The sequence below is a fragment of the Calypte anna genome, unplaced genomic scaffold (assembly GCF_003957555.1).
Source record: "Calypte anna isolate BGI_N300 unplaced genomic scaffold, bCalAnn1_v1.p scaffold_211_arrow_ctg1, whole genome shotgun sequence".
In the NCBI taxonomy this organism is placed as follows: Eukaryota; Metazoa; Chordata; class Aves; order Apodiformes; family Trochilidae; genus Calypte; species Calypte anna.
Window position 1 is genome coordinate 4,855 of NW_022045483.1, and position 137,761 is coordinate 142,615.

General features: G+C 53.9%; 5 protein-coding genes and 1 long non-coding RNA gene across 17 annotated transcripts; 2 read left to right on the forward strand and 4 right to left on the reverse strand.

The window, feature by feature from the left end:
- Positions 1 to 4,967: 4,967 nt before the first annotated feature.
- LOC103531107 (guanylate-binding protein 1-like) lies at positions 4,968 to 10,244 on the forward strand. The gene is made up of 10 exons (XM_030468658.1): positions 4,968 to 5,206; positions 5,298 to 5,425; positions 5,888 to 5,997; positions 6,302 to 6,504; positions 6,633 to 6,875; positions 7,832 to 8,112; positions 8,511 to 8,723; positions 8,848 to 8,950; positions 9,090 to 9,283; positions 9,427 to 10,244. Exons 1-10 carry the CDS (start codon positions 5,014 to 5,016, stop codon positions 9,601 to 9,603), a joined length of 1,845 nt encoding a protein of 614 aa, XP_030324518.1. The 5' UTR covers positions 4,968 to 5,013; the 3' UTR covers positions 9,604 to 10,244.
- A 2,853-nt stretch (positions 10,245 to 13,097) lies between these two features.
- On the reverse strand, positions 13,098 to 48,822 carry BRD4 (bromodomain containing 4). 9 transcript variants are annotated; one of them, XM_030468667.1, is made up of 22 exons: positions 48,605 to 48,822; positions 37,711 to 37,806; positions 36,842 to 36,958; positions 35,496 to 35,814; positions 35,049 to 35,186; positions 34,731 to 34,863; positions 33,106 to 33,389; positions 32,272 to 32,631; positions 30,284 to 30,412; positions 28,991 to 29,200; positions 28,235 to 28,434; positions 27,342 to 27,643; positions 25,241 to 25,351; positions 20,859 to 20,911; positions 20,029 to 20,404; positions 18,756 to 19,307; positions 16,213 to 16,325; positions 15,811 to 15,970; positions 15,391 to 15,524; positions 14,369 to 14,580; positions 13,811 to 14,048; positions 13,098 to 13,199 (listed from the first exon to the last, which is right to left on the reverse strand). In XM_030468667.1, the coding sequence occupies exons 3-22, from the start codon at positions 36,859 to 36,861 to the stop codon at positions 13,131 to 13,133; spliced, it is 4,113 nt and encodes a 1,370-aa protein (XP_030324527.1). In that variant the 5' UTR covers positions 36,862 to 36,958; positions 37,711 to 37,806; positions 48,605 to 48,822; the 3' UTR covers positions 13,098 to 13,130. The 9 variants fall into 9 exon arrangements, 8 of the variants coding, with proteins under 8 accessions (XP_030324527.1, XP_030324523.1, XP_030324529.1 ...); XM_030468663.1 differs by having other exon boundaries at positions 20,859 to 20,914; XM_030468669.1 differs by having other exon boundaries at positions 27,342 to 27,640; positions 48,605 to 48,821.
- A 978-nt stretch (positions 48,823 to 49,800) lies between these two features.
- AKAP8 (A-kinase anchoring protein 8) lies at positions 49,801 to 66,411 on the reverse strand. 2 transcript variants are annotated; one of them, XR_003988895.1, is made up of 14 exons: positions 66,334 to 66,387; positions 63,186 to 63,224; positions 62,626 to 62,658; positions 62,023 to 62,308; positions 60,262 to 60,862; positions 59,695 to 59,839; positions 59,333 to 59,377; positions 57,626 to 57,722; positions 56,973 to 57,114; positions 56,630 to 56,723; positions 54,608 to 54,738; positions 53,678 to 53,773; positions 51,880 to 52,062; positions 49,801 to 50,488 (listed from the first exon to the last, which is right to left on the reverse strand). XR_003988895.1 is itself a non-coding variant. In XM_030468672.1 (13 exons), exons 1-13 carry the CDS (start codon positions 66,350 to 66,352, stop codon positions 49,949 to 49,951), a joined length of 2,268 nt encoding a protein of 755 aa, XP_030324532.1. In that variant the 5' UTR covers positions 66,353 to 66,411; the 3' UTR covers positions 49,801 to 49,948. The 2 variants fall into 2 exon arrangements, 1 of the variants encoding a protein (XP_030324532.1); XM_030468672.1 differs by lacking the exon at positions 51,880 to 52,062 and having other exon boundaries at positions 66,334 to 66,411.
- Positions 66,412 to 78,998: 12,587 nt separating this feature from the next.
- On the reverse strand, positions 78,999 to 105,633 carry WIZ (WIZ zinc finger). Its single transcript, XM_030468652.1, is given in 27 exon segments — positions 78,999 to 79,181; positions 79,184 to 79,221; positions 79,459 to 79,478; positions 79,480 to 79,535; positions 79,537 to 79,649; positions 80,101 to 80,145; positions 80,148 to 80,342; positions 80,345 to 80,489; positions 80,491 to 80,532; positions 81,987 to 82,211; positions 82,213 to 82,505; positions 82,508 to 82,556; positions 82,780 to 83,225; positions 83,273 to 83,348; positions 83,350 to 83,375; positions 85,642 to 85,681; positions 85,684 to 85,763; positions 85,766 to 85,955; positions 85,957 to 86,112; positions 86,115 to 86,146; positions 87,142 to 87,213; positions 87,216 to 87,305; positions 92,006 to 92,335; positions 92,534 to 95,007; positions 95,604 to 95,664; positions 102,854 to 103,272; positions 105,278 to 105,633. Coding segments are annotated over 27 exon segments (6,114 nt in total). The 3' UTR covers positions 78,999 to 79,136.
- A 2,455-nt stretch (positions 105,634 to 108,088) lies between these two features.
- On the reverse strand, positions 108,089 to 109,149 carry LOC115600309. Its single transcript, XR_003988896.1, has 3 exons — positions 109,084 to 109,149; positions 108,641 to 108,703; positions 108,089 to 108,161 (listed from the first exon to the last, which is right to left on the reverse strand). It is a non-coding gene; the product is annotated as an uncharacterized LOC115600309 (long non-coding RNA).
- Positions 109,150 to 113,873: 4,724 nt separating this feature from the next.
- C3 (complement C3) lies at positions 113,874 to 134,892 on the forward strand. Of its 3 annotated transcripts, none has more exons than XM_030468660.1 (40): positions 113,874 to 113,985; positions 115,341 to 115,533; positions 116,018 to 116,177; positions 116,631 to 116,701; positions 116,860 to 116,954; positions 117,048 to 117,130; positions 117,351 to 117,441; positions 118,102 to 118,204; positions 118,454 to 118,574; positions 119,049 to 119,164; positions 119,357 to 119,503; positions 119,884 to 120,096; positions 120,698 to 120,892; positions 121,513 to 121,674; positions 121,748 to 121,877; positions 122,428 to 122,499; positions 123,079 to 123,279; positions 123,892 to 124,051; positions 124,300 to 124,385; positions 124,917 to 125,056; positions 125,153 to 125,365; positions 126,026 to 126,092; positions 126,548 to 126,634; positions 126,740 to 126,943; positions 127,352 to 127,427; positions 127,511 to 127,670; positions 127,880 to 127,975; positions 128,065 to 128,215; positions 128,340 to 128,503; positions 129,191 to 129,349; positions 129,814 to 129,964; positions 130,090 to 130,141; positions 130,634 to 130,721; positions 130,983 to 131,072; positions 131,597 to 131,702; positions 131,937 to 132,026; positions 132,371 to 132,457; positions 132,918 to 133,001; positions 133,407 to 133,542; positions 134,674 to 134,892. In XM_030468660.1, coding segments are annotated over exons 1-40 (4,944 nt in total). In that variant the 5' UTR covers positions 113,874 to 113,983; the 3' UTR covers positions 134,816 to 134,892. The 3 variants fall into 3 exon arrangements, with proteins under 3 accessions (XP_030324520.1, XP_030324521.1, XP_030324522.1); XM_030468661.1 differs by having other exon boundaries at positions 123,895 to 124,051; XM_030468662.1 differs by having other exon boundaries at positions 123,940 to 124,051.
- The last annotated feature ends 2,869 nt before the right edge of the window (positions 134,893 to 137,761 follow it).

Here is a 137,761-nt window from a genome sequence, read left to right on the forward strand (position 1 = left end):
AAGGGCAAAGCAGCTCCTGGCTCCTTTCCATCACGCAGGAGATCCTTGAGTGGGAAAACTTCTCTGCTTTCTAGTTCCAGTGGCATTTCCTGGGATGTTCTTTCCTGCTGATCCAAACCCTGCTCAAGACTTCCCCAGAGTCATGACTCCAAAGAAGAGGAAAAGATCTCCTGTCAGGTGAGGCTGGAGGCTGCAAAGGCTTCACATGGACCTTCCAAGTTCCCTTCCCATCTCAAACCACTCCATGAGCCCAATGATCCCAAGACTCCAAAGTCAGATTGGATGGGGCCTGGGGATAGCTGAGGTGGTTGCAATGTCCCTGCTCATTGCAGGGGTTGGACTGGATGCCCCTTCAAGGAACCTCTCCCCTCCCAGGTGGCTCAGACTGGGGGAGGAGGATGCAACCCTAAACCCCCCAACCCCAAACCCATCGTGTCCTCAGGGAGACCTCTCCCATTGTGTCCTTCCAGGCAGAAACCAGTGATTCCACGGGATCCCTCTGCCAAAAAGCAGCTGGGGAAGGGCCAAGGCAAAGGCAAAGCCAGGTCCAAAGCATCAAAGCAGGGGGTGAAACCTGAGAGCTCCAGAGGAGGAGGAGGAGGAGAAGGATGGGTGGAGAAATTCCTGGCTGCCATGAGAGCAACGAAGACAAGGAAGGCCAAACTCCCTCGTTTTAGGAGAACCCTGATCTTGCAAACCCCCGTGATCAATGTCATGTCAGCTGCCACCTCCAACATCTGGAGCCCACTGAAGGATCCCACCCCCATGGTGCCCGGGGCTGGGCGAGGAGGAGCAAGGGGAGCAGAAGGAGAAGGATGGCTGGAGACAATCCTGGCTGAAATGGCAGAAGCCAAGACAGAGAAAACCAAGTCCCCTTGTTCTGTGAAAGCCTTGACCTTCCAAACCCCAATAATCTCTGTGCTGTCACCTGTGAGCCCCAACATCTGAACCCACCAGGTCCTCCCAGACCCTCCCAGGGCCACCACCGAGCCTGAGAGGACCCAAACAGTGACACTGAGCTGGAATAACCTCAGAGGTTGATTGAGATGTGAGTCTGCCATCTCCATGCCTCCATCTCTCTGGGAAAGAGTGACAACTGCACTGGGGAGAGGGAAGGGGCTGGAAATGGGAGTCACTCCCATGGGAAACCATTGCCCCTTCTCAGCTGTTGCCCCCTCCTCCATCTGTGCCCACCAGGGACAGCAGACACCCGTGGAAACCCATTATCCCTGGAGCTTCCACAGGATAGGGTGCTGGTTTCCTGGTACCCAGCCTTGGGATAAACCTGGGATCTCATCCAGGTGCTGGGATTGGCCTTGGGTGGATCCCAAACTGGTCCCAGAGGTTTGTGTGTGTCCGAGTGGTGCAGAAGGGTGCTGAGCATCTCCTCTTGGGTTATGGGTGATTCAAAGTGCTCCCCTCCCCTCCTGCCAGCTCAGGGCACTGGGAGCCCCTCAACAACTGAACACTGAGGCAAAGCAAAGTGTTCTGGACCTCAGCCTTCCCCTCATCCCTCTTTCCCCTGCATCCCAGGAAGGATGGACAACCCACCCACCAAGCTGGGGCTCTGCCTCTCCAGGACACAACGGAGCCAAATTGTTGGGTCCAAGGCTGAATGCCCACCCCAGAGCCTCCCCTCTCCCACCCTGCACAAACAGCTCCATCCAAGAAAGTGAAACCAAAGCACAATACAGCTTCTGCTTTCCCACAAAGGGCTGCAGTGCCTCAACCTTCTCGTCCACCTTTCCCCCTGCATCCCACCCAGGATGGAATTCCTCCCTGCTCCTCCTTGGCTGCTCATGGATTTGTGGCAGCATTTCTGCTTCTCCTTCTTCTCCTTCTCCTTCTCCTTCTCCTTCTCCTTCTTCTCCTTCTCCTCGTTCTTTTTCTTCTTCTCTCTCCTTCTCTGACTTCATTTCTTCTCTGACAGCTGCAGCCAGATGAGTTTCAGGTTGGACTTTGGCACTTCTCCTTTCGCCCCCTCAGAGCCTCAGCCCCTTGCAGTCCTCTTGAGTTCTCTGCCCCTTTTTCACCTTTTTCCCCCCCCCGAGCTGCAGGAACTCTTCCATCTCCTGAATCCTCTCTGGCACCGGGGTGGGAATGGTTTGTGTCTCCAGAACAAGGTACTGGGAAGCACTGGTGTGAGTGAGGGCTGAGTGCCAGCACCTGGAGAGGGTCAGGGGGTGACAAATTGTGTCCCTGCCGTGGGGGGACACACAGAGGGGGCAATGTCTGTGCCTTCCTCCATCCCTCTGGGCCTTCAGCAGCAGCCTTCGAGCTGGAGCAGAGAATGTGGAAGGGTCCTTGGGTCTGGGCAGGGATCCGAGGGGTGAGAGGGGTCCCAGGCACCCGAGGGGACCCAGGAGTGTGGGGTCAGTGCCAGGGGCTTGCAGAAAGGATGCAGCTGAAGCAGGAGAGCCAGGGCTGGGCCCTTCCTTCCAGGATGATCTGCTCCCACCTTCCAGCATCCCTTCCACGCCAGAGAAAGGCGTGCTGGGCAAAAATCAAGTGGAAAGGGAGCAGAAGGGGGGGGAGGGGGACACCGGGACGTCTCTGTCCCAGGCTGGGGGTAACTCTGTCCCCGAGTGCTGCTGCTCGGAGGTGCCGAGCTCGGCTTTGGTTCTGCAGCCCTTGTTTGCCCTTCCTGCTCCTTCCCTTAGGTCCCCATCTTTGTCTCCCTCATCTGCTCGGAGTTTTCATGCTGTGCTGCTGACCCGGCTCGGCTCGGGTTTTCCTCCTCCCTCCTCAGCCCCGGCTTTCACTTTCGGTTCTCATTTCCCGGAATAGGAGGAGAGGGGCCGAGGGCAGGGAATAAAAGGCAGGGCGGGGGGGCCAGGCTGCACAGAGCTGGGCCAGCCCAGGGCAGGGGACAAAGAGGACAAAGCCGCCGAGCCCGTGAGTCCCTTCCCCTCACCCCTCATCCCCACCCCCTGCAAGGGACACGGAACCCACCCGGAGGGAGAGGGGGGGAGGAGAGACAGATCCAAAGCTCTGCTGGAATCTGGGATGGCAGAGGGGAAATGGGTGGTTGGGAGACTCTCTTCAACCCCCCCAAAGGGCTTCGTGTGCGAGTTGGGGCTCAGCTGAGCTTCCCTGCAATGCTCAGCATCTCCTCTCGGGAGGTTCCGTGGGGGAGAAGCCAGAGGAGCCTCCAGGACATGGAGAGTTTTGACGGAGCCCCTGCCAGAGCTCTGCTCTGCCCTGCTCTGCTCTGCTCTGCTCTGCCCTGCCCTGCCCTGCTCTGCTCTGCTCTGCTCTGCTCTGCTCTGCTCTGCTCTCCTCTCCTCTCCTCTCCTCTCCTCTCCTCTCCTCTCAGCTTTGCCTCTCACAGCTCCATTTCCTCGCTCCGAATCGGAACTCGCGTGGGCAGCACCTCCGCCCTTAAAGCTCCATCCCCACATCCGCCCTTTGTCCGGGGGGGTGGGAATGGGGGCTCCTGAATTTCCTTTGCCATGCGAGATAAACACCTCCCGAGGCCAGCACAGAGAATTTTCACCCTGCTTTGCACTTTTGCTCCCTCCTCACTCTTCTCTTTGCTCTCCCACTTTGTTCCCCAAGGAGGCCTGGGGTGGGGGGGTGGGGGAGCAGAGGGGATCAGGGCAGTCAGCCCAGAGCAAAGGAGTCCAAGGGGCATCAGTGCAAAGAATCCTAATCATAATCATAACAATAACATGGATATTGAACAGCCTCCTATAACACTAGCAGGTAGTAGCAAAGAGTAATAACAACAACAATAATAATGATAATCATGATTATCATGATAATAATAATAATAAAACATATGGCTATTGAATATCCTTCTACAACACTAATATATAGTAGCAAAGAATAATAATAACAACAATAATAACAATAGTAACAATAATTACAATCATGATAATAATCATAGTAAAGATAAGAAAATATGGCTATTGAATATCCTCCTCCAACACGAATACAGAGCAGCAATGTTTATTCATTGGGAGCTGGAGAAGGAGCTGCCCAGTGCCTGCTGCCCACGGCAATTCAGGCTTCATTAAGAGCCAGGGCTCCCTTCATAGGGAAATCCCCACGGGAGTTCACGTCTCTCCAGGATGTCTGCAAACATCTCCCCGATGATGGGTGTCAGGAGGGTGGCCCCAAATCCCTTTCAGTCGTGCCCAGTGCCAGCACGAGGGCCGTGGAGGGGCGAGGAAAAGCTGAGCCTAAAGATGCTGAATCGTAGAATCCTAGAATGGGCTGGGTTGGAAGGGACCTCAGGGATCATCAGCTCCAACCCTTGATCCACTCCCGCTGCAGTTCCCAGCCCATGGCACTCAGTGCCACATCCAGGCTCTTCTTAAAAACCTCCAGACACGGAGAATCCACTACACTTTTCAGGAAGGAGATCGAGGTCCTGAAGTGGGTCCAAAGGAGGCAACTGGGCTGGTGAAGGGATCCAGCAGAATTCCTGTGAGGAAGGGCTGAGGGAGCTGGGGGTGTTGAGGCTGGAGAAGAGGAGGCTCAGGGGAGACCTCATCACTCTCTCCAACTCCCTGAAAGGAGGTTGGAGCCAGGGGGGGGTTGGGCTCTTTTCCCAGGCAACTCTCAGCAAGACAAGAGGGCACAAAGGGTCTCAAGTTGTGCCAGGGGAGGTTTAGGTTGGAGATGAGAAAGAATTTCTTTCTGGAGAGGGTGATCAGGCATTGGAATGGGCTGCCCAGGGAAGGAGTGGATTCTCCGTGTCTGGAGATCTTTCCAAAGAGCCTGGATGTGGCACTGAGTGCCATGGGCTGGGAACCACGGGGGGAGTGGAGCAAGGGTTGGAGCTGATGATCTCTGAGGTCCCTTCCAACCCAGCCAATTCTAGGATTCTATGATTCTATTTCCCTGGGCAGCCCATTCCAAGGTCTGATCACCCTCTCCGTAAAGAAATCCTTTCTAATGTCCAACCTAAACCTCTCCTGGCACAACTTAAGACCTCTTGTGCCCTCTTGTCTTGCTCCTCAACAGCCCTCTCAGCATCTCCTCTGCAGCCCACGTCTGCCACCAGCAATGGCGTCCCAAGTGGCCATGGCAGAGCCTGTCTGCCTCCTGGAGAACACCCCGAGCAGGGGCCTGGTGGTCCAGCAGGAAGCCCTGGAGCTGCTGTCAGAGGTCACCCAGCCCGTGGTGGTGGTGGCCATCACGGGGCCGTACCGCACCGGCAAGTCCTACCTGATGAACAGGCTGGCTGGTCAGAGGAGAGGTGAGGGAGGTCCCTGCCCTGGATGGCCGAGGCCCCTGGGGTCTCCTGCTCTTCCTTTCCCACTGCTGACCCCCTGGCATCCTCCCCACAGGCTTCTCCTTGGGCTCCACGGTGCAGTCCCAGACCAAAGGGATTTGGATGTGGTGTGTAGCCCACCCCTGCCAGCCTGGCCACACTCTGGTGCTGCTGGACACCGAAGGGCTGGGAGACACGGAGAAGGTGTGCGAGGAGCAGGAGCTCCCTTTGTGCCTTCCCAGCACTTTGGGGAAGCTCTGGAAGTGCCAGGCACGGTGCCCAGAGTCAGGGCATTCCCGGTGCCGAGGGTGGGAATCGATGGCTGTGCTGGGAAAAGGCGACGAGGAGGGAGGTTTGGGGGGAGAGGAGTCGCCAAATTCCTCTGTGTTTCTGGAAAAGAGCAGGAGAGGGGGAAGGAAGGGCTGGGGGAGCATTGGGAGAGAGCCTGGGGGTTGGGAGCTGAGGACAAGGCCAGCTGCACAAAGAGATGGGGATGGATGGGATGGGATGGGATGGGATGGGATGGGATGGGATGGGATGGGATGGGATGGGATGGGGGGGGCTTTGCCTCTTGTTCAGGGGCATTCAGGCTCTGGGCATCTGGGGCTTTGCTCATCCTTGGGGGGTCTGGTTGCTAAGAGGCAAAGGGGGTTGTTGTTGTTCCAGGGAGACACCAGGAACGACACCTGGATCTTTGTGTTAACCCTGCTGCTCTCCAGCACCCTGATGTACAACAGCAGAGGCACCATTGACCAGCAAGCCCTGGAGCAGCTGCAGTATCCTTGGTGGGAGAGCAGCAGCAGCAGCAGGGATGTGGGATGGGATGTGAGATGGGATGTGGGATGGGATGTGGGACAGGGATGTGGGCTGAGCAATCCCAGGGGGTTTCTCCCATCTCCTCCTCCTCCTCCTCCTTGTCCTCCTCCTCTCCTTCTCCCAGGGGGTTTCTCCTCTCCAATCCCAGGGGGTTTCTCCTTCCTCTTCCTCCTCCCCCTCCTCCTCCTATTCTTCCCTTCATCCTCCTCCTGCTTCTCCTCCTCGTTCTCCTCCTCCTCCTCGTTTCCTTAGCCAGCTCCTCAGCTACGTGCTGACACTATCTGAGCACATCAGGTTGAAAGCAGCACCCAGAAGGAGTGAAGATGAGCTGGAGGATTCTGAGAAATTTGACTCCTTCTTCCCGACTTTTGTCTGGCTTGTCCGGGATTTCACCCTGCAGCTGGAGGCGGATGGGAAGGAAATCTCTGAGGACCAATACTTGGAGAATGCTCTGAAGCTGAGGGCTGGTAAGGGGCTGGTGCTGTGGTGCTGGAGATGTCCAGCTGGAGATGTCCAGCTGACCCAGCAGCATTTTGGGCTCATCCAACAAGAAGCCCAGCCCCGTGCCCTCGCTCCGTGTTCTCCCACCCCACAGAGAGCACCCCGGAGAGCCAAGGCTACAACCGGACCCGGGAGTGCATCCGTCGGTTCTTTGCGGAACGGAAGTGCTTTGTGTTTGACGTGCCAGCCAAAAGGAAGGACCTGGTCCACTTGGAGGAGGTTGAGGATGAGCAGCTGGATCCCGAATTCCTGCAGCAGCTGGAGAAGTTTTGCAGCTACATCTGGGAAAAGGCTCCGGTGAAGAGAGTGCCAGGAGGCCACGTCATAACCGGGAGGTGTGAGTGTCCCGGGGGGGGGATGGCAGCAGCTCCTGGGACTCTGCCTGGGGAAGGATCACCTGGAAATGGTGGTGGTGGGGAAAGGCAGAGATGTTCTGCTGGCTGCTGTCCCTGCCTCAGGGTTTGGAGCCTGGGGATGCTGCAGGTGGGGTGGGAAAGAGGGAGGGGAAGAAGTTGAGGAGGAGTGTGGGAGGGAGGGCAGTGGGGATATGGCAGGGGGAGATGGGGAGGGGGAGATGGGGAGGGGGAGAGGGGAAAGGGGGGAGATGGGGAGTGGGAGTTGGACAAGGGGGAGATGGGGAGGGGTGAGATAAGGGGGAGATGGGAAAGGGGGAGATGGGAAAGGGGGAGATGGGAAAGAGGGGAGCTGAGGAGGGGGAGCTGGGGAGGAGGGGGATTTGGGAGGAAGAGATGGCAAGGGGGGATTCTGGGAGGGGGAGATGGGAAAGGGGGGGATGGGAAAGGGGGAATTTGGCAGGGAGAGATGGGGAGGGGGAGATAGAAAAGGGGGAATGGGAAAGGGGGAGATGAGAAAGGGGAGATGGGGAGGGGGAAATGGGGAGGGGGAGATGGGGAAGGGGGAAGATGGGGAGGGGGAATTTGTTAGGGAGAGATGAGCAGGGGGAGATGGGGAGGGGGAGGTGGGAAAGGGGGAAGATGGGGAGAGGGAACTGGGGAGGATGAGGTGGGGAGGGGGAACGGGGGAGGGGAGAATTTGGGAGGGGGAGATGGGAAAGGGAGAGATGGGGAGGGGGAGATGGGAAGCGGGGAAATGGGGAGAGGGAAGTGGAGAGGATGAGGTGGGGAGGGGGAGGTGGGAAGGGGGAATTTGGGAGGGGGAGCTGGGGAGGGAGTGTTGCAGGGAGTCTCAGCAGGGATATGTCTCAGACAGGGGGGGCTGGGGGTCGCCCTTGGTCGGGGCTGCAGAGCTCCCATCCTTGTTCCTCCTTGGCAGTGCTGGGGAAACTGGCAGCCTCCTACGTGGAGGTGATCCGGAGTGGGGCAGTGCCGTGCCTGGAGAGCACGGTGATGGCCTTGGCCAAGGCTGAGAACGCAGCGGCGGTGAAAGAGGCTGTGAGGTTGTACCGGGATCTGATGGAGCAGAGGGTGAAGCTGCCGACGGAGACTCTGGAGGAGCTGCTGGAGCTGCACGCCCGGTGTGAGCGGGAGGCACTGGAGCTGTTCCTGGCACGGGCGTTCCAGGAGGAGATCCACTGTGCCCAGGCAGAGCTCATGGTGGGTGCTCCCCCAGGGACACCCTCCTGCCCTTGGCTTTGGGAAGGTGGCAGCAGGGTCCGTGGCCTGGCTGGAAGCTGCAGCCTTCCGTGCTGCCCCTCTCCTGCTGCCTGATTCTCCTCCCTGGGGGTGTGTGTTGTGCAGCCCCTGGTCCCTGGGCTGCTCTTTGCTCCCGGGCTCCTCGCTCCAGAGGTGGCCGTGAGGGCACAGAGCACCCTCCCCATCTCTCCCCATCTCTCCCCTCCCTCCCTCCCTCCCTCCCGGGCGGATTCAGCCCAGGGATGGACGGGAGATCCCGGTTCCCACCTTGACCTGGCTGGAGGTTTGCCCGGGAGGAGAGCAGTGGGGGCAGCTCAGCCCGGGCTGATGCCTTCTTCCCTCTGCACCTTCCTGCACAGGACCAGGTGGAGAAAGTCAAGGAAACGTTCTGCAAGGACAACGAGAAGGTGTCCCGGGACAAGTGCAAGGCCGCTCTCCAGGACCTCTTCCAGGAGCTGGATAAAGGGATCCGTGACGGTGCCTACAGCGTGCCGGGGGGCTACGAGCTGTTCAGAGGACACCAGCAGGCCCTGGTGGACAAATACATGGAACTGCGTGGCAAAGGGCTGAAGGTAGGAGCAGGGCAGCTCCCCTGCCAGGGCAGAGCCTCCGTGTCCCCTCCTCTTCCCATCAGGAACCATTTCCTCCCAGCTGCTTTATCTCCTCTTGACCCATCTTCTCCCCGTGGTCCTACAGGCTTCTGCTGTCCTGCACGAGTTCCTCCAGAGCAGACAGACCCTGGCCCAGAGCATCCTCAAAGCAGACCTCTCTCTGACTGAGATGGAGAAGCAAAAGAAAAGTAATTTCTGGGCTGGAGAAATGCCACTGTCTGGAGAGGGCCAAGCAGGATGGAGAGGGACAAGAGTCCTGCTGGGGGGCGTGGGCTTGTGGGGCTCAGCTCCTGCCCTTGCATCACTTCTGTTTCTCTCTCTCTCCAGTTGAAGAAGAGCAGAATAAAAGAGCTGAGGAGGAGAAGGAGCTCCAGAGGAAGAAGGATGCTGAAGAGAAGGTGAAGTTGCAGGACCAGCTCCGCAGCAAAGAGGAGCACGTGCTGCAGCTGAGGAAGAGTCTGGAGGCTGCCTGTGAGAAGCAGCTGGAGGTGCAGGACAGAATGATCAGACACAGATGCCAGGTACCAAGTGGGAGCCTGCAGGTGGCTGGGAGTGGCCAGCAGGCAGGAATGGCAAGGGGGTCTTAGAGGGGTCCCCCATCGCCTTTGCTTCTTGCCTCTGTGCCCCTCTCGTGGCACACACCATCACCTTGGTGTCTGGGCAGGAGGAGAGAGCGCTGCGCCAAGAGGGCTTCGAGGACAAAGCTGAGCACATGAACTGGGTGACCAGGAGGCTGGAGGGGGAAAGATCCATGATCCAGAGCAATTATTCTGGCCTGATTGAATTGGGACTCACCCTCCTCGTTAAAGCTGCATCTTTGATATTCCGGTTTTTCAAATGATGAGGATGAGGTTCAGAACCCCCTCTTCAGAAAGTGCCAACGTTTCAAAAGCTTTCCTGCAAGATTCTTGCTGCAGAAAATGGAAGTGAGCTCCGTGTTCTCTGGCCCCAGACTCTCCAGCTCTTCCTTCCCTGCCTTGCCTCCTCCAGAGAAAGATTTCTCCTCTTCCCTCCCAGGCTCTCCCTTCCCCTGAAGGCACAACTAAGCCGGGGTGGCCACGGGCACAGAGAGGCCACGATGCCAGCAGGAAGGGCTGGGAGCTCCTTGCATTGCTCAGAAGATGCCATGGCGGGGAGGGGGGTCTCACCCACCCACCCACCCACCTCTCCTGGTGAGGTGGCCAGGGCTGGGGGAGAAGCTGGGAGGGGACAGAGTGGGGACAGCTGAAGCCCCCCTGAACAAAGGGGTCCCCAGCCCATGTGGCACTGAGCTCCAGCCATGGGGGCTGTGGGGACAGGGAGGGAGGGGGGGGATGTCTGCAGTGATGGGGTCTGTCTGCCAAAGTCTCCATGGGATGTGAAGGTCTGGAGGTGGCTGAACACCCCCCTGCCCGTGGGAATTTGGGGGAATTAATTCCCTCTTTGGCTTTGTTTGCACCCCCAGCTTCTGTTTCCCCCATTAAACTCTCCTTGTCTAACCCAGTTGTTGTCTCCCCTTCTTCCCGCCCCTTCTCCACCCCAGAAGTAGTGTGGGGCTTTGGGGTTGTCTCCTGGGATTCCCCCCGAGACTTCCCTGCTTCCTGCGGGGAATGAAATCCTCAGCTGCATCCCCAGAAGCAGCAGGGACATCAACCATCCCAGGGACTTGGAGGTGTCGTGGCTTTGGATTCCTGGATGAGCAGAGCTCCAGAGGCACTCACCCCACTTGGCACAAGGCCCTGCCATGACCTCCCTGTTCCATGGACATCCCAGCCCTGCAGGAGAGGTCTCGGGAGCACAGCTCTGCTCATCCAGCAGGACCTGGGAACCCTCCTCAGCCCACAGCTTTTCCCTCCCATCTCCACGTTTTTTCCCTCCTCTCCAGGACTCCTCTGCCTGTCATGGAAAGGAGGGGAGATCAATTCCAGGCTTCTCCCCAACCCTTCTGCTCCCGTTTGGCAGCGATGACCTTGGGAGCTCTGCTCCCCAGATCTGTCCATGGATGTGATTCCCCAGATGGGTGAACTCGGAACCCACTGGGGGGTTGCTGAGGTTTGGCTTTTCCAGCACTTGCTCTTCCCTCCTTGTTCCTTATTTCCCCACCTTCATCTCCTCTGCTCGGAGTTTTCGGGCTGACCCCGCTCAGTTTTTCCTCCTCCCTCTCTAGCCCTGACCTTCACTTTCACTCTCAGTTGTTTCCCAGGCTCAACCTGATTCCCTGGAATTGGGGAATGTGTCTGGAATATCATCTCCAGGTTCCTTGGTTGGGGAATTAATTCCTTCTTTGCCCTTGTTTACACCCCCAGCTTCTCTTTCCCCCCTTAAACTCTGCTTCTCTCACCCTCCCCTGGAGCCCCTCTTGTGATCTCCTTTAAATTCATCATGGTTTTACCCTGATTTTGTCCTTATTTTTCCCTTTTCTTCTATTTTTTGGAGTTTATTTTTCCCTTTTCTTCTATTTTTTGGACTTTAACCTTTTCCCCTTTCCTCCCCTCTTCGTCCTTGTGGCCACAGCCCCTGAGGAGCTGTTGTGTCCCCTCAATTATCTAATGGAAAACACTGATAATAATAGATAAAGTTGTAAAGAACTAGTGACAGAGCAGTATAAAAACGCTCTGAATGGAATTCATTACAAATCTTCAGTCAATTTTCAAGACTGAAGCTGATTTTCAAGCTGGGAGTTAAAACGAGGCATGGAAGAAATCTTTAGGTAGAAAACTTTTCTCTTTTCCCTTTGTTTCCTCCTTTATTTTTTTTCCTTTTTCTTTTAAAATCATTTTTAACTCTCCCTACCTCATTTTTCCACTCATTTGTAAGGAAATTCCCTTCCAAGTGAAGCCTCTGCTGGGTGCGTGGCACCCATGGGTGCTGCCCCCTCCCCCCACCTCTTTCCCCCTCCCTTTTTTCCCCTTTTCCGGGCTGCGGCGTCCCCACCCTGGGTGGGGGGGGGGAAGAAAAAGGGCAAAACCCAGCGATTTTTTTTAAAAAAAAAACCAAAAGAGCTGCGTTTATTCCATCAGGGCACAGACCCACCGGCAACGGCGCGAGGGGACGAGGAAAAACCGAGCGGCGGCTCCGGGGGGGCCCAGGGGGGGTTTATGGCACTGAGGGGATGAGACTGACAAAATATTATAATAATAATATTAATAATAATAATAAAATTAATGGGGGGGGGAGGTGGGGTGGGGGGAGGAAGCGTCCACCCCTGCCCCCACGTGAGACCCGGGAGATTGTGAGATTTTTTTTTTTTGGGAAAAGTGGAAAAACTTTGGGGGTTTAATTAAAAAAAAAAAAGAAATCAGCTCAAGGAATGAGGAAAAAAAAAAAAGGAATTGGGGGTTTTAAAAAAAATAAAGAGATTGGGTGGGTTCTGGGGGGAAAAGGGTCAAGAGGGAAAAAGGGTGGGGGGTGGATTTGGGGGGTCCCTAAAAAAGAGGAAAATGGGGATGGAGGAGGGAAACTGAGGAAAGGAATAATTAGGGAGGAGGAAAAAGGGAGAAAAGGAATAAAAGGACAAAAAGTGGAAAAGTGAGAGGGGGAATGGAAGAAGGAGGAATAACAGAGGAAAAAGGGGGGGAAATGGTAAAGCAAAATGAGAAAGAAAGGAGGGGAAAGGGAAAAAATAAGGAGTAAAAAGAGAAATCAAGAGAAAGGAAAAAAAGCACAAAAAATTACAAAGAGGAAATAAGGCAGAAAGGGAAGAAAAAAGGGAGAAAAGGATTAAAATGTGAAAGGGAGAAAAAGAAAAAAAATCAGAAAAAAATGAGTAAAAAAGGGGAAAATTTCCACCCCCTGCACCCTTCCCAGCACCTTTTCCAGCCCCTCTCCTGGATAACCCACTAAAAAAACCCAAAACAACCCAAAAATGGTTGAAAAAGAACCAGAATCACTCCAGGGGGGACACCTGCTCCCAGGGCGGGCTGGAGGTGCTGAGCACAGGGACTGCCAGGACTTGAATTCTCTTGTTTTTGGTGAGAAAAGAAGGAAAATTAGGAGGAAAAAAAAAAACCAAAACACAACTCATAAAACAAAGGAAAAAGCCCCAGAAATCTGGGGGGGGGGGTAAGGCCGAGGCACCGTCCCGGAGAATCTTTTTTTTTTTTTTTTTTTTTTTTTTTTTAACACTTTAACTGAGACTCTGAAGCTTTTTTTTTTTTTGCTTTTTTTTTTTTTCTCCTGTTGTTGTATCTGTGGTTTTTTGTTTTTGTTTTTTTTTTTTGGCCAGGGGAAAGGAGAGAGAGAGGGGAAAAAAAAAAAAAAGGAATTTTTTTTTTTTTTAATTTTTTATCAATTTTTTTCGTGTGTGTGTGGAGGTTTTTTTTTGTTTTTTGTTTTTTTTTTTCCTTTTTTTTTTTCTCCAAAGAGTTGAGGCAGGAGGAGCTGCAGCTGCTAGAAAAGATTTTCCTCAAATATCGCCAATAAATCACTCTGGAAATTCATGTCGATTGTTGCTGCCATCTGGAGAGGGGGAAGAAAGAGAAACACGTTTGAATTTTCAACTTTAAAAATTAAAATTTTAAAAATTAAATGTAGATTGCACTAAATTTAAATATTAAATTCAAATCACGTTAAAGTTTATATTAAATTTAAACTGTGTTAAATTTAAATATTAAATTTAAAAATGACATTTACATATTAATTTTAAAGTACATTAAATTTAAATATTAAGTTTAAGTTGTGTTGAATTTAAATTAAATTTAAATTGCATTAAATTTATCAGATTTAAATAGCATTAAGTTTAAACATTAAATTTAAATTGCCTTAAATTTCAGTATTAAATTGCCTTAAATTTCAATATTAAATTTTACACTACATTGAAATTAAAATTTAAATTAAATTCTTACAGAATTCCCAGAGTTTTTTCACTATTTTGGCATCCTGGGGGATTTCTGGGCCTCGGAAAGGGTTTTTTCACCATCAGGAAGTTTTCTGCTATCCCCCAGCAATCCTTTTGGTGCCCCAGGGATGTTTTTTCCAGGAGATTTTTTGGCATTCCCAGGATTTTTTTTTTTTCCCCTTTTTGGGTCTTTTTTCTCAGGTGCCTTTGGTTCCTTTGGTTCCCCACTCACCGCTTCCCGGCGCCTCCGCTCCTGCTCCCGTTTCCGCGCCATCTCCCGCTGCTGGTCCAGCATGGACTGGGAGGACTGGGATTGGGAGCTCTGGGCCTGGGGTGCCGGTGCCGCTGACACCGACACCGGTACCGGGGGTGGTGGCTGCTGCTGCTGCTGCTGCTGCTGCTCCTGGCGCCGCCGAACCTCCTCGTGCACCCGACGCGCCTGCTCCAGCGCCTCCTCGTCCTCCCGGCTCCTGCCAAAACCACCAGGAGAAGCCATCAGGAACTGGGGAGGTTGGGTGATCCCTCAAGAAGGTTGCATGATCCCTTGAGAAGTTGGGTGACTTCCCAGGAAGGTTGGGTGACCTCCTGGGAAGGTTGGGTGATTCTCTATGAAGTTGGGTGACCTCCCAAGGAAAGCTGGGTGACTTCCCAGGAAGGTTGGTTGGGCAATTCCCTAAGAAGCTGGGGGACCTCCCAAGGAAGGTTGGGTGGGTGATCCCCTGAGAAGCTGGGTGACCTCCTGGGAAAGTCACCCCAAGGCAGGTTGGGGGGATGGTTGTGGTGGTCCCACCTCATCCTCTCCTGCTCCCGCCGCAGCCGCTCCTTCTCCCTCTCCACCTGCTCTGCCTGGGCCTTCAGGGCCTTTTCCCGCTCCTCCTTCTCCCGCGCCGCCCTCTTGAACTGCTCGAAGCTGTCGCTGGAGGATTTGGCAGTGGAGGAGGGAGTGGTGGGATGTTTCTGCACCAAACTCGCCCAGGAACCCATGTTCTTGATTTTCAGGTCCTACGGAGAGGACAGATGGGTGCCCACCATCAGCAGGGACATCTCCAACCAGAGCAGGTTGCTCCAAGCCCTGTCTAACCTGACCTCCACCCTGGGATGAGGCAACCACAGCTACTCTGGGTCAACTGGGACAGGGTCTCAAGAACTTCTTGCCTGGGTCCCTCTCTCAGGTTAAAGCTGCTGCCCTGTCCTACGGCTCAAAAGTTCTTCTCCACCTTCCTTCTACCTGGAGAGGCCACAAGAAGGTCTCCCCAGAGCCTTCTGCAGGCTGGAGAATCCCAACTCTCAGCTTGTCCTCACAGGAAAGGTGCTCCAGCTCTTGGATCATCTTCATGGACTCCTCTGGATCTGCTCCATGTCCTTGGCCTGAGGATCCCAAAGCTGGAGCATCACCTCCCTTCACCTGCTGGCCACAACACTTCTGACGTAGCCAGAATTTTGGCATGGTCCTTGCCAGCTCGTGGCCAACCTTCCACCCACCACCAACCTCAAGTCCTCCACGGGGCTACTTTTCCATCCCTTCACCTGAATACCAAACCCAGAACCTTGCAGAACCCCAGGAGGTTCCTTCTGGACCTTCTCCAGTTCCCTCTGGATTGTCCCTTCAGCCCTTAACTTGGTGGAGGTCCCATCTCCAACCTCCATCAGGCCTTTCCCACTACGGAATTTTGAAGTGGACAAAACCAAACCTTGGTCATCCACCACCACCAAGGTCCTGCTCTGTTTTTGGAAGTTTTGGTTCTGAATTTTGGGAAGTTGTGTCCCAATTCTTGGGTTGTTTTTTTTTTGGGGGGACCTGGGACTCGTTACCTTTTTGGGAGCAACTGGGGTTTTGGGCTCCTGTTTCTGCCGATCCTTCTCCTGCCCACCTGGTGGTGGAGGGTTCTGCTCCGGGGGTCGGATCACGGGACGTCCCCCCCCCTCCATGGGCTTCATCTCCGTCCCTAAAACCCAAAAGATCCCATTAGAACTTCTGGGTGTCCACCAGGAAGCCCCAAAATGGGGGGGTGGGGGCATGGGAGCCACTAAAATGGAGGTGGTAAGGGGTCTCCACCATTAAACTGGGGTGATGGGGGGTTCTCCACCACCATGGGGGTGATGGGGGGTTCTCCACCACCACACTGGGGTGACTGGGGGTTCTCCACCACCACACTGGGGTGATGAAGGTTCTCCACCACCACAGGGGTGCTGGGGGGGTTTCCCTCCCCAAGGGGCGTGTCCCTGACTCACGCTGTGGGATGTGGGTGGGGGGTTTGATGCTCTCCGAGTGTTTGGGCGGCTCTTGCCGCAGGGGAGGGCTGAAGGTCTCGTTACGGATGACAGGAGAATGCATCTTCTCCTCCTTCACCACCAAGGGCTGGGATTGGACGACAGAGGGGGCTCTCAGCTCCTGCCATGACCAAGAACGAAAAAAAAAAAAAAAAAAAAAAAAATCCAGAAACGGGTCAAAAAAGGTCCCAACGTGCCCCTTCTCTCCCGCAACCCCTCAAACTCCCTCCTCTGCAAACCACTGGCCAAGTGGCCCCCCCTTGGGCTTCCAAGATGTTGGTTGACCAAAGGTGCTGGTGGGTGGAGGGTGGTCCCCAGTGGTGGTGGGACCCCCTGGGTGGGTGGTTCTGCTTCCCTTTTTACCTGTTTTTTTGGCTGGAGAGTTTGTTGAGGTGGCGACTGGTGGACCAAACCCTGGAACTGCGGCATCTGTGGGGAATGCATCATGAGAGGGGAAGGGGCTTCCCTCAAGTGACCTGGGAACAGTTTGGCACCAAATCAGTGAAGTGGCCTCACCACCAGCACACGCCAAAAAACAAAAAAGTCACCTAAAAACCAAACCAAAACAAAAAACAACCCAACAAAAAAACCCCAAACCAAAAAGCTCCTTGGCACACCCACCAGCGCCCCTCTGGCTCCCACCTGAGACTTGGTGGCCTTGGGATGTCCCCAGGGGACCCCCAGTCACCTCCCTCCTGCCACCAGGTGCTGCCACCAGCCAATAGGAGCAGAAAATACTCCCAGGTGGCCTCTGTGGTGACCATTTGTGGTGGCCCTCCATAATTTCATCCTTTCTCCTTGTTCTGGTGCTCCAGAGACATTTCCAGCTCCCCTGGTTTGTCTGGGTTCCACCAGCACCAGGAGGTGTCTGGGAGCCACCAGGCTCCATCTTGGGCATTGTATCCAAACTCATCCTCTTGGACATCATGTCCAAGCTGCCTGCATGCAGGAGAAGCAGCTCCAAGTGCTTCCTTCCCTCCATCCCTCAAGTTTCTCCTACCTACACCCATGGGATCACTCTGGGAACAAAGACCCAAAGAGCCACAACCCAAAGAAGCCAAGGGAAAGGAGGAGTGAAACCACCCCAAACCAGAGGTTTTAGAGGTCTCTAAAGTTTCCAGAGATGTTCTCCAGCAGGGAATGATGGTGGTGGCACCACCCAGCCCATGGCATTTGTGGAGATCTGGGATCTTCCATGCCAACTCTGAAGGCTGAGACCCGTGGCCACGTTATCCCAGCTGCTGCTTCCCATTTCTGAGGTGGTTGGAGGTCACAGAGCTCCCAGATCTGGACTTGTGATGCCAAGGTCTCCAACCTCAGAGCTGTCCTGAGAACTACAAGTCTGAAATACTTCAGATCCTCAAAGATTTCTGGTCCTTGTTCCTGAAGAATCTGAAAACTCCACAGAGTTCTTCAGGAAACTGGGATGTTTGGGATCCTCAAAAATTTGAGGTCCTTGTTATTAAAATCTTGAGATCCTTGAGGGCGTCAAGAACTTCAAGATGCTCAAAGATTTGGCAGCAAGATTCTCAGAAATTGACACCGAGATTCCCCAAAATTAGATCCTTGATTTCCTCAGCAAACTGTGACCCTCACGCTCCAGAAACTCCAGATCCTGGAAAAGTAAGACCCTGCAGACCCCCAGAAATGAGGTCCTTAAGATCCTTGACTTCAGAGATCTGGGATCCCCGAGTTCCTCCAAGATTTCAGAACCTCAAGATCCTCAAAAACGAGAACCCTGAGATCACCATTCCGGGAAGATCAGAGATCCCCGGGGCTCCTCACACACCCAAAGATCCTCGACACACACGAGATCCTCCAGTTCCTCAAGAACGCAACGCCACGACACCGCCACCTCGTGACACCGCGCCACACCGCCGGGATGTGGCAACACCATGACATCACAACACTGCGACACCGCACCGCAACACCAGGACATCACAACACCGTCGTGATGTGGCAACACTGTGACACTGCAACACTGTGACAGTGCCCCGCAACACCGTGACATCACAACACTGTGACATCGCCACACCGCCACGATGTGGCAACACTGCGACACCGCACCGCGACACCGCACCACACCGCACAACACTGTGACATCGCAACACCGTGACACGGCACTGTGTCACCGTGACATTGCAACACTGCACCGTGACACCGTGACATCGCAACACCGCAACACCGTGACACCGCAACACTGCGTTGTCACACCATGACATCGCAACACTGCACCACCCCACTGCAACACCGTGACATCACAACACTGACACCGCACCGCCGCGGTGACGCAATGCCGCAATACCGTACTGACACTGCACCGCACGGCCGCACTGCAACACCGTGACTCCGCAGCACTGCAGTGCCGTGCTGTGATGCAACACTGTGACCCCGCAGCACTGCCGTGCACGGCCACGGCACCGCAACGCCGCAGCTTTGCAACAGTGCGATGCTGTGACACTACGCAACACCCTGACACTGCAACACCCTGCCATAGTGCCACAATGCTGCAACTCTGCAACGCTGCTGTGCTGTGACGCGACACCGCATCGCTGCAACTCACCGCCACGGCGCCGCAATGCCACAATGCGGCGCTGCAACGCTGCGACTTTGCGACACCGCAACGCACTGCCGTAGCACCGCAACGCCACAGCACCACAACACTGTGACGCTGCAACACGCTGCCATGGCACCACAACGCAGCACTGCAACGCACTGCCGCGTCACAGCACCGCAACACCGCGCCGCATTGCTGTGCCACAACACCGCGACTTCGCGACACCGCAGCGCTGCAACACAACGGCAGCAAGACTCAACGCCAACGCTGCCGCCGAATCGCCGCCACCACCACCACCACCACCACGCTGCGACGCGACCCGGATGAAGCGTCCTCGTCCCCCGCTCACCGGTCGAGTAGGGATCAGGCTTATGGTGACGCGGCGATGGGTGGTGCTGGATGACCTGCTGCGGCTTGGCCGGCGGCGGGGGCGGCGGGGGAGGCTGCGGGGGCGGGTGCTGCTGCGGCGGGGGTTGGGGCTGGGGGATGTGGGAGGGGAAGGGCATGGGCTGCATGTGCATGGGCCGCGGTGGCGGCGGGTGCTGCAGCTGCTGCACGGCGGGGTGAGCCGGCGGGGGCTGCAGCGGGGGCTGCGGCTGCGACTGGACCTTCACTGAAGGGAGAAGAGGAGTCTGAGGCTGCACTTTTTGCAGCTGCTGAAGGTAGAGCTGCATCTGGCTGGTGCTCAGAGGCAGGTTGTGGTGAGGAGGAGGAGGAGGAGGTGGAGGAGGTTCTTCGTCCTCCAGCAGGACCTGGGGAGGTTGGGGAAGAGGAGGCTGAGGAAGCATGGGCTGCTGGCTGATGGCCGGCGAGACGGCCGGCGGACGCGAAGGCTTCGGGGGCAGCGCGGCGGCTCGGTTGCTGGGTCTGGAGGGCTGCTGAGGCAGAGCGTTGTGCAAAGCTGGAGAGAGAGAGGAGATGGAGGTGGCTGGTAGGCCAAGGGAGGTTGTCCTTCCCCCCCTCTAACTCTGCCCTGAAAAACCAACAGCCGGTTTTGGGTCCCCCGGTTGGTGAAGGAGCTGTCGGGGAGGCCAACAGAGGAGCTACCAAGATACTGGGAGTAGAGCAGCTGCCCTGGTGAGGAAGGGCTGAGAGAGGTGGGGTGGTCAGCCTGAAGAGGAGGCAGCTGAGTGGGGGTGATCAGTCAGCATCTACAGGGCAAGTGGCAGGAGGATGGGACCAGGCTCAGTGGTACCCAGGGACAGGAAAAGGGTCAAGGGCACAAACCTGAACACAGGAGGTTGAACCAAACCTCTTGACTGTGAGGGTGACAGCACTGGGGCTGCTGCCCAGAGAGGTGGTGGAGTCTCCATCTCAGGAGACATTCCAAACCTGCTTGGATGCAGTCCTGTGGGACCTACTCTAGCTGATCCTGCTCTAGCAATAGGGTTGGACAAGATCATCTCCAGGGGTCCCTTCTTCACACCCCACCACCATGTAACTGTCAGCTGGCAGCACCAGGGACATGAGGACCCAAGAACCTCTCCTCCATCCCCACCACCCTACCCAGGAGGAACAAACCGCCCCCCTGCCAACCCAACCCAACCCAACCCAACCCAACCCAACCCTCCTCCCTCCCACCTGGGCTACCCGGTGGGGCTTGGAGAAGAAGCCAGGCTCACCTGGAGGAGACACCACGGCATGCTGGTTGAGGTGGGGAGGAGTGCTGTGCTCGGGGGGTTGGGGCAGGTGTGGTGGCATCTCTGGCTGGGGCAGATGCAGGATGGGTTGGGTGAAATGTGTCATGGTATCGAACATGTTCCCCGGCAACGGGTGCTCCAGGACAGGGACTTGCGTGGGGACAAAAGGGGGAGGAGAAGACTTCATTGGTGGAGGAGCTTGTTGGGGGACAGGAGGTGGTGGTGGTGGTGGCTGCTGGGTGGGGAGGGGCTGGGGGGGCAAGGGCTGTGGTGGCTGAGGTGGGGGCTGCTGCGGTGGCTGTGGAGGCTGCGGCGGCGGCGGCTGCTGCTGCACCGGCTGATGGTGGTGGTGGTGATGCTAAGGGAGGAGAAAAAGACACCCCCGAGTTACCAAAACAACCTTCAGAAACATCTTTCCTGGTCACCAAAATGCCTTCCTGGTGACCAGGATGCCTTCCTAGTCACCAAATCCACCTTCCTCATCAACAAAAACACCCTCCCAGTCAACCAGAATGTTCACCAAATGGCTCTCCCAGTCAACCAAACACTCTCCTGGTTACCAAATAACCTTTCAGACACAGAAATGCCCTCTTGGGTCACCAGAAGACCCTTTCAAGTCACCAGAATGCCCTCCCAGGGTCCTTTCAACCGCATTCCCCAAAGTGGGACTTGGCTGGGGGTATCTTGCTTCCAAGCAACCCAAAGCCTCTTAGGCCAAGGGAATGGATGAGCAACCCAACCAAGCATTCCCAAACCTCCCTGGAGATTGAATCCCACCTCAAGAAGGGGGAGAAGGCTGTGGTGTCTCCTACCTTCTTTTGCTCTCGCCCCGAATGCCCTTTTTTCTTCAATTTCGGTGCCATTTCTGCTGAAAAAGAAAAAAACAGAAGGGGAACAGAGCAAACGTTAGTACCCCAGTGGTGCTGCTCTCTCCCATCACCCCCGTAAAAAACCCAAAAGCACCAAAGGAGAAGGTTTTAAAGCATCACTCAAGTTGGATTTCCCCAGGAAATCTCCTCACCCCCAAACTGGGGGGGGTTTCGTCGCAAAAAGGAGAAAACTGTAGCAAAAAAAGAGAAGGAAAGAAACCCCAAGAACCCTGGGTCTCCTTCCCTCTGCATCTCTGAGGTGAAGGACCCAACAGCCAAAAAAAACCCAACATGGCTACTCCAGGAAGGCCACGTGGCTCTGATGGGGCAGAAAGGGAGTGAGAGAACTTGGCAGGAGGAGTAAAAAAAGGAAGGAGATATCCAACATCCCAGGATGGCAAACAGCAGTTTTCCATCCCTCTTTTCCCCCTAAATCCACAAGGTTTGGGTCTGCCAGCTTCCCGTGGGATGAGCTCCCAACACCTTCCCCCTCCCAGGGTACTTTTAAAGCCTGATCACCAAAATCAAACTGGTTGGAGTCTGGCTCCAGGACTTGAACCACACAGCACAGCAAGAAACAGGCAGATAATAAAATCCATCACCCGAGATGGCTCATCCAGCCCCCAAAATCCTCAAGCTGGGGGATTTCAGCCTTTGTTTGGATGCACCTGGCAAAAGGCAACGGAGAAACACCTCATGGCAACCATTTTTTTTGTTGCTCCCCATCCCCATCAGCTCTCAAATGGGTTTTTTTCCCTGGAATCTTTCAAGAAATGAGGTGAATTTCTGGAGTTTCCTTCTTCATCTCTGTTTTTTTGGCAGCACTGGTGTCTGGGTTCTGTTTCTGAGCCTGCCTGGACACCACCTGATCAATGTGCTGGGTCCAGCAGGTTCTGCAGATTTTAAGGCTGAAGTAGGTAAAAAAAAGTTGGGTTTGGAGGGAAAAAACACCAACCAAAAATGGCTGGGAGAAGGGAAAAACTCAGGGCCAAGCACTCAGCTCCTGCTGATCAACCTGCAAACACCTGGGTTTCAGTTTCAGGGTTTTAAGGTGGAAAAGGTCTTTTGAGTGCCTTTTTTGTATTATTTTTGATGTTTGGAGATGGTGGATAAAGGAAAAGGAGAAGAAGGGAAGAGGAATGGGATGCTGGGATCTGGGGATGCAGTGAAGAGCAAGATGGGGATTAAGATGCCAGTGGGGTGTTGGGAAAAGGAGATGGGATTCCTTGGAGCACTGTGATGCCAGGCTTGGGTGGTCATGGGTTTGGATGGGCATCCGTGGTTCTGGATGAGTGTCCATGGATTTGGATGGGTGTCTGTGGCTCCAGGTGGACATCTGTGGATCTCAGCTGGCATCCCTGGTGGGGAAATTCCAGTTTCAGATGGAAGTCTGTGGCTCCAGATGGGCATCCATGGCTCCTGCTGATGGATATCCACAGCTCCAAATGGGCATTCCTGGGCATCCACAGCTCTGGATACGTATCCAGGGCTTTGAGTGGATGCTGGGAGTGAGCTCACCTTCCAGAAAGACCAAGAACTGAAGTCTCCTTCCATCAAGAGGGAGTTTTGGAGGTTTGAAGTTGCCCAAGAACCAACCAGAGCCCAAAGCTCAAAGCTGGAATAATAATCGTTTTCCTCCCTCCTATTTTCAAGAGTTTTCAGCAGATTTGGGGCAACAAAACCCTCCCTGATTTCATGAAGTGCTTCACTGCCAGCTGCACGGAGCTGCCATGGGATTCAAGTAGGTGAGATGGAAATAAATACAGTTTTTAAAAGTAAAAAGCTAAAGTGCAGCTCGAGGGAGCCACCACCCAGCAGCAGAAATCACTCTCGAAAGAGAAAACAGGACTCCAATTAACCACCATTAATTCTAACTTCTAATTTCCTCGTGCCTGTGCCTGCTCAGACTTGTCAGGATGAACTGCCTCATTTTTGTTTGGTTGTTTTTAAATGCAGGAGACCAAAAAAATCGAGGTAAAAAAATATTATCCACATGACTGATGTTTGCCATTGATCTTCAAATCACAAGCACAAAGCAACCCCACTGCACAGCCACAAAAACCTCACTAACAGAAACTGAGACTGCTAAGGTGTCAAGGCTTATTAAAAATGAGAGGGCAAATCTGAAACTTCACCAGCAAATGTTGAAAACCTAATTCTCCACTTGTGTCAGAGAGGGGGCAGCCATGGATTTAACCTCCTGGAAAAGGATATTTTACTCAGGAATTAACAGGACAACACATGGTGCCAAGAAATGAACATCTGAGATGGTCTTGAAAAGGTGTTAAGATCTCTTAAAATGTTCTAAGGAATGTTAAAAGGTTTTGAAAACACCTGAAAATGTCTTTAAAAGCTCTCAGAAGGGCTTTTAAAGGTCATAAACCATCTCTGAAGGTCCTATATTGGCCTTAAACCATCTTAAAAAGGTCTTGAGACATTTTAATATGTTTTAAAAAGGTCTTAAAAGCTGTCAAAACACCTTCAAAGGTATTCAGGTATGTTAAAATGCCTTTAAAAGGTCAAACCATCTCTGAAGGCCTTAAACCCTCTTAAAGTGTTGCCAAAACTGGGATGAAGATCTGCAGGATCCAGGGCAAATCCCTGCATCCAAGGGTTTTCACCATCTGTTTTCTTGGAAAGAGGAAAAAATGGTTTAGGAACTGGTTTTGCCAGAGTGAGTGGCACAGAGAGGTTTTTGGTGCCTTTATAGGTTGAAACAAGAAGGATTTGGCATAAATGCATCCTGAAAATTCCCACCTCACACCTAGGACCCCCCATCATGATGCTCCAAGAGGGATCCCTGAAGAAAACCATCATCCAGAAGAAAAAACCTGGTCAAGGATCCAGCTGAGGATCAACAACTTGGCAGGGATGGGGAGACAGAAAAAAAAAAAAAAAAAAAAGAGAGAATTTTAAATAAAAGGGAACTTTGGGCATTTATAGGTGATGGGTTTAGCAGAGGAATTTTATGGGATTGGTTCTGCTTGGGAATGGGATGCTGGGATGAAGGCTCTGGCTTTGGCAGGAGATGGGGTTGGCCAAGATGAGTGTGATGGGATAAGGGGGGTTGGGATAAATCAGTCCCTCCAGGTTATTTTGGTTGATGTGATCAGGAGCTTGACAGAAATAAAGAGAAACTGGATCAAATTTCAGAGCAGAAAGGCAGCAGATTTACTTCCCCCCTCTCATCAAGCCAAAGCAACATTTAGGCTGATTATCCACCAACTACTCAAGTTATTTACCAAATCAGTTAATTTTCTGAATGCTCAACATCAAACACTCCACAAAAACCTCTTCATCTCCAATAAGCAAAAAAAGCACCAAATTGTATTAAAAATATATTGAAGAGATGAAAAGACAACAGACTTCAGGCTTAGCCCAAACAAAGCAACTCCTAACGAGGGGAGGATTGCTGGAAAGCATCTCTGGCTCAAGGGGAGTCTGACCAATCCTTTGGTTTTTTGGGGTAAATCTTTGCTTTTTGGATTGCTTTTTTTTTTTTCAGTGCTCTTGACCCTACACACCCAACCCAGCTAGGAAAATCAATCCAGATTACTCTGCCCCCCACTTCCCAGCCCTCTGGAGATGCACACATTGACTGAAGGGCTGGGATAAGCCCAGCTCAACCCTCCTGAGTCCACACTGAGCCAGTGGCTCCAAGGAAAAAGCAGCTTGAAGTGACAGCACAAGCTTTGCTCCCTGAAATCCAAGGAGGGAATTGCAAGGAGAGCAGAATTAAGAAATGAGATGAACTTCATTTCAGCTCAAATGAATGAGGCATGAAAGAGGAGTCAGCATTCTGAAGTTTTCATTTGAAATGAAGATTTAAATGGAATTTCATTTGAAATCCTTTTTTCCTTGCCAGCAGCTTGATGCCTTAAAATAAAAAAGAAAAAAACTCTTTCCACCCTCTGTGGCAACAATGTTTTACACTTCTCCTTTGAGTGAAAAACACAGCAATATGCTAAAAATACCAACCTAGGGCATTAAGCAAAGAGGCACCATGGCTCCCAAGTTTAAGTCCACCACAGAAATCAACAAGCTCCTAAAAAACCCCTGGATCAGAGGCTTAAGAACCACCAGAGACAACACTGCTCCTGTGCTGAGCCCCAGAAAGGGGCAACTGAAAGATGTCAGAGGGCTGAGGGAGGGAAGTTTATCACTACAGAGATTATAAAAGCAAAAAAAAAAAAAAAGTAAAAAAGTAAAAAAAAAAAAAAAAAAAGCCAAGAAAATAATTAAAAAGACCGAGCCAGGACTGAAAACATATTTATTTATACAGAAACCAGGTCTAGGACTGAGTTGTTAAAGAAGCTGCATCTAACCTGTTTCTGAATCTTCGCTGTCGGAGGAGCTGGACTCGCTGGTGCTCTCCGACTCGGAGGAGGAAAACCCCTTCATCTTGGAGGAGCCAGCAATGACATCCACCTTCTCCACTGCAAGGAGAGAAAGGGCCATCAGGAAAGGGCAATGCACAGCCTGGGGGATGCAGAGGATGAGGTTCAACATTCCAAGTGCCAGGTCCTGCACTTTGGCCACAACAACCCCATGGGGAGCTCCAGGCTGGGCACAGAGTGGCAGAAAGGGACCTGGGAGTCTGGATTGCCAGGAAGGTGACCATGAGCCAGCAGTGTGCCCAGGTGGCCAAGAAGGCCAATGGCATCCTGGGCTGCCTCAGGAACAGCGTGGCCAGCAGGTCCAGGGAAGGGATTCTGCCCCTGTGCTCAGCTCTGGGGAGGCCACAGCTTGAGTCCTGTGTCCAGTTCTGGGCCCCTCAGCTCAGGAAGGAGCTTGAGGTGCTGGAGCAGGTCCAGAGAAGAGCAAGGAGGCTGTGAAGGGATCCAGCAGAATTCCTGTGAGGAAGGGCTGAGGGAGCTGGGGGTGTTGAGGCTGGAGAAGAGGAGGCTCAGGGGAGACCTCATCACTCTCTGCAACTCCCTGAAAGGAGGTTGGAGCCAGGGGGGGGTTGGGCTCTTTTCCCAGGCAACTCTCAGCAAGACAAGAGGGCAGGGTCTCAAGTTGTGCCAGGGGAGGTTTAGGTTGGAGATGAGAAAGAATTTCTTTCTGGAGAGGGTGATCAGGCATTGGAATGGGCTGCCCAGGGAAGTAGTGGATTCTCCGTGTCTGGAGATCTTTCCAAAGAGCCTGGATGTGGCACTGAGTGCCATGGGCTGGGAACCACGGGGGGAGTGGATCAAGGGTTGGAGCTGATGATCTCTGAGGTCCCTTCCAGCCCAGGTGATTCTGTGATTTTATGATTCTAGGAGCTGCCCAAGGCTTGAGCTGAGCCCGAGTCCCACGTTACTCCCATGCCTGGAGCCAGCAGGAGCTTTGGGGCCATCGTGGGGTTCACCCTCTGTCACCACCCCGAGGGGCTGAACCCCACAGGGGTCTGTGACCATTGATGGTGTCCCCTTGTGTCACTGTCCCACAGGGACTGAACCCCCTGAAGCTCAAAGTTCAGGTTTTTTTGGGTTTTTTGGTAGCTGCTAGCTCTCAAGGGGGCAGCAGCAAATTGTAAAATGGTGAAGTTTTTAATAACTCCAATGATAATTAAATGGAAGCAGCAGCCTGGGAGCTGTGGAGGCACTGAGCCTGTTATGAGACCTCTGAAAAAAAAGATAAATAAATATCTAAAAGTTTTGCAAGGGTACAGAAGGAGATGGAAATATTCCAGGATGATTTTCCACTTGGAAACATCCTGGGCAAGACTCGTTATCCCTCGGCCACGGGAAATTGAGAGTTTACCTTTAAATTCTCTCTTTCCTCTCTCACTTCTCCTTTTGCTGCAGGTGATTTAAGTAAAAAAAATGTTTTGCTGATCCTCAGTCAGTGTAAGTCTGGATATTTACTCTAGCACAGATTTTTTAAGGGTGTTAAAATAAAACTGGGGATTTCAATGGAACAACATAACAAAGGGAGAAAAAAGAGACTTAAAATACATTTCAAATAGATTATAATATTAAAGAAGAGAAAATGTATCTAAGTAGATTAAAACAGGGAGGATATTTTGGAACAAAGGTATATTAAAATATACATATATATCTTTAAATATGAATTATATTAAACCAGATAAAATTAGATTAAAAAAGATAAAAATAGATTAAACCAGACAACTACCTGCCCCAAATCAGAGCTCTGCTGCTTGTCAGAAAGGTCATTATTGGGCTTAATAAATTCTGAACTGCAATGAGTCCCTGACAGCTCTTAGTTGGAATGAAATCTGAGGGAATTTGGGGATCAGCTGCCCCATGTCAGTGCCACCAGACCTGTGGCAGGGGTTAAGTGTGTATGTTAATGAAAGAAAATCTTCTCTGAGTGGACAAGGGGACTGAGCCCTGCCCCCAGCTTTTTTTCTGACCTGTTTGAAGGGAATTATTGCTGGAAATGAGGAGAAAAAGAAGAGGTTTGGGGTTGAAAAGGTACCTTGAGGTTTCCTCTTCTTCCGCAGGCAGGAGGTGACGTATCTCTCCAGCTCCCTCAGGGTGGAAGGTTTCAGTGTCTCAAAGTCAATCTCAATCTCATCAGGGTTGGAGTTTTTGAGGGAAGGTTCTCTGGATTGGATAATGTGGACAACCCTTCCCAGCTTCTCCCCTGGGAGTTTGTTAATGTCCAGGCTCAGCTGCCTCTTCTCCTCATAGGACATGGGCTTGCACTTCTCCTCCTCCTCTGACTCGTAGGTTGGGGGGGGTTTGCTGTTCTTCACCATCACAGGTTCCTTCTTACTACTTAGGAAGAAGCAGAAAATATTGTTGTAGACCAGACTAACCCCAAAGCAGCCAATTGGGTTGTACCTCTTTGAGGTGATAAATTCCCTCCTGTTTCAGTATTTTTCTTTTTCCATCCTGGAAATGAATGTCTTTTCCTTTTACACCTTGAATTTAGAGCTCAACCACCAGGCTGGGAAGCAGAAAGCTGAGCTCAACCCACACAAAGCTGAGCTCAACCTCTCCTGAAGCACCCAAGGTTGGGCTCAACCTCTCCTGAAGCACCCAAGGTTGGGCTCAACCTCTCCTGAAGCACCCAAGGTTGGGCTCAACCTCTCCTGAAGCACCCAAGGTTGGGCTCAACCTCTCCTGAAGCACCCAAGGTTGGGCTCAACCTCTCCTGAAGCACCCAAGGTTGGGCTCAGCCTCTCCTGAAGCACCCAAGGTTGGGCTCAACCCTGTGTTCCCAGCAGCAGGAACCCCCAAAACTGAAGCCAAACCCAAGGTTGAGCCTCTGGATGCTGCTCCTAAGGAATCCTGTGTCTATTTAATGAGCAAAATGGGAAATCCATCCCCCAAAGTGTTGTAAAAGAGAGGAACTCCAGGACTGACCTGGAGGTACTGGTGTTGCTGTTGCTTTTCTTGGCTTTCTTGGGTGGTGGCTCCTTGGCTTTGATTTTCTTGGCGTCTTCCAGCTCCTCCTTCTTTTTGTGCTTCTCCTTCTTCTTCTCCTTCTTGTCTTTCTCTTTTTTCTTTGGTTTGTTCTGCTGGGGCTGGGACAGGGCTGCAAGCTGTTCATGCACGGCTTTAAGCTGAGAGGCAGACACACACACAGATCAAGACATTCTGCCCAGCACCTTCTCCTCTTCCACATTAATTAACATTTTTCACAACCACTCAACACTTTTATTTTCTCCTACTCACAAAGTGGGTTTCTTTACCTCTGGTCAAACTGTGACCTCAAAACCAAAGTACTGGGCACTCTGAAAAGGCTCAGTTTGGGCTGAATGGATGAGGACAGAGAGGAGAAGTATGCTTGGAGGTTTGGTAACTCCAGAAAGGAAATGATCAGGGGAAAAAAAAACAGGGAAAGGTTTTGGGAATGGTCCTTAGGAACATGGTTTAGTAGTTATGGACCACTGCACTTCTAGTGTCAGACTGGATGATCTCAGAGGACTCTTCCAACCTAAAACATTCTGTGATTCTGTTTTCAAGGATGGGTTTGGGAGGGAAATAATCAAAAACAAAGGTTTTCGTGCCAGAATGTCTGTGGCTTTGAGCCCCTCCAAGTTAGAAGTCCCAGAGGCCACCAAACTAAAGGCAGGGGAGGTGTTGGAGAACCCCACTCCATCCCCCCGGGCGCGGTACCTGCTCCTGGAGCTCGGCCAAACGCTGCGCCCGCTCCTCCTCAGAGTCATCTGAGGAGCTGTCACTGTCAGAGGAGCTGTCACTGCTGCTGTCACTGGAAGAGGGGGGAGCCACCTTGGTGGGAGGTGGCACCACCACAGGAGAAGAAGCTGGAATCATGGGTTCTTCCGGCTCATCCGGCATCTTGGCGAAGCGCATCTCGAAGACGTCCTGGAAACGCACGAGAAAAACAACCAAAAAACCACAAAACGAGGTAAGGTTTGGAAAAGTTGGGAAACACCAAGGTGGTTGTGGCCTCTGGGGTGCTCCCTACCTCAGAAATCAACACACTGGATCTGGCAGACAAGAGGATTTCCTCAGAGCACCAAGTCCATAGAAGAGACTTTTGGAAAACATTTGTAGGCAGAAATACCTTTTTCTTGCAGCTCTTCCAAGTAAGGCCTGAATTTCCCTTGGTTTTAGGTGGTTTTAAGTCAGGCACTTATTTCTGAGCTCCTTGGGGAGCACGTAAGACCACTGACAACTCCCAGAAGGTGATCCAACTGCTGGTGGGAAGGACCCCCTGACACATCAGTACCCAAAGCTTAAGAAAAAAATATTTCTGGATAGGGTCGAGGCATCTTTGCAGCATCTGGGTGGATCTGGGGACTCCCCTGTCCCTTGGGTTGGCATCAACCATGAAGGTTTTAAAGAGGGCCCCTGGAGCTGCTTTGGCAGGTAATTAATTAATTACAAACCCTTAGGGAAGGAGCAGAGAGCAGACATTTTCACCCTGGGGCTGACAGAAGAGGTAATTAAAGCAGCACTGTCACTCATTTTCTCTTCAAGGTGCTTTTGGGAGAAAAACTGACATTTTGGATCCTTCCTCTCTACAGATTCAGTTTATCCCAACACTGGAATAACTTTGTTCAAAAGAATGACCAATGAGGGGGTCAAATGAATCAATAGTTTTGGTCAAAAGAAAGAGTAACTGGTAAAAAGAATGACTTGGGTGAAAAAAAGGACTAATTGGCCAGAAGAACGACTAATTTTGGTCAAATGAAGGATTGTGGCTGATGCTCAGTGATGTTGACGACTTCCTTATCAGAAGTCAGAGGACACAAAAAACCACTAATTAAACAAAACCAAGAGTTGAAAGAAGCAAACTGCAGCCTTGGATCACTTCCAGAGCTAAAACTACACGTTTTTGTCACCCTTATCCACCGATCCAGGGTTTCTGGGTTATTTCAAAGCAACGTGACACCAAGGCTTGGGAAAATTCTGGAAAACTGAGGTGGCAAAGAGTGCCCTTACCTGCAGCTTCCGTGCCATGGCCACCACCTCGTGGTCAGCGGGGTTGTACTTGTAGCAGTTGGAGAACATCAACCGCACGTCCGCCGCGAATTCCTGAGCGTCCCGGTACTCCCGGTTCTCCAGTTTGGACTGGAAAGGAAAAAAACAAACAAACAAACAAAAAAACCCCAACAAAACTCTCTGTTGTGAAGAGTGCAACACCACGATGTTGGTGAAGTCAGTAAATTATGAACTCATTCACCCCGTGGTGCCTGTGGGTTTTGTGTACCCGTTTTCTCCCCATTGGGTTTGGTTGTGAGAATGACTTCTGGTCAAAAGAAGGGTGAATTTTGGTGGAAGGAAGGAAAAATTGTTCAAAAGCAAGCCTGATTTTGGTGAAAAGAACAGTAATGAAGGAATGCTAAACGAAGGAAAGTTAAATGAAGGAATGCAGCCCATCTATAAAAACTCAAGAGCTGACTGGCCATGCTCAATGACGTTGAGGACTCTCCAAGCCACTGCCACGAGGTCACCCCCAGCTCTGGGGTTCAGCTGAGGAACCCAAGGGGAACGTGGTGCTGGAGGCCACAAGGATGAACTCTGGCTCTACCTGAACCTCCTTGAGCACCCAAGAACACACATTTGAAGAAGAATATGGTGGGGCCTTTCCTCATAACTTTCCCCTAGAAGGAACATCTCAAGAAGTGGTTTTATGGCAGAGGGACAGAGGCCACCAGGCTGCTCCTTCACCCAACAATGGAAGAGGATGCCATCTGTTGATACAACTCTCTGATCTACTCCCAACCACTCACTCTTCCTCCAGGAACCATGGTGGTGTCTCTAATGCCTGGCTCTCCAGCCTAGGAGGACAAAGAGCTGCTGCATGGGTCCTGTCCCAGGCCTAAGTGGAGCTGGGAGGACTGGTTCAGGTGGAACCTGGATGCTGGAGCTGACCCTGGAGCTGATCCATCCCAACATTCCTCTGAATGCATGGCAACACCAGCTGAGCCAAGAGAAGCTCCATGTCTCCTCCTTTTCCCTCAGGAAAAGAAGTCTGGACAACTGGAAGCTGCAGAACACTCATGTGCCAAGGGGATCCTCAAGTCCTGCAGCCCTGCCAGGCAGCCATGGACAAGCAAGACCTGATGCTTGGTCCAGAGGAGGAATCCTAGAATTTAATTCATCATCCCCTCAAGGTTTGGCCCAAAAAGATCCTACAGGTCCAATCCAGGGGGATGAGGAAGAGCCATGATGCTCAGTGGCTTTGGCCTAGGTGTGACCTTGGTGAGGAGCAGTTCAAAAAGGGTTTCCAAGGCAGACCCAGGTTGGGTGGACAGCAGAGACTTCTGACTAAGGATTTAATGCTTGATAAATAAAAGTTAAAACATGAAACAAGGAATTCAGGTTCTCTAATGAAAAACTTAGGACTTCTAAACCATGAATTAACATTTCAAGGGGAAACAAAGATGGGCAACTGCTTTTTAACAACACCAGTAACAAACTGGTGTTCTGAGGGGCAATGAAATGAAAGAATTCATGTTCTGAGGGGCAACATGGGTGAGCAGTCAGCTCTTTACAACGAAGCATTCTGAGATGAGAGGGATCTCCCTGCACTGAAGAGAGGTGTGATTTAAACAGACAACTTCAGGAAGATTGGTCTTTACTTCCAAAGAACTTGAGAACAGGGCAGGTTTAAACCAAATGCCCCAATTCCTCTGATCTGTGCTCTCTGAGGACACCTCCTGGGCCTTTCAAAGGCTAAGATTTAGACAGGAATGGCAATTTTCTCTTAAAAAACCCAAAACCATGCCAGAGTTTCCTGAGAGCCCTCGTGGAAAGACATCAAAATGTTTTGTTTGCCCCAAGATAACAGCAAGAGGAGAAAAGAGACTGGATGGAGTAGGAACCTATGGCCAAAATACATCTGGGCAGACACCCGAGGAGAAGATCCCTCTTTTTTCCTGCTCGGAGCCCGACCTCCCCCCTTCCTCCTCCAGAGCTGAGCTTACTTTGATTGTGCTCAGATCCATGGGATGTTTAATGATATCACAATAATCGTGCAGTCCCAGTGCTTCCACATCCACAGGTTTGTAGAAGGGCCAGGCGTAGGCAGCGTGTTTCTTGGCAAACATTTCTTTGATGATCCCACTGCAGTATTTTAACTGCTCGGATATTTTACTGCTCTTTTCTACCACGTGTTGTTGAGAGTCTGGAACATCCTTCTTTGGAGGCTTCACCGGGCGGCTGCTTTCCCGCCGAGGTCCCAGTTTGGTGGATTTGGGTTCAGCAGGGAGCGATGAGGAGTCGTGAATCGGGTCGATGGTCGTTGGGGTTGTGGTGTCTGCTTTCCTCTTCACCCCTTTTTTTGTCTAGAAATGGAGCAACCAAAAGAAAATTACTTTGAGGAGTGAGTCTTGGGAGAGCTGAGCCCTCACCAGGGACTCAAGCCTGGTGGCAACACTAGAAGGACGTTGAAGCCCTTCCAAAAGTCTTGCTGTAGTGTTGAGCTGTTCTGATCTCTACAGAAATTCCTACAGGATTTTCCTCTGCTGCACCAGACAAAGCCAAGGCCCTGGGTCACCCCTGCAAGCACAGATTTTCTTCTGGAAAATGGAGCTACATGGAGTCACGTAAAGCTCAAGGGAAGATGGTTTTAAGAAAACCAACAGTGGTTTCCACGCCGACTTGGGTGGAATTCATCCCATCTAACAGCACCAAGTTCTCAAATCATCAGTTTTTGGCCCAAAGTGTGACTCCAGCAGCCAAGCATTGGGTGACCACCTCATCAGCTGCAGCTCTTCTACAGGGTGAAGAGAAACTGAAGGTGTTAACGAGGGACTCACCTTCACGGGCTGGGCTGGGGTGGGGATGACGGGAGGGTGAGGTTGGATGGGTTGGGGAGCCGGGGCCGGCGGCGCCGGGGCCTGTGGGGCCGGGGGAGCCGTCACAGGAGGTTGAGGAGGCACCATGGTCATCACCGGGGTCTGGACGATGAGGTCGGGGGTGACAGAAGGGAAGGAATGAGTCGTTTGCACCCCCTGGAGGTTCTGCTGCGGCGCCGGCGTCTGCGCCGGGGAAGAGGCTTGGGTGGCGTTGGGTACCGTGGATGAGCCGGGTTTGGATGTCACTGTCAAGAGGGAAGGGTTTTCTTTTCAGATGTTAATTAACAGGGGGAAAAAACAAAACAAAACAAACAAACAACCCAATTAACAGCTCCTAAAGAACTGTTCTTTGTGAGGTAATTAATTAGTAACTTGCCTGTCCAGTCCCCTCGGGGACAACTCTTCCCAAAGCTTTTTTTTCACTGGGGTTTTTTTTATGGCTCAGGAGGTGAAATGGTGAAGAAACTCTGGACTGAAATGTGCCAAACCCCCTCCAGAAATAGACCATGGGCAGCCCAAAGGTGTCCCCCCCTTCCCTGGCCCCTCACACTGGCAGGCAGGGCGAGGAGGTGAGGGCCTCTTCTCCTGCCTGCCCTTTTTCCTTGACTATCATCCCTGTGGAGCCCCAGCTGGGCAGGCTCTAACTTTGGGAACAATTTTGGGCTCAACAAGAGAGTCTTTAATTTTTACTGACTTAAGTGATCACAACTGTTAACGTCTGAGGGAAAAACTTGGAGAGTGAGGTCCTCCAAGAAGCCATTTCAACCACAGAGGTTGGGAGACAAGGTTGGATCTCAGTCCTTGGACCTCCTTATGGCCCTGAGGAAGTCACCTCCTGGCTGGAGCTGCTCCTGCTTTGACTTTACCACGGTTCCTCTGGAATTCCACTGACACTTCCCTGACCCAGCGTGGGGTCACTGATGGAAACTGCTGTGAAACTTCTGCCCAGATGGAGTTTACCCTGGGGCTGTTTCATCAGCCTCTTCTCCTGAGTGAACTGTGGCAGGAGCAGAGGAAATGGATGGCAGCTGCACCAGGGGAGGTTTGGGCTGACGTTAGGAAATATTTTTTTTACTCAGTGGGTTGTCAGGAATGGCCCAGGACAGTGGCAGAGTCACCATCCCTGGAGGCATTTGGATCTGGTCCTTAAGGAGATGGTTTATTAGTTAGATGATGATGTTGGTAAAAGGTTGGACTCAATGACTGTGGAGGTCTCCTCCAACCTAAATCTCCTGTGATCATCTCAGCTCAGAAACATCAACACTTTCAGGTTTTTAAAAGCCAAAACACTTCACCAGTGGTGCTGTTATTTACTGCCAACTCTGTCCCCAACATCCCTCCTCCTCCCCAAAACAATGCCCAGAAGCCACAGAGAGGTCCTTCTTGCCCTCCCTCCCTCCCACCCCCTCTGCAGACTCCACACAATGAATCAAGGTGCTGAAACCACCGATGACCACAGCCAAGCCCAAGGAACCATGGCTGGGTTTAATTAACACTCCAATTAAACACCCTGGCTAATCCAGGATGAAACCAGAGCTGGAAGTCAAGCTGCTGCACAAAGATGAGGGCAGGAGCCAGGCTCAGACCTTCTTTCCGTGCGCGTCCTCTTCCTTTCGTCTGGGCGATGACGATTTCCGTCTCCTCCTGGGTCATCTCGGAGATTTTCTGCAGGAAAAGCTTTTCTAGAGCTTCTGCCATTAAGACTATGTCATCCCCTGGCTGGAGGAAAGAGAGAGAGGCTAAATTAGGGGAAGTATGCATGGAAATGTTTACCCCAACTTAATTCTGGAAGTATTTCCAGAGGTGACTTTGTATTTTCACCCTCCTTAGTGTTGCTGTTTCCCTTGTGGAGCAGTGGAAGGACTATCCCAAAGGGATTTTGTTTTTCTGGGAACTTTTTGTACCTTATTGTAGATGTAGCAGTTTGTAAACATCGTGTTAAAATCCTGGATACATTCTTGGGCATTCCAGTAGTAATTATTCTCCAAGCGCTTCTTTATTGTTCCCATATCCATCGGAGTTTTAATTATCTTATAATAATCCTGCAAAGGGAGAAGAAAGAAATAAAACATTGGTCAAACTGAAGGACTGGAATTCCTCCTCCTGGACCCGCCTCAGTGAGACCTTCCAAGCCCAGGAGATACTCAGCTGCCAAACTGAGTCACTTGGGAGAAAAGAGGAAGTTGTAGAGCTTAATCTTTTTCTAGAAGGTGGAAAGACCCTTAAGATCATCCAAGCCCAACTGGCAGACCATTGATGGAGTCCAATGGCTGAAGGTGGATTCTGGGATTCCAGGGGTCAAACCCAAAGTGTCTCAAGAACCCTGGTTTGGTCTCAAAACTTCTACTCACAGGGAGGTTCAGCTTGACAGCGTCGACGGGCTGCTGGAAAGGCCACGCAAACTGGTGCTTCCATAGGGTCTTGAGCACCACTTTGAGCAGATACTGCAGTTGGTTGGTCTGTCGCTTGGGTTTGTTGGGGTTGGAGGTCTCTGGAGGAGGGGGATTAACACCTACAGCACTGCCCTGTTGGGGTTGAGCCTGTGACTGTGTCGTAGACATTTGGGTGGCTTCCAGTCCATCCCCCACCACTGGCAAATTCCTCAGTCTCGTTCCAGGGCCGCTCTCCGCCGACATGTTATTGATCCCATTGCATTCCTCACCAGACACCCTGTGGAATGAGAAGGGAGAGGAGGTCACATCAGCCTCAGGGTTTTGGTACAAGGCCTCAGCTTAATAAGAAACCAGCCCCTTGCTCTTCCAAGACCACCTCGAGCAGCCAGACCTCGGCTTCTGCTCTTCCAAGCGGCAGCGTTGGGTTGGCCCTAGAAATCCCAGAGCTGTGACATCAGCACTCTGCATTCCAGGGTAGGAGAGGAGATTCCGAGGCAATCTGCCATCTCTTCCATGCCAACACCCTCTCTGCTCCTCAAAGATTGGGAGTTTTACCCCTGGTCTCACCTAATCTGGTCGGCAAGGACTCCCTCGTCCTCCATGAAGAACTTTTGCTGCCACAAACAGCACAAACAAAACTCTGCTCGCTCTCCACAGGCCCCAGATTCAGCTCCAGGGTTGAGAAGTTGGTGTTGGCCAACTCTGAGCCCCCCACTTCTCCCCACAGAGCAGCTAACCCAAATTTCATGCCAAAGTCTGACATTTAGGTGAATGTGGAACTGCCACGCTCCACTTCAGATGAACCACAGGGTGGCCAGAGCCCCATTTCACCCAGAAAATCTGCTTTTGGTAGATGATCAACTTCACTACAGAAAGGGATCATTTGTAGGTAGCTGATTCAGGTAAAGTAGTTGGATTATTTCTAGGCAGCTCCATCTTCAGGTTGCTGATGTTTAGGTAGCTGATCCAGGTAGATCTTTGGGTAGAAAACTTAGGTGGATTATTTAGATCAAGAATCTTTAAGTAGCTAATTTAAGTATCATTCTAAAGACCAGAAACCTGGGGAAAAAAAAGCCCTTTCTGCTGTTTGTTTTTTCCTCCTGGCTTTTTTCCCCTCCTTGTTGGAGATTTAATTCAAACCCAACAGTGCTGGGGAGGCAATCTGGATTTCCCTCTCTTGTAGAATTCCTTGAATTTTGCTTGGGGCTGTGCCAATCCCTCAATGTTGGGCATTAAAGGTAAACTCTGGAGAAACAGTCCTTAACAAAGGAATCCTCTTTACCCCCTGCAAGGGGCTCCATTACCTTGTAGGATACATTGCCATAGAATTTTGCCCCAGAAAATGATGCCGAGTCAGAAGTTGCTTGGCTTGTCCATCTATCTTCCGTGGCTCCAGGCACAAATGCCTTTAGATACTGGATCTGATGGAAGAAACAAAGCAATTAATCTGAATTAATCATCAACCCAAGGCAGCAGAAATCAAGGCTACCTCCAATCATCAGATCTAATTTATCAGCTACCAAGAGTCCAGTAAAGCAAAGGGAGGCTCCAGACACCTGTGACCACACTGAGGGGAAAACTGAGGAACCAGCACCAGTGGTTTTAGTTTTTCCCAGATGTTTTCCCACTTTTAGGGCCAGCTCCTTCCAGAAACTCAGCCTTCCAAGGGCTGTGGCTGAACCATTTCCTTCTGCTCCCTCTTAACACCGAGCCAGCCACAAGAGGAAGCCATGGAATCATTTTGGTTTTGAAGGAAAAGGGGAAGTATTTCAGCATCTCATCTCACACTCTCACCTGGGCTCTCTGCTGCTCCTGCCTCTGGTTTTCCCTGCAGGAATCAGTTTTCCTTGGTAAAACCAGTTTAAATCCTGCAGCTAATGAAGCAGCAGGACAATTAAGTCTGATCCAGCCCTACTGAAGTTCATGAAACTCTCCACTTGCAAACACCTGGTGGTAAATCCATCTCTGGCTGCAACTTGGGCACAAATTATTCCAAAGCACTTCAGGACAAGGAGTGGAGCTCAGCCACAGCTGAAGTCATTCTCCCAGCCCTGCTTTACATCCACTTCACACCAGTGACACCAAAAAAACCCCCTTAGTGACCCCCCAAATGTTTTAAATCAGCCACAAATTGCACACTTCTGGGCCCAGGAGTGAGATTTGGGATAATTACCTGAAATTGGAGTTGCCCTTTTTGAGGTGGTTTGGTTCTTCTTCACCAGCTGAACCCTCTGACCTTCATTTTGGAAGCTACTATTGAAAGAAAGATCTGGAAGGAAAAGAAAAGGATGTGAGTTGAAACCCAAAACCTTTGATGATGGGGAAAAAAAACCCCAAAAACCTCACAGAGTGGATGGGTGAAGAGCTTTGAGACCACGGGGTCATGAGGCAACTTGTTCATGCTTCCAAATTTAAAGATACTGAGCAAAATGGTTTGAGCCAACCAGCACCCAACAGAGGTCCCCTCCTTCAACATCACAAACACCAAGAATAAGCTCTGGATTACTCAAAAAGGGTTTTCCAGCCCAGACTTTAAGCCCAACTCCTGTCCAGCTGTAGGCTCCTCCAAACCAGGCTCAGGAGAGGCCTCAAAGCCATCCCAAGCCCCCAGGCAAGCACAGCAACACCCACACCCCACCTTCAAATAAATCATCTTAAATAAATCACCTTAAAATAAAGCACCAAACACAAAATTTAAGCTCCTGCTGCTAAGACAATCTTGAAGGTGATGACCACAACCACCACTGCTCATGAGATGCCCCTCAGAACCACGTTAAGAGCCAAGAACTATTCCAAAAGAATCTTTCCATTTCATTTGCAGGGACAGGATGGAGCAAGGTGCCACTTTTTCCCCCCAAAACAAAGGGATTTCAGCACAGAATGATGTACACAAAAGCCAAAGGACTCCTCCTCCCCCAGCAGCAGTTTGGTAAATGCTTTCTTCTCAGAGATGACCCTAGGGGTGGGTAAATCCACAAGAAACCTCAAACACAAAGCCTGATAACATAAACCCAATTCCAGCTCAAATTTGGGTTGATTTTCTTCTTGATTTCCTACTTTCTTTTCCTTTTTTTTTCCTTCTACTTTTTTTTTTTCTTTCAAGATGGAATTTGTTTTCATCTCTGGCTCCTCCCACTCCAGCTCAGGAGCTTGGAGGCAGCTGAAGCTCTTCAGAAAGTGGCACCTGGGGAGGAAAATTCCCCCAACTCAGCATTTTTCTCTTTGCTGAAGGAGCAGAACATCCCCCTGGCAAAGTTCTGGATTTCAGAGGAGGTTTTTTCTCCAATTCTGCTGAGGCTGATGGCTCTTGACACATCCCCAGAGGAGTGACAGCCACTCCGGGTGCTCTCAGACACCAGGAAAATCCAATTGGATTTAATCCCCACCACACAGAAGATTTTATCCCCCAAGCATGTACCTAACATGATTAACCTTAATCTTCGGAGTATCTCAGCTCTACTGACAGAATTATTGGAGTGCTGGTCCAACATTCTTCTCTTTTCCACTAAAATCCCTTCCCCTGTTTTCCAGCAGCACAAATCTGATGCCATCCAACCCAAAAATCGTTTTGGTGCTTTCCTCACCCGGAAGCTCTGGTTTGAAACTGATTTAGTGGCTGTAAATCCATCCAGGTCACACCTAAAGTTTCCCCTCAGGAGGAAAAAAGTCTGGGAAAAAGAGTTCAGCCCACATGTAGAGGAGATTCCAACTCCCAGAGGAAAGTCCAACAACCCCTTGTTACTCCAAGGTGATGAATTTGGTTGCAAAAAAGCAGATTTAGGCTCACTGCTCCCTCAGCTTCAGATCCACAAAGAGGGAAAGTTCTGGATTTCTCCCATCAAGGTCTCCACCTCCCCCATTCATTCCGGGACAACTCCTCAAGCTCCATCCCCCCCCCTCTTCCAAGTCCCTCTTCTTCAAGACACTCAGATTTGGGTGAACCTCAGGAGATATCCCATTTGGAGGTTTCTACACTCTTTTTTTTCCTCACTTATCCCCCCCAAAAAACCAGCTCCCAACACTGTCTGTGAAGGAGACATTCCTCCCAGCCAGCTGTGCCTCCCCGGGGCAGTCAGAGGACACCAAAAGTGCCCTGAAAATTCACCTTTTTAACTCCTCAGGCTCTGGAAAGAGTTGGAATTTCCCCCTTGGCCCAGGAGAGCAATGGGCAGCTCTGCAAACACAGAGCCCTTGGCAGGCACAAGGTCAGGCCCAGCTGGAAACCTCATCTTGTTTTTCTTGTAACCTGAGAAGGTTTTTACAGGGAATTCTTCTGTCCAGGACAGATTCCAACCCCAAACCCAGACAAGGAGAAGCAGGAAAAGGCTCTTTGCTACCTTTGTTCTACAAACAGACCCCGCTGCCTTGTCTTTTTATCACTTTTATTATGGCTTTTCCAGCCAAATTGCTCTTTTTTTCCCCCCTTTTCACTGTTTTATCACTTTATTATGGTTTTTCCAGCCAAATTAATCTTCCCCCCCCACCCCCTTTTCTCCCTTTCTCCTCCTTTTCCCCACCATAGCGTGAGCATGTGCCTGTTCAGAAGTAGAAAGCACCACTTCAGAAGCAAAAAATAAAAACAAAAAGAGCTCAAACTTTGTCCTGCAGTGCAACCCCACACCTTTTCCCCTTTGCTGCTCTCCAGAACTGGATTGTGCCCAAATTAACTCTAATTACACCCAACTCAGTAGGAGAGGATCCTGCCGGGGGGGCTGGGAGCAGCATAAAGTTGGGAATTATCTCCTTAAATACATCCAAACCAAGAGGGAGGTTCTGTTTCGAGCTGGCAGTGAAGCTCAAACTCAATTTTCAGTGTTTATTTCTTCCACCCCTTGCTCAACTCATCCTGAGCTCCCCAAACCAGAGAGAGAGGTTGGGTACAGGGTGTCCCATGGTGGTGTTTGATGGGAGGTCGGTGCACAGAGCGAAGGTGCTGGAAATCTAGCTACAAATTCAAATAAAAATAAAAAAAAAACAAGCACAAACACCTGGTGCAACCTTTGAGCAACCTTTGCACTCTAATCCCCATCCTCCCCCAGCTGGTATCAAACTCTGGGCTTGGAGAAATGACTGCACCAGGGGCAGCAAGGGCAGAAATCTGAGGTTTTGCTCCCCAGCCATTCCTGCTGCTCTTATTCCAGCAGATAAATAGGAATGTTTTATCACCCAAATCCTACAAGCAGGGAAACATCCCAGAACCCTGGATGGTGACTGATCCTGGTGGTGGTTTTGCTGCTGGCAGAGCTGATCTCCTGCATCAGCTTTGGTGGAACAGATATTCCTTGGGATCAGGAAGGGGATGAGGGGAGAGCCCAGAGCATTTGGACTCCAAGGATTAGGGTAAATGATTTAAAACTGATTTACATCAATTCCTCCTGATTTCCTCTCTGAAGTGGAGAATCAGGACCCATTTGGCAGCAGGCAGAGTTCAAAAGACTCAGGGAAAACCCTGCTTGAGCTCTGAGCTCCCTCCAAACCTGCAGCAGGGTTCTCCAAATGGGATTTATTACAGTTCCACTCCCAAAAAAAAAAAAATAAATTAGAGACAGTTGGATCCCAAACCTCGATGCCTACAAAACCCCAGTTCCTACAAACACACAGTATTACTGAGGAGCAAGCAGGAGCAGGACAAATCCCTACTCCAGAGGCAGATTACACCTCAAATCCAGATTCTTCCAAGAAAATCAGTGTCTTTTGTCCAAACTCTGCTGATCCCAAGATGTTGTCAGGAGGAAGAGGAGGTAAAAAGAGCTTTTGTAAGGAGACTGACTTCATTTCCACCTCGGCAGCTGTGATCCCGGGGTATTTTCAAATTGGAACTGCTGGGAATTTCATCATCAACCCTGCCAGGTCGGCCCCTGCCCCCACAGCTGCCATCCCATCAGCCTGGAATAACTGGATAAACCAGCCCGGGAAAAGATTTCCAAAGCAGGGAAGAGATTTCCTGACCCAGGCACAGCTACTCGGAGAGAAAAGGAAAGGAAAAAAAAAGGAATCACAGAAGAATTCATGTTTTATGGATTTTTTTAGTAATCAAGACTTGCCAGCCAAAGAAACCACCCCACCAAGTTCCTAGAAATTGTTCCTTTCAAATTAGCCTCGTCCAAACCAAAGAGTTTGGATGTAAAAAGAGGGAAAATCGCTGTTTTCAAGTAGTTTAGGAAATTCCAGAGGGTCTCAGGAAAGCTGGAGCTCTGAGGACAAACTCTCCCAGCAGTTATGGCTTTTAGTTTACAGCCCATCACAATTTTGTTGAGCTTCTTGTATTTGATTGCTAATTAATTAAAGAGAATCCCATGGCTCCCATCGTACCCAAGGAAGGGGGTGGAGTAAAAGGGATTCTGCACCACAGAGCTTGAAGTTGGGCTTAAACTTTCAGGAGCAACTCAGCTGAGCAGAGCCAGCACACCCTGCTCTCAGCTCCCAGGTTTCAGTAGTTACCACTCAGCCAAGAAAAAACTTCCTGCCCCAAGGATGTTATTTTTAAAGGGTTATTCCCCTCACTTTAGTGCCTCTTCCCTGTCAAATTAGCATAAAAAGGGCAACTGGGTGATTAAGAACTGTCTGGTGGCTTTCCAAGGAAGGTGCTTCAGGAACTTTGCTTTGCTGGTCCTGAAAATGCAGGAAAAAACAACAAAAAAAGGAGCTTTGTAACCCAAAGACTGACAAGCTGAGCACAAGGGCTCAGCCTGGCTCAGCTTTTGTCCCCATGTTTAATTTAAACCCTAAATTCTTCACTCTTTTGTAAACTGAAAATACAGCTCAGGAGAGGATGGGCACAAGAGAAACAGATCAGAAAAAGGAATTCTGACCTGAGGACAGTCTCAGGGAAAGAAAAACTCTCTGAATCCTCCTCTCCAGGACACGACTCCAAGCAAACAGAAAAGGAGAAAGAGCAGGAGCTTGCCCTGCAACACACTTTCACATCTTTTTAACCCAAAACTTCCCCAGGGCTCCAGCCACCTGCAAACTCCTTCCTTTGGAGTGGGAACATCCCTGAGACCACCAGCTGGGGGCTGAGCATCTCTCTGAACAGGGGCTGTATTCAAAAGTAAATGAAGTTGTCCAGTCCTGAGCCAAAGAGCAGATCCTGCTGCTCACCTTAGAGAAAAAAGGCTGCAAAAGCACCTCAAATATTCCAATTTTCTCCCCTCAGCAGCCCCCCAACCCCTCCACTCCTTTTTCCTGCACGGATTCCCCTCTGATGGAGAAACCACCAGCAAATCCCAAACGTTTTGGCAATCCCTGCATTTAAAGCTTGTTTAATATTCATTTATTGTCCTTCCTTTCCTCAAGTTGATTTATGATAAACAGAAGGGTTATTCTGGAAGTCATCTCTCACCCTGCTGGATCTCAGGGATAAATCACCTCAGAAAGGCTCAACTCAGATTTTTAAATGTTCTTTTAATTAGCAGCTCTGACAGAACTGAAGTTCCCAAGCTTGTTTTTCTTCCCTATCTCAGTTCTTAAAGACCAAAGTGCTGGCAGACAATAATTAAATTAAGCTGACACAATACTGTAAAGGATTGTTTAATTGCTGAACCACTCAGGTTCATTTAAAGATGTAATTGCTTAATTACACCTGAATTTGTTTAACGTTTCTCTTTTTTTAAGCATGCTGCTCATCCTGGAAGCAAGGCAAAAAAGGAAAAAACCACCTCATCTTCAGTTTTCTTTTGATTCCCATCAAGCACAAGGTGCTTCATTAGCACTGCTCTAAGCCCCAGGATTTAGCAGCACTAAGGAGGAGCCCCAGGACAACTTCACACGTGGGGAGTTAAATCAACCCAGTTTTGGGTGGGTGAAGGTGGTTTTGCTCCCCTCCAGACCCCCAAAATAGGCTAAAATTTGACATATTCCAATTACTCTTTTGCTCATCACTACTTCAGCCACGTTTATCTTTTTATGTATTTTTACCTATTTTTTATAGGCCTGAGACACACTAAACACCAGCCAGCCCTAGATCTGGGAAGAAACCCCCCTAAATTTCCACTTTTCAGCTATTTGAAGAAATTTCAGGGGTTAGCTGATTTACCACAGATCCCAGGAGGGATCTGGCACTGAAATTAGTGAAATAAAGCAAAATAATTTGCAATTGGGCAAGACACATCCCAGGACACTCTTCTCCCTGCCTGACACAGACCTCATTTGCTCTGCTGCCCCTCAGACACCAGATTTTGGGGTACTCTGCCTTATAAACAGGGATTATTTATCTCACAGGTTTGATATTGTTCTTACAGCTGCATTAGAAGCCTGCAAAGTCCAATGAAGCTCCAAACATGTTATAACAACTTAATTGAACAAAAAAACAAACAACCAACCAAAAATCAGCCTTTGGGCTGAGCCACGAGGAACCTGAACCCCCAAACCTGCCACTCTCAACTCCTTCCCTTCCCTAGACCAGGAAAGCAAGAAACTAACAGTAAATCCTTCCCATTTCCACCCGGGATTTCCAATTTCCGTGCCATTGCTTACAGAGTTTCTGGTTTCAGGATGTTTGCCTGAGTCCTCACCACTACCAAACAGTTCCTGGGTTCGGGTGGTTTTATGGTTGGTTGGTGTTTTGGTTTTATGTTTCTCTGGAGCTGTGCCATCTCCCTCCCCCCTTGGACCATCCCAAGCCTTTTCGAGAAGTTATAATTAGCAACTCTCCTCCTGGCTCCCAGTTAATGAGTGGAGACACAGAGGTGAGTGGGTAATAAAGGGACACAATTACCCCTCCTAAAAATCCAAGGAAGGGCAGAAAAGTTGCTTTCTGCCACTGAAATAGGGAGTTAAAAAAAACCCAAAACACAACAAAACCCCAGAAGGTGCCTCCAGCACACACTGGCACTTTGGTCTTCATGATTTTGGATGAAAATTCCCAATTTTCCTTTAGTTCTAGATGAAGTCAATGCACAAAGCACCTCCAGGAGCTCAAAAATACCACAGCAGAGGCAAGGTCTCTAGCAGTACAAGTTTTGGGTTCTCTGGGGGTTTGGATCATCCTCCTCAGCTCCCAGCTGGGAATTTCAGACTCTCTGGGGCATTACACAACCCCTGATGCCTGAGCTGGTCCTGGGGAGCTCTTCCAGAGGAATCAAAGGCTTCCCAGGGCTCACTGGAAACTAAAACCAAGAAATTTCTCACCCAACAGCCTCAAAACATCCGAGCTGGCTGGACAGGAGCTTCAGCAGGGGATAAACCCTTTACCCTCCCGTGGTGCTGATCCACTGGGGATAAATCAAGGTGTGTGCTGGCACAGCAGAGCCCCAGCCCTGTGAATTATCCATAGCTCCCTTCTGGAAGGCTCAGAGCAAGAGGATGACTCCTTGGTGGCTTTTGGACAAGCAGAGCTTCTTAATCCTGGCTAAGGGAAGTTGGGTTTGGATATTCTGCTTTGAAAGAAGCAAAAAGGATGGGGGGCTCAGAGCAGCCAGGGGACTAATCCTGGAGAGTAAGGTGGCTCTGGGAGCTCCCTGGGCTGGGATTCCCTGGCACCTTCCCCTTTCACACCCGTTCTGCAGAGCCCTTCTTGGAACTGCCCTAATTCTAACCCAAAAAAACAACCCCCCCCAAAAACCCAACAAAACCCAACCAACCCAGTAACACTGCCAAGATTGCTCCAAAAGCTTTGGGATTTAGATCTTAGAGAGCTTTAGGATACTTATGATACAGTTACACCCTCAAAGCCCCCTGATCAAGTCCCTCATAAGCTTACAGACACTTCATTTTCCTCCCTTTCATAGCAAGATCAAAACACAGATTAAAGCCGAGGCTCAAACCCTTCCCCAGGCACCATCAAGAACAGATTTCTCCCCCGTGCACTGCTTTGGCCCAAGCCAAGACACAACTCCTCACCAAATTTAAGGTGGATGGCACACAACCAGCCCAGAGGTGACAAAACCCCCTCCTCCCAGATCCTGGGAACGCTGATGCTGATTTGGGAAGCCACAAATCCCACCCGTTTCACCCCATTTTTGCCAGCAGAGCTGCACCCCGGGTTCCTCCTCAGCAGAGCCCTGGAGATTCTGCCTGGGGTTAAGGTAAAACATCTTCCTGCAAAGAAATGGTTTACATTCCTGAGCTGGGTCCAAGCACTGTTTGCCTGGAGATAATTATCCAGCAATGAAGTTTACTTTGGAGAAGTTACTCCAAAGCATCACAAAACCCTAATGAGGGACAATTTGATTCTGGATGTTTGATTACATCCTTGACCCAGGCTGGGAAGACCCAAAACTAAACTATTAAAGAGTAATTAGAAGCACAGGACCAAGGGGGGAGTCATTTGAGATTGATTCCCTCTTGATCCCTGCTGCCTCTTGGCAGAAAAATGGGATTTATGCAAAGGATGGCAGTAATTGAGCTAATTGCTGGTCACCTCCCCCGAAGTCACACTGGGAGAGCCATCAGATACTGGAGGAAGGACAGTTACTCAGCTTGCAGCAATTTATGCAGCTGGAGAAGGGTAAAATAAGCAGGAAAAAGGAATCCCACCCTCTGCCAGGGAAAACCGGGGCTTCCCCCATCCCTTGAGTTTTATCACAGCTGCTCTCACAGTTCCTCAAGTCCAGGGGTGGAGAACTGAAAATATTTTTCCTTCCTTCACCTCGTGTTTTGTAAAACCAAGGGGCCCCTGGTGTCACACCCACACCACCTCTGTGGGTAACCTGGGACTCCCAGACAGCCTCAAGCTGAAGGTGAGGAGCTCTTCAGGACTCAAATCCCATCTGCGGTCACCTCTGCAAACACTTCTGGTCTCCCTGCTGGAGGACTCCTGCAGCAGTGTTACAGCAGCCTCGAGGATAAAAACTGTCAACATTTTGCTTGCCAAAAGCAGTTTGGTTCATTTCTGTGCCTCAGATGAATTACTCTTTGCCAGGAGAACCATAAACACAGCGCTGGAGCTGCACCCCAAGTCACCGCACCACAAACGGGTGAACCCAAAACCTCTGCAAAACTCCCCCAAATCGTTTCCAAACCTCCCAAAACGACCCCAGAACTCTGACAGACGATGCAGATATGAAAACCACGGAGCTACGGGGCACCACAAGTTCATTACTGGCTTAATTACCAGCCTAATTCCTTCCACTGTAACATCCCCATGAGCAACGGAATCACCCGAGTTTATTCCTAAACCCAAACTGTGAAGTGTCTGATGGGGCACAGAGCACCAACCCAAAGGGCTTAAAAAGAATTTTTGTGGGGAAACTTTTATGTTGTTGGGAGGAAAAACTACTGGGTTAGGGTTATTTGGTTTGGTTTTTTTTTTTAAAGTTTTGAAAAGAAAAACCAGCTGAGGGAAACACCACGGAGGATACGGAGAGGGACAAGGATGTGCTCCCTAATAAAGGTGGGAAAAGGATGAGCTCGTTAACAGATGGTAGAGCAGGATGAGTTTGTAACAGACTTTTACTCTCTGCTGTTAATTAGCTGCACCGAGCCCAATCTCCTGCAGCCAACGTGTGTTCCATGTCAGCGGCTCATTACGGCATCAAACGAGGAGCCCCGTGTGAAGTGACATTCCCAGGGTGCGAAGTGACTTCGCTGCTCTGGCCTTTCACCCGTGAAATCCCCCAGAAATGAGTCCTTGCTCCCCGGCTGGCTCTGCCTTCTCAAGAGCACCCAACTTTCCCTCCTTCCCACAACAAACCGCTGCTCAGAAATGCAGGAGAGTGGCTGAAGAACTCCCCCTCTCTCCAACAACGGTGGAAAAAACTCGGCTTGAAAATTAAAAAAAACAACCCACCAGCCCTACGACCTCAAGGCCGGGGGAGCAAATCGCCCTGCTGAAAAAAACCCAAAACAACAACTTTACAAGGGCCCAAGGAGTGGCTGAAGGGCCGGGGAGAGCTCGGCAGAACGGGGAGGGGAGGGGAGGCTCTGGGGAGCGGCGGGCGGAGAGCTCGGTACCTCAGGGCAGCCCGGGAAGGCACCGCCGCCTCCCCCCGCCCCCCATCCCCGCAAAGGCCCCGTCCCGCCGGCCACAGGCACGCCCCGTTCCCGTTCCAACTTCCCCCCGATCGCCCTCGCTGTCCGTCCCCCGGGGCTCCACCTCAGCTCCAAGCCAGAGGCCGCCGGGCCTGGCTGCAGGGCCAGGGCGGGGGCGGGCTCGCGGCCTAGGCCTAACGGCGCGGAGAGAGCACCCCCCTCGCTGGACCCGCTCCGTTCCTACCCAGCCCGGCGGGGATCCCTTGGGTGAGGAGCGAAAAGGGGGAAGGCGGCAGCGGCTTCACTCACCGCGGGCCGCTGGGCCGGGCCCGGCCGCTGCCTCCGCGCAGGAGCCGCCGCTTCCTCCTCCCGTCCGCGACAAAATGGCGGCGGCAGGAAGTGCCCCCGCGCCGCCCGCCCCGCCCCGCCCCACCGCACGCACTCTGCGTACCGGTCCGCCATCGGCGTAACGCTCCCCCTCAGCGGCGCTGTTCCCCCCCCACGCCCCTCACGCAGCTACGCTAACGGCGTAGCGGGCCGGGGTGGGGGACGCCACTCCCACCTTCTCACCGTACGCCAACATCGCAGCTTCGCGCCGGACTTTACGCAAGTGGCGTAACCCAGCCAGCGCAGGCAGGCGGCCGCTCCCGCCCCTGCCCGCCGCCGCCCCACGGGCCCAGCGGTTCCCCCGCCGCCTCCCCGTACCGCCCACGGGCAGCGCTTCCCGCCCCAGCCCCGCGTCGAACAGCCAGGCCAGCGATTGCGCAAAGTGCGTACGGCGCGAAATAACACCGCCCCCCCCCCGGGCCCCTTCTTCGCTTTGCGCAGCGGCCTACGCAGCCGGCGCGTGACCGCCGCTACGCCAACAGCGGCCCCGTACCTCAAATTTACGCCTTTTGCGCAGCAGGCCTCAGACCTCCGGGGCGGGCTCCGCGCCGCAGTTTGCGTAGGCCTCCCTGACGCAGCGGCCGCATTACGCAATGCGGGTTACGCCGGCGGGGCGACGTAAGAGGCGTTGGTGAATGCCGGCACCCCCCACTCTCCCTCCGTCCCCCCCTTACCCGGCAACGCCGCCACCCCCTCCCCCCTCCCATCCTTCACCTCCTTCTTCCCACCCCCCCCCTCTCCCCCCATGTCCGCCGCCGCCCCGCTCTTACCTCAGGCGGCAGCGGGAGGGGGCCGGACCGGGCCGGACGAGCCGCCCTCCCGCCGGGGTTGATCCCGGTGAGGTCCCTGAGGGCCGGTGAGGAAAATCAACGAGCGGCGGGGGAGGAAGAGGAAAAGGAAAAGGGGGGGAAGGGGAGGGGGGGTGACGGGCACCGAGGGGCAGCGGGTCCGGCAGCGGCGCCGCACTGACCTCACCGCGCTGCGCCTGACGTCACGGCGCAGCCGGCCACGCCCACCCGGCGCTGCCCGGGCACCGCCGCGCCCCGCGCTGTGACGTCACGGGAGGGGGGAGGGGCTAGGGGGGGGGGGGGGAAGGCACAGGGGGGTCCTTGGGGTGCAGTGAATGGGGGGCACGGGGGGGGGAAGGCACAGGGGGGTCCTTGGGGTGCAGAGAATGGGGGGCACGGGGGGGGGAAGGCACAGGGGGGTCCTTGGGGTGCAGTGAATGGGGGGCACAGGGGGGGGGAAGGCACAGGGGGGTCCTTGGGGTGCAGTGAATGGGGGGTTCCAGGGGGGGGGAATGCATGGGGGGCCCTTGGGGTGCAGAGAATGGGGGGCACAGGGGGGGGAAGGTATGGGGGGTCCTTGGGGTGCAGTGGATGGGGGCACAGGGGGGTCCTTGGGGTGCAGGGGCTGTTTAGGGGCACTGTGCATGGGGGGGCTCCTTGGGGTGCAGTAAATGGGGGGCACAGGGGGGTCCTTGGGGTGCAGGGGCTGCTTAGGGGTGCAGTTCTTGGGGTGCAATACAGGTTGTGATGTCCCGGGGGGGTCACCCAGAGCCCCCCCAACTCCCCCCCTGTGCAGGGGGAAGGCTGAGACCGGGGCTGAGCTCAGTGCACAAGTGGGCAAGAACCCACGGCCCCACGTGGGGGTTCATTCCCTGTGATTTTCCCTAAAAACAGTATTTTGGGGAGGGGAGGGGGGGGAGATCTCCATCGCCCCGTGCTCAGAACCCAAGGAGCCCCTGGGATGAATTTTATTCATTTTTCCACACCTCAAGTTGTTTGGGTTTTTATTATTTTTATTTTGTCCTATTTCATTCTAAAATTCCCCCCCAAAACTCAACCCACCCGGTGAAGCCACCCACGAGTGGGTTCCCAAGGGGAGTATTTAGGGCTTCCTACCCTCTTCCTCTTAAAAACAAACCAGGAATTTGCCAAAACCAAGCAGAATTCAACTCAAAAACGAAGGAAGCAGCCGGGTCCCCTCCGCTCCAACCCAAACCAGCCCCGTTTGGGTGCTGTGCTCAAGAGACAAAAAAAAAAAAAAAAGAATAATAAATCAAAAGTGGGGGTTCGGGGGTTACATCATCAGCTTCACACCAATATTCACAGTTACTCTGCTTTGGGCTCTGCTGCTGGAGCCTCTTCCTCCTCCTCCTCCTCCTCCTCGCCGCTCGCAGCCGCTGCCACGTTCCCGTTTTCCATCTCCTCCTCTTTGCCCACCCGACCCTCAGTTTCATTTTGGGGGGGAACAGGGGATCTGGGGGGGTTTTCAGGAAGGGCAGGGGGCTCTTCCATGGCTTCTGTAGTCGCTGCTGCTTGTGATGTCACCTCTGACGTCACCTCTGACGTCATCTCCTCTGCTTCCAGCTCATCGTCTTGCAGGAACGGCGGCATCAGCAGGGGCTTGGGGGGCTGGTCGTGTTCACCCAGATTTTTAAGGAATTCCTCAGGTTTGGGAAACTCTTCAGAAGCTTCCACAGCTTCTCCCGTTCCTCCTCCCCCTCCTCCTCCTTCTCCTCCTTGGGTGACCTCGGTGGTGCTGGGGTTGGGGGGGGGATTTTCGGGGGCTCCTTCCACGGCGCCATCTCCACCTTCCAAGTTTTCCTCCACGTCTTGATCCGTGATTTCATCCGTGAAGGGATCTTCTCCCTGCAGGAAATAATAATAAAAAAAATAAAATAATAAAGCTGGGAGAGAGGTGAAGAGTCATGGGAAGAGTTCCCTTTGGGTTTGGTTTTGATTTTTTTCTTTTTTCCTGGCACCCCAAAATCATCGAGGAGTTAAAAGTCCAGCGTGGAAAATCCCGAAGGAATCGCAGCGAGAGAAGAACCCCAGGGAAAAATAAAAGATGCCATACCTGGAAGGAGTGGAAATTGGTAAAAAACAGAAAAGAAAAGGAAACAAAACACACAAAAAAAGCTCCAGGGCGGCGCCCCGGGGCTCAGCGGCTCCGCTCCTCGCTCGGGAGGAATTTGGGTTTAACCAAAGACCATCAAAATCCACAAGGAATTCCTCAACCTTCCCGTGGCCAGGGATTCCCCTCCCCTGCGACGCTTCCAGGTTTCCATCTCCTTGCTTTGCTTTTTGGGAGGAATCCAGACATGAGCCCTGAGCGCTCCCTCCTCCCTGGAGAGGTCTCCGGGGACACCAAGACCCTCCAAGAGTTGGTGTTTTGGGTTGGTTTTGGTTTGTTGGTGTTTTTTTGGGTTTTTTTTCATTTAGGTGGTTTTTAGGTTCGGTTTCTGACCTCGTTACCTGCATCCTGGTGGATCCCAGCACCCACAAGAGTTGGGAGGTGTGGGGTGGAGGGGGGGGGATGCTGCCCTAGCACCTTGATGGAGGAGATGCCCCACACACACCCCGTGTCACCATCCGAGGACAAACCCTGATGCTTCCCTTTGTTGTCCCTCCCCTCGTGGTGCCAGGGGACAGGGAGAGCAGGGTGGCCTGAAATCTGATCGACCAGGGTGGGGTGGTGGTGGTGGGGGAAGAGGTTTTCCTGCTGGGAAAAGCAAGAAGGGGCAGTAAAAATAAATAATAATAAAAATAATACTGAAAGCTCTCGGTGCCTTTCCTCCTGCTTTTAATTCTCTCCCCACCCTGGGGTTAACATCTGCCTCCATCAGAGATTCAGCCCAGGTTGGCTGCCTCCAGGTGAGAAGATCCATGCAGGTGGAGGAGAAACCTCAACGTTCATCTTCTCTGGCTGAGGATCCCAACCTCCGGAGAGAAAAAAGGATCTCAAAGCACCAGGTTCTACCTCGCCACCTGGACCCCAACGTCCGGTACCGCCGGTAGCATCTACCGGGGGAGGTGAAGTCCACCGTGGTGGAGACTGTCACGGCTTCCCTTGGGAAGGGAGAGGTTGTCCCACCATCCCTCCAAGGAGGAGGAATCCTTAAGGCCAACGGTCAAGAAACCATCTCTTGATGAGGCCAAGTCTTGCTTTAATTTAATCGCCCTTTTGTCTCCGGCCTTCCTCTCTGGGGGGGAAGTTTTGCCGAGAACGTTTTAATTGGCGAGGTGGTTCTTGGCATTACCTGCAATCCTGATTTTCCTCCACCCCTTTCCAGTCTGGTTTTGCACCTTGGGAATGGGACGGAGACCGTGCTGGGATGGATCTGGAGATCTCCTCCTGCCGCTGGCCCGTGCCGATTCATTTAGATCTGCCGGCAGCCTTTGATACCGTTGATCATGAGGAGATGTGGACGTCCCTGCGGACCCTGGCAGGGGTAGATGGAGTTGCACTTGAGTGGTCCAGGTCTTTTTTTGGGGGGGGAGGGGTTTATTTTTTAATTTTTAAATGGTTTTTTTTTTTGCATTTTTGTTTTCCATCAGAGCTCCCCCCGAGGTTCACACCTCGCCTGCCCCAAGGGCTCCGACTCCCTCTGGGGTACCGCAGGGTTTTTATCTCCCCCTCCTGTTCAACGTGTATGAGAGGCTGGTGGGAAAGCCTGCACCACACTCCCAGCTCAGAAAGTCTTTTTTTTTTAAATTTTTTTAAAAATCACTGGACCCAAGGAGCGGAGTCCCAGTTTCTACTGGAATTTTTTTTTTCTTTTTGTTGGTTGGTTTTCAGTTTTTTTTTCGTTTTTAAGACTGGGCTTGAGCAGAGCCAGCTCAGTCCAGGGGGTTTAGCCCCGAAATAAACCCAAGGCTCTGATGGGAGAGCGGGAAACATCTGCTCCCCCATCGTGGGGGGTGTGTGTGGGCATCTGCCTGCCCTCACCTGCCAGGTTTGCAAACGAGGGGGTGTCGTTTGTTGGGGTTTTTTGGTTTTTTTGTTTGTTTGGTTTTTTGTTTTTTTTTTAAAGTCCTGCCGGATCCTGGGCTGCTCCCGGATTCCCAGGGAACAAGCAAGTAGCCAAAAGCTTCTTTTCATCTTCTCCTGGTGGAGGAGGTTGCCACCTCTCCTCTCTCTCTTGGATGCAGAACCTCTCCCGTTACACCCACGCCGGACCCGCGGATCCCGCCGGGAATAACCAACCCCGGCCACTGGAGAGGACTTTTCCCCCCCATGCTCTCTGAAGACTTGGCTTGTTTTTTCCAGGCTTCTTTCTGGAATTCCGAACGCTGGTTTGGGCTTAAAACAAACCCTACCCTGACCTCTCCTCCTTGGTGCTCCATTTCTCTCAGCTCTGAAGATTGCCTCGGGGCGTTCTCTGCCGCTTCCCAAGGGAAGAGGAGGGACAACAAAAAAAAAAGGGGGAGGATGGGGAAGGGGGCTAACGAGGGTGTTCCAATTGGATGCCCCCCTCCTCAGGGGGCTCCAGGATTTGGTTGAGCTCCCAGCTCATTGCAGAGGGTCAAAATGATGCCCCCCGCCTCCCAGACCTGGTGCACGGACTCAATCCCACCAGAACTCAAGCAGTGGCTTCCCCCGACCCCACACGTTCAGGTGTGTGTGACCCTCCCCCCAGCTTAAGAGCAGAACTTGAGGGGTGGCTTTGGGGAGAACTGGAATTCCTTCTGGCTATTTTGGTTTCTTTAATTACATTTTCCATTTTTTTGGATGGTTTTCTTTAGATCCATCTACACGAGGAGGGGAAGGAGAGCAGGTCCCACCTGCCCGGTTTAAACGTGAGGAAACCCCCCCAAAAAAAACAAACAAAAAAGGAAAAAAAAACAAAAAAGGAAAGAAAAAAAACAACCCAAAAAACCACTACCAAAACCACCACAAGAAGTGGTAAAACCACCTCCAGAGCAAAGAGAAACCAGAGCCACGATCTGGAGAGGAAAAGAAGCAGCGGGGTGGAACCTACGCTCGTCCGTGGCGAGAGGCGGCTCCGAGCTGCTCCAGGGACTCACCAGGAGGTGCCAATCCTCTCCTGCACTCACCTTGAGGTATTTCTCCAGCATCTTGACAATGTGTTTGTTATTCAGGACACTCTTGGCAACGTGTAAGCTGGTTTTCTTGAACTGCTCCGCAGCCATCTGCAAAGGAAGCCGAGGGTTCAAAGGGGGAAGAGTTGGAACAAAGAGCTCAGGTTGAGAGTTCGGATCCCCTCCTCCTGCCAGGGCTCAGGAAAGCTGAGCTCAGATCCCAGAAAACATCACAAAAAATGGATGAGAGGGAGCACCTGACTCTCCCCTGCAGAATCCTAGAGAAACAGCCCCAGCAGCTGGAACTGGGACTTCTCACAAGGGTGTGCAGTGACAGGACAAGGGGTGGTGGTTTTAAACTGGAAGAGGAGAGGTTTGGGTTGGATGTTTGGAAGAAATAATTCCTTGTGAGGGTGGCAAAACCCTGGAACAGGTTGTCCTCATGCTTGGAAGTGCTCAAGGCCAGGCTGGATGGGGCTTGGAGCAACCTGGGTTGGTGGGAGATGTCCCCACCCATGGTGAATGGTTGGAACTGGATGAGCTTTAGATCATGGAATGGTTTGGGCTGGAAGGGACCACGAAGATCACTTCCACCTTTGAAACTTTCAAGTTCCTTCCCACCCAAGCCATTCCATGATTCTATGAACTCCCCTGGCATCAAATCCAGGCCAGTGATGTGTTCAATGTTCAATATTAAATCCTCAAGCCCTCAAACCCACCAGTGCTGAAAAAAAGCCCACATCTGCCTTTCCACATCCTTTCCTCCGCTCTCCTCACTCGTCTTTCCCTGCACAAACCCTCAAGAGCTCCTCAGCCAGCAGCTTCCTCTCGTGGTGCAATCCCAGCCCCTCCAAGAATGTGGAGATTTTATTTTTTTTAGTTTCTTTTTCAAAGCTACAAAGAAACCAGGAGCCCCAGGACACCTCCCTGCCCGAGGTCGCTCACCCTGCGGTTCCGGTTGTGCTCAGCAGACCGAAGGTGCCTCTGGAGGAGGTGGTTCTGGGCAGGGATCAGCATGTCACAGGCCATGCAGTGAGCTGCCTCGATCTTCTTGAAGAAATGTTCCTGGCCAATCCCTGCAGCAAGGCCCAGAACTCAGCCAAAACCCAGCCCAGGGCAAACACTGCCCTCCCACTCCCTCTGACCACCAAACCCCCTCTAACCACCAACCAACCCCCTCTAACCACCAACCAACCCCCTCTAATTACCAACCAACCCCTCTAATTACCAACCAACCCCCTCTAACTACCAACCAACCCCCTCTAACTACCAACCAACCCCCTCTAACCACCAACCAACCCCCTCTAACCACCAACCAACCCCTCTAACTACCAACCAACCTCTCTAACCACCAACCCCCTCTAATCACCAACCAACCCCCTCTAACTACCAACCAACCCCCTCTAACTACCAACCAACCCCCTCTAACCACCAACCAACCCCCTCTAACCACCAACCAACCCCCTCTAATTACCAACCAACCCCTCTAATTACCAACCAACCCCTCTAATTACCAACCAACCCCTCTAACCACCAACCAACCCCTCTAACTACCAACCAACCCCTCTAACCACCAACCAACCCCTCTAACCACCAACCAACCCCTCTAACCACCAACCAACCCCCTCTGACTACCAACCAACCCCTCTAATTACCAACCAACCCCTCTAACCACCAACCAACCCCTCTAACCACCAACCAACCCCCTCTAACCACCAACCAACCCCTCTAACTACCAACCAACCCCCTCTAACCACCAACCAACCCCTCTAACTACCAACCAACCCTTCTAACCACCAACCAACCTCTCTAACCACCAACCAACCCCCTCTAACCACCAACCAACCCCTCTAACTACCAACCAACCTCTCTAACCACCAACCAACCCCCTCTAATCACCAACCAACCCCTCTAACTACCAACCAACCCCTCTAACCAAAAACCAACCCCTCTAACCACCAACCAACCCCCTCTAACCACCAACCAACCCCTTCTAACCACCAACCAACCCCCTCTAACTACCAAACCCCCTCTAACCACCAACCCCCCCCTCTAACCACTAAAACCCCTCCAACTACCAACCAACCCCTCTACCAACCCCTCTAACCACCAACCAACCCCTCTAACCACCAACTGACCCCCTCTAACCACCAACCGACCCCTCTAACCACCAACCGACCCCTCTAACCACCAACCGACCCCTTCTAACCAACAACCCCCCCCCTCTAACCACTAAAACCCCTCCAACTACCAACCAACCCCCTCTAACCACCAACCAAACCCTCTAACTACCAACCAACCCCCTCTAACCACCAACCCACCAATTCCATGCCCATGCTCTTTCCAATCTCTGCTTTCCCAGACACCAAAATCCCACTGATCCCAAAGAGGGGAAATAATTCTGCTCTAAGCCATCGTGGAACCCAAACGTGGGAGGGAGAGAACAGCCTGAGCTGCAAAGACACCAACTTCTTGTTTCCTTCATCCTACCCCAAACCACCCTGTCTCTCCAAAAATGTATTTAATAACAGGACAACCTTTCCCTTCCTTTCCTCCTCTATCCCAGAACTCGGATTTTCTGCCTGGAGGATTTGAACAGCTGATGTGTGGCTTCACTGAACTCCACTCATCTCTCCCACCCTACCAGGGAGCACTGAGGAAGCTGAGTGGGTTTTTCCATCCCATCATGCTCGTTGCCACACCAAATCAACTCTGCTGCTTCCTTTCAACATTAAAATTCAACCAAAGAGCCCCAAAGTCAACAATTCCTGGGACCTTTCCCCTGTTTAACCTCATTTCATTGTCTGTGTTGTTGCATGAGCATCACTGTTGGTTGGAAAACCAGGACAGGGTCTTCCCCCTACCCTGAGTGTGAATTATTATGTGTCACAAAGTTGACAAAAAAAACCCAAACCAACACCCAGAACCTGAGGCTGTAACCCAAATCCTTCCCTGGAAGGATCTTACCCTTAAAAGGATCTGGCTTCTGCTTGGTGCCCTCTTTCTCAGTCAGCTCCTGGCGCCGCTTCTCGATTTTTTTATTCCTGTTGACGATGTATTCCTGGGGAGGAAAGGACAAAACTCACTGCCCATCCTACAAGACCAACAACTCCAACCCAAGAACACCCCCAGGACGTGCAGCACTTGGGGTGAGAGCTGGAAAAACTGGAAAAAATTTACTGGAAAAAGCCACGTTGGAGCCAGAGAGACGCTCACCCCCGTGTCACCTTGCAGAGAGACTCCAAATCCTTGAAAAATGGCCCCAAAATGCCAACACTAACCCCCCAAACTCCCACCCCGAGCCCCCCACCTGCAGGAACTCCACTGTTTTATCCGGGAGTTTGGTGCCGATGTAGCGCAGAGTCTCCTTGTGGAACTTGCTCTGGAGATGTTTCTGGATCTCCTCCTCCTCAAAGCTGCGGAATTTGCAGACAGAACAGGCAAACTGGATCCTGAAAACACCAGTGGGGCCCCAAATGAGTGAGACCAGCAAGGAAATCCCAGACTGTCAGCATTCCCTTGGAGTTTTCTGGGTCTTTCTTTGCCCCCCCCACCCCGATTTGAGTTGGTTTGGACCTTGATAATTGCTGCAGAACCTGCAGGGATCGAGCAGCACCTTCTTCTCCATCAAATTTTATGCTATGGGAGTGGGTAAAGGAGTTTTAAGGGGAGAAAATCAGAGAGTGGGAAGCCCCAAGACCCAGAAGCACTGATGCAGCTGTCCCTGGTCCCAACTGATCAACTGTTGTCTTATTTTCATAGCAAGGTTACAGAGTCACTCAAAACACCCCTTGAACTTCTAACTCCACACTGCTCAGTGTACTGAACACTGCAAAGAGTCATAAAACACACCAAAAAAATCAGAAAGCCCCCAAACACCATTTATCCCCCAAATGTATCCTACATTTGTGCACACTGCTCACTATTATTCACTGGGAACCACCCAGCCTCCCCCTTCCCCACCTGTCCATGGCACGATCTCGCATCCGATCTCTTCTCCTCTGCTTCTCCCTCTTCTTTTTCACCTCCTCATCGTCCTCTTCGCAGCCATCTCCAGATGCTGGGCAAAAGGGGGGAAAAGAAATCAGAATTCCTGCATTGCCAGCCACCCACCCTGCTGGCTCAGCTTATCTGGGACCCCAAATCCCTCAGTTTCCTCTTTCAGCTTTGGGAAGCCTCCCTCTTCCAAGTCAGCTCCTTCTCAAGGTCTCCAGAAGTTCTTCCAATGCCCAAACATCCTCCCTGGACATCCCACAGACACTCAAGAAAGTCTTTGGAGGCATGGGATAAGCCATGAGTGGAAAGTCCTGACTTTCTTTCCTCTGGAGGAGCTGCTACTTTTTTTTTTTTTTTTTTTTCTTCCCTGTTCATTGATTTTTTACAAGGCTGAGAAAGCTCCTCAGGAAGGACAAGCAACAAATGACAGCAGAGATACTGGAGGACCCATTCTGCTTCCTTGGGGTGGTTCTGGACACACTCCTCAGGTCACCTTCCCATTAATTACTTGGTAATTGTTGGGAAAGAATAAAGAAACGAATGAAGGATTCAAGCCAGCCTCATCTCTACAGTGTTCTGGGGTAGAAAGCTGCAGGGCAGGGGGTCTGTGAGCCTCACAGATAATTATCCACCTTTCAGCCCAGAGCCCCTGCTCAAGCACCAGGAGGCCTAAGAAGGAATTTTAACAAACACCTACACTTCAGTTTTCATCCTGAAAACAACCTAAAACAGACAGTGAAATCCAACAGGTGGTTGTCCCCAAGTCCCTCCAATGCAGGGAGCACAACGTGCTGGGACCTGATAGGCTTTATAGCAAAAAAAGTGGAATCCCAAACCTGCTGAAGTGGTTTCAGCTGCTTTAAACCACAGAGATTTTATATCAGCATCCAAAAGTACCTTGGAACATTCCCTCTTGTTTGAAAAAAATATAAATAAAATGAGGTTTAGCTCATGGCTGAAACTTCCACTGAACATGACTGAGTTTATGATATTTTTTGCTCCTGGATTGCTCAACAGGAGCTGCAGCAGCTTTTGACCAAAGAATTCCAACTGGGATGAAGAAGATGGATTTGGAGTAGGATTGGTTCATGAGCAGGGTAACACCCTCCAGCAAATCACCCCAACTCCTGTCCTCCTGGAAAAAAAAACACAAAGAGACAATGGTGTTACAGAGGGTGATTGGAAGGTTTCACAGCCCACCCCAAACAGAAAAAGGGCTGGGGGATTTGGGGATGAAACATCCATTTCTATAAATGTTCACAAAACAGCTGCTTCCCATCTCTCATGTTCTCTGTCTTCTCACTATCAAAATTCAAGTGTTTGGAAATGGATTCGCTGCACTGAAGAGGTTGAACACAGCCAAGAGTCATCAAAAAATGGCCAGGACCCTCAAAACCAGCCACTAATTAGGATTTAACCCTAATGAGCCTGGCCAGAAGCACAAGTAGAGGCACAAGACCCAAACCTTCCCACTAAAAAAACTGTTTTTCAGGACAGAAAACCCCAGGGCAGGAGGAGATTCTGAGGAGGAAATACTTGCAGGATACAAAAGGCAGTTTCTGGGTGGTCTGAAATAATTTGACCCTCAGAGCAGCCCAAAATGCTGAGGAAATTGCTTGAGTGCCCCAATATTCCCTCATTTGCCACCAAGTTTTTGAAAAAAGTTACTTACACCTTTGTCAGCTTCATCTCCTGATTTTTCCTCTCCTTCACCCTCATCTGTTACAGAAAAGAAAAAACATTCAGCTGGGGCCGGGGGGGGATTTTCTCCCACTCAGCACCCCAGGGGGCCCCTAATAAATCACCAAATGCTGCAATAATGGCTCAAAACACCAATTTTTGGGTTTTGGGGTTTTTTTTAGTTTGTTTGTGTTTGGTTTTTTTTAAGTTCTAAGGCATAAAATTTTGTCCCAAACCACCCAAGAACGTCAAACCCATGGGGGTATCGTAACAACGTCAACAACAGAACAGCTCAGCAAGGGGCTTGTTGTCAGTGCAGCTGAAAACACCTAAGAAGGGGGAAAATGGCCCCAAACCATTCTCGGTGTCATCCCCCTCGCTGTCAGTTTTGGGGTGTTTGCTGTCAGGTTCCTCCCCACTCTGGGATTGCTTCCGTTTGCGTCCTCCCCCCTCGCCGTCCGATCGCCCCCCGGAGCGGTTCCGGAATCCTCTTCTTTTGGGCTAAATCAGGAAGAAATCATCTTGATCAAAATCAAGGGCAGAGTGAAAAAAAAATAAATAAAAAAAAAAGGTTGAAAATCAAAGTATTTATGTCCTTAAGAAGCTGGATTGGTTTTTGGCTCTGAGAGGGGCTTTGTGGCTGGGTTGATGCCCCCAGAGAGCAGCTTGGGGATGGGGAAAGGGTTTTGAGGCTCCAGTTGAGAGGCAAAGGGGGACGTGGAAGGATGGGACACTTGTGCAAGGGTGGGGACAATGGCTGTGCAACAGTGGAGACAATGGCTGTGCAAGGGTGGGGGACAATGTGCAAAGATGGGGACAACGGTTGTGCAAGGATGGGGAGACCCAAGACCCCCCCAGAAAAAGCAATTTTGAGAAGAAAACAACAGAAAACAACAAAACCCCCCCGGAGGGTCCCGACTCACCGCCAGGGTGTTCATGTGCCAGGGCACCGCGCCCATCCGGTCCCTGTTGCGTTGCCTCCCCATTCCATAGGGCACGTTCCCGTAGCGTCCCATTCCCATGCCCGACATCCCCATCATGCCGTAGTCGCCGTAGTCTCCATAATCGCCGTAATCACCATAATCACCATAATCTCCATAATCTCCATAATCACCGTAATCTCCATAATCTCCGTAATCTCCATAATCGGGAACCAGGGCTTGGGAAAAGAGGGATGGGAGCCGGTTGGAGCCTCCCCCCCCCATCCCACGGCCCCCCATGTAGTTGAGCTCATTCCACCGAGCCGAGAGGCGCTCGGAGCTGGAGGAGGGGATGAAGTGGTCGCCGCGGTTGAAGGCGCTGAGGCGGCCCCGGTTCTGGCCCCGGTTCTGGCCCCGCCCGCGGATGGCGCCGTAGCCGTTGCCGCGGGCGCGGGGCTGATCCCGGCGGCTCTCAAAATGGCTGCCGAAGGAATCGCCGCGCTCGGCCCCCACCTCGCCGTACTCATAACCGCCCCGGTAGAGCTCGCGGTCGTTGAGAGAGGACCTGGAGTCGTAGGAGTCGAAGGACTCGAAACGGAAAGAGCTGCAGGAGGGAAAAGGAGAGGTCAGGGAGAGGGGATCTGGGGAGCAGGAAGAGCTCCCGGGCAGAAAAATGAGGGAAAAAACGGGGATTTTCAGGCCTGGGTGCTCGTGGCTCTCTGTAGCTCACATCAGTTTATTCCCCCATCAGTTTTTTTCCCATCATTTTTTCCCACTTTTTTTTCCCTCACTTTATTCCCCATCACTTTTTCCCTTCATTTTTTTTCCCATTTCTTTCCATCACTTTTTTCCCATCACTTTTTCCTTTCACTTTTTTCCCCATCACTTTTTTTCCCCTTTTCCCCATCACTTTTTTCCCTAACACTTTTTTTTCCCTTTTTTCCCCCATCACTTTTTTCACCATCACTTTTTCCCTTCACTTTTTTACCCCATTTCTTTCCATCACTTTTGCCCATCATTTTTTTTTCCTGTCACTTTTTCCCCAAGTTTCAAGGGAAACAAGAATCAAAGTCCCAGTTGTGAATTAACAGATTAACAATTAACACCTCTCGTCTGACCACACCAGCCAACACCACAAAAAACCCCACAAAAAAGCCAATATAAAGCTTCACTTACTAAGTCTTGCCAAGATTAATTATTATTTCACCAGCTAAACACACACCCAGGTTTAAGAACTCCCCAGGCTGGTGTTGCAGCAGGAGATGAAAAAAAAAATGTAATTACAGAGTAGGAAAAGGGATACAGAGGAAAAAAGAAGAAACCTCAAAACTAGAAATAAAAACCTTCTGCAAAATCTAGGAATTGAATCAACACCAGGAGATGCTTTCAGTGGCTGACAGGGAGATCAGATTAGGTCTCTTTAAATCAAGAATACACCCAACTGCTCCACACAGACTGAGGGTGATCAGGGTCAGAAAGGTTGGAGAAGACCTTTAGGATCATTGAGTCCAACTCTCCAACCTCTACCCATCTCTAGAACACCTCTGGGGATGGTGCCCCCAACACACCCCTGAGCAGCCTCTTCTAAATGCCTCACCACTTTTTCTGTGAAGGTTTTCCTAAAATTTAACCTGAACCTGGAGTTTTTACCCCATTTCCTCTTGTCCACTGGTCCACCAAAGAGGCAGCGTCTGTCTAACCGCCACCTTTAAAGAGCTTAATTAAAACCAATTTTTGTTTTGTTTAGTATGCAAATTAACTCACCTCTCCTGCTCCTCCATGCCCTCCCCTGTCCCACCACTGCCTTCCTTGGACAACATATCCAAACGTTGGTTGATTTTGGCAATGATGGAATCTGAGTTCTCGTTGGCCGCCGTCTCGGGGCCGTAGGAGGCGACGGGCACAGAGGCGGCGCCGACCTCGGCGTTGAGGCTCAGCTCTGAGGTTTTGGGGGTTTCCCAGCTGCTGGAGGTGGCAGCTGCATAGTTGTAGGTGGCTGCTGAGTTTGTGGCAGTGGTTTGGGTGTTGTAGTAGTCGTAGCCTTCATAGCCTGCAGGGAAAAGGGGAAAAAAAAAAACAAAAAGAAAAACCGATTGAAATCAGAATTGGAATTTTTTTTTTGAAGTGTTGAGACAGGAAACCAAAGCACTGAGTTGTAGCCTCACTCTTTTAGGCAGAGTGAAAAGCACAACCGTGGAGGAAGGTAAAAAAATAAATGAAATCATTGGTGAGGAAGAGGGGTTTAGGAGCACTTCACACCCACAGTCATTTTTTGCTCAGAAAAACGGCTCCGTCGGCCGCAGGCGACTCCAGAGACCTGGCAGGACACCCCAAAACCCAGAGCCAGGGGAGGTTTTTAGCACCTACCTTGCCAACTTGTTGCATTTGTCCCATATGTACCTGAAGAGGACAAAAAGAAAAGAGAATTCAGGTTTAAAAGCAAGAAAATTAGAAGTTCAGAGATGAAATTGTGGTGATTCAGTTCGATTGCTGGTAAAAAAAAACAAAATGACAGGGTGCAAAAACAAGAACCCAGGACTTCCAGAAGGTAACTATAAAAATCAAACGTGGAAAAGATTCTGTAAATGCTATACACCACTTGAAAAGGACCCAGATTATTCCCTAGAAGCCTTCAGGCAGCAGCTAAACCACAGCAAAAACCTAAAACACTGGTTCCAACAATCACTGTTCCTGGTTAGGCTGGAGAGGAGCTGGAAGGTGAGAGCTTGGACCCCAAAACCTCCCAGGAGTACAAACGACTGAAAATCAGAGCACATCACAAGATCCCAGAGAAGCCTTCCACAAAAAACCCAAAAAGAAAAATACTGTTCCTCTATAATACTATTCTGGCTGAGAAGAAGTAAAATTAAATTATATTTTACAGCTCTAATCCCACTGGGGGGTATTTTCATAGACAAAAAACTCACCTTGAGTGTTGGCAGCCCCAGTATTCCAGGTGCCATAACCTGTAAGAAAAAGAAAAAGGATCAAGGGTTTGCTTCTTCCCTTAATTTCCTCAATCAATCCTTGAATTCCAGCTGCACTTTGGGTTTTATCTTTTGGGAAGCACTCCTGAAACTTGCCCCGTGCTTGGTTTCCAATTGGCTCAACAATCTGAATGAGATGGTTTGAATTTGGGAGGGGGAAAAATCAGTGTTTGGAATTCAGAAAGGTGCTGGGTGTCCTCCTGCCATCATCTCAGCTGCCACTTCTCCAGACACCTATCACTTTCACCACAAAACTCCCCAAAAAACCGTGTGGGAAATCAGCACTGCTGTGTTTTTGCACTGCAGAAATCAGCTAAGAGAGGAACAACGACACCAAAACCTTTGCCCAGAGCAGAATCACCAAAATATTTCCTTTCCTTGTGGTTTTTCCAGCTGCCAGTGGGATGGGGTTGAGACAGAGCCACTGAGGAGCAGAGAAATTAAAAGCCCACCTGAGGCCCTTCACCTGCAGCCGTTCTTAAGCCAGTTTTGAGCAAATGCTCATTCAGGAGGCAAAACCAAACCTGTGCCCACCACAAAACTTTGAGGAAAATGGCCCAAAGCACAATGGTTCTCAGCCAAAGGGAGCCCCAGCACTTGGAACCTCCAGATGCTGCAGGAAAAAGCTCCATGGTTTCCCATTCCCAGCGTTTCCCGTCCGGTTCACCAAGACTTTGGGCTCTCTTGTTGTGTTTCTCTCAGCACCAAGATAAAGTTTTTTCATGGATTGAGGAAATCTGGGTGAAGCCAAGGCCTTGGTACAACTGAAGAAAAGGGAATTAAAGGTTCAGAGCCTTTGTTTTGGAGTTAAATGTTATGGACAGAACCTGCTCCACGAGATCCCTGGAATATCCGCTGGTTCTGCAGCTGCGTGGGCACAGCTGCAACCATCCCCAGGAAAAAAAAAAAAAAAAAGAATAAATAATCATCAATTTGTGAAAATAAACACAAAATAAAGAGGGGAGAGGAAAACAAAAATTCAGAAGGGCCCAAGTGGTGAATTTTACCCATCTGAGTGCACCTGGGTGAACCATTCCCTGGGCTGATCCCAAGGCAGCTCCCTGAGCTGGGAAAAGAGCTTGGGAATGGGTTCTCTCTGCAAGCATTTGCAAGCAGAAGGTGAATCCAGAGGTGAGGGAGCAACACTGAGGGTTCTCCCTCATTCAGGTGCTGAGAAATTAATTTTAACACCCACAAACAAAAAACCAGCCAGGGCCCAGGAAGCAATTCCTTCCAAAAGCTGAGGGGTTTCCAAAAAAGGACGATTCAGGGAAAATCAAGATTGTCTTCTGCTGGGATCAGGAAGGATTTTCATGGAATCTGTTAACAGATGCTCCTGCACGAGGTTGGGCTGCAAAGAGCAGCTCTAAACAGCTCATTAACATCCCAACTCCAATCAAGTCTTGCGCCAGGGTAATTCTCAGCTGCCCAAAACTCTTCCGAGTTGTTCACCTTGGACTCCTCCAGGTGGCTGATCCAGACTCACTTGGTTGTCTGGAGAGAAATCAGCACTGACAGAGGAGGATTTAATGCACACTTAAGGTGTTTTTAATCCTGTCAACAGCTCCTCACTTAATTTTTATGCCCAAGGAACAGGCAGAAGCACCTAAAAACCATTTTAGAACATGATGGAAGAGCTGTCAGGCAGTGGAAATAAAACAATTCACCAGTCAAGCTTCCATTTCCATCTCCATGAGCCTTGTTTTGTAGTTTCAAGAGATGTTAAAACCCAGCCAGGAGGTGCTGGTGGAGGAGGATGGGTTTTTCCAGGCACAAATCCCTTCCCCAATGTTGGCAAAGGAATCTTCAGGCTGGGAAGGGCCTTTCCCCTCCGATTTCACACTTGGAAGGTTCCCACCTTCTTCATCGCTCATTTGATGTCTTTATTTATCCTCCGTTTGATGCATGTTTGGTTCCCCTTTCTTTATCCCTCATTTGTCACCTTTTTGGTTCTTTATCCTTCAACTTTCACCTTTTTGGTTCTCCCAACTTCTTTATCCTTCATCTCTCACCTTTTTGGTCCTCCCCTCATTCTTTATCCTTTATTTGTCACATTTTTGATCCTACTCTACTCCTTTATCCTTAATCCATCACCTTTTTGGTTCTTTATCCTCCATTTTTCACCGTTTTGGTTCTCCTTACTTCTTTACCCTTTATTTGTCACCTTTTTGGTTGTTTACTCTTCATTTGCCACCTTTTTGGTTCTCCCCTACTTCTTTATCCTTCATCTGCCACCTTTTTGGTTCTCCTACTTTTTTATCCCTCATTTAATGCATTTTTCGTTCTCCCGTGCTTCTTTATCACCTTTTTGCTTCTCCCTACTTCTTTATCTTTCACTTGGTGCCTTTCTGACCCTTCCTGGGATGAAAACGCCTCAGGGGACAAAGACCCAGGAAGGGGGGGGGGGGGGGGGGGGGAAGGGATTGACAACGAGACCCAAGGGAGCCCCGCGGTGTTTAGGGGGGTTTGGGCCACGCAGAAGCCCCTCGGGCCTCTCCCCCTTCCCCCACATCGTTGCTGCTTCTCCCGAGAGGATTTTCGGCCTCGCCCGGGGGAAGGGGGGGGGGAAACCCCTCAGAGAGCTCCATCCGGACCCCCCACACATAAGGAGCTCTCAGGGACTCCCCCCCCTCAGGGAAGACCCCCCGGGGGTCACTACCGGCGGGGAGGGAAGGGGAGGAGGGAGGTGACGAGGGTGGGGGTGTGGCCGCGCGGCCGCCATTTTGTGTCGTCTTCAGAAATGGGACCGGCTCCATTTCCGTCCCCCCCCCCCGCCTCTCACTCAGCGCTCGGGAAGCGGGAACCGTCTCCCCCCGGCCCCCCCTCCCCAAGTGCAGCCACCAATCAGCGTCCCCCTAGAGCAGAGCGACGCGGCGCTCAGCCAATCAGCGGCGGCGTCACCTCACGGGGAGGCGGGCACCAAAGCCACCCGCAGGGTCGAAGCCACCCCACACCTCACTCCCCCCCTCCCCGTCCGGTTGCAAACGCGCGAGCTGCCGGTGGAGGCGGCGGAAGGACGGGACCGCTGCCCCCCGTGAAGGGTGGGAAAGGGGAAGGAAGGGGGAGGAAGGGCCGCCCCCGCACCTACCGCCATATCCCGGCTCCATCGCTCCCTCCGCCTCCGGCCCGCGGCTCCGCACTGCCCACCCCAGCGCCCGCCGCGCAGCCGCCCGCGCCCGCCGCCCGTTGGTCCGTTGGGCCAGTTCGTCCCGCCCACGAAGCATTCCCATTGGCTGTGCTTCCGAGGACCGCCCCCCTCTCCTCCTCTGGGCATAAGCCCCCACCCTCCCTTCTCTCTATTGGCCAAACGCTGCCCAGCCGGATTGCAGCTCGCGCTTCTATTGGATGAGGCTCTTTCTCCTTCCTGTCAATCACAGCCTCTCCCTCTCCCGATTGGGTAGCGCCGCGGGGCTCGTTCCCCTCACGCTGCATAACGGCGGCGGCCATGGCGGCCCCGAGGCTGCTTCCTCTCTGAGCCTTCCCGGGCCCTTCCCCTTCCCCAGACCTTGGCCTTCCCGTGGCCTCCGCTCCCCCCTCCCAGGGGCTCCCCTAGAACTGGGCCCTCCCTCACCCCCCCTCCCGGCCCCGACGCCTTCGGGAAGGAGACGGCGTTAGGGCGAGACGTGAGGGGGGCAGAGCCTGGCTCAGGCTTTCCTCATCCCCCGAGATCCTGGAGGTCCCCAGGAAGGGGTATGGAGCGCCCTGGGCAGGTGGGACTGGCTGAGCTTCCAGGTCCCTCCCTCCCAAACCATCCCCCTAAATAAATGGTTACAGCACAATGAGGTAATTGGGACTCGGGCTTGGTTTAATAACGTTTGGAGAAAGCTCCCGGGACTCGTTTGGAAATGGGGTTCCTCAGGCAGTGCCTGGATGAGCCAGGGTTTTCCTGGATAATGAATCTCCCCAGCATAGAGCAGGTGGAATATTCCCTCCTGGTAGCTGCCTCCTCCATTTATCAGGTCCCAGAGGGCTGCAGGACAGAAGTCACTGAAGGAAAGGGTTGGGGAGGTTGGAAATAACCTCAACTCTTATCTTCACCTTTTTATCTTCACCTTAATTTTGCCATTTTCTGCCCCCTTTCCAGGGTGTGGGTGTGAAACCGTTTCCACCCAGTGGGAGGTTTGGATGTAGGGGCATCCCCTCAGCACCTCAAGGCAAAGCACATCTCCCATCCAGCAGGAACCTCCAGAGCAGGAATAACTCCTGTGGTGTCATGGAAACAATTTTCTCCTTCTCCCTCCTTTCAGGAGGGGGGAATCCGTCCTCCAGGTGAAGATGAACCAAGGCAGCTTCCCCCCAGTGTTTGCTGGTAACACAGGTGAGACGTGGGGCGTGCAGAGCAGTTCTGAGCCTCCAAACTCCCAGAGCACCAGAAATGAAGGCAGAGTCAGGGGTTACCTCAGGAGAGTCCTTTTTATCTGCACCCACCAAAACATTCACCTTGCAAACAGAAATCTCACAGACAACACAAGTTGACACCACTTTAAGTTTTGCTCTGCCTTAAAAAGGAAGAATAAAACACCAGGGAGTGGGTTAAAACAGTCAGTGGGACTCATGTGGAACCTTCAAGGTTTACACTTCAAAAACTGAACCTTGGGAACCCCATTTCTTTTTTGTTTGTTTCCAGACAGACAGATAAGGGGACAAACCACAGTTTCCTTAAATAGAGAAAAGTTTCAATTTGAGGGAAAAGGGATTTTTTTTTTTTTTGCCAGATGGTGAAGTAGCACTGGTTTGCACACGTGCTCAAAAAGAAATTCTCCTCGTACAAAGCCATCTGAAACCACAGACTGCACAAAACCCAGCCACTAACATGAAGATTTTGGTAAAAAAAAAACAAACAAAAAATCACTTTAAGTAAAGGCTCCCCACTGCCCAAGTGGGTTTGGTAGGATGAGAACTCAAACAAAGTGCTATGAAATTCACAGTTTGTTTAAAAAAAAAAATAAAAAAAATCAATAAAATACTTCAGGTCTTTTGCACATCAGTTTCCCCTCCAGAGTTCAGTCCCCACCCTCATCCTCTGGTGCTGCAGCAGCTTTTTTGCTCTTTTCCTCCTCATTTTCCACCTCTACACCTTCCCCTGGCTGCTGCTCCTCCATGGATCCCGTTTGTGCTTGTGCCTCAACTTCTGTCCCTGTTTCTTCTCCTTCCCCCTCATTTCCAGCTCCTGGGATCTCTTTGGAACCCTTTTCCTCATTTGAGTTTTCCCCCTCTGGGTTTTCTTCTCTGTTTTCTGCATTTTCCTCCTCAGGATTTTCATCCTCTGCATTTCCTCCTCTTCCCTTTTCTCCTCTGCTCCTTCTGCAGTTCCTTCCTCTACATTCCCACTGCTTCCCCCTTCTCCTTCCTCGTGCTCCTCTCTTTTTCTTCTGGTCATCTGTGAAAGGATTCTCACCCTAAAACAAGAAAACAAAACATTTGTCTGCTCCAAGTTTCTCTCAACAACCAAGAACCCCAAGAAGTTATCAAAACACCCCCAAAACTTCACAGCTGATAAAATGCAGTCAAAAGGGGAATTCCTCCAAGCATGGGCTGACCCCACACTGAGCTGTCCCACGAGTCCTCACCTTCAGGTACTTCTCCAGCTTTTTACTGATCAGTTTGTTGTTAAGAATACTCCTTGCCACCACCAGGGAGGATTTCTTGGACTGCTCCATCATGGCCTGTGCAAAAAACCACAATTTTTTTTTGTGTAAAAAAACCCCAAACCAAACAAACCCCCCCACACTTGAAAAGTTTTGTCCTCAGTTCATTTCCAAGGCCAGGAGTTGGTCACAGCTCTTATGGAGAAAGGTTATGGAGCAACCAGGTAGGTGATGACACAACATTGAAGGAATCTGCTGTTTTTCCCCCAAATTCTGCCCTTTCTACCAGGCAACCCCCACATGGGGGTCCAGCAGGACAGTTTCCTCTTGAGACAGATCTATGTAGTTATCTATTTATCTATTTATTTATGCATTTGACACCTTGGAGCTGTCACCTGACACCCATCCCTCAGATTGTGCTGAACACACAAATATGTTTTTTTCCAAGAACTGGGCAAAAGACCCAAAATTTCACTTCTGGGGCTGCACAAGGCTTTGCTGGAGGTGTTTTTATCCTTTTCCTCAGAGCTGCTGTCCCTCCCCAGCCTGGATGGATCCCTGGGGTTGTTCCAGGAGCCACCAAACGTTGGGGTCCTTGGTGAACCTCCCGAGGTTCCTCTCTGCCCAAGCCTCACCCTCCGGTTGTGGTTGTGATCCAGGGATTTCAGATGTTTCTGGATGATCCAAACTGCATGGGGATGAAGAGGTCACAGGCAGCACAGTGAGCAGCCTCCACCTTCTTAATGAAATGCTCCATACCAATATCTGAAAGGGAACAGAACCACCACGTTCCACTGGAGAAGAATCCCAGGATCTGTGCCACGCTTGGAAAATCCAAGATTTTCCTCCAGCCTGCACTGCAAAGCCCTTTTCAGTTCCTCCCAAACCCCACACGACACTGCTCACGCTTTTTCTCCTTCAGTAACACCAGCGGGTTCCTCCCTTCCCCTTTTTCCTGCCCCTTTTTTTTTTTTTTTCCTCATTATTTCCAGAGTTGCCAATGCAGCTGATGCAGGTACAGCAGGTTTCAGGTTTCAGGGGAAGGAATCTTACCCTGGGTGAGGTCTTGGTCCCTGTAAATCTGCTGGATCACTGCAGTGATGTCCTCGATCGCTTTCCGACGCTCCTCGGTTTTCCTGGTTTTATTGGCAACGTATTCCTGCAGGGCAGGAGATTTCAGATCCCCTTTTCCTCTCCCTGTGTTTTAGGCACCTCCTTCTAGCACATTCATCCCTAAGATCCTACAGATCCCACCACACGTGGTCCCGTGGGTAACACTGCTTGTAAATCACCCACTCGGGCTACCAAAACCTGCAGTGGGCAAGTGTTTTATTTCCTCCCAAACCTGTGGTGGGCGTTTTATTTCCTCCCAGTGAAACCAAGTAACACCAGTGGTAAAGCAGAGGGCAGCCACACCTCTGATGTTTAGTACAACTCATCTTCTCTAGGAGTTTACAACTTAGAAGGGCCATTTAGGAGCTTTGCAGCACCTTCACAAGAAATATTATTGTTGATATTAACAATAATAACCCAAAATCTCTTCAGCCAGCCAGAGGCCCACCTGGAGGAAGTCAGCTGTTGCTGAGGCAGTTTGGTTCCAACAAACTTGAAGTGTTCCTTGTTGGAATTTGCTCTCCAGGTGAGTGTTCATCTCATCGTCGTAGGAAGGTTCGGTATTTGCAGAGGGAGCAAACCAAACTGAATCCTGGAGAGAGAGGAAAGTGGGAGAGGAAGTGAAAATGCCAACCCTTCCACCCCAGCTCCTCCTCACTGCATCTGCTCCAAGATGGGGGGAGATACTTGTGGAAATCTCCAACCGCTTTAGCATTTCTGGGACGTTTCCTGGTGGTTGTTTTTTCCCCCCACATTATTTATTTTTTCAGCATGCCCAGTGAAGAAAACTGAGAGTGAGAGCAAAAGCAGCTTCTGAGAGGAGGAGACAAAACACCAGGAACAAAAGGACAGAGCTTGGGCTGTGAGTCCAGCCCCAGAAAAGGAAACAAAATCACTGAAAATAAGATGAGGAAACTCTTTACCTTCCACCATCCGATCCGGTGCCTTCTTTTTTTGCCTCTCTTGAGTTTTCTTGCCCGCCTGCAATTTGCGTTTGATTTTGACTGATTCTTCTTGAATTGTTAAAGAACCTAAGATTTTAAAGCAGGGCACCACTTGAGGACACCACCTGATCAAAGAGAATTCCCCCTCGACAGGTTTAGGCAGCAGGCAAAACCAACCCTGCACGACCCAGAGATGCCACGGAGCTGCAGGCTTAGGGGTAAACCTCTTTTTCCCCCCCCCCCCCAAAACCCCCCATTTCCAAAGGAAAGCTGTGCTGGGACAGGCCTGGTGGTGGGGGTGGAGGGGGAGAACACAACAAAAAGGCTCTAAAGTGGTTCCCAGTAATTATTTTAATTACTCTTTGCTACTCCTGGTTTTAGGATTTTTTTTTCTTTTTTAGAATTAAAGAAAATCATCCAACCTGTAACTAAGAAGTACCCCCTGCTCTCACCTGGCAGACACCTTGCCTTCAGTGAGAAGCTGCAGAGCTTTAGGTTGGAAGGGAACAACAAGAAGGGAACAAGCCAAGCCACAAGGAAAAGGGAACAAAGGGGACTCAAGAACCAGAGCACCCCACAGGGTCACACTGCCTTCTGTCCACCCCACAGCCCACGTCACCAAACTCACTTTCTCTGAGTCTTTCCTTCTTCATCTTCCCCTTCCTAAAAAGGCAGTGTTGGGAACTTAAAACCATCAAAAGACAGAGGACTGCCTGGAGCCTCCTTGACACCTTCCTGGTGTCCCCCAGCTCAGACCACTCCCTCCCAGTTGACATCTCCACCCACCTGGAGGGTCCTGAACCCCACAGCTTCCCTCCAACCAATTTTAATCCCAAGGGAAGTGGTTTTTAGAGTTACTTACACCTCTGGAGCCTTCCTTCTCCTCTCTTTCTCCTGATTCTCCTTCTGTCCCTAACCTTCTGAAGGAAACAAAGATTCACCATGAGGAACCCACCCAGAGCAACAAACAAACAATTTTAACGCTGTTCTACGACAGACAGAGAGTGGGGTTCCTAAAAAAACGCAAACAACCCAGTTCTGATGGGCCAAGAGGCCAGAGGCCTCCTGGGGTCTCAGCCTCCAGCTGGAACTCTCCTCCTCCTCTCATATCCCATTTCTCCCATCTGGGGAACGTGAGTCCAGATCTTGGGATCCTCGGGGTGAAGAAGGGCTGCTGGGAGGGACAGCAAAGGGACATGGAGGTGATGAGGGGTGGGGGACATCTCTCAGAGGAGGAAAGCTGAAAAAAACTCCCCCTGGCTGAGGCTTTCTCAGCCCTCCCAGGCTTCTTGGAGCTGTGGGGCTACCAAAGGGCTCCATCTTGGTGGCCATCTCACTTTGCTCAAGATTGCCAAAGCTCAGGGGTGGCAGAACCGTGGGAGGGGCTGGGCTGGAGTCTCTGGAGTTTTCCTGCTCCAGTTTGAAGGTTCTGGGAGAACCCCTGCTATGGAGACACTGAAGAGAGTTGGGGTGTTTCAGTGTGGAGAGGAGACGGACTCTGAGGGGACCTTCTTGTGGCCTTCCAGGATCTGAAGAGGCTCCAAGAAAAGTGGGAGGGAGTTTTTTGGGATGTCAGTAGTGACAGGACACGGGGGGATGGATTCAAACTGGAGGAGGGGAGACTGAGATTGGAAGTTGGGAAGAAGTTCTCCAGCAGGGAGGGTGGGGAGACCCTGGGAGGTTCCCCAGAGAGGTGGTGGAAGGATCATCCTTGGAGGTCTTCAAGGCCACGTTGGGTGGGGAACCTGATCCAGTGGGGGTGCCCATGGCAGTTGGGTTGGACCTGGATGATCCTCAAGGTCCTTTCCAAGCCTGAAAATTCTGTGATTCTCTGTTCAAACCAGAGGGGAGATTGGACTGGAAGTTGGAAGAAGTTCTCCCCCAGGAGGGTGGTGAGAAGGCTCCCTGGAGGTCTTCAAGGCCACGTTGGGTGGGAACCTGATCCAGTGGGAGGTGTGGGCAGGGGGGTTGGCCTGGGTGATCCTCAAGGTCCCTTCCAAGCCTGAAAAATTCTGATTCTCAACAGGAGGCTCTGCCAAAGCCCAGGAGCTGGTGGCTCCATCCCTTTCCCTTTTCTCACCGTTGTCGGGAGTCGGAGTTGTCGGAGCCGTCTGTTTTGGCTGCTTTGCTGTCGGGTTCCTCAGAGCTGTTTTGTTGTTTCCTTTTCTTCCCACTGGGATCTTTTCTGAGTTTCTTTTTCTTGGGGGCTGGGAGAGGAGAGGAAAAGTGAAGCCCAGAGACAGGAGTGGCCACCCCCGTCCAACCAGCATTGATTGTACTCACTTTTTCAGTGAGTTAGAGTCTTACTAGAGTCTTACTCTAACTGTACTGAGTTAGATGGACTTAACTGTTGTTAAGTCTCTGAGAGGCAGAGGGGATCAGGAAGGACACAATCCACCACTCCTCCATCCTGGAATATGGGAATTACACTGTGAGGACCACAGGGAAAAAAACCAAAGGTTTAAAAAACAGGTTTTTAGGACTTGTTCAGCACTGCTGTGCAACTGAGCACAGGAGGGAACGTGCTACAAAGGCAGCAAGATGCAGAATTATCCATTATCATTTCCCAGAGTGGATTTTGGAGCAGGAACTTGGGTCTGTTGGGAAACAAAGCTCTGCCCCAGCCGAGCAGGACACAGCCCAGGTATTACTTTAAAAATCCGAATCCACATTTCCAGTTTCTCCTCATTCTTGTTTCATCATTCCTCCTCCATAACGCAGATTGGCCCGAGAAACCTCGCATCCCCTGAACATGCTGAGTTCTGGGAAGATATTGTGGGAAAAGAGGGAAGGGAGCCTGGAGGGACCGTGGGGACCCAGAGCTCTCGATCCCATCGCAGCTTCGTTCCAGTGTCCGCCCATTCTCCCGGGGTAGGAGGAGGCCCGGCTCTGTTATTGCATCCGTCCCTGCCCCAGTTTGGACCCCGTTGGGGGAAGTTCTCCCGTGTCCTGTTCTGGTACTGGTCCCGATGGGTTCTGTAGAGGTTTCATAGTGGCTCTCGTAGGTGCTGTCAGCGTCGTGCTCGGGCTCGCTGTAGTCGTAGCGGTAAAGGTCGCGGTCGCTGACGGAACCCCTGGAGTCGTAGGAGTCGAACCTGCAAGAGGGGCTCTGGTGAGACACCACAGAGAGGGGGGTGGAGGTTAAGCAGAGAAATTCCAGTGGAATTGTTGTTTTGAGGGTCGTTTTGGGGTTGTTCTTGGAGGGGGGAGTTTATTTTTCAGCGGGTGCTGCGTTTGGCCACACGGTGGGAGAGGAGGTGAAGCAGCAGAACCTTTGAGTTCAGGGATGGATTCAGTGAACCCTTGAAGGGGCAGGGAGCTCCTCAACCCACCCTTTTCCTACAGAACGACCAAAATGTTTAAAAAATAATGAGAAAAATAACCACAGAAGAAGAACCACAAAAAAAAACAAAAAAAAAACCACAGGGAAATGGAGATTCCTTCAGCATTGCCCAGGTTGGGGGGTTCTGACTTCACCCCTTTTCCCAAAGATTCCAAAGAAGTTCCAGAAGCAGCTAAAGGAAACAAGAGCTGCTTGTCCTTCCCCTTTTTGTGTAAATACTTCAGGAACAGGCAAGCTTTACCCTTTGGCTCAAGGTACCCTCAAGGACACATACCCAACAGACCAGCTCCTCACTTTCCCCACATACAACCCGTCCCTTACAACTCTTTTTTCCCAACTAGAAACCCAACACCATTTTTAAATCCTTTTTCTTCCTCTTGGGAAATGAGATCACAAAGGATATTTAATTTTCATTTTCCATGGTACCAAAACATTTTGTACTGGATGCAAAGCTTTGGGTCCTCACAGGCAGCACTGGGGTGAGAAGAAACCTCCCACTGGAGACATGACCCACACAGAGCCTCAGAGCACAACCCTCTCACAGCAAGGCCTGGAGAGCTCAGAGATGGGATCTGGAGAGAGGAAAATGTTCTCCTTGCTCCAAAATCAGAAGGAAACCTCCCTGGTGACAGTGTTTGGGCTACAAAACTCAAGTCAGGCACCAATGGAGTGTGAGGTGGAGCAGCTGGAGGCTGAGCAGCTCCATCCTACCAAGGAGCCAACAACTCCTCCGAGTGATTACTTTTCCTCTCAGCGTTTCTTGCAGGGAGCAGGAATTTTCTGGGTCTTCCAACAAAGCCAATCCCGTTTCCCAGAGGTGGGAATGTCCATGGGTGCTCACCTGTCCCCACCCGAGCTGTAGTGTCCTCCCTGCATGGCCTCAGCCTCCACGTGTGGCACCATCTCCAAGCGTTGGTTCATTTTGGCGATGACGGCGTCGCCACCGCTCCCCAACCCCCTCGGGGTTGATGTCCAGCTCAGAATTGGGCATTTCCCAAGGTTGGAGGTGGCCATCCCGTAGCTGTAATTCCCAGAGTTATCCTGGCTGTATCCATAGCCGTAACTGTATCCCTCATTACCCTGGAATGAGACCAAAGTTGGGTTGGTTTCCATGGAAGGGATCCCGGTTGGGTTGAGTGAAGGTTGCCCCAAGCGATCGCCAACAGGTGGTTTAAAAAAAAAACCCAAACCAACCTCAAATTTCTGTTTTGAGTCACCAGAAACCTCCACCTTGGTTTGCTCACAAAGATTTAAGGGAACAATCTGTCCCCTAAAAAGCAGCCACAGCCTAAAGCTCCTGTTTTCTTCCCAAAAGGGAGAGGAATGAACAGAGTTTTCAAAAAAAAAAAACAACCAAACAACCCATTTGGGTATAAACCAGAGATACCAAAGAACCATTTCCAGATGGTTCTGAGTTTGATCCAAAGCCCTTGGGAGCCAAATGAAGGCAGCTGGACCTGGAGAAGCTGCTCTACAGCCCCTTAAATCCTAAAAATCAAAGAAGTTATCATGACCAAATTGTCCCTGGCCCGTTCAGAGGACACTTGTGGAGCAAAAAAGCAAAACCACTTCCAGCCTGCATCTCCCCAACACTTTTTCTATCAGAGAAAACTTCGGCTTCTCCTCTTCCTAAAGAAGCCAAAACTGCTCTAAAAGAGGACAAACCCACCCCAGGAATATCCACAGAGCCAACTGAAAGCCTTACAGAGGAGGTCAGAAACCAATCTGTCCCAAAATCCTTCCAGTTTTTACTGGACTTGCCTCTGTTTGTCAGAGAATTCCAATCTCCATAACCTAGAAAAGAGGAAAAAAAGCAATTCAGAGTTTAATCACGAGATTCTCCTCGACCCAGCTCCAAATAATCCAAAGTCCTGCGCCAAACAGCAAGAAGAAATTGGACCTCAGTTATCACCCCAGCCACAAGAACATCCCACGAAACCATCATTTCCCCCACAAAAATCAGATTAAAAACCCTCAGGGTGATGATTTCCACCACCGCAGGGTTTGGGGAGGAGAAGTTTGAAGTTGGGGACAAGCAACTGGGCAGTCCCGCTGGGACACTGAAAAGGAAGGCGACGGGGACAACCTTGGGGAAGTTCCATCCCCTGCAACCTCCGGACATTGACTTTCCGTCGCCCCTTTGAAAGTGAAAATCGCGATTGCATCGCTGCAATTCTGGTTTTTGTTTGGTTTTTTTCCCTTTGCGGGAAACCGAAAGGGGAAGACGCGAGATTGCGGGATGGAAAGAGGAAATCCAGAGGAGCCCCCAGGTCGGGCACATCCCGCACTTCCCGCTATCCCCCGCTTCATTCCCGAGTAATTACAAACCTCGTTAACGGAGGGGACGGACGAGCACTGCTTCCTCCGACCCGCCGCACCACACCGCCACGTCCCCCTCGCAGGTTTCTTGTTGGCATTTCCCCCGTTCTTTAGGAATTCTTCTTCCCGGAAAAAGCTCATTTAAGCATCGGGTCCTTCCTCCCCCAAACCCGCTCCTGACACCGCAGCTCTGAGCCCCTTCCAGCCCCAAGCGGGACCGAGCGGCCGGAGCTCTGCCCGCAGCCCCCGGGCTCCACGGGGTGAGCGAAGCCGGGTGATGGAAACCTCGATTTAAAAACGGGGGGAAAAATATTAAAAAAGTGAAGGAGAAAATTTAAAACGAGGCAAAAAAAAAATCAAAACTAAGAAGAGGAGGAAATTCCAGCTGGAGGCTGAGGGGTTTCCCATCGACTGCCGGGCAGGAGTCAGGCGGGGAACCGAAATATAAACCTCGATTAAAACCGAACCAATCCCTTTCCACGACAGCCGCCGCTCCGCTCCTTCCCTCCCCTCTCCTCCCAGCCCGGGCCTCTCGGGTCCCCGGCTGATTCCGAACGAGGCCGAACCGGAGCTCTGAGGCGCCGCTCGGACCCTGACACGGGGCGTGGCGAGGAGGCGCCCGTTCCCCCGTCAGCGTGCCCGCCCCACCGAGGCTCCGGCGGCCTCCGCGTCCCGGCGGTGGCGGCGGCAGCGCCCGTTCCCCCTCCCCTCCCTTCAGTGCCCCGCCCCACCGAGGCTCCGGCGGCTCCGCGTCCCGGCGGGGGCGGGCCGCAGCTCAGCCCCGTCCCCGCTGCCCCTCAGAGCCGCCCCCGCCGCCATCTTGCGCCGCCGCCCCCTCACCTGAGGAGCTCAATGTATGGCGCCGCGCTCTCCAACTTGTCACGGACCGGAACGGCGGCCGCGCAAGCCCCCGCCCCCTCGCTCTCATTGGCCGGCGGTCATCCCCCGCGCCGGTGTCGGTTCCAAACCTCCCCCGCCTCACCCTCCGCTCCCATTGGCTGCGGGGAGACGTCTCTCAACTCTACCGCTAGGAGAGCGCGGCGGCGGTTGGCTGGCGGAGACGTCAATCACAGCGCGGCCACACCAGGCAGCGCGTGGCAATAGGCTCTGGCTGCTGATTCGCTGGATGGAAAAGAGGCGGGGCAGCCTCTGCTTGCACATGCGTGCTAGCTCCGCCCCCTCAGCGGATCAGCGCTTCCTCACTGGCTACGATCGTGGAAGCTCCGCCCCCCACCCCTCTCCGGTGCCCCGGCCCCAGGGGCGTGGCCTCATGTTGGCCACGTGACCTCAGGAACCGAGTCTCCCCCCGCTCCAGGAGGCCCGCCGAAATCTGCCCAATTCCCCCAAAACCGCCCAAAAGTGCCCCCAGAACTCTGTCCCCGCCCCCGCCCCCGCCCCTCCCTCGGTCGCCACCGGGCGGCCGCCCAGAGACTCCCGCTCTCCCCCTGCCATCATTTCCAGAAGAATTTAATCCATCGTCCCCTGTTCCCAGGTACAAGAATCACCAGAATTTGCCCCAAAACCAAAACAAAAGTTGAAATAAAAAAAAAAAAAAAAAAAAAAAAATTCTCTGTTAAAATCCCCTTCCCGAAAAATTCGGGAAGTTCTGGGGGTTTCCCAAATTAAAAGGAATATTTCTGATTTCTACACATTCTAAGAGGTTCAACAGGAAAAAAAAATGGGGAAAAAATCAGGAAAAAAAGGAAAGAAAATCAACACCGAAAGCAAAAGTGAACCTGGAGGGGGGGATGGGCTGAGCCCGACCCTCCCCACACCGCTGATCCAGGGGAGCCCGGGGAAAAGTCCCAGGATCCCCTCGGGAGCTTTGATTCCATTTTAATGAAGCGCGGTGGCGTTTTGGGTGTGAGGAAAAGGGATTTTGGGGCAACATGCAAAGCTCGGAACTGAAGGATTCCGGTATCTACAGCTGACTAAACTAAAACAAAAAAAAAAAAAAAAAAAAAAAAGGAAACAAACAAAGAAGAACAAACAAAAAACACCTCGAATATACATCAACTCGTGGGGTCATGTACAAAATCCACAGCGTCTGCCCGGGCCCGTGGCTGCTCCTCAAACTCCAGCCTCAAATGGTAAATTTGTTCTTTGGGTTAAAAAAACCACACAAAAAAAAGCGCCACATTTGGGGGAATGAAAGGAAGGGGGGGGAGGAAAAAGAAATTCCCCCTCCCCCCTTCCACACCCACCTCCCCTGCTCCTGGAAAACCGCTCCCTCCCCATCCCCCGAGGAGCTGGGGGGGTCTGTGTAGTGTTGTGACCAGGACTTGGGGTCCCCCCCCACCCTGGACTCCCCTGGTTGAGGGAGACCCCCCCAGAGCGACTGATCCCCCTTTATTCCCAGAAAAATACAGATTTGAAGTGTGGAAAAGAGGTAAATGATAGACGGGCATCACCCAGGGGGGGTGGGGGCAGCTCGGGGGTCCCATTTGGGTGGGTGGGGGGTGGGTGAGGGATTTTGGAGGGGGGTCTGTGGCACCCCGTTACCTGTGCCTCGCCAGGGCAGTGGGGGGCTCGGGGGCAGGGGAAGCTTCGGCCCCTCCGTAAGGGGATCTGCTTTGAGAGAAATTCATTCCAGGATGTGTCGCCGGAGGTGTCGGACTCCATTCCTCCTGAGATGGAAAGAGGACCTTGGAATTCCACCCCGCAGAATCATAAAGAGAAGGGAAAAAGGTTGGAAAGGATGGGGAGAAGGGGGGCTGTGGGAGACCCTGGAGTAAGTTGTCCTCATCCCTGGACTTGTCCAAGTCCGCCGGTGATGTGTGGGAAGTGTCACCCAACACACCCCAGGGTTGGAACTGGATGAGCTTGAAAGGTTTCCAACCCACCCAACGGGTTCCATGATCCCAAGAGACCCAGAATGGAGGATCCCATTCCCGAGGTGACCAACCTGCACTTGAGGGTGTAGAGTTCCCACAAACTTCACCAGGGAGGTCTGGGGGGGCCGTGGGACCAAGGAGGGCACCGGTTCGGACGCGGGGAGGCGGCTGCCGCGTCTCCTCCAGTTTCTGCTGGAATTCCCCTCCTTCCCCTTCCCGGTGCAGGGGGGGATCCAGGGGTCTGGCTTGTCTCCGTTCAAACTCTGGGATAGGAAGAAATGGGGAGGGGTGAAAAAGGGGTGGGGGGCAGCAGGAGGAAATATTGTGGGGGGGTTGAGCTAAAACTCCACAAAAAGTTCTGGGAAGAGGGGAAAGGGGGGGGGAGAAAAGGGGGGGGGAGAAAAAGGGGGGGGGAGAAAAGGGGGGGAGAAAAGGGGGGGGGAGAAAAGGGGGGGGGGAGAAAAGGGGGGGGAGAAAAGGGGGGGGAGAAAAGGGGGGGGAGAAAAGGGGGGGGAGAAAAGGGGGGAGAAAGGGGGGGGGAGAAAAAGGGGGGGGAGAAAGGGGGGGGAGAAAAGGGGGGGGAGAAAAGGGGGGGGGGGGGAGAAAGGGGGGGGAGGAAAAGGGGGGGGAGAGAGAAGGAAGGTGGGAGAGGGAAGGAGGGTGGGAGCTGCAGAGCTTCCCCTCTCCCTGTTTTTCCCCCCCTCCCCTGCTCACTGTTGATGTTGGATCGTTGATGTTCCTCCAGCTTTACCAAGGAGAGGGGGAGGTGATCAGGGGCCGTTCCCCACTTCCCCCATCCAGAACCTTCCCAACTTCTCCGTGACCCAAATCCCCTCCTCCTCCCATTCCCTTTGCTGAGGAGGGCGACGGCCCCCGGAACCGCTCTGAATGCCGACGGGGGATCCGTCGGGTCCCTTCGTGATGATCCCGCGGGTGGGAAGAGTTCCGGAATTTCTGGTGAAGGGTCTTCCCCCTTGGATGTAACTCCTGTAGGCTCCTGCTTTTTGGGGCCGGTGTCGGATCCACTCGCTGAGGGTCTCGATGGGGGAACCGTTCACACACCACTCAGTGACCCCGAACTGGCGCAGTGGGCGCGGGGCGTGGGCTGGCCAGGGCCTTGCGGTTCTCAAAGTAGAGACCACAGAGCTCCAGCAAGCTTCAGAGGCTGGGGGGAGAGGGAGAGGGTGGGTGGGGGCTGGAGGGAGGGTGGGAGAGGGTGGAGGGGTGGGAGGAGAGAGAAGTGAGGGAGAGAGGGAAGGAAGGTGGGAGAAGGAAGATGGGTGGGAGAGGGATGGGGTGGAGGGGGGAAGGGGGGAGAAGAAAGAAGGGAGGGAGAAGAGGGGGAAGAGAGGGGGAAGAGAGGGAGAGAGGGAAGAGAGGGGGGAAGAGAGGGGAAGAGAGGGGGAAGAGAGGGGGAAGAGAGGGGGAAGAGAGGGGAAGAGAGGGGAAGAGAGGGGGAAGGGGAAGAGGGGGGAAGAGAGGGGGAAGAGAGGGGGAAGAGAGGGGGAAGAGAGGGGAAGAGAGGGGGAAGAGAGGGGGAAGAGAGGGGGAAGAGAGGGGGGAAGAGAGGGGGAAGAGAGGGGAAGAGAGGGGGAAGAGAGGGGGAAGAGAGGGGAAGAGAGGGGAAGAGAGGGGGAAGAGAGGGGGAAGAGAGGGGAAGAGAGGGGGAAGAGAGGGGAAGGAGAGGGGAAGAGAGGGGGAAGAGAGGGGAAGAGAGGGGAAGAAGAGGGAAGAGAGAGGGAAGAGAGAGGGAAGAGGAGGGAAGAGAGAGGGAAGAGAGAGGGAAGAGAGAGGGAAGAGAGGGAGAGAGAGGGAAGAGAGAGGAAGAAGAGGGAAAGAAGAGGGAAGAAGAGAGGGAAGAAGGAGAGGGAAGAAGGAGGGAAGAAGAGAGGGAAGAAGAGAGGGGAAGAAGAGAGGGAAGAAGAGAGGGAAGAAGAGAGGGAAGAAGAGAGGGAAGAAGAGAGGGAAGAAGAGAGGGAAGAGAGAGGAAGGAAGAGGAAGAAGAGGAGAGAAGAGAGGGAAGAAGAGAGGGAAGAAGAGAGGGAAGAAGAGAGGGAAAGAAGAGAGGGAAGAAGAGAGGGAAGAAGAGAGGGAAGAAGAGAGGGAAGAAGAGAGGGAAGAAGGAGGGAAGAAGAGAGGGAAGAAGAGAGGGAAGAAGAGAGGGAAGAAGAGAGGGAAGAAGAGAGGGAAGAAGAGAGGGAAGAAGAGAGGGAAGAAGAGAGGGAAGAGAAGGGAGAGAGGAAGAGAGGGAAGGAAGGTGGGAGAAGGAAGATGGGTGGGAAAGTGTAGAGGGGGAGAGGGAAGAGTGGAAGGGAAGAGAGGGGGGAGAGAGGGGGGCAGAGAGGGGGGCAGAGAGGGGGGCAGAGAAAGAAGGGAGGGAGATTGAGAAGGAGGATGGAAGGGGGGAAGGAAGGTGAGAGAAGGAAGATGAGTGGGAGAGGGAAGAAAGAGTGGGACGTGCAGGGGGTGAGTGGGAGAAGGGAAGGACCCCCCCAGGAGAAGCTTCCCCACCCCCAAATTCCCGCTCCCTTCTCCTGGAGCTCTGCACCCCTCCAAGCTCAGCTCCCTGCTGGCTTTGAGGGTTTCCCCAACTCTCCCACTCCCCCTGCCCCCTCCCCACTCACAGCTGTGGGTGGGTTCTCGTGCAGGGCCTTGGATTTGAAGGGCAGCTCCGTTTGGATGTAGGATTTGTGCTTCACCTCCCCGTGGTGGGATCCCAACCGATCCTCCGGCAGCGGTCGCTTGGTGGCCAAGGGGGCCAAGAACCCCCCTTGGGTTTTCCCGGCCAGGGGGGAGAGGGAAAGCTCCCGACCCAAAGTGGTACCCACCAGGGTTGGGTTTCCCTGACCTCCCCCCTAAAGGAGCCAAGGTCAATTCCCTGGAGGAGTTTTTCCCAGGGGTTTTTAGCTCCGTCCATCCTCCCCGATGGTTTTGGGGATGGGGTTCAATCCCGGTGGATGAGGTTCTTTTTTTGATGATGCAGGGTTTGGATTTTTTCTTGAGGAATCTCTCTCGGAGCGGTATATCGATGGGGGAAGCCGTTCCCTGACCACTCGTGACTCCCATCTGCCTCAGGTGGGATCTGGCGTGGCTGGAAAGCCCCTTCCTGTTCTCAAATATTCCCCACAGAACTCGCAACGGATATCCCGAACCGCGGTCGGCTCGGGAAGCTGGCAGGGAGGGATGGAAGGGTCAGGGTTGGAAAAAGGAACCACCCCCAACCTTCTTCCCCTTCTCCCACCTTCTTCTTTTTCCCACCTTCCTTCCTCTCTCCCCACCCTCTCTGCTCTTCCTCCCTTCCTTTTTCTCCCATCCCCCCTTTCTCCCACCTTTCTCCCTCAGGCCCTCCCGGAACCAAGGCTCCTTGGTGGAGAGGGAGAGTTGGGACCTTACAGAGGTTGAGGGTGACAATCCTCCTCCCGTGTGGGACCAAGCTGGGTCAGAGGGGTGAGGTTCTCCATGGAGTCCTCCTGACATCATCTCCCGTTTGATTTCTACCCTCAGGTGATCTTGTTTGAGTTTCTTCTGCAAGGAGGGAGGAGAAAGGCCTGGAAACATCTTCCGGGGCAGTGGGAGAGGGGACGAGGTAGGAGATTGCCCCAGGGGGCCCTTCCGCCGGGGGCCAGCTGTGCTGGACCTTGCTTGGGAAAGAGCTTGACTGATGTGAAAGTTCCTCTCAAGGACCTCTTGGCTTCCAAAGATCCACTGGCAACCCAAGAGACTTCTTGGCCCATGGTTTTTGCTGGGCGGGAAGGGATGGATTGGCTGTTCTGCCACACCTACTTTGCTCCGAGGATTTTGGCGTTCTTCTTTTTGATAGGATACTCTCATTCGCCTTCCTCGATGGAGGGAGCCCGTTCACGTACCACTCGGTGACTCCATCTGCTCAGGTGGGATTCTGGCGTGGCTTGGAAAGCCCCTTTCCTGTTCTCAAAATACTCCCCACAGAACTCACAGCGGATGTTCCCGAACCGGCTCCGACCCCGAGGCTGAGGGGAGAGGAGAGAGGAGGGAGAAGGGAACCCCAGCTCATTTGAGGGACCTCTAGGAAGGACCTTGGAGAGCATTTCAGGACCTGGAACACCATCCAGAACCTTTTAGAATCACCCAGATCCAACACCCCTGCCCAAACCTCCCGCTGGATCAGGAAATCACTAAAAAAAGAGCACAACCAGTGCTGGCTGAACGGGGGTGCCCATTCCTGTCCCTGGGATTAACTTTCCCTCTTCACTTTCCCTCTTTTCCCACAATATCTTCCCAGAACTCAGCATGTTCCAGGGGATGCGAGGTTCTCGGGCAATCTGCGTTATGGAGGAGGAATGATGAAACAAAGAATGAGGAGAAACTGGAAAATGTGGGATTCGGATTTTAAAGTAAGTACCCTGGGCTGTGTCCTGCTCGGCTGGGGCAGAGTTTGTTTCCCAACAGACCCACGTTTCCTGCTCCAAAATCCACTCTGGGGAAATGATAATGGATAATTCTGCATCTTGCTGCCTTTGTAGCACGTTCCCTCCTGTGCTCAGGTTGCACAGCAGTGCTGAGACAAGTCCTAAAACCTGTTTTTTAAACCTTTTGGTTTTTTTTTCCCTGTGGTCCTCCACAGTGTAATTCCCCATATTCCAGGATGGAGGAGTGGTGGATTGTGTCCTTCCTGATCCCCTCTGCCTCTCAGAGACTTAACAACAGTTAAGTCTCTAACTCAGTACAGTTAGAGTAAGACTCTAGTAAGACTCTAACTCACTGAAAGTGAGTACAATCAATGCTGGTTGGACGGGGGTGGCCACTCCTGTCTCTGGGCTTCACTTTTCCTCTCCTCTCCAGCCCCAGAAAAAGAAACTCAGAAAAGATCCCAGTGGGAAGAAAGGAAACAACAAAACAGCTTCTGAGGAACCCGAACAGCAAAGCAGCCAAAACAGACGGCTCCGACAACTCCGACTCCGACAACGGTGAGAAGGGAAAGGATGGAGCCACCAGCTCCTGGGCTTTGGCAGAGCCTCCTGTTGAGAATCAGAATTTTCAGGCTTGGAAGGGACCGTTGAGGATCACCCAGGCCCAACCCCCTGCCCACACCTCCCACTGGATCAGGTTCCCCACCCAACGTGGCCTTGAAGACCTCCAGGGACCTTCTCACCACCCTCCTGGGGGAGAACTTCTTCCCAACTTCCAGTCCAAATCTCCCCTCTGGTTTGAACAGAGAACACAGAATTTTCAGGCTTGGAAAGGACCTTGAGGATCATCCAGGTCCAACCCAACTGCCATGGGCACCCCCACTGGATCAGGTTTCCCCACCCAACGTGGCCTTGGAAGACCTCCAAGGATGATCCTTTCCACCACCTCTCTGGGGAACCTCCCAGGGTCTCCCCACCCTCCTGCTGGAGAACTTCTTCCCACTTCCAATCTCAGTCTCCCCTCCTCCAGTTTGAATCCATCCCCCCGTGTCCTGTCACTACTGGACATCCCAAAAACTCCCTCCCCACTTTTCTGGAAGCCTCTTCAGATCCTGGAAGGCCACAAGAAGGTCCCCTCAGAGCCGTCTCCTCTCCACACTGAAACACCCCAACTCCTCAGTGTCTCCATAGGCAGGGGTTCTCCAGAACCTTCAAACTGGAGCAGGAAACTCCAGAGACTCCAGCCCAGCCCCTCCCCCACGGGTTCTGCCACCCCTGAGCTTTGCATCTTGAGCAAAGTGAGATGGCCACCAAGGATGGAGCCCTTTGGTAGCCCCACAGCTCCAAGAAGCCTGGGAGGGCTGAGAAAGCCTCAGACCAGGGGGAGTTTTTTTCAGCTTTTCCTCCTCTGAGAGATGTCCCCATCCCCTCATCACCTCCATGTCCTTTGCTGTCCCCTCCCCAGCAGCTCCTTCTTCACCTGAGGATCCCAGATCTGGACTCAGTTCCTCCAGATGGGAGAAAATGGGATGTGAGAGGAGGAGGAGGAGAGTTCCAGCTGGAGGCTGAGACCCCTTTTTGGCCACCAGGACTCCAAAATCCTTCTCCTCAGAGATGCCCTCATGAGGTTCCTCTCTGTCCAGGTCCCACTGGGTGCCAGTCACCTCTCCCAGACTGATGTCACCCCAGCCAGGTGACAAACGAGACCAAACCCACCACTGACCCTTGGAGGGACACACACACACTGCTGACCACCACCTCAACCCTTCTCCCTTGAGGAAGGACGCCCAGGAATTCCTCCCCTCTTTTCCTGAATGGAAAACAACCATGGAAAAAGAAGAAGAAACCCAAATGAAACCAAACTCACTCAAATTGAGGGGTCCCTCCTCATCCGGCCATTGTGGTTTTTCGGGGAAGCTCTGCAAGGGCTGAGTTGAGAGTTGGAGCTTTTCTCCTCAGGGTTTTTGGGAGTTGGAGAACCCGAAAGAGTAGAGGGACCTCCTTGAGGATGGGAGAACCGGGTTGGGAAGAGGTTCTTTGGAGAAGCCCGGGGGGATTTTGATGGCTTTTGTTGACAGAAGGAGCATCCAAGGAGCGTTCGGAAGCTTTGGCCATGGGGAAGGAGCGGCGGGCGAGGGTGGAGGTGGATCTTTGGGTGGCTTTTTTGCTGAGGGACGGAGGGGAACAAGGGGTGCCCCTCGTTTTTCCCAGGTTTTTGCTTCATCAGTTCGTAGAGGAGGTCGATGGGAGCCCCACTGCTCTCTGACTCAGCCACCCCGAGCTTGTCTGAGTGGGAACGAGCGTGGCTGGAGAGCCCTTTCCGGGTTTCGAAAGCAGGCGGCCGCAGACCTCGCAGGTGGTGAGGTTCTGGGCTGGAAAAAAAAAAAGGAAAGGGGGGGAAAGGGAAGAATCCCAGAGGGAAGAATCAGGGATGAGAAGTTCCACTATCAACCAAAAGAATCAGCTTTAAGAAAGAAACAAAACTCAGCCCCCACCCGCCCCGGAAAGGATTCGGCGCTGAGGAAAAGCCAGAAAGGTTTTGGGTTCATCCAAAGGTTCAAGGAAGGGATTTAAGGGATTTTCCATTCTCTGCTCTCCTGGGGATCATCAAATCCCCACCCCTGATGTGCACTGAAGTGGAGTCAGTGGGCACCTGCAGCCCAAAAAACCCAAAGGGATCCTGAGAAGGTCCATGGAGGGGACTGTCCCCCTCTGCTCTGCTCTCCTGAGACCCCACCTGGAGGGCTGAGTCCAGTTCTGGGGTCCCTGCTCCCAAAAAAGCCATGGATATGGTGGAATGTGGCCAGGAAAGGGTCAGGAGGATGATCAGAGGGATGGAGAGGGATGTCCTCTCCTGTGAGGACAGAGTTGGGGTTCTTCAGGCTGTAGAGCAGAAGGCTCTGAGGGGACCTCAGATGTCAGGGCAGTTGGGTCCCTTCCAACCCTGAAAATCCAGGGATTCTCTAAAAACCCAGGACACAGGGGGGGATCCTCAGGAAAATCCAATGGTTTTATAAAAGTCAGGACACAGTGTGGTTTCCCCACCCCGAGGTGGATCTTTCACCTCTTTCCCACCCTGGCTTTGGGGGTCTGGGGGTGGGATCTGGGGTATTCTTCCTCTTCCTGTGATTTTCCTCCAAAGGGGGAGCTCAGAGTGAGCACTCAGAACAATTAAATTATTAATGAGGAGAGGAGGGATTGATTGAGGTGCTCTGAGGAGCACCCCTCACCCCCTTCCCCTTAATTAAGAGGATTAAGTCAACAAAAAGAACCCAAAATCCTCCTGGCAGGGGTTTACCAAACCTTGGAAGCAAAAAACTTGGAAGTTGGTTGTGGGAAAGGAGGAAAATTGGAATAAATCACTCACCCTTGGGGTCCTGAGGTTCTGCTTTGCTCCCGGGGGGCTCGGGTGACATTTTGGTCCCTATCCTGGAGGGGGGGGATCCATCTGCCCACCTGGAACACTTTTTTTTGGGAGAGGAGGTGACCCCACCTCCATGGCCACCAATTCTTCCTCTTCAGGAGCCAGGACTGCCAAGAGAAGGAGGTTGTTAGCCCCCCCCTTGAAGTGAGACCCCAGAAGGGGTGAGGGTGGTGGCTCTGTCACCCCAAGAGGGAGAGGGGTGTGACAGGGGAAGGGGTTAGAAGGGGACAAAGTGTTGGGAGAGGGGGGGTTTGGGGACAGCAGTGACACTTCCCTGCTGGAGGAGGGGTCCCTGGGGAAAGGGTGCTGGCAGATTTTGGAGGAGGGGACACGGGGACACAGACACAGAGGTGGCATCTCCGTGGTGACAAGGTGGCATCTGGGATGGATGGATGGAGGTGGGGGGGTTCCCTCCTGGGGAGGGGACAGTGACAATCCCCTCCTGGGGTCGGTGCCACCTCCCTGGCGGGGTCTCTGCTTCCCCCCTCCCTCAACACCCACCCGGGATCGTGCCCCCTCACCCACGGGTGGGAAACAGGGAGGGAAAGGACCCCCCCCACCATACACACCCCCCCTCTAGACCCCCAGCGCTGACCGGAACCGAACGCGACCCAAAAGAAGCGGCCCGGGGGTCCTCGGGAGGGACAAAGCCACAGAGGGGGATGGACAAAGGAGGGCGGCGGCTCCGAGACAGCGGCCTCGTCCGGGCCTTCCCCCTCATCCCCATCGGTACCGGGCACGGAAACAGCGCTGGTTTGGGCCGCTGGTTCCGACGGGAGAAAGGAAAAAAAAAAAAAGGGGAGGGGGAGGGAAGGAAAATGGAGGTGGGGGGGAAGGGACGGCGTGTGGGGGGGTCGGGGCGGGGGCCTGGGCCGGGCCCGGTAACGGGGTGGGGGTCGGGAGGAAAGGTCTCACCCGGCTCGGGCGGTGCCTCGGGCTCGGGCTCACCGTCCCCACCCCGGTCCCGCTCTCGGGGTCGCGGCGCCGTCGCCGCTTTTGTCACTTTGGGCTGCGAGGAGGTGGAGGCCGCCATCTTGGCTCCGGCACATGCGGAGCGGCCGCCAGGGCAGCGGGGAGAGCGCCGAGAGCACGAACCGGGCCCGCCAGGACAGCGGGCGGAGCGCCGAGCGAGAACGATGAGAGGAGGGGGGGAGGGGAGGGGGCAGAACCCGAACCCCCGGAACCCCCTGAGGGCTGAGGTACCGGTACCGGGGAGACCTCGGCGAGAGGCCCCATCGGGGCCAACCAGGGCTGACCAGGGCTGACCAGGCCCTAAACAGGGCTAACCAGGGCTGACCAGGGATAACCAGGGCTAACCAGGCCCTAAACAGGGCTAACCAGGGCTAACCAGGGCTAACCAGGCCCTAAACAGGGCTAACCAGGGCTGACCAGGCACTAACCAGGGCTGACCAGGCCCTAAACAGGGCTAACCAGCCCAACCAGGGCTAACCAGGGCTGACCAGGCACTAACCAGGGCTAACCAGGCCCTAAACAGGGCTAACCAGCCCAACCAGGGCTAACCAGCCCAACCAGGGCTAACCAGGCCTGACCAGGGCTAACCAGGCCCTAACCAAGCCCTAACCAGCCCAACCAGGGCTAACCCAGGCTAACCAGGCCTAACTGGCCCAACCAGGCTCAGTCAGGCCTAACCAGACCGAACTGGACCTATCTGGGACTAACCAGGCCTAACTGGACCCAGCCCTGGCCAAACCGGGCCCAGTTGGGCCTAACCAGGTCCAACCAGGCCTAATCGGGCCAACTGAGTCCAAACTGGGCCCAGTGGGGCCTAACTGATCCTAACTGGGTCCTAACTGGGACTCACCAGCTGCAACCAGGACCAACCAGGACCAACTGGGCCCAGTGGGGGTTAATGCACCCTGGGCCCCCCAGGACCCCCAAACCATGGTTCCCCTCTGAGCTCCAGGGGGGACGGGGCCACCCAAGGCCTTCACCCCCACCCCCCTGGAGGGATTCACCCACAAAGCCCTGCAACAAAAACACCAAAAAAAGGAAGAAATTTGGTGTCCAGAGGAGGTCAGGGGGGGAAACCACCCCCTCCCCAAAACGAGGTGGGGAGAGGAGGCAAAGGGATTGAATGGGGTGGGAATTGGGGTTTTTTTTAGGAATTTATCCCCAAAATGTCAAAAGGGTCGGAGCCACAAAGAGCTGAGGCAACGAGGGGGCCTCTGAGCAAGTCAGGAAAACAAAATCCACCCAAATCAGGAACCAGAATCCACCCAAATCAGGACCCATCCACGTGGAGCTTTCTGTTCTCCACCTGTCCTGGTGAGAAGGATCTGGGGGGTTGGGTTGATGGGTGTCCTCGTGGCCACAAGACCCAAAGAGAAGACATCAAAATATTGGGATCTGATGGTTTCAGATTCTGAAGCTGTTCCAAACCCCCTGGGATGGGAAGAGCCAGAGGAATCCTCACAGCCAGGATGGAAGTTCAGAGGGGACAAATCCAACCCAGCTCCCCAGCAGAGCAGGGACATCTCCAACCTTCCCAAACCCCTTCCTGATTTCCCTTCTTTTTTTTTGTGTTCCACCTCTGGAGCTTCACCCCATGAGGATGGAGACGCTCAAGGTGCTTCCCAAGGGCTCTTCCATGAGCTCCTCACACTCGTGGGATCCATATCCCAGAGCCCAATCCTGTTTCCTTCTCCAGAACCACCCCAAAAAAACCTCTTCAGAGACCCCCAAACAAAACACCCCCCAAAAAAGGGGATTTGAGGATTTCTGCCCCCACAGAAGGTTTTGGTTGAGGATCTTCTAAGCTCTTAACAGCCCAAGGGGTGTTTTGCAGCTCTGGTGGGGACTTTCCTGGCAGTTTCCATGTTTGGAAGTGGAGAGGAAGGAAGCAGGAAGTGGTTTGGAGATCTGCAGCTGCTGAGCTGAGATATTGGTCTGGGCCACCAACAGCCACAGAGCCAAAATAACTACAAAAAAACCCCCAAAACCAAACAAAAACCCCCAAAACCCTCCTCCCAGTGAGGTTTGGGAATCATCCAGGTTGGAGAGGACCTCGGAGATGATCAGATCCAACCCCTGATGTGCACTGAAGTGGAGTCAGTGTGCACCTGCAGCCCAAAATCCCAAAGGGACCCTGAGCTGGGTCAGAAGGTCCATGGAGGGGACTGTCCCCCTCTGCTCTGCTCTCCTGAGACCCCACCTGGAGGGCTGAGTCCAGTTCTTCCAAAGTCCCTTCCAACCCTGAAAATCCCAGGATTCTCTGATTCATCATCTCAGGAGTGGAAATAAAAGATTTGGGGCTGGGATTTCAACCCAAAAAGCCCCCCCAGGTGGATCTCTCTACCTGAGATCTGACACAAAGGTTGCCAGGGCTTTGGTTTGGTTTGGGTTTTTTTTTTCAGCTTATGGTAAATTTAATTTTAGTAAATGTAGAATTTATCCCTTTTCTTGAAATTGTGCCCCAAAGACACAACTCAAGATAACACAGAAGTTCCAGTCCCAGAGGCCTCCTGCAGGTGAGGTTTTCCCTCCTATCATCCCACATCTCCTTCCCTCAGCCTCCTCCTGCTTTACCCCAACGTTGGAGCAAGGAATTCAGCTCCAAATTCAGCTCTGGGTGTGTTTTTTGTTTTTCTTTTTGAACCCAGACAGACAATTCCTGACCTGATTCCTCCCACTTAACATTTGGAGAGGAGCCCAGCGAGGAGCAGGAGACCCTCCCAGCCCTGGGTCAACATCACAGCCTGAAAAAACTTGGAAGTGAGGCTGCCCAAACTGATAAGCAAGGTCGTGTTTCAAGAAACCCCTGGGGAGGTTTAACGTTGGATCTGCTTCACTGAGAGAGTTGTTGCACTCTTTCCTCTCCAAGATACCTTCCACACTTCTTAAATACAAAATATTTTGGTTTTAAACTGGGCACGGATCACTGATGGCTCCTGCCAGGGAATTCTGGGCACGGGGAAAGCTTGGAACTGCTGAGCATCCAGCTGCTGGCAGCAGAAACCCAACTGAGCCCTCCAGAATGCTTCCAGTTGGCACCAAGCACCCCCCTGGGCTGGTGGTTATCTATTCCTCAGTGCCAAGAAAGAAGAGTTTGGGTTTGCTCCTATGGTAATTTGGGTTCTTTAGGCTCAAAACTCATTCCAGAAAGTGGCCCAGAGCCATCTGCAGAGTTGCAATTCTGGACTGGAGTTCAAAGACACAGAACCTTGTGTCCAACAGAGGGTTAAGGCTGAGCAGAAGCAAAGGGGAAGTTGCTTGAAGGACTTGGGAGACCAGGAGTCAGAACCTCGTTGGGTTTCAGTCTTTGCAAGAGGTTTTTCTCCCTTTTTTTTTTTTTTTTTTTGAAACCTGGAAGCTGCTTGGAATGGGCTCAGCTCTGACTCTCCTGTGAAGAATTTGGAATTCTGCCAAGGGGTGAACACAGATCCCAAGAGCAGATTCCTGCCAGAACCAGCAGTGCCAGCAGGAAAGGTCCCAGCCACCACACTCCACCTTCCCTCCAGCCACCCTCTGCCTCATCAGCTCCAAACCTTTGGGGGTTTCCCCGATGGAAACCCCATTCCTAAAGACACCCAAATAACCAAACCTTCAAGATCCAAAGCAGGGTGGGACGCGGCCCCTCCACCCACCCCTCCAAAGACCACTCTGCCCCAGCTCTTTTCTCCATTCCATCTGCCCTAAAGGAGCCTCAGATGTCCCGAAACAAAGAGCACCAATGATGGCCAACTCAACCCAAGGTCAACGCAACTCAACCCAAGGTCAACGCAACTCAACCCAAGGTCAACGCAACGCTTTGGGGGGTGATCCCAGGGGTTGGTTGGGAGACACTCACCATCTCTGTAGGGTTGCAGGGATTCATCTCCCCAGGTTGGGGGGAACGGGGACAGAGGAGACCGCGGGACGCCGCACTCGGCCATGGGCGTGAGGGTCTTGTGGGATGAGGGTTCCACTCCCATGGCTGCCTGCAGCATTGGGTGCTCTGCCGAGTTGGCCAAGAGCTCTTTGAGGATGTTGATGGGTGAGATGGTGAGTTCCCAGTTGGTGATGCCAAAGTCTCTCAGGTGGGCTCGGGCGTGGCTGGAGAGCCCCGCCCGGGTGTCGAAACCGGCCCCGCAGAACTCGCATCGCATCAGGCTGAAAGTACTGGGGTCAAAGTTGGCAACTGCAGAGAAAAAGGAGGAGGAGGAGGAGGAGGTCAACAGCAACACCAAAACCCCAGCATCATGGGGCAAGGTGTGGGGGGGGACCCCCGTGGTTGCCCACGGAGTCCCATACGTACCCAACACTCCTGGGGAGGAGCAAACCCCCCCTGGATCAAAAGAAAGGAAGAGAAAGCATGGTGGAATTGAATACATACTACCTTTTTTCTTCTTCTTTTGGAAGGAAAACTTTTGCTCAATGGCTTTCACTTCTTCTGCTGAGATGAAGTGACGGACGTTGTAGCTCACCCCAACCCTATTGAGGTGGCCCCGTACGTGGTTCGCCAGCCCGATCCCGTTGTGAAACCTGTCTGGGCAATAGGGACATTTCCTCTCCTCATTCTTCAGCATGGGTGAGTCGGAGTCCAAGAGGTCATCGAGCTCTAGAGGAGAATCCAGTAGGAGCATATCCAAAGGGAGGGGTTCTTCCATCAGGAATTCCCGGGAAGGGAACGTTGATTTCTTCTTCGACGCCTTCACCCGGGGCCGTTTGGTCGCCCTGGGGTGGGGGTTCAGCTCATCCAGAAGAACGATGGGAACCATCTTCCTCAACTGCTGCTGCTGCTCCTCTGAGGCTATCAAAGAGTCCGTGGCCTTCAAGGTGTCTCTGAACATCCTCTTGAGGTCCAAGGCAGCTTGAGGAACCCTGACCCCTCTGCTCTCGCTCAAATCCATTTCCACACTTCCGGAGATCTCCTCTTCCACGTTCCCGATGTCTCCAGCCAACATCCACTTGTGCCTCAGCTCCTCCAACCCCATCGGGTGCCCCCTGAGACCATCACCTTCTCCTCCTTCAAGGTGCTGAGCTGCTGCTTTTTTTTTCAGCTGCTGCAGAGCAAACTGGGAGTAAGCTTTAGAAGAGGGGAAACCCGCCAGCCCCAGGGTTTTATGGGGGGCAGCAGAGGAAGCTCCTTTCCTCGCATGGAACCCTGATGCCTGGTAGTCCTTTTTACTGGCCCCGTTGCTCTTCTCCAGCCTCTGGTGGCCCAGGGCAAACCCATGGACCTCTTCGTAACGTGTCGTGCCCTCCCGGTGAGGGGGAGGGAAGAACCTTTCTGCTTTGCCAAAATAATCCAATTCTGCAAACCTGCCAGGCCTGGATGGGCTGTAGGCATCTCGGCTGGTTCCTGGTTGGTTGGGATCATCCTCATACACCTCCACATCCCAGGAAAAGTGGGAATGGGCGTATTTCATGTGCTCCCTGAGGATGTTCTCGTTGGGGGCTGGGAAGCTGCAGAGCATGCAGGTGCTGAGCCCTTTGCTGCTGCTGCTGCCATGAGGTGGAAGCTCCATCTGAAGGGCCACGTGGTCATTTGGTTTGTAGGGTTTGTAGATGCCATGCCCGGGGCCATCCCGGATTTCTCCGGCGCTTCCGAAGAGATTGAGATTCTTTGCTCCTTGGTCCTTCCTCTCCTTGACGTGCATCTTGGCGTGCTGGACGAAAATCTTGGAGGAGTTTGTGCCAAAGATACATTTGGGGCACTGCAACCGAGCTTCCCGACCTTCGTCTGGAAACTCATTGAGTTTTTGGATCTCCTCAATGATTTTTTCCCTGGACTCTTGGTGGAGCCTTTTGTGCTGCTCCAATGAGGCGGGGTCTCCGAAAGCCCACCCGCACTCGTTGCAGCAGAACTGACACTGCCCTCCCAAAGTGTCTCTGTCTTGGTCCCTCCCTGGTCCACGGTTATGCTGGAGCATGTGATCCATCAGATGCTCCTTCTTCTTGAAGTAAATGCTGCACTCGATGCAGGTGTACACAGCAGGGTCTTCTTCTGACCCCAGCTCCTCCTTCCCCTGCTCCTCCAACAAAACACTGCACACGTAGGGCCTCATCTCCACCTCGTAGGAGCTGCAGGGAGAAGGTTCCAGAGACATCACCGGGATCCGTTCCACCGAATCCTCGGCGTTGACCGTCCAGGACTGTTTGCCAACGGCAACGTCTCCACCCAGATCTGGCTTCTGGATTGTCCACTCCGTCGTGTTGATGTCACCCACCTCTGAATCCAACACCTTCCTGTGGGGCAAAGGACTCTCCAGGGATTTGGATTTGCTGAGGAGAGGGTTGAGGGTTTTTCTAAACATGGGAGTCAGCAGAGGAGGAGGAGGCACTTCACGCAGGGTTTGTGCCCGGAAGGGCAAATTGGTTGCTACATCTGTTGGTTTGCTGATGTCTTTGTGCTGAGGACTTGGACTTTTGGTGGCTCTACAAAGCCAATCCACCCTCTGGATTCCCCTTTTGCTTTTTTCTAAGTGCTCTTTGCTGAGGCCTTCGAGTTGCTTTGGTTCATTTGGAAGATATTTCTCTTCCCCTTCACTGACCACTACCCTGGAGCAAGGGTTGAGCTTCTCCACTGCTGCTTTGCCACCATCCAGGACCTCGGAATCGCTCTCGGGATCCACCTGACCCGGATCTCCAACCCGGGGCTCTCCAGTAAACACTGCCTCCTTCCCACACTTTGAGTCCTTCGAGCCCAAGAGTTTCTCTAAAGTGCTTTCATCTCTTCCATCACCCACTTCCATCTCCAAGCTGGAGGTGTCCCAGGTCAAGCTTCCAGACAAGGTCACGTTTAGGGAGCTCCTGGCATCCGTTCTGTACAAAACCTTCTTCAATTCCAAACGTTCTTCCTTGGGGGCGCTGAAAAATTTCAGTTTTGGGAGTTAAATCGGAGTAGGAACCCTTCCTGTTTACACTGGGATTGCCCCCAAACCAGAGTGGCTCTGAGTGGGCTTAGCCCTACCACCACCTCCAAAGCTTTCCCAGTTTAAACTGGGAAGGAACTGGTGGGTGCTGGAGGATGGTTGGCAGAGACTAAAATAAACCCCTTAAAAGATTCCAAGCTGAGCCAATGTCCCCAGTGCCCCCAGCAGGGACAAGGACACCTGAATGTGCCTTTTCCAGGGTGCTCAGAGCTCTTTGGCACCTTGGGGACACCAAGGGGGAACTGGGATTATCCCAGGGGGAAGCAGGAGAGGTACTGGGATAGCTCCAAGGGGAACTGGGATGCTCTCAGGGTAATTGGGGTGGGAAAAGGACCCCATGAGATGAATGATGGGTCCACCAGAGTTGCCACCACTGCTCTGCAGCCATTGGACTCTGCTCCTTGGCTCCAGAGGGACCCTCTGAGATCTTTGGTGGTGGAACCACCCCCTCTGGGGACACTCTTTGGGATCTTTCTGGAACTGGAGCACCATGAAGAAGGGGAGATGGGTTCCTGCTCCTTGGGAACTTACCCGAGTTGAGTCCTGGGAGTTGTGGTTGGGACAGCACTGGAGAGGGCAGGATGAGGCTCATCTGCAAGAGAGAGGAAAGCTCTGAGGTCAATGCCCAGGAGAAGTTTCTTCACACAATTTGCAACCAATTCAATTTTTTTTTATTTGTTTCTTTGGTTGGGGTTTTGGGTGTTCAAAAAGGTTTTCCAATGAGTAAACCTCTCCTCCAGAGTGAGGATTTTCTGAGCCACCCTTCAAAGGGTTTAATCCCAATTATTTGATGGCCAATCCAAATCAGGAAGGGAGGGAAGATGCTCCCACCAGCACCCAGGGATCCAGCACGGAGCTGTGGCCAAGGGGTTGGTTGGACAAGACCAGGATGGAGCCACCTGGGATGGTGGGAGATATCCCAAACCACAGACAGGAGTTGGAACTGGATGACTTTTAGATTTGGGTTGGAGGATTAGATTTAGGTTTGGGTTGGAGGGAATCTTAAAAACCATCTGAATGATCCACCAGATGACCTTGAAGGTGGCTGCCCCAACCCTGAAGATGTCCCAAGGTCAGGTTGGATGGGACTTGGAGCCACCTGGTATGGTGGGAGGTGTCCCCACCCATGGTTGGAACTGGATGAGCTTTAGATCATGGAATGATTTGGGTTGGAAGGGATCACGAAGACCACTTGGATGTTACACCAGATGACCTCCTTGAAGGTGGCTGCCCCATCCCTGAAGGTGTCCAAGGTCAGGTTGTATGGGACTTGAAGCCACCTGGGATGGTGGGAAGTGTCCCTGCCCATCCAGGGAGGGACCCCTGTCCATCTAGGGCCAGGGTTTATCCATTGTTCAGAACCCTTCCTGGAGAGGGGGCACCATCCCAGGCTCCCAGATCAACTCCTTTGGCTTTCCAAATCATCCTGGAAAAAGCTGGTGAGATCCAGAACCACTCCACTGAGGTCAGGAGAAGACCTGGAAATCCTGAGTCACCCTCCAGCCAGGAAGGGTGTGTGTGGGGGGAAACCCCAACCCTCCCAAATTTTAAACAATTCCCTAAATCCCCAATGCCTGGAGGGTGATGGGCAGAGAGCCCCGAGGTTGCTGGAGGGAGATTTCCAGGGATTCTTTTGTTCTCTGGAGCTCCAGCCCAGGTTCCTATTTTTAGAAACTGTCTCCTTTGGAGGAAAAACACTCCGTGATTTATCTCCCTCCTGATGAGCACATAACCTCATTCCCTGAAAATCCGGGTTTCTTGGAAACGGCCCCAGATGAGGGAGCTGAATGTCTTGGATTTAGGAGGCTCCAATTTCCCCTCTATGGTAATCCCAGAGCTGCTCCTCTGACCACAGGAGTGTGGCTGCAGCTCCTCCAACTCACAACTCAATCCTCTCCTCCAAGAGCTCAAAACCTCCCCCCCTCTTGGGGCCATGGGTCCCTTTTCTTCTCCCTTTTTCCTCTATCCCAACAGCTCAGAACCTGGAGATGCTTTGAAAAAATTCAACCACATCAGCCCGAGGCCAAAAAACACCTCCCAAGAGAAAGAGAAGGGGTAAAAAAAAAAACCACAACAAACCCCATGAGTTTTACATCCTGGAGCAGTTCTGAGGAGCTCGAAAGCTCTCTCAGATGTGGCTTCAGTCCAATCCAGTGCCTTTTCTTTGCACAACATCTTTCAAAGGTCATGGATTGAGAAATACCAACATCTCCAGAAGATCCAAAGCAGTCCCAGCTCCTGGAGACCCTCACTCAGGTTCAGGGCATGCTTGAGAGAGCAAAACTTTGGCCCAGAGCTTCACCACCATCCCCAAAATCCCACCAGGATGCACCTCGAGGTGGTTTTCCACCTCAGTGCTCTTGAAGGGTTCAGTTGGTTCTGTTCCAGTGCTGCCCAAGAGGGAATTTTAAGAGACCCAACCCAGCAGATGGATCATCAGGAGGTCCCAGAGAGGTCACCAGATCCAAGACTCAATGAAGTGAGGAGCCACTGAAGGTCCCCAACCAGTTGGGACTGAAGGATGTGATGGATGAAGAAAGGTTGGGGCTGAAGGTGTTGAGAAGATGAGGACCAAATCCTGGACACACAGAGTGGCCAAGGAAGCCACAGCATGGGAAGGACTTCCAAAGAATCCAAAGGTGTGGGGAATTCCATCCTTGGAGATGCTCAGAACTTGATGGGGCTTCAGCAAGTTAAGGCTGAGGTTTGCCATGCTTTGAGCACCAGGATGGGATGAAAAGCTCTGGAGGGTCCTTCCAACCTCAGCTACTGGGTGATTTTAGGATTAAAAATCCAAATACGTTCAAGAGTCAAAAGCAAAGAGGTCTTTGGGATGATGGTTTCCACCAAACCCAGACAGAAACAGGAAGATGACTCTTCTGAAGAGTTCACCCAAGGAACTGCATTCTCCTGGAATTTTCCTACCATCTCCTGAGAGTCTAAAAGACCCCCAAGGAGTGAAGACTTCCACAGCCCCCCCGAAATATTCTTATTTCCCAAACTTCCAACTGCACAAAGCTCCCCCCCTCAACACAAGGGAAGATTCTCCCTTCCACATCATCCTCCAGGATGGCTTTTAGGACCTCCACGTAGCTCCCATGGCATCTGGGTGCCCAGATCCCACCCTGAGGATGGGGTTGACCCAATTCCCAACCAAGAAAGGGAAGAGGAAACTCCTCCAGAGGGGGAAAATTTGGACCAAACTCTCCAAACATTGCAAAACGGAGACAGGAGATGGACTCATCCCTGAGGGCTTCCAAAAACACCTCCCCAAAACCAGCACCAACCTTCCAGGGTTTTGGGGTTTTTTTAGATTATCGAAACAAATGAAGAAAAATAAACCCAGAAGGGGCATGAAGAGACTTTTTATCTCCTCTGCCAGCAGGCTGAGGGACCTCAAGGTTTGAGCAACACAATGAGGTAAGGGGGGAGTTATTGCATCACCTCCTGGGATGTTGCAAGGATTCAGGCTCTGAAATTCAAGACCAGGCTCCAACTTCAGGGTTTTCACCTCCAGGGTTTAACTGGAGAGCTGAAGGTAGGGGAGGAATCACTCCTGGGCCCCAGGAGCTTCAGAGAATCCCAAGAAATCAAGAAGTCGAATTCCAACACCTTGAGGTGGCCTTGGCTTTGTCACCAGCACAATGGGGACTTCAAGGCTGGAAATCTTGGGTCACCCCAAGCTGCTGGAGATAATTTGCTCCCCAAAAGCTCCCTGGGAAGGTAGGGGAGCAGAATCTTCCTTCCCCACATCCCCTCCCACCTTTGAATCCATCCTAAACCCCTGACTCAGCTCTTCCAGAAGACCCTTTCCAAGATCCCATCCATGTTGGGGGACCAGGGGCACCCCCCAAGGTTCCTTCTGTTTGCAGCACACGCAGTGACCTGGGGGTCAAACCATCCCCCCTGACCCCAGCTCCAGGAGAAATCCCAACACCCAGGGCTCATCCCAAGAGCTGGAGGTGGTGGTTTGCAACCTGCACTGGAGGGCTTGGAAAGGCAGTGGAGAAAACTCCAGAAGGTCCAACCTGGTGGGGAAAAAAAACCCCAAAAACAAACCAACCAACCAAAGAAAAAACCCCAAACAAAACCACACAAAAAACCAAAAAACCCACAAACCCAAAAAACAAACCAAACAAAACAAAAAAAACCAAAACCACACAACAAAAAAACCAAAAAAACCCAACCCAGATACAAAGAGAAAAAAAAACCCAAAACCCAAACCCCTAACAAAATGAAACAGAAAAACCCAAAAAAACCCACAAACCCAAAAAACAAAGAAACAAAAATACACAACAAACAAAAAAAACCCAGAAAACCCAAATACCAAAAAAAACAAAAAACAAAACCCCAAAAGAACAAAAAAACGACAAACAAAAAACCCACAAAAAAACCCCAAACAAACACAAAAACCCCAAAAAACAAAAGACAGAAACCCCTCATTCCTCCCCCAAAAGTTCATGGAGAGACCTTGGAGGTCAAGTGAAAGTGGGAGAGGCAGGGTGGGGGTGTTTGGGTTGGCAGAACCCGAAGCTTCCTCTCCTTTCCAGCCTTGGAAAAAAAAAAAAGGCACTGGGGAGATTTGTTTGCAGGTTTTGGGGGGATTTGACGAGTTCCTGGAATTGGGGGGGGAGCGAATGGATCAGAGTTGGGTCCCCAGTATCTCCATCTGAAAAGCATCCCGAGCTCCAGCTGGGATTCCTCCAAGAGAACGGAAAAAACTCGGGACAGGACCCCAAAGCCTGGGGGCAGGGGGCTCATCCCAGAGTCCAAGGTTCATCCCAACATCCAGGGCTCATCCCAGAGTCCAGGACTCATTCCCAACCCCCAGGCTCACCCCAAAATCCAGGGCTCATCCCAGAGTCCAGGGCTGACCTGGTGGGTCCCAGGTTTTACCCTCAGCAAACACCTCCCTCTCAGACCAGAGCTCCCAATTCCTGTTTGACTGGAATTCTACCAGGAATTCCACTGGAATTTGTCTGCTTTCTACCCAGGATCTGCCAGATTTTTGCATTTCCTCCATCCTGGAATCTTTTAAAAACAAAAGGAAAGGGAGAAAAAGCACAACCCAAGGGGGCTGTCCCTCCGTTTAACTCTAAAAGCCCAAATTGAGCCTTTTCAGAGGTCATTCCAAGCCCATCCTTGAAAACCTCTCTTTTTTTTTGTTTTTTATTATTTCCTTGAAAATCTTTCCCCTTTTTCTATTATTTCCTTGAAAACATTTTTTTTTAAATTTCCCTCCCAACCCTCTTGTTTTACCCATCCCAAGCCCATCCTTGAAAACCTTTCCCCTCTTTTTATTTCCTTGGAAACCTTTCCCCTTTTCTGATTATTTGATTGAGAACGTTTTTGATTTCCCTCAGAACCATTTCCCTCCCAAGCCCATCCTTGGAAACCTTCCCCCTTTTTTATTATTTCCTTGAAAACTTTCCCCTTATTCGATTTTTCCCTTGGAAACCTTCCTCCTTTTTTTCCTTCCTTGGAAACCTCTCCCTCTCTCCTCCCAACCCTTCACCCCAACCTCAGCAGCTTTGCTGATCCCCAAATCCACCCCAAAACAAACAAACAAAACCCCAACCCAACCCACAACCTTCCCCCCTTCAAGCCAAGACCTTCCTGGACCTTCCATGACAACTCCATCATCCCAAAGGTTTCTCCAGCCCTCCCAGAAGAACCTTCTCCAGCATTCCAAGAATCTCCACAAGGAGACCACCAAACCCAGAAGGTCACCTTTGGAAACTGGAAGAACATCTCCCAAGCTTCCAGGACCTCTCCAAATCCCCAAACCCCTCCTAGATGCCAGAAACTCCCTCAGAGAACACTTTTCCAGCTCTCCCTGGGACTGATCCCACCAGGACAAAGACATTCCCATCCATGACACATCCAAGTCAAGTGGGAGATGATTGCTCCTCAAGTTGGCAGTGGCTCTGCTTGAGCTTCACCTCTAGGAGGTCACCACCCCCACCCAGCAGCAGACCAATGGGGTTTTTAACCCATTAAGACTTTTTTTTTTTTTTTGGTGTCACCTCCCAACCAGAGGAGGTCCCAAAGCTTCGTCCTCTCAGGAAAATCCAGAGAGGGATGAACGTGGCCTCATCCTCATTTCTCCTGGGGTTGGGAGAAGGTGCTGGGATCTCTGACCTCACCTTGACCCAGCAGCCTTCCCTGCTCCAAAACAGCTTTTATCCCCCCAAAAAACTGAGAAAACAAACAAACAAACAAACAAAAGACATTTTTTCCTCCAGAGAGCTTGGGTGGAGCAGAACCTGAGCTGGAGGAGAAGAGAAGAGCAAAGCACCCAAAAAAAAAAAAAAAGTTCCAGAACCTTTTTCCTTTCCACAGATTCCCCGGGGAGGAGAAGGATTGGGTCATGTCCTACTTTGGGAGGCAGCAGAGAATCCAGGACCTCACCTGCTGCTGCTCCGGGGTTATTTTTAAAGCTTGGCCTGGTTAGGAGGATCCTGGGGGGATTTGGGGGTTTTGTAGAGTCAGAAGAAGACCAAGAAGTTCTCCAGGCCTTGGGCAACGTGAGGGTGAAACCTCCTGCCAAGGGGGTCCAGAAGGCGCCAGGCAGGACCCTTCCTGAGCTCCAGGTCACCACTCGGGGTGACCACAACCCCCCTGTTGGTGCTCAGCACCCTTTCTCTTGGTTTGAAGACCTCATGTCCAACCTCTTGAGGAAAAAGTCATGAGGAGAGCAAGCACCCAACCCCATCCTGCTTCTGGTGCTCAACCCAAAGCCCAACCCCTCACAGATCTTCTCCATGATGTTCTCCAGAGCACCTGCAGCTTTCTGCTCACCCCAAAGACCAATCCCTTACAGATCTTCTCCATGATGTTCCCTAACCCAAGATCAACCCAAAGACCAAACCTTCACAGATCTTCTTCAGAGAGCCCCTGGAGCTCCCTGCTCAACCCAAGATCAACCCAAAGACCAACTCCTCACAGATCTTCTCCATGATCTTCTCTAGAGAGCACCTGGAGCTTTCTGCTCAACCCAAAGACCAACCCCCCACAGATCTTCATGATCTTCTCCATGATGTTCCTCAACCCAAGACCATCCCAAAGATCAACCCCTCAGAGATATTCTCCACAATGTTCTCCAGAGCCCCTGGAGCTCCCTGCTCAACCCAAGACCAACTCCTCACAGTTCTTCTCCATGATTTTCTCCAGAGACCAACTGGAACTTTCTGCTCAACCCAAGATCAACCCAAGGACCAACCCCTCACAGATCTTCTCCATGATGTTCTTCAACCCAAAACCAACCCAAAGACCAACCCCTCACAGAGGGGATCTCCAAGCGTTGGGATTGGCCTTTCCCAGGACTGATCTCAACTTCCAGAGCTCCTGGATGGTGCTCAAGGGGATGGATCAAGAAGTTCTTGGCCACCAAGGGGAGAGGGGACACAAAGGCCACGCAGAGAGAGGGGATGAAAAGCAGGTCAGGAGAGGAGAAAACTCAACCAGGTGGACACCCAAGAGGGTGACAAGAGGTGGGACCTTGGAGGGGACCTTCTCCCACACCACATCAGTGATGGACCCAACAACATCTCCCATAGGTGACCAAGATCCCCATACTGGGACACTCAGCACACACATGGGGTCCCATCACCCCAAGGACCTCCAAAGCCACCACTCTAACCCACGCTTAGGTTCTACACCTCACCCCTTGCTTTCTTTGTCCCACCAGGAGGCACCAAGAGAACAAAAGCACCAAGAAATGTCCCCAGACCCCACCAAAGAAGCCACCTCAGCGACGTTGACCAACTGGAGGGACTCACCGGCCACCTCGTGTGCCTCCAGGGCCACGTCAGGTTCTTGGCTGGAAAGGGAGGAGAAGAAGTTGGGGTCCTCTGGGAGGGGGTGCAGCTCAGCACCAGGGGGACCCTTCTCCTCTCCACTCATCATCTCCAGATCGTTGGTGGTGTAGAAAGTCTCCTCCTCCAACTCCGTCCCCGTCTCCGCCAGCGTCTCCGGGGTTTTTTGAACATCTTTGAGGAAAGGGACTCTTGGATCTTCACTTTGGGGACACTGGAGGAGAGGAAAAGTCTCTGGGTTGGGTTCTGGGGTCATCGGTTGAGCTCTGCCTCCATCTCCTTGAAGTTCTGAGAACCTGGGGACACTTTTCTCCATCCCTCGTCGGTGCCGTTGGGCGGCCGGGAGAAAACCCCCAGGGTGGGGCTGGGACTGCCAGGAAAAACTGCCAAAAAAGAGGAAAAAAGGGAGAAAAATGAGAATAAAAAAGAGGTTGGGCTTGGCCAAGGTGGAGGAGAAGTGGGGGTGGCACCACCCACACCCAGAACCATGGGCAGAACCTCAGACCCTCCCCTGACCCAGTTCCAGGGGTTCCAGAGCTTCCCCTCCCCTCAAGGCCAAGGAGGGATCCCCAAATTTGGGGGTTTTAGGTTGAGGGAAAGGAGCCAAAGAGCCCCGAGAGCTCAACTGCAAGTTCTGAGCAGCCTCTTGGAGGAGCTCTGCTCCCAAAGCCCTTTTTTTCCCCAAAACCCACTCGGGCTTTGCCAAGCTCAGTGAGGGCTGAAAAATACATTTACTTTTTTTTTTTTAATTAAAAAAAAATTTTAAAATTTAAGAATTTAAAAGATTTTAAAAATTAAAAAATTTTAAAAAGTGGAAAAAATTAAATTTTAAAATGTTAAAATGTTAAAAATTAAAAATTTAAAAACTAAAGATTTAAAAATAAAAATTAAAAATTTCAAAATAAAAATTAAAAATATTGAAAATTTTAAAATTTAAAAATTTTTTAAAAAATTAAAACAAACAAAACCGAATTTCTGTTTCTTTTCCTACTCTCTCAGCACCCACAGAGCCCCCAAACCCAAGGAGTCCGAGGAGCTCTGCTCCCTCCCCCAATCCCCCTTTTTCCCCCCAAACCCCCTCGGTGGGGGGGGGGCTGTGGCTTTGGGATCGTTCCCAAGCTCATCGGAAACAAGAAAAATAAAAAAATTTCAGCCCCCAAAAGCCCCCAAAAGCCCCCGATCCTCTCACTGAACTTCCCAAGTTTGTCCCCAGATTCCTCTCGCTCCCCAAATCCCACTATTTTCCCCCAAACACCCACTCGGGGGGGGGGGTGCGTGTTCCCCACTCCCACCCCAAAACACCCAATGAATTTCCCCCCCAACCCCAGAGAGCCCCGAACCCCCCCAGCAAAACTCCGAACTTTCTCCCCAAATCCCCGTTTTCTCCCCCAAAACCCCACCTGGGGGGTGGGGGGGTTCCCAACCTCACCCTGAAGCCGGAAGAACCTCTCCCGAACCACGCGGGGTCCGGGCTGGGTTCCGGACCCTTCCTGCCCCCCGGGCCATGCGCAGGAGGAGCCGAACCGACCCGATTGAAATGCTAAAGGTGTTAAGTGGGGACAATTGGGGACAATCGGCACCTTCCCCCAGGGGTCACCTTCAGCCTCCCCCTCCTCACCCCCAGGGACCTTTTTGCCCGCCTGGAATTTTTGGTTTTTTCCCCAACCCCGGGAGCAGTTTTGGGGTTTTTTCATCATTTTACTTTTTTTGGGGGTTTTTGGGTTTTTTTGGGTACGGCCAGAAGTGTTTTTTCCTCCAAGTGGCACCAAAACGCGGGGGGACTGAGCCCAAAACTGCTCCAGGTGGTACCGAACGCGGGGGGACTGAGCCCAAAAGTGCTCCGAGTGGCACCAAAAGTTCTGCGGGGAAACCCAAATGCGGTGGGATGAGCCCAAAAGTTCTGCTGCCGGTACCGACCCGCGCCAGCGGGAGCCCAAAGCTGCTCCAGGTGGTTCTGATCCGTTCCAGCCCAAAGCTGGAAGCGTCTCAGGATGCCACCTCCCCGGTTCCGACCCACTTCCCATCGCAGCACTGCTGGGGAAGAGGAAACGGTACCGGCACCGCCGAACCCCTCCCTGGGTTCCCCCCCCCCCCCGAACTCCTGGGTTCCTCCGTGCCTCAGTTTCCCTCCCGAACTCCTTGGTCCCTCCCGAACCCCTGGGTTCCCTCCCGAACTCTTGGGTCCCTCCGTGCCTCAGTTTCCCTCCCGAACCCCCTGGTTTCCCCCCCACCCCTCCCGTTTCATCCCTCCGGACCGGGCCGGTGTGAGGAGGGGGTTCTGAGGGTGGTGTCAGCGGCTCCTCCCCCCACCCCACCCCCCGGTTCTCCCGGTACCGGCTCCGCTTTGCGTCCCCCGCCCCTCCCACCCCCCCTGACCCGCTCACTCACCCCTCGGAACCGGGCCCTCTGGGCTGCTCCCCCTCAGCGGCGGCTCCGCTGCTGCAACCGCCGCCCCCGCCGCCTCCTCTCCGGTTCCGACCTCCACAGCAACCTCCGAACCGGGGACATGGTCCCTTTAAATCCCTCCCCCGGGGCCCGACACCTCCCGGTCCAGGTCCCGGTCCAGGTCCCGGTGCCGCCGCCGCCGCCTCCTCCTTCGCCGCTCCAGCCGCTCCCCCGCCCCCCTCTCGCCGGCGGGGCCTGATGACGTCACGCCGAGCGCGACCGGGCCGCCGCCGACATCTTGAAGGAGCCGCTAAGGAAGGTCCCAGCGCCGCCTCCTCCGCCGCCTCCGCCGCCGCCATTTTGGGTCCGGGCCGCTTCCGCCTCGCGCTCGCCGCCCCGCCGGAACCGGCGCCGCGCGTCAACTCCTCCGGGCCCCGCCCCGCTCCGGCGCGCTGCGACGCGCCCCGTGATGACGTCACCGTCCCGTCGCCGCCGCCATCTTGGGAGTGGCGGCCGCAAAGGTAGGGGCGGAGCCGCGACCTCCCCGAGGGGAGGGGCAGAGCGGGGAGCGCGGCGCGACGGCGTCACGTCATCAGCCCGCGACGGCGGCGCCACGCCGCCATGTTGGGGGGGGCGGAAGAGGAAGAGGAAGGAGCGGCGGCGCTGAGGGCCCCGAAGGGTCCCCGGGACCCCGGCCCGAAAGGGCTCCCGGCGCCCTGTCACCCGCCCAGAGGGTCCCCATGGCCGTGCCGAGGGGTTCCCGCAGTCCCTGCCGCCGGGGCCAAGAGGGGCCCAAAGGGTCCCCATGGCCCTGCGACCCCCCCCCGGGGAGTCTGGGGTGGCCCAAGGGAGGTGGGGAGAGGGGAGAGAGGAGGAGAGGAGAGGAGAGGAGAGGAGAGGAGAGGAGAGGAGAGGAGAGGAGAGGAGAGGAGAGGAGAGGAGAGGAGAGGAGAGGAGAGGAGAGGGGGGAAGGGAGAAAGAGGGGAGAGGGGAGAAAGGAGAGGGAAGAGGAGAAGGGAGAGGGGAGAGAGGAGAGAGGGGAGAGGGCGGCACTGGGGAGGAAGTCAGAGTGGGGACTGTGATACGTGTGTGTGTGTTGTGGATTGATGTTGATATAAAGTGTTTGCTAACCCAACTTTGGGAGTACAAACAACACTTCTGCCTTCAGCACTGAGGGGTAAATCCATCAGAATGAAACAGAACTGTTCTTTGTGTAACCACAGGGCTTGGGGGAACAAGGAACAAGACATCCAGAGTTTCTGTGCCTTGAGAAGGCTGCAATGTCCATCCTGTTGTGCTGATCCAAGGGTAACGAGAGGGGAAACTGAGGCAGACACTGACTGCATCCAGCAACCACCAGATGGGGGGCAAAACCCCTCAGAGATAAAGTGGGCATCTGCCTTCCAAGGCCCCAGCTCTCCCAAGAACTGATAAACGTAATCTGGCCTGTGCCTGGGACAGTCATGGGTATGGATTAGGGTGGTTATGAATATGAATTAGGGTGGTCATGAATATGCATTAGGGTGGTTATGAATATGCATTAGGGTGGTTATGAATATGCATTAGGGTGGTTATGAATATGAATTAGGGTGGTTATGAATATGCATTAAGGTGTGGAATACAAACTAAAGGATTAAACTTCACGGCGTGGGAGTGGAGCGGGGACTCCCCACGCAGGCAGCGCTGGTTTGCTCACTGCAGTTTCAGTAATGAAATCAAACCATGAGCAGCGGGTTTCTGAGTCTCGGCCTTTTCTTGTTAAGGACATGAACCAGGAGAGGGAAGGTGAAACGGACACCGCGAGGAAGCCGCCTGACTTCATCAGAGGAAGACTCCGCACTTCGTCCCCACGGCCACCAGAGGGAGGCACCAAGCGCAGGAGGGGCCGGGGTCGCAACGCCCCCACGAAGCAATCCCCACGGCTCAGGACCCGCTGTGACCTGCGGGACGTGGAATGAATTGCCAGGCTCTGCCGGGACAGAACGGCGGCCGCGCTGGGACTGACTTTGGGGCCAGGTTTGGGTGCGTTCCCCCGGTTCCCGGGGCCTCGAAATAAAGCACCACACGGCACCTCCCCCCGGTGGCTGTGGGGCTGTCCCCACCCTAACACCGGGAGCCCCCAACGCCCCCCCCCCGGTGCCCCCGAATCTCAGGACCCCCCCCACCCATGGGTGCCCCCCCCCTCTATGGGAGACACCTCACCCACAGCCATGTGCCCCCCAGAACCCCTCCTGGGTGCCCCCCACCCCCCCAAACCCCTCCGCACGCCCATGTGTCCCCCCGACCCCCCCACCCAAAACCTCTCCTGGTTGCCCCTCCACTCCCCCCTGCCCCCCCCCCCCATGTGCCCCCCACGACCCTCCCCCACTCCCCCCCTCAAACCCCCTCCCGGGTGCCATGGGAGGCACCGCCCCCCCATGACCCCCCCCCATGTGCCCCCCCGGCTCCCAGGACCCCCCCCCACCCGTGGGTGCCCCCCCCGCACCGTTGTGCTCCCCCAGTGTCCCCATGTCCCCACCCGTGCCCCCTCGTGTCCCCACATCCCCCCTCCATGTCCCCCCATGTCCCCCTTGTGTCCCTGCTGTGTCCCCCATGTCCCCTCCCCGTGTCCCCCAGTGTCCCCACATCCCTCCCCCGTCCCCCCCATGTCCCCCCCCCCTCCCCACTGTGTCCCTTGGTATCTCCACATCCCCCCCCATGTCCCCAGGTGTGTCCATGTCCCCTTGTCCCCGCCCAATGTCCCCATGTTCCCCCCCCAGTGTCCCCACACCCCCTCCCGTGTCTCCTCCATGTCTCCCCAGGTGTCCCCCCCCCGTGTCCCCACCTTTCCTCTGTGCCGCGCTCTGATTGGCTGACAGCACCTCCAGGAGCGCCGCTGTCACCGCACCTGGGGAGGGGTGGGGGGGGACACGGGGACATTGGGGACATGGGGGTGACATGGGGACAGTGAGGACACTGTGGGGACATTGGGGCCACCCTGGGGACATTGGGATATTTGGGACACTGGGGGGACACTGGGAACAGTGAGGACATCGTGGGGACATTGGGGACATCGTGAGGACATCGGGGACATCATGGGGACACGGGGATGACATGGGGACATTGGGGGGACATTAAGGACATCCTGGGGACATTGGGGACACATTGGGGGGACATTGGGGACATCCTGGGGACACAGTGGGGACATTGGGGGCACACGGGGACAGTGGGGATAAGGGGAGGACACATTGGGGACAATGAGGACATTGGGGGGGGGGCAGGGGAATGACACTGGCGAGGGAGTGACCCGGGGGACAAGGACACAGGGGAGGTGACAGGAGGTGACAGAGGTGACAGGGAGGTGACAGAGGTGACAGTGCCACCCACCGTGCTGCTGCAGCCACGTTTGGTTCCCCTCCAGCTCTGACAGTGCCAGAGCCAGCACCAACCCTGGGGGATGTCACCTTGTCACCTACTGTCACTCAACGTCACCCACTGCCACCCACTGTTACTATCTGTCACCCATTGTCACCCCCAGGCCCCTGTCCCTGTGTCCCCAGCCCCATGTCCCATCCCCCTCCAGGTGCCACCCTGTCCTTCCTGTCCCTCTCTGTCCCTGTCCCGTGTGTCAACCTTGTCCCCCCATCCCATGTCCCCAAGTGTCCCCTCTTGTCCCCAAATGTCCCTCCTGTCCCCATGTCCCCAGGTGTCCCCTCTTGTCCCCCAGTGTCCCTTCATGTCCCCAAGTGTCCCTTCTTGTCCCCAAATGTCCCTCCTGTCCCCACGTCCTCCCGTGTCCCCAGATGTCCCCAGATGTCCCCCGGTGTCACCGTTCCTCTCCAGCAGCTCCTGGTTGTCCCGCAGGTCACTGAGCTCCCGGCTCAGGGACACGTGTGGGGACACTGGGATTGTCACCTCCGGGTCACCCCCCCGATGTCCCCAGTGTCCCTCTCCCACAGTCCCCTCATGTTCCCAACTCCCACTGATACCACCCCAGTAGCTTGGCCCTTGTCCCCATGTCCCCAAACCCCCCTGTCCCCTGGTGCCCCCGTGATGCCCCCATTCCCCACATCCCCCCATGTCCCCCCCCGTCCTCTGCTGTACCCCCATCCCCCGAAGTCCCATTGTCCCCCCCTGTCCCCCTCTGTCCCTCCTTGTCCCCTTCTGTCCCTGTGACCCCCCTGTCCCCTGATGTCACCCCCATGTCCCCTGTCCCCTACTCTCCCCCTCTTTCCTTTCACCCCCCCCCATTCCCCCTGTCCCCCCCCTTCCCCCCTGTCCCCTTCATCCTCCCCTGTCCCCCCCTTTTCCCCCCTGTCCCCCCTGTCCCCTCCTGTCCCCCTCAGTCCCCCTTTCCACCCCCGGTCCCCCCTGTCCCCTCCCTGTCCCCTGATGTCCCCCCCCGTCCCCCCATGTCCCCACTCACGCCTCCCCAGCAGGACCCCCAGCAGCCCCCCCCACACCAGCCCGGTGGCCGCCAGCAGCAGGAGGACCCCCGGGGGGACCCCAATGTCCCAGCGCCCCCCCCAACCTGTGGGGACAAGGGACACGGGTCACCCGGGGGGGGGGGGGGTGACAGGGACAGACTGACACCTCCCTGTCCCCCTCCCTTGTCCCCCTGTCCCCCCCTCCATCCTCCCCCTTGTCATCCCCCCTGTCCTCCCCACTGTTCCCCCCCTTGTCCCCTCATCCCCCCCTTCCTGTTCTCCCCCTTTCTCCCCCCTTGTCCTCCCCTGTCCCCCTCTTATCCCCCTCCTGTTCCCCCCCAGCCCTCCCTTATCTTCCCCTTGTCCCTTCCCCACCCCCCTTGTCCCCCCCTTGTCCCTCTCCAGTCCCCCACCCCGTCCCCTCCCCTGTCCCCCCTTGTCCCCCTCCTGTCCCCCCATCTTGTCCCCCCCTTCTGTCCCTCCTGTCCCTCCCCTGTCCTCCCCCTTGCCCCTCCTGTGTCCCTCCCCCTTGTCCCCCTCGTCCCCCCCTTGTCACCCCCTCATGTCCCCCCCCCTTCTCCTTCTCCTGTCCCCCCCCCCTCTCCTGTCCCCCTCTGTTCCCCCCCTGTCCCCCCCCTTTTCCCCCCTCTGTCCCCCCTCCCTCCCCAAAACCCTTCAGGTCAGTTGGGTTTGGTCATTCCTCACCTGTTCCTGCCTGAGGGAATTCTTTGTGTCTGAATGTTTCAGAACTGATGGAAAAAGAAAGGAAAAGCCAACAGAAAGCTTGGTGGAAGATAAAAGAACACACGTGGAAGTGGCTGCAAATCCAGTTCACCATTCAGCTCACCTGGGACATCCTGGCACCAGTCTGGTTCTGAACAGAAGTCCAAGTCCAGCTTACCCATGGGAGCAGAACCATTGAACAGGATTTCCTCTTCTGCAGCCAAGGTAAACATTTTGAAATCCCATCCTCAGCTACTGCTGAAGAGCATCTGTAAGCAAGGTTGTGCTTTTTAGCCTAAAGTTACAACTCATTTGCAGGGATTACTCCTGGTGTAACTCCTCCTCATCCCAACACAACATCTAGGTGTGCTAGGGGTGAAAAGTTTGGGTTTTGAGGGCTGTTTTCCAAGAGTGCCCAGAAACCAAAGATGATGCTGTAGGATGTTCCCAGCTAAGCTTTAAATGACATTTTCTCATCTAGGATGTATTTCCATTTCCCCTTCCCCTTCCCCTTCCCTTTCCCTTCCCCTTTCCCTTTTACTTTTGGGGCAGAATCTGGTTGGAGGTGTGTGACTAGTGGAGTCCCTCAGGGGTCGGTGCTGGGACCGGTGTTGTTCAATATCTTCATCAACGACTTGGGTGAGGGTATAGAGTGTACCCTCAGCAAGTTTGCTGATGACACTAAGCTGGGAGGAGTGGCTGACACACCAGAAGGCTGTGCTGCCATTCAGAGAGACTTAGGCTGGAGAGTTGGGCAGAGAGAAACATGATGAAATTCAACAAGGGGAAGTGTAGAGTTTTGCATTTGGGGAAGAACAACACAATGTCCCAGTATAGGTTGGGGGCTGACCTGCTGGAGAGCAGTGTAGGTGAAAGAGACCTGGGGGTCCTGGTAGACAAGAGGATGACCATGAGCCAGCAATGTGCCCTTGTGGCCAAGAAGGCCAATGGCATCCTGGGGTGCATTAGAAAGGGTGTGGTTAGTAGGTCAAGAGAGGTTCTCCTCCCCCTCTATTCTGCATTGGTGAGGCCGCACCTGGAGTATTGTGTCCAGTTCTGGGCCCCTCAGTTCAAGAAGGACAGGGAATTGCTTGAAAGAGTCCAGCGCAGAGCTACTAAGATGATGAAGGGAGTGGAACATCTCCCTTATGAGGAAAGGCTGAGGGAGCTGGGTCTCTTTAGTCTGGAGAAAAGGAGACTGAGGGGTGACCTCATCAATGTTTTCAAATATGTAAGGGGTGAGTGTCAGGGAGATGGAGTTAGGCTTTTCTCAGTGGTGACCAGTGATAGGACAAGGGGTAATGGGTGTAAATTGGAGCATAGGAGGTTCAAGTTGAATATCTGGGAAAATTGTTTTCCTGTAAGGGTGACAGAGCCCTGGAACAGGCTGCCCAGGGGGGTCGTGGAGTCTCCTTCACTGGAGACATTCCAAACCCACCTGGACACGTTCCTGCACGATGTACTCTAGGTGGCCCTGCTCTGGCAGGGGGGGTTGGACTAGATGAGCTTTCGAGGTCCCTTCCAACCCCAAGGATTCTATGATTCTATGATTCTCCCTTTCCTTTTCCCTTTTCCCTTCTCCCTTTTCCCTTCTCCATTCCCCCTCTCCCTTCTCCCTTCCCTTCCCCTTCCTCTCCCCCTTCCACTTCTCTCCCTCTCCTCCCCTTCCTTTTTTTTTCCTGTCATTTATATAAAGAAATTGATTTAGATTTGGTTTTGAATTTTTCATCCCTGTCTGACCCTTATTTCTTCCTGCTACCAAATCTGCTCCTCTTTATTCTTTTTTCATTTTCTGCACAGCTGGTGAGTGGAAAGGAATAGGAAAAAAAAAAAAAATTCTGAACCCTGGATGTGGGATGGTGGGGATGAAGCCCCCAGAGTCTGGGAGAAAATCTAAGGAACCAGATCCAAAATTGATTTGAATTGGATCCAAAAAGGATTCAGAAATTGGATCCAAAATGGAAAAGAAAGTTGACCCAAGAGGAATCAGAAATTGAATGCAAAAAGGATCAGGAATTGAACCCAAAAGGATCAGGAATTGGTTGCAAAAAGAATCTGAAAATGGATCCAAAAGGGAACAGAAATTTGATCCAAAAGGAATCAGAAATTGGACCCAAAAGGAATCAGAAATTGGACCCAAAAGGGATCAGAAATTGGACCTAAAAGGAACTGAAACCTGATCCAAAAAGGATCAGGAATTGGTTGCAAAAGGAATCTGAAAATGGATCCAAAAGGGCTCAGAAATTGGACTTGAAATCAGACCTCAAAAGGACAGAACTGGACCCAAAATATGCAGGACATTTCTGGGATCACTGGGAAGTTACTGGGAGCACTGGGAGCAGTGGGAGGGGTTACTGGGAGAACTGAGGGATTACTGGAACCACTGCGAGGGGCTATTGGGCATTCTGGGAGCACTGGGGGCTTACTGGGAGCACTGGGTGGGGTTACTGAGAGCACTGGGAGCAGTAGGAAGGGTTACTGGGAGCACTGGGGGGGGTTACTGGAAGCACTGGGAGGAGCTACTGGGCATTTCTGGGAGCACTGGGGGGTTACTGGGAGCACTGGGAAGGTTACTGGGAGCACTGGGGGGGTTACTGGAAGCACTGGGAGAGGTTACTGGGAGCAGTGGGAGAAGTTATTGGGGGGACTGGGGGATTACTGGAACCACTGGGAGGGGCTACTGGGCAGTCTGGGAGCACTGGGGGATTACTGGGAGCACTGGGGGGGGAACATGTCCCCAGTGTCCCCAGTGTCGGCACCACAAAAAATCCTCAATACCCCCCAAAACCCCAATGACCCCAAAACCCCCCAAACTCCCCAAGACCCACAGATACTTGGGGACCTCTCGGGGATCGTGGGGGGCACCCAGACATTGGAGACCTCTTGGGGGGGACCCAAACATTTGGGACCTTTTTGAGTTTTGGGGGGCACCCAGATATTTGGGGACCTCTCGGGGGTCTCAGAGGACACCCAAACATTTGGCATCTTTTGGGGGTCTTGGCAGTCACCCAGATATTTGGAGACCTCTCGGGGGTCTCGGGGGGTCACCCCTGTGTCCCTCTGTGTCCCCAGATATCCCATCCCCCTCTCCCCTCCCCCCCTCCTTGGCCCCCCTCCAAATTCTTCCCGGAAATGAGGAATTCCGGGCAGCCCCACCCCCCCCGCCCCCCCCACCCCCCCTTCACCTCCCCACCCCCACCCAAAAAACACCCAAAAATTTGGGTGCCCCCCCCCCAAATCACCCCAGCTCCTTGGGAAAGACCCCCCCAGGCCCCCCCAAGCACACCCCCCCCACCCCCATTTTCCTCCCTCATTTTTGGGGTCTCCCCCCATGGATTCCCATCCCCCCCACCTTCACCCCGCCCCCCGCCCCCCCCCCCGTGTCCGGGCCCCCCCGTGGGGGGTGGACCCAGGGTGCTGGTTAATCATTAACCGTGGGTGCCACCATAAAAGGACCCCCGGGACCTCCCCCCCACACCCAAAGCTTCAGCCATGGGGGCTACGGAGCTGCCCCCCCCCCCGCCTCTTCCTCCTCCTCCTCTTCCTTGGCCTGCGGCACCCAACCCCCACCCGTACCCAAATGTGAGTCAGGGGGCACCCCCCCTATGCCCCCCCCCAAACCCGAGGGACACCCCCCCCACCCCAGCCCTGGGACCCTCACCTACCCATAGGACCCCCCCCCAACCTGTGAGACCCCCCTCCAAAACTCCTGAGACCCCCCCCCGAACCGTGAGACCCCCCCCCACCTACCCACGGGAACCCCCACAACCCATGGGACCCCCCAAAACCCATGAGACCCCCCCCCAACTATGGGCCCCCCTCCAACCCGTGGGACCCCCAACCATCGGACACCCTCCCAACCATGGAACCCCCCCAAAATCTGTGGGACCCCCCCGACTCATGGGACCCTCTCCTACCCGTGGGATCCCCCCAAACTGTGAGACACCCCCCCCCCCCCCCCACGGGACCCCCCCCACCCCCTGGGACCCCCCGCAACCCGTGGGATCCCCCCAACTGTGGGACCTCCCCAAACCGTGAGACCCCCCCCAACCTACCCATGGGTCCCCCCCCAACTATGGGACCTCCCCAAAACCCCTGGGACTCCCTCACTATGGGACCCCCCCCAACTCGTGGGGCCCCCCCAACCATGGGACACTTCCCGACCCATGGGACCCCCCCAAACCGTGAGATCCCCCTCAACCTACCCACAGGAACCCCCCCAACCCACGGGACTCCCCCCAAAACTCATGGGACCCCCCCCAACCATGGGACCCCCCCTAATCATGGGACCCCCTCCAAACCCATGGGACCCACCCCAACCTGTGGGACCCACCCCAACCCCCCCAAAACCCATGGGTGGGGGGTTTGGTGTGCAATGGGGTTTTTTTGGGGTGAAATGGGTGATATTAGGGTGTAATGGGTAGGATTTAGGGTGCAGGGGGGGATTTGGGGTTCGGTAGCGTTTTGGGGTACAATGAGTGGGATTTGGGATTGAGTGGGGGGATTCAGGGTACAGTGGGTGGGATTTGGGGTGCTAAGGGGGATTTCAGGTGCAGTGGTTGGGATTTGGGGTTTGGTAGAGAGCCTTGGGATGCAAAGAGGATTTTGGGGTGCAATGGGTGATATTAGGATGTAATGGGTGGGATTTGGGGTTGAGTGGGGGGGTTGGGGTGCAGAGGGGGATTTTGGGGTACAATGGGATTTTGGGGTTCAGTTGTTGGGATTTGGGGTTGCGTGGTGGCATTTTGGGGTACAGTGGTTGGGATTTGGGGGATTCGGGGTTGAGTTGTTGGGATTTGGGGTTCAGTGGCGGGATTTGGGATTGAGTGGGGGGATTGGGTTCAGTTGTTGGGAGTTGGGGCTCATTGGTGGATTTTGGGTTACGATGGGTGATATTTGGGGTTCATCATACTTCCCCCCCGTGTCCCTGTCCCCAGGGTGCTGCTGGTGACCCCCGCGGTGCTGCGGGTGGGGACGGAGGAGCGGGTGGTGCTGGAAGCCCCTGGGTTTTCCACCCCCACCCAGGGCACCCTCCTGCTCCAGGACTTTCCCCACAAGCGTCACCTCCTCCACCAGACCCAGCTCCACCTCGACCCTGCCCAGGGCATGATGGCCACAGCCAACATCAAAGTATTTGTCCCCAAAAAGCCACCACCCCCCCATCACCTTGGGGGTGGTGACCATGAGGCCTTTGGGGTCACCATGGGGGCTTTGGGGTCACCGTAGGTGCTTGGGATGGTGACCATGGGGGTTTGGGTTTGGTCCGCATGGGGGCCTTGGGGTTGTTCCTTGGGGTCACCATAGGGCCCCTGGCATGGTCACCGTGGGGGCTTTGGGGTCACCATGGGATCCTTGGCCATGGTGACCATGGGTCCTCGGGGTTAGTCACCATGAGGTTATTGGGGTTGGTCCTTGGGGCTACCATGAAGGCTTTGGGGTCACCATGGGGTCCTTGGTGTCACCATGGGAGCCTTGGGATGGTCCTTGAGGTTGCCTTGGGGTCCTTGGGGTCACCATGGTCTCTTTGGGGTTGGTCACCCCACATCCTCACCACCGGGTGTCTGAGGATGTCCCCTTGGTACCGGTGCCACCCGGTGTCCCCTGTCCCTGCCAGGTGACAGCCAAGTCCCTGCCCCAGGCCGCGGGGAAGCAGTTTGTGTCGGTGACAGCACGGGTGGGACAGGTGACACTGGAGAAGGTGCTGCTGGTGTCACTCCAGAGCGGCCACATCTTCCTGCAGACCGACAAACCCATCTACACCCCTGGCTCCACCGGTGGGTGCTGGGGGGCTGGGGGGCACCAAGGCACCTTTGGGTGCTGGTGGCACCTTGGGGCTTTGGGTGCCTTCTGGGGAATTTTGATTTTTTGGTGGCACCTTGGGATGTTGGGTCCCTTCTGTGGAATGTTGATGGCTTGGTGGCACCTTGGGGTGCTGGTGGCTCCTTGGAGTGTTGGGTCCCTTCCCTGGAATGTTGATGTCTTGGTGGCACCTTGGGGTGCTGGGTGTCACCGGGCTACCTTTGGGTGCTGGTGGCACCTTGAGGTGTTGGGTGCCTTCCATGGAATTTTGATGGCTTGGTGGCACCTTGGGGTTCCTTCCGTGGAACCTTAAGGTGTTGGTGTGACCTCAGTGTCCATTTGGGGACATTCCCCTGGGGACTCAGACCCCATTTCTGGGTGTTCCCACCCCGTCCCTTGTCACCTTTGTCCCTGTGTCCCCTCCCCAGTTCTCTGTCGCCTCTTTGCCCTCGACCACCTGATGGAGCCAGCACCCAAGACTGTGATTGTGGAGGTCAAGGTGGGTGCCACCTGGGGTCACCAGGGGGTCCTTGGGGTCACCGTAAGGGCTTTAGGGTCACCATGGCGGCCTTGGGGTCACCATGGGTCCTTGGGGTTGGTGGGGGACAAAGCCACCCTGGGTGGGCCATTGTCCCCACCCACTCCTTGTCCCCTCAGACCCCTGACAATGTCATCATCAAACAAGTCCCCGTCTCCTCCCCAATGAGGACCGGGATCTTCTCCATCAACCACAACCTCCCCGAGGTGGTCAGGTGGGTGGCACCACCCCAGGGTGGGGTGGGTGGCCCTTGGGGACCCTAAATTTGACACCCCCCCTCCCCTCTCTGTCCCCCCCCTTTTTCCAGCTTGGGGACTTGGAGCATCACAGCCAAGTTTGAAGATTCCCCAGAAAGGGTTTTTAGCACCCAATTTGAAGTCAAGGAATATGGTAAGGGTGGGGTGGGGGCCTCAGGAGATACTTGGGTGCTCCCCCTGACCTGTTGGGTCCTCCCCTCCTGACCCGTTGGGTGCTCCCCCACTGACCCCTTGGGTCCTGCCCCCCTGACCCATCAGGTGCTCCCCCCTTGGGTGCTCCCCCTGACCCATTGGGTGCTTCCTGACCCCTTGGGTGCTCCCCCCCTGACCCATTGGGTGCTCCCCCCCAAAAGTGCTGCCAAGTTTCGAGGTGATCCTAGAGCCAGAGGAAAAATTCCTCTACCTGGACAGGGCAGAGGATTTCCGAGTCTCCATCACTGCCAGGTGGGGGGAAAATTCCCCAATTTTTTTCTCCTGGGGGTGGAAATCCCAAGGGATGGCACGGGGGGACATTCCTGCCCGGGTGATGTCACCCAGGGGTGGCTTGGAGGGAACATGGGGACATGGGGGGGATGGGATGGGATGTGATGGGTATATGGGGACAGGGGGGGACATGAGGATGGGAAGAATGTGGACTTGGGGACAGGGTTGGTGGGGACAGGGGGAGATGGGGACGTGGGGACATGGGGACAGGGGGTGACATGGGAACAGGGGGACATGGGAACAGAGGGGGATGCGATGATTGGGGACATGGGGACAGGGAGGGATAGGGATATGGGGACAGGGTTTGGTGGGGACATGGGGGGATGGATAGGGACATGGGGATGGGATGGTTGGGGTCATGGGGACAGGGGGGGATAGGGATATGGGGACAGGGGGGATGGGGTCACGGGGACAGGATGGATGGGGACAGGATGGATAGGGACATGGGGATGGGGTGGATGGGGACGTGGGGGACAGGAGGGGATGGGGACATGGGGACAGGGTTGGGGGGCATGTGGGGATGGGATGGTTTGGGACGTGGGGACAGGAGGGGGGATGGGGACATGGGGGCAGGGTTTGGTGGGGACATGGTGACAGGGTGATAGGGTGTCCTGGTGACAGGTACCTGTATGGGAAGCGTGTGGAGGGCTCGGCCTTTGTCCTCTTTGGGGTGCTGGTGGATGAGGAGAAGAGGAGCATCCCCGAGTCCCTCACACGCATCCAGGTGACACTGTCCCTGTCCCTGTCCCCAACTCCTTGCCCTCTTCTTGTCCCCTGGTGAGCTCTGTCCCTTGTGGACCTCTGCCACCCCCTGTCCCCATCCTGTCCCCATCCCTGAGCTCTGCCACCTCCTGTCCCCATCCTGTCCCCATCCCTGAGCTCTGCCACCCCATTCCCATTTTGTCCCCACCCCTGAGCTCTGCCACCTCCTGTCCCCTTCCCTGTCCCCATGGCTGTCCCCTCCCCTCTGCAGGTGACAGATGGGGACGCTGAGGCCGTGCTGCCCATGGCCACCCTGCGCCAGCGCTTCCCCAACCCCCAGGAGCTGCTGGGACATTCCCTTTATGTCACTGTCACCGTCCTGACCGAGTCAGGTGTGACCCCAGGGGACAGCAGTGTCACACAGGAGACCAGGGACAGCAAAAAACAAAGAGACAGGGGGATGGGGACATAGGGACAGGGGGGGACATGGGGATGGGATGGTTGGGGACATGGGGACAGGAGGGGCTGGGGACATGGGGACAGGGGGAACATGAGGATGGGATGGTTGGGGACACTGGGATGGGATTGATGGTGACATGGGGATGGGATGGTTGGGGATGTGGGGACAGGGGTTAGTGGGGACATTGGGACAGGAAGGGATGGGAACGTGGGGATGGGATGGATGAGGACATAGGGACAGGGTTGGTGGGGACATGGAGACAGGGGGGATGGGGACAGGAGGGGATGGGGACAACAGAAAACAGAGAGACGGGGGAGAGGTGGAGGGGTTGGGGACCAGCAGGACGGGGACAACTGAGGCCACCCAAGATCTCAGGGGGTTGTCCCCTGTCCTGGTGACACCACAGGCAGTGACATGGTAGAGGCCCAGCGTGGTGGCATCCGGATTGTGACGTCCCCTTACAGCATCCACTTCACCCACACCCCCAAGTTCTTCAAGCCGGGGATGCCCTTTGACCTGACAGTAAGGGACACCTGGGGACATCGGGTGGCATTGTCCCACTGGTGCCACTGGGTTCCCTGGGGGTGCCACTGGGACACCCGAACCTGAGGGGAGGTTGTGGGTGAAGGAAAGGTGGGGTTTGGCCCCATCACGGTGTCACCTGTCCCCAGTGCTGGTGGCACTGGGTGAGGTGTCCCTGATGTCACCTCCTAGGTGTATGTCACCAACCCTGATGAGTCCCCAGCTGCTCGTGTGGCCGTCATGGCCGATGGCTTCCAGGGTTTGGTGTCCACCCAACGGGATGGCACAGCCAAGTTGGTCCTCAACATGCCAGCCAACAAGGACACTGTCCCCATCACTGTGAGTGGGGACAGGGAGAGGGGTGGCCTTGGAACTGGGGTGACCAAGGGTGGAGACAAGCGTGACCTGGGGACTGGGATGGTGGGAACAAAAGATCGGGATCACCATGGTCACCATCACCAAGGGCCAAGGTCATCGTCAACAAGGTCACCATCGACCTGGATGGCCAAGGTCAGGGCCACCCTGGTCACTGTTGGCCAAGACCTCCAGTGGTGGCCAAGACCCCCCTGGTGACCAAGACCCCCCTGGTGACCAAGACCCCCATGGTGGCCAAGACCTCCATGGTGGCCAAGACATCCGTGGTGGCCAATACCTCCATGGTGACTTCCAGCCAGGTGGATTCTCATTGTCCAAGTGTCCCTTTGTCCCCTGTGTTCCAGGTGAGAACGTCCCAGCCAGGGTTGCCCGCCGAGCGCCAGGCCTGGCGGCAGATGACGGCCACCGCCTACCGCAGCCAAGATGGCTCCGGCAACTTCCTCCACTTGGCCGTGGGGGCCACCCAGGTGCAGCCTGGGGACAACCTCGCTGTCAACTTCCACCTCAAGAGCAACAACAACGCTGCCCGAGACTCCGTCCCCCACTTCACCTACCTGGTGAGAGCACTTGGCCTCAGCCCAACAGCTGCCAACATCTTGGGGACATCGGTGGCCATGTGTCCCTCATCTTGGGGACATCGGTGGCCAGGTGTTCTTCATCCTGGGGACATGGCACTCCAGGTGTCCTTCATCTTGGAGACATTGGTGTCCAGGTGTTTCCCGTCTTGGGCACCTCATTGTCCACTTGTCCTTCATCTTGGGGACCTTAGTGTCCAGGTGTCCCTCTTCTTGGGCACCTCATTGTTCACTTGTCCCTCATCTTGGGACCTTGGTGGCCAGGTGTCCTTCTTCTTGGGGACCTTGGTGGCCATATGTCCCTCATCTCAAGACCCTTGGTGTCCAGGTCTCCCTCATCTTGGGGACATGGCACTCCAGGTCCACTCCAGGTCCACTCATCTTGGGGACCTTGGTGGCCATGTTTCTTTCTCCTTGGTGTCCAGGTGTCCCTCACCCTGGGGACATCAGGTGTCCCTCTTCTTGGTCACCTCATTGTTCACCTGGCCCTCATCTTGGGGACCTTGGTGGCCAGGTGTCCCTCATCCTGGGGACATCGGTGTCCAGGTGTCCCCACAACACTCCCTCTCCTCCTTGCCCTCAGGTGTTGAGCAAAGGCCGCATCGTCCAGGTGGGGCAGCAGCGCCACGAGCCCGGGCAGACCTTGGTGACAATGTCCCTCCCGGTGACACCTGAGCTCATCCCCTCCTTCCGCATTGTCGCCTACTACCACATAAAGCCCGGAGAGATCGTGGCTGACTCCATCTGGGTGGATGTCAAGGACACCTGCATGGGCAGTGTGAGTGTCCCCAGCCCTCTTGGGTACCCTTGGGGATGTTGAGTTTGGCGGGAGAGGTGGCTTCGAGTGACCCTCAAGAAGCTTGGGGAGGCCTTGGGTGGTCTCCGATGGGGATTGGGTTTCACTTGGGGGTTGGAGACTCCATGAGGGTCTTGGGGTTTTTGGGGGGACCTTGGTGGGGATTTGGGGTCACTTGGGGGTTTGGTGACTCCATGAGGGGCTTGGGGATTTCAGGGGGACCTTGGGTGCCCCTTGAAGGAGATTTGGTGTCACTTGGTGGTTTGGGGACTCCGTGAGGGGTTTGGGGTTCTTGGGGGGCTCTTAGGTGGCCCTTGATGGGGACTGGGTGTCACTTGGAGGTTTGGGGACTCCGTGAGGGGCACTTGGGGTTCTCAGGTGGCCCTTGATAGAGATTTGGTGTCACTTGGTGGCTGGGGACCCTTGGAGAGACCTTGGGTGGCCCAGGTGGCCCACTGGTGGTCAGGGTGTTCCATGGTGGAGGACAGAACCACCCTGGAAGACTCCAACACCTCGTGGGTTTGGAGTTCCCCCCCCCCCATGAGGGGTGGGGAAGGGTTTGGAGCATCCCGTGGCCATGTCACACCCCCTGTCCCCTGCAGCTGAGCGTGAAGGGGGCGACAGAAGGTGACAACCGCGTGCACGAGCCGGGGACACCCATGAGGCTGCGCATCGAGGGTGACTACAATGCCCACGTGGGGTTGGTGGCCGTGGACAAAGGGGTCTTTGTCCTCAACAAAAAGAACAAACTCACCCAAACCAAGGTGGGCACCGTGGTCCTTGGTCCTCTCTATCCCCTGGTGGTGGCAGTGGCTGAGCAGGAATGTTTGGGGACAGGTTTGGGACACGGTGGAGAAAGGTGACATCGGCTGCACCCCGGGCAGCGGAAAGGACAATGTCGGGGTCTTCATGGATGCGGGGCTCAGCTTGGTCACCAATGTCAACATTGCCACCCCACAGCGAGGGGGTAGGGGACCTGCTGGGGACAAGCTGGGGGGGCACCTGGGGGAAGGGATGGGTGACATTTGGGGGATGGAGTAGGGGGCACCTGGGCAACAAGGGAGGTGGCACCTTCAAGATGGAGTAGGGGACACCTTGGGGGTGTGGTAGGTGGCACCTTGGGGATGGAGTAGGTGGCACCTTGGGAATAAGGTAGGTGGCCCCATAGGAGACTTGCTGGGGACAACCTGGGGTGGCATCTGGGTGAGGGGGTGGGTGACGTTTTGGGGATGGAGTAGGGGACACCTTGGGCATGTGGTAGGTGGCACCTTGGGGGTGTGGTAGGTGACACCTTGGGGATGGAGTAGGTGGCACCTTGGGTATGCAATAGGTGACACCTTGGGGATAGGGCAGGTGACATCTTGGGGATGGAGTAGGTGACACCTTGGGGGCGTGGTAGATGACAGCTCAGAGACTGGGGACGTGTCCCCTGAGCTTTGGGATGTGACAACGGGTGTCAAGGTCAAGTGACAGCTGTGTCACCGTGAGGTCCTGACCTGTGTCCCATCTGTCCCCAGAGGTCCAATGTCCCCAGCCTGCTACGCGCAAGCGCCGCTCCCTGCTGCTCGCTGAGGACAAAAGCAAGAAGGGTGGGTGGCACTTGGGAGTGTCCCATGTCCCCAAGAACACTGCAATGTCCCATGTCCCTGGAGATAACCCAGTGGCCCATGTCCCTGAGAAGGCCAACATGTCCCCATGGGCCCAGGGGACACCAGAACCTCCCATGTCCCTGGTGACACCACAACATCCCAGATCCCAAGGGACACCAGAGTGACACCACAACACCTCAGATCTCCAAGGACACCAGAGTGTCCCATGTCCTTGAAGGACACCAAAACCTCCCATGTCCCTGATGACACCACAGCGTCCCAGATCCCAAGGGACACCAGAACCTCCCATGTCCTTGGTGACACCAGAACATCCCAGATCCCAAGGGGCACTCATGTGTCCCATGTCCTTGGTGACCCCACAACATCCCAAATCCCAAACGACACCAGAACCTCCCATGTCCTCGAGGGACACCAGTGTCCCATGTCTCTGAGGAACACCACCTCCCATGTCCTTGGTGACACCACACCACCCCAGATCCTAAAGGACTCCAGCATGTCCCATATCCCTGGTGTCCCACTGGTGTGTCCCATGTCCTGCTGGTTGGGTGTCTCTGGCAGCCTCGGAATACCCGGATAAGCTCCTGAGGAAGTGTTGTGAGGATGGGATGAAAGAAAATCCCATGGGACACAGCTGCCAGCGCCGCAGCACCTACATCCAGGAGGGGGAGGGCTGCGTCCAGGCCTTCCTCGACTGCTGCACCCACATCCAGAAGGTCCTGGAGAAGAAGAAGCGACCAATCAGCCGCCTGCTGGCCCGAAGCAAGTGCTGGGAGATGGAGGGTGGAGCAGGGAGGAGGTTGGGTGGTGGTTGGGTGAAGGCTTGGTGGAGGTTGGGAGATGGGAGATGGTTGGATGAAGGTTGGGTGGAAGTTGGAAGATGGTTGGGTGAAGGTTGGAAGATGGTTGGGTGCTGGCTGGGTGATGGTTGGATGAAGGTTGGGCTGTGGTTGGGTGAAAGTTGGGCTGTGGCTGGGTAAAGATTGGGTGGAGGTTGGGTGAAGATTGGGATGTGGTTGAGAGAGGGTTGGATGAAGGTTGGGTGAGCGTCAGAGGTTGGTCATGCTGTCCTTGAGTGGTGGTTGGGTGATGGCTGGGTGATGGTTGGGAGATGGGAGATGGCTGGGAGATGGTTGGGTGAAGGTTGGGTGATGGTTGGGTGAAGGTCAGGCAGTGGCTGGGTGATGGTTGAATGAAAGTTGGGTTTTGGTTGGGTGATGGTTGGTTAAAGGTCAGGTGAACCTCGGGCACTGCTTGTGCCATCCTTGGGCAATGGTTTGGTGACCTTTGGGTTTGAAGTTGGGTGCTTGGAAGTTTGGGTGCAGAGCAAGGGTGGTGCTTGGATCAGGCTGGGGTTATGGTGGCTCCACCCAGTAGCTTGGCCAATGAGGTCACGGTCGAGAGGGATGGTGCCACCCCCAGGCGAGGAAGATGACATCTTCCTGGATGAGGAGGACATCACCTCCCGGAGCCTCTTCCCAGAAAGTTGGTTGTGGCAAGTGGAGACACTGACAGAGAAGCCCAATGAGCTGGGGTGAGCCCTGTGTCCCATCACCCCCCTGGCTCATCCTGAGGACTTCAACCTCCTCCTTGTCCAACTCTGGACGTTTTCTGACCCAGTCTGAAGAGCCACGTCCAGACAAGGGTCAACTTTGTCCCTCTGGTGGTGGCTTGGGTCACCTCCAACCTTCTGGTCTAGTTTGGAGATCAGTGATGACCCAAATCTACTCCAGCTTGGTGGTTGGTTCCGCCTCCCTCACCTCTCCTTTCCACCCTCTCCAGAATCTCCAAGAAGACTATTCCCGTGTACCTGAAAGACTCCATCACCACGTGGGAGGTCCTGGCTGTCAGCCTCTCACCAACCAAGGGTATGTGACAGAGGAGGGAGGGGACCCTGGGGACCCAAGGAAGCCCTCAAACCTTGGAGGTGGTCCCTGGGACTTGAAGTGTCCCATCCAGCTTGGTGGGTTTCCTGGAGATGCAAAACATCCCAAACTATGGGGAGATGTCCCAAGGCTTGATGGAAGTCCTTGGGACTTGAGGGATCTTCTCAATCCTGGAAGGACTCCATGGGTCTTGAGGGATCTTCCAAACTTTGGAGGGACTCCCTGGGTCTTGAGGGATCTTCTAAACTTTAGAAGGACTTCATGGGTCTTTAGGGATCTCCCAAGCCTTGGGAGGACTCCCTGGGTCTTGAGGGATCTTCCAAACTTTGGGAGGACTCCATGGGTCTTGAGGGATCTCCCACACCTTAGGAGGACTCCATGAGTCTTGAAGGATCTCCCAAGCCTTGGAAGGACTCCATGGGTTTTGAGGGATCTCCCAAGACTTTGAGAAGGTCCCTGGGCCACAGGGCCCAGCAAACCCCTGAGCCTGAACCCTCTGGTGCCACCCCCCAGGGCTGTGCGTGGCTGACCCCTACGAGATCACAGTGATGAAAAACTTCTTCATTGACCTCCGTCTGCCCTACTCTGTGGTGAGGAACGAGCAGGTGGAGATCCGGGCCATTCTCTACAACTATTGGTTGGAAGACATCACGGTCAGCTCAGGCCCTTCACTCAGGGTTTTTTTAGGAGGAAAGGGGTTGGTTTTGTGGTCACCTGCCCCTCATGGCCAACATCTTTGGGTCTTTCAGGTGAGGGTGGAGCTGCTGCACAACCCTGCCCTCTGCAGTGCTTCCACCTCCAAGGTTCGGTACCAGCAGCTCATCAAGGTGAGGGGACAATCCTCCTGGGCTGTCCCCTTCGTCATCGTCCCCTTGCAGCTGGGCCTGCACGATGTGGAGGTGAAGGCTGCGGTGCGGGGCAAAGCCGTGGCAGATGGTGTCAAGAAGAAGCTCAAAGTGGTGGTGAGGATGGAAACTGGGGGCTCCTCAGGGGGGCTCTACCACCAGGGACACCTTGGGGGGTGAAGGATGGGCCACCAAAGGAGCTACTGGGGAGCTGGGACATCCCTGGGGCAAGAGACAACCCGCCGCAGCATCTTGGGGACAACTGAGGACATCGGCAACTGAGATGTCCCCAGAGCGATGGCCTTGTGCCATCTCTGTCTCCAGCTGTTGGTCAACATAAGGACCACCCAAGGGTGGCTTCAGGCTACCAGTGCCCTCCAGTTGTTGAACACCAAAAGGAGCACCCAAGGGTGGCTTTAGGCCAACAATGGCCTCCAGCTGTTGGTCAACACAAGGACCACCCAAGGGTGGCTTCAGGCCACCAGTGCCCTCCAGTCACTGGCCACCAAAAGAAGCACCCAAGGGTGGCTTCAGGCCACCAGTGCCTCCTCAACACAAGGAGCACCCAAGAGTGGTGGACGCTTTCTCCACTTTCATCCTGTCTTGGTGCTCAGGGATGAAGGTTCCTCCACCCACGATGGTCTTCTGGGGTTCTCCCAGCTTGTCCCCTCACCTGGAGGTGCTGGTTGATACTGGGACATCCCAGAGAGGTTGGGGAACTTGGGGGAGGGGACACCTAAACCCAAAACGTTCAGAGGTGGCCTCTCACCTCTGCAGCCCGAAGGGATGAGGTTGGAGAAGACAGTGAAGATCGTTGAGCTGGACCCAAAGACAAAGGGAATCAGTGAGTGGCCTCACAATGCCTGGGGGATGTCCCAACCCCATGGAGATGTCCTCAGGGATGAAAGGATCCGGAGCATCTCAGGGGACAAGAGAAATCCCACTGTGGGCATGGGAGATCTTGAGGGCAGGGGAGGGAGTGAAGGATGGGACCATCCTTGGGGATAAGGAACATCCTACTATGGAGCTGGGGCATCTTGGGGACAAGGGACATCCCACTATGGAACTGGAGCATCCTTTGAGAGTGAGAGATGTCCTCCTATGGGTTTGGGACATCCTTGGGGGCAAGAGACACCCAACTGGGAGAGGGAACATCTCAAGGGACATCCTGGTACGCACTGGACCTTGAAGGACAAGGGACATCCTGCTGTGGATGTGGGACAGGGATTGGTGACCCCGGGGGACACACACGAGGGATTTGGGGTCCCTCACCTCCTCCCTGACCTCCTTTCCCCCCAGATGGCGTGCAGGAAGAAAGGGTGAGGGCAGCCAACCTCTCCGACATCGTCCCCAACACCGAGTCGGAGACCAGAGTCAGCATCCAAGGTGACAGCCTGGTGGGGGGGAGGTGTCCCCACCCTTGGGGAGCAACTTGGGGGGGGGGCATAGGACTCCCCTCTGTTTGACATCTCCCACTTTCTCCCGGGCTAGGCAACCCCGTGTCCATCATGGTGGAGAAAGCCATCGATGGGGAGAAGCTGAAGCACCTGATTGTCACCCCCGCGGGCTGCGGGGAGCAGAACATGATTGGGATGACACCCACAGTCATCGCCACCCATTACCTGGACAGCACCCTCCAATGGGAGAGCTTGGGTGTCGACCGACGAGCCGAGGCCATCAACTTGATCAGAAAAGGTGGGAGAAGCCCCCAAAAGGTTGGGATCAGCTCCTGGGTTCTTCTCTTCTTGGGGAGGAAAGATGGCGCCGTCACCCTAAGGGCTGAAGAGAATTTGGAAGAAGACTTGGGGTTGGGTGCTACCAGTTTGGAGGTTTCTAGAGTTACTGGTTTGCACTGGGATGGGCTCTGGGACTGAAAGGAGCTCAGCTTGGCTGGGCTCTCCTTGTGGTGGCCAATGGCTAGAGGCATTGGTGGCCTGAAGCCACCCTTGGGTACTCCTTGTGTTGGCCAACAACTGTAGGCCATTGGTGGCCTGAAGCCACCCTTGGGTGCCCCTTGTGTTGGCCAACAACTTGGAGGACACTGGTGGCCTGAAGCCACCCTTGGGTGCTCCCTGTCTTGCCCAACCACCATCTTGTCTACAGGGTACACCCAACAACTTGCTTTCCGGAAGCCTGACAGCTCCTACGCTGCTTTCCTCAATCGCCCATCAAGCACCTGGTGAGGGCCCCAGGGCCACCCCCCCCCCCGACCCACCCAGGGGACATGGTTGGGCTGTGACACCGAGGTCTTCTTGTCCCCAGGTTGACAGCCTATGTGGCCAAAGTCTTTGCCATGGCCATCAAGTTGGTTGACATTGAACCCGAGGTAGTTTGTGGGGCTGTCAAGTGGCTCATCCTGGAGAAGCAGAAGCCCGATGGCATCTTCCAAGAAGACGCTCCCGTCATCCACAAGGAGATGGTGGTATGGTGGCACCCAGTTGGCACCCAAAGCTTCCTGGGCACCTTTTGGAATGAGCCACAGGGAAAGGATTCTGCTTGTGTGCCAGGGACACCGGGTTGGGTGCCAAGGATACCGGGTTGGGTGCCAAGGACACCACATTGGGTGCCAGGGAGCATTGCTGGGTGGTGACAACCACCCCTGAGGTTCTTCTTCTCCATTTTGTCCCCCAGGGTGGTTACCAAGGTGCAGAACCTGAGGTGTCCCTCACAGCTTTCGTCCTCATCGCGTTGCAGGAGGCCCGGGAGGTCTGCAAGGACCACGTCAACGTGAGTCCTGTCCCCCTCCCTGTGCCACCTGTCCCTTTCTGGGGAGTTTTCTCCAAGCCGAGGCCAAACCCACCATCTTTTCTACCCAGAGTTTGGACGGAAGCATCACCAAAGCCTCTGAGTACCTCTCCAAGAGGTACCAATCCTTGGCCAGACCCTACACGGTGGCCTTGACCTCCTACGCCTTGGCCTTGGCCGGGAAACTCAAGAGCGAGAAAGTTCTCATGAAGTTTTCCAAAGGTGACACCCCCAGCAGGGACAAATTTGGGGGGGGAAGAAGGCGGGAAGGTCCCTGTGGGTTCCTTGGTGGGAGGAGAACCCATCCCTGGTGGGTGCTGAGGGTGTCACCTCCACCCAACCCCAGAGGGCAACCGGTGGGAGGAACGCAACGCCCGCACCTACAACATCGAAGGGACGTCCTACGCCTTGCTGGCCCTGCTGCAGATGGAGAAGATGGAGCTGACGGGGCCAGTAGCCCGCTGGCTAGCCCAGCAGAACTACTACGGTGGTGGCTATGGGTCCACTCAGGTGGGCTACCACCCTCTCCCGTCCCCCCCGAATGGCCCCCATGCATCGCTTGTCCCCTCCGTGTCCTCTTCTGCCTGACAGGGGTTGAGGGCATTTTTGGAGGGTTGAGGGGACACCTGGGGTGGCACTGGGGACACTTCTTGTCCTCCAGGACCCCCCTGAGGGTCACCTCAGGGCCTTTGGGACATGGAGTGCCCTTGGGGGACACTGCATTTGAGGACACCTCAGTCCCTGGGGACACCTCCAGACCTTGGGGACACCTCAATCCCTGGGGACATCTCTGTCCCTGGGGACACCTCAGTTCTTGGAGACACCTCAGTCCCCAGGGACACCTCAGTCCTGGGGACACCATCAGACTTTGGGGGCACCTCAGTCCCTGGGGAAACCTCCAGCCCTTGGGGACACCTCAGTCCCTGGGGACACCTCAGTCCGTGGGGACACCTCCAGACTTCGGGGACATCTCAGTCCCTGGGGACACCTTAGTCCCTGGGGATACCTCCAGCCCTTGGGGACAGCTCCAGACCTTGGGGACCCTCCGGGCCACCTCCTGTCACCCTTAGGGACACTTCTCCTGCAAAAAATCCCCCGAGGTGACACCAGAGAACTTTGGGGTCACCTCCTCTCGAGTGCCACTCAGGAGGGCCACAGCGCTGTCCCCAACCGTTGGTGACCTGGCTGTTCCTTCAGGCCACCATCTTGGTCTTCCAAGCCTTGGCCAACTACCAGGTGGCATCTCCCACCCAACTGGAACTCAACTTGGATGTTTCCGTTCTGCTCCCACGCCGTGCCCGAGCTGTCACCTACCGCATCGAGAACCGCAATGCCCTGGTGGCCCGCACTGCCGAGGTGACACTGTCGTTGTCACCCCTGTCCTTGTCACCTCTGTCCTTGTCACCCCTGTCCTTTTCACCCCTGTTCCTGTCACCCCTGTCCCCATCACCAGCAGGACCCTTGGTGGCTCTTTGTCTTCCTCGTCCTTGTCCCCCTTGTCCTTGTCTCCCTTGTCCCCTCCATGTCCCCCAATGCCCCTTTTCCTTTTTGTGTCCCTTGTCACCCCTGTCCCTGTCACCCCTGTCCTTGTCACCCCTGTCCCCATCACCAGCAGGACCCTTGGTGGCTCTTTGTCTTCCTCGTTGTTCTTGTCCCCCTTGTCCCCTCCATGTCCCCCAATGTCCCCTTTCATTTTTGTGTCCCTTGTCACCCCTGTCCCTGTCACCTCTGTCCTTGTCACCCTTGTCCTTGTCACCCCTGTCTTTGTCCCTTGTCGCCTCCGTGTCCCCCAATGTCCTGTGGCTCCTCTCTCCACCTAGACCAAACTGAACGAAGACTTCACGGTGAAGGCTGAGGGGACAGGGAAGGGGACAATGACAGTGGTGACAATTTACAATGCCAAGGTCCCCGAGCAGGACAACAAATGTGACAATTTTGACCTGAAAGTGGAAGTGGAGGAGGCCAAGGCCGGTGAGTCCCCAAGATGTCACCTTCCCCCCTCCCCATGTCCTTCCCATGGTCACCTCCCAATGTCCCCTCTGTCTCCTCTGTGTCACCTTTGATGTCCCCTCATTGTCCCGATGTCCCCACACAAGGCAAGGAAGAGGAAGGAGTCTTCCGGTCCATCAAGATCAACATCTGCACCAGGTGGGACACTGGGGACACCGGGGACACTGAGGACATTGGGGACATCGGGGGGCACAATGAAGACATTGGGGTCAGGGACAGCACAGACAATGAGGGGACACTGGGGACATCGGGGGGGGACAACAAGGATAAAGGAGAGGAAGTTGGACCCTTTGGGGACATCAGGGGGGACAATGGGGACACTGGGGACAGGGACAGTACAGAGAATGATGGGGACATTGGGAACATCAGGGGGAGCAATGAGGACATAGGAGGGGAAGGGGGACACTTTGGGGACATTTGGGGGGCAACAGGGACACAGAAGGGAAAGGAGGACAATTTAGGGACATCGGGGGGACAGGAGGGACACAGGAGGGGAAGGGGGATATCAGGGGAGAGGGGCAGCACAGAGAATGATGGGGACACTGGGGGTTTGTCCCCACCTTGTCCCCTGGGAGTCCTTGGGTGGGGACAAAAGGGCAGTTGGGGACAGGTTGGTGGTTGTCCCCACAGGTTCCTAGACACTGTGGATGCCACCATGTCCATCCTGGATGTCACCATGCTCAGCGGCTTCTTCCCTGACCTCCAGGACCTCAGGAGGGTGAGTCTGGGGACATGGGGACACCGAGGGGACATCAGAGGGGACATCTCCCCATTTCCCTCTGTATCACTTGGTCCCCAAATTCCTCTGGTCCCCTGCTGTCCCCACGTCCCTTTGTCACCCTGGTTGTCCCACGTGGCCACCATCGCTGTGTCCCCCTGTGTCCCTGTGCCTGGTCCCCCAGCCACCCATGTCCCTGTGTTTCCCTGGTGTCCCCATGTCCCTGGTGTCACTGTGTCCCTGGTGTCCCCCTGTCCCCAGCTGTCCCAGGGGGTGGACAGATACATCGCCAAGTTTGAGATCGACAAAGGGGACCTCGAGCGCAGCAACGTTGTCATCTACCTGGACAAGGTGGGGACAGGGAGAAGGTGGGGACAGGGGCAGGGGCAGGGATGGGGATTGGGACAAAGACAAGGTGGGACAGGGATGGGGACATAGTGAGACAGGGAGGGGACAGGGATAGGGACAGGGTGGGGACAAGGACAAAATAGGACAGGGATGGGGACAGGAATGGGGACAAGGAGAGACAAGGATGTGGATAAGGACAAAGAGGGACAGGGATGGGGACATGGTGGGGAAGGGGACAAGATGGGAGGGGGGTGGGGACAGGGATGGGGACAAGGACAAGGAAGGGCAGAGGATGGGGCTGGGGACCTGGACAGGGATGGGGACAAAGCTTGGGACAACACTGGGGCCCGGGTGGGGTTGGGCACAATGATGAGAATGAAGTTGGGGACATGGGGACAAAGGTGGGGACAGCAACACAGGGATGGGGACAAGGACAGTGACAGAGCTGAGGGTTGGGAGGGACACTGCGGCCCTGCTTGTCTGACTGCCACCTCGATGTCCCTGTGGTGTCCCCATGGTGTCCCCAGATCTCCCACAAGACCGAGGAGTGCTTCTCCTTCAAGGCTCACCAGAGATTCCAGGTGGGACTGATCCAACCGGCAGCTGTCACTGTCTACAGCTACTACAAGATCGGTGTGTCCCATGTCCCCTGATGTCCCTCGATGTTCCCAAACCCTACCCTGTGCCCCTTCTCCACCCCAAAGTCCCCTTTGTGTCCCCTTCCTCCCCCTCATTCTGCATCGTCCCGTGTCCCCGTCCTTCCATTCCATTCTGAGCCCTCCCCGTGTCACCACCCTGTCCCCGAATCTCCTCTTGTGTGTGTCCCCCTCACTTGGTGTCCCCTGATGTCCCCTGGTGTCCCCACAGATGACCGCTGCACACGTTTCTATCACCCTGAGAAGGAAAGGGGACAGCTCAGCAAGATCTGCTATGGGGATGTCTGCCGCTGCGCCGAAGGTGACACGGGGACACATGGGGACACAGGGACATGGGGACACTGCATGGATGTGGTGGGACATGTCATGGATGCAGTGGGAAATGTCATGGATGTGGTGGGACACCTCATGGATGTGATGGGACACATCATGGATGGGACACGGAATGGATGAGGTGGGACATGGAATGGATGTGGTGGGATACATGGATGTGATTGGAAAGTTCATGGATGTGATGGGCAACATGGGTGAGGTTGGAAACATCATGGATGAAGTGGGATATGGCAAGGATGTGATGGGGCAGGCTGGTGGCACAGCAGCCCTGGTCACTGCCCCATGTTCCCAATGTCCCCAATGTCCCCCCAGAGAACTGCTTCATGAGGCCCAACCAGGACCTCTCCCTCACCGTGGATCAACGGATCGAGAGAGCCTGCGAGCCAGGAGTGGACTATGGTGGAGACACTGGGGATATGGGGGGCGCTGGGGACATTGGGGATGTTGGGGACATTGGGGACATTGGGGGCATTGGGGACATCGGGGGCATTGGGGACATTAGGGATGTGGGGACATTGGAGACATTGGGGGGCATTGGGGACATTGGGGACATGACGGGTGTTGGGGACACTGGGGACATTAGAGGCATTGGGGACATTGGGGGCATTTGGGACATGGGGGGCATTGGGGACATGGCGGGCATTGGGGACATTGAGGACATTGGGGGCATTTGGGACTTTGGGGACATGGGGGATGTCGGGGACAATGGGGATATGGGGGACACTGGGGACATGGGGGGCATTGGGGACATGGGGGATATAGAGGACATTGGGGACATTGGGGAGAGAGGGGACACTGGGGACATGGGACATTGGGGACATGGGGACATGGGTGACTCGGGTGACACTCCTATCCCCAGTGTACAAGGTGAAGTTGGTGGCCGTGGAGCAGGGCCCCTCCCATGACAATTACATCATGAGTGTCACCTCTGTCATCAAAATGGGTACGGCCACCCCGGGGAGGGGACAAAGCCACCCTGAGGGTCTCCTGGCCTTGGGGACAGCCAGGGGAAGGGACGTCCTCTCGGGAGGGGGGGGCACAACAGGGAGGAGGGCACCCAAGGGACACCCATGAGCGTGGGGACACCCGTTGGGAAGGTACAGCCAGGGGGGTGGTGGCACCCAAGTGGGTTGGGAGCACCCAAGAGAACGGGGACACCCAACTGGGCTGGGGACACCCAGGTTGGGTTGGTGTCACCCAAAGGTGCTGGTGCCAGCTGGGGGCAACCAGTATCCCCCAGGGCTGCTGCCAGCGGGTGGGGGTGGCAGTGGGGACATGGCAGGACACGTGTCCCTGAGATGGCGGGGGGGGAGGTGACATGTCCCCTGGGTGTCCCCTCCTGGGCCAGGCACCGACGAGGACCCCGCAGGACACAACAGAACCTTTGTCAGCCACCAGCACTGCAGGGAGGCTCTGAGGCTCCAGCTGGGGGGCGACTACCTGATCTGGGGGTTGGCTACCGACCTCTGGGTCACCGGCAACCGGTAGGGACGCAGGGACACCGTGGGGACATCTTGGGGACTCCACGGGGACATACGTGGGGCAATGGCTGGGGGAATGTGGGAGGAAATGGGGGGTTATGGACACCCAGGTGGGTTGGTGGCACCTAAGGGTGGTGGGGACACTTGTGGGGAAGGGACACCCAGGTGGTTTGGGGACACCCAGGTGTGTCAGTGTCACCCAGGTGGCTCGGTGTAACCCAAGGGTGCTGGGGACACCCATTGGGAAGAGACACCCAGGTGGGTTGGAGGCACCCAAGTGGGTTGGGGACACCTAAGGGTGGTGGGGACACCCATGAGGGGTGGTGGCACCCAAGATGTGCTTGTGTCACCCAAGGGTGATGGGGTCACCCATTAGGAAGGGACACCCAGGTGGGTTGGGGACACCCAGGTGGGTTGGTGGCACCTGAGTTGGTGTCACCCAAGGGTAGTGGGGACACCTATGAGGGGTGGTGGCACCAAAGGGTGGTGGTGACATCTGTTGGGAAGGGACACCCAGGTGGGTTGGGAACACCCATTGGGAAGGAACACCCCAGTGGGTCGGTTTCACCTAAGGGTGTGGGGACACCCAGGTGGGTTGGTGGCACTCAAGGGTGTGGGGACACCTGTTGGGAGGGGACACCCTGGTGGGTTGGGGACACCCAGGTGTGACAGTGTCACCCAAGTGAGTTGGTGTCACCCAAGGGTGCTGGGGACACCCAAGTGGGTTAGTGTCACCAAAGTGGGTTGGTGGCACCCAAGGGGGTTGGTGGTACCCAAGGGTGGTGGGGACACCCAGGTGGGTTGGGAACACCCAAGTGGGTTGGGGACACCTGAGTCGGTGTCACCCAAGGGTGGTGGCAACAACCAGGTGGGTTGGGGACACGCAAGATGTGCTCGTGTCACCCAAGGGTGATGGGGACACCCATGAGGGTGGGGACACCCATTGGGAAGGGACACCCAAGTGGGTTGGTGGCACCCAAGGGTGTGGGGACACCCATGAGTGCTGGGGATACCCATGAGGGTTGGTGTCACTCAAGTGTCTTGTATAGGGTTGAGCACCCACCCCCACCCCCCATGCACAGGTGCCACCTCCTCCTGAGCCATGTCCCCTCTTGTCCCCTCTTTGTCCCCAAGCTTCTCCTACCTCATTGGGAGGGACACCTGGCTGGAGGAGTGGCCTGGGGACGTCGCCTGCCAGGACCCTCGTCACCAACCCCTCTGCCAGGACTTCGTCGAGTTCGCCGAGGCCATGACCATGTTTGGGTGCCCCACCTGAGACACCCATGGGTGCCCCTCATGTGTCCTTTGGAGGTTTTTTGGGGGGGTTTAGTTAAAAAAAGCCCTTTTGGAAAAGGTGGCTCTGGAGATGGGGACAGGGGACAAGTGCCCCACCTGAGACACCCATGGGTGCCCCCCACCCCCCCGCTGCTCTCCTTTGGGGTTTTTGGTTAAAAAAGTCCTTTTGGAGAAGGTGGCTCTGGAGTTCTGGGGGGGTGGGGAAAGGGGACACCCCTGGGGACAGGACCCCCCACACATGGGTGCCCCCCATGTGCCCTTTGGGGTTTTTTTGGGGGTGATTTGGTTAAAAAAGCCCTTTTGGAGAAGGTGGCTCTGGAGATGGGGACAGGGGACAACCTTGGGGACATCTTGAAAGGGGGTGGGGACATTGGAGGGGATATGACGGTGGTGGCACTTCATAGGGGTGATGGGGACACTTGTGGGGACAACAGCGGGGAGGGTTTGGGGACATTGTATGGGACAAGAGGGTGGTGGGGACACTTTTGGGGACAATGGGATGGAGAGGGCTTTGTAGGGGTTTTGGGGACATTGTGGGGGACAAGTCAGTGGTGGCACTCCATAGGGATGATGGGGACACTGCTGGGGACAACACTGGGGAGACTTTGGGGACATTTTATGGGACAATAGGGTGGTGGCACTTCATAGAGGTGCTGGGGACACTGGTGGGGACAAAAGTGGGGACATTTTAGGGGACATGAGGGTGGTGGCACTCTATAGGGGTGATGGGAACACTGTTGGGGAAAACAGTGGAGAGGGTTTGGGGACATTATAAGGGACATGAGGGTGGTGGCACCCCATGGAAGATGTTGGGGACACTTTTGGGGACAATGAAGGCTCCAGGGACCCCTCAAGTCCTTTATTCATCAATAAATATAATTTGGGGAATAATTGAAGGGGGGGAGGGGCCAGCTGGGGAGTGGGGAGATGTCCCCAAACATCCCCAAAGCGGGGGTCTGACAGGTGGCTTTGTGTCCCCAGAGAGCCAGCACCAGGGTCCCCAAATGGGGGGGCCCAAAGTCCCTTGGGGAGCTCTGAAGTCCCTTGGTGTCCCCAATGTCCCCAGGGAGGTTATCAATGTCCCTTGATGGCCCCACCCCATGGGACCCCCTCCCAAATGAGATCCCTCCAAAGAAAGACCCCATTGGAAGCCACCCCCTCATTGGGACTCTCACCCTATGGGACCCCCACCCATGGGGACCCCCCAAAAAAAAGACACCAATGGAAGTCCCCCCCCCTACCCCGTGGGACGCCCCCCCACCCATGGCAGACCTTCCCCAGGGGAGACCCCCCCCCAAAAAAAAGACCCCATTGGAAGTCCCCCGATTGGGACCCTCACCATATGGGACCACCCCCACCCGTGGGAGACTCCCCCAAATGAGCCCCCCCCCAAATGAAACCCAATTGGAACCCCCCCCACCCATGGGAGACCCCTCACCCCGCCCAGAATGAACCCCTCCCCCCTGGCCCCCCCATGGGAGACCCTGAATTGGGGACCCTCCCCTTCCGCCCCCTCCCCCTTAAGGCAACCCCCAGGGGGACCCTGCCGGCCTATCCCCGCCCCCTTTCTCTGTCCCCGCCCCTTTCCCGTGTTGCCCCCACCCTCTAACTTGGCTCCGCCCCTCATTTGGGCCCCACCCCTATTCCAGGCCCTGCCCCATTTCCCCACTTGGCTCCACCCTTTGCCAAGACCCATGTCCCAATCCCCACCCCCGTTGGCTCCGCCCCTCGCCCAGGCCCCTCCCCTTTCCCCTCACTTGGCCCCGCCCCCTGAATTGACCCCGCCCTCATTCCAGGCCTTGCCCCTACCATGACCCCGCCCTCCCCCTGCATAGGCCCCCGCGGCCTTTGACCCCGCTCCCTACCCCTGACCCCGCCCCCTTTCCCACCCAAGCTTCCAATCAGCGGCAGGGCAGAGTGTGCGCGGCTGAGAAGGGACAATGGGTGGGCGTGGCTTAGAGCGCTGGGCGTGGCCTCCGTGAGTGGGCGTGGCGTGACAGTGGCCCTGGGTGGGGCCAAGTGTTGCCTATCATTGGGCGTGGTGACCTGTTCAGGAACGGCACAGCCACCAACCCAGGCCGCTCGGCCATTGGCTCACAGACACCAACGTGGTGGACAGCGAAATGGCGTCCATTGGCAGGTGCTACAGCCTGATATCACCTGGGTTTACATCACTATCTAGCTGCTGATAAGAGAGGGGGCCCTGTCTTCCCCTACAGCGTGAGATCTTCCGACCACCAGACCCTATCTAACTACAGACAAGGAACAGGGGTGGCATTGGAGGGGGGACATTGGGGGTGGCATTGGGGGGGACACAAAGGGCAATGGTGGCAATGGGGGGAGGGTACAAGGGACAGGGGTGGCACTACGGGGGGGACAGTGGTTGTGGCACTAGGGACAGAGGGGACATTTGGGCACCCCCCCTCCCCCTGACAATGCAAATGAGTGACAATGACAGTGGCACTGGGGGGGGCGTTTGGCTGCTCCCAGCTTCCTCCACCATGGAGCCCCTGAGATCCTCTCCTGTGTCCTCCTGGGTGTAATATCTGTGTGTTTGTGAATTCCTGTTAAATAACTATAAAGTGTTTGCTAACCCAGCTTTGAGAGTACCGATAGAATTGGCTGGGTTGGAAGGGACCTCAGGGATCATCAGCTCCAACCCTTGATCCACTCCCCCCGTGGTTCCCAGCCCATGGCACTCAGTGCCACATCCAGGCTCTTTGGAAAGATCTCCAGACACGGAGAATCCACTACTTCCCTGGGCAGCCCATTCCAATGCCTGATCACCCTCTCCAGAAAGAAATTCTTTCTCATCTCCAACCTAAACCTCCCCTGGCACAACTTGAGACCCTGCCCTCTTGTCTTGCTGAGAGTTGCCTGGGAAAAGAGCCCAACCCCCCCCGGCTCCAACCTCCTTTCAGGGAGT

Coding starts and splice junctions, on each gene's coding strand:
- LOC103531107 (XM_030468658.1), top strand. CDS start 5,014: ATGGCGTCCCAAGTGGCCATGGCAGAGCCTGTCTGCCTCCTGGAGAAC. Junction 6,505..6,632: donor TGCTCTGAAGCTGAGGGCTG/GTAAGGGGCTGG, acceptor CCCACCCCACAG/AGAGCACCCCGGAGAGCCAA. Junction 8,113..8,510: donor GTGCCCAGGCAGAGCTCATG/GTGGGTGCTCCC, acceptor CTTCCTGCACAG/GACCAGGTGGAGAAAGTCAA.
- BRD4 (XM_030468663.1), bottom strand. CDS start 36,861: ATGGCAATGTATCCTACAAG. Junction 35,815..36,841: donor ATGGCAATGTATCCTACAAG/GTAATGGAGCCC, acceptor CTCATTCCACAG/GGTGTCTGGTGAGGAATGCA. Junction 33,390..34,730: donor AGGACGCGCACGGAAAGAAG/GTCTGAGCCTGG, acceptor CCCTCTTGACAG/TGACATCCAAACCCGGCTCA.
- AKAP8 (XM_030468672.1), bottom strand. Junction 59,840..60,261: donor GGCACATGAACACCCTGGCG/GTGAGTCGGGAC, acceptor TTCCTGATTTAG/CCCAAAAGAAGAGGATTCCG. Junction 56,724..56,972: donor AAACAGTGGAGTTCCTGCAG/GTGGGGGGCTCG, acceptor TTTCCTCCCCAG/GAATACATCGTCAACAGGAA.
- C3 (XM_030468660.1), top strand. Junction 118,205..118,453: donor AGTCCCTCACACGCATCCAG/GTGACACTGTCC, acceptor TCCCCTCTGCAG/GTGACAGATGGGGACGCTGA. Junction 122,500..123,078: donor TGAGGACAAAAGCAAGAAGG/GTGGGTGGCACT, acceptor TGTCTCTGGCAG/CCTCGGAATACCCGGATAAG.